At 46.3% G+C, this 140,595-nt stretch overlaps 2 protein-coding genes across 2 annotated transcripts; one reads left to right on the top strand and one right to left on the bottom strand.

The window, feature by feature from the left end:
- The first annotated feature begins 37,499 nt into the window (after positions 1–37,499).
- UPP2 (uridine phosphorylase 2) lies at positions 37,500–44,208 on the top strand. Its single transcript, XM_074145563.1, has 7 exons — positions 37,500–37,525; positions 38,177–38,294; positions 39,242–39,400; positions 41,446–41,560; positions 42,194–42,403; positions 43,594–43,740; positions 44,045–44,208. The coding sequence occupies exons 1-7, from the start codon at positions 37,500–37,502 to the stop codon at positions 44,206–44,208; spliced, it is 939 nt and encodes a 312-aa protein (XP_074001664.1).
- Positions 44,209–48,782: 4,574 nt separating this feature from the next.
- CCDC148 (coiled-coil domain containing 148) lies at positions 48,783–106,675 on the bottom strand. The gene is made up of 14 exons (XM_074145731.1): positions 106,621–106,675; positions 101,565–101,686; positions 96,735–96,838; positions 96,047–96,129; positions 95,712–95,875; positions 95,358–95,453; positions 95,085–95,266; positions 87,058–87,196; positions 84,417–84,623; positions 66,509–66,649; positions 59,932–60,050; positions 54,115–54,232; positions 50,830–50,970; positions 48,783–48,929 (listed from the first exon to the last, which is right to left on the bottom strand). Exons 1-14 carry the CDS (start codon positions 106,673–106,675, stop codon positions 48,783–48,785), a joined length of 1,818 nt encoding a protein of 605 aa, XP_074001832.1.
- Between the last annotated feature and the right edge of the window lie 33,920 nt (positions 106,676–140,595).

Here is a 140,595-nt window from a genome sequence, read left to right as displayed (position 1 = left end):
ATGTCAGAGAAGTTAAGGGAGGTGATACTGGCCAGTGCCTGAAATAATCTCTTCCTTCAGCCCTGCAGCTGAAGGAATGTGGAGCCTGGGGTCAGTCTCATTCATGGCACCTCAGCAACTGACTGCCTCTCCCACTCTCACTTTTTTTTTTTTTTTAAAGTAGCTTTTATAAGTGAATGCAGTGCACGATCTCAAACTACTTTTTTCTAGCTGGGATCAACACCTTTTTTGTTCCCTTTTTTCCTGTCTGGTTCAGAAGGGCACAGCGGGGTGCCAGTGGGCTGGGACCTCTCGCAATGACACCGAACATTCAACACCACAGCAGCTGGGTTTGGGGAAGACAAGTGTTGCCGGACACAAGTTAACACTGATCCACAGACATAAAAACACCGCTGCAACAAACGTGACTACTAACAGCAGATCCTTGAATAGCAGTCCTTGTAAGGGATGTCTTACCTGCAGCTGCTGCGAGGACCTGCAGCTGTGCGTTCCCTTCCAGATCTCCTGCAGCAGGGATGGGACTGCACATCTCACCACCGCACCCATCGCTCTGGTCTCTAAAGTCCTGTGACTGTTACAACCCCATATGGCCAGGGGCAGACAGCCTCACACCAGCCCCACACACAAGCCAGGGAGCGTACGGCAGCTCTGGGTAGGAACTGCTGTGAAGGCGAGTTCTGAGCAAAGGCTCTACTCGATGGCCTGTGCTTGGCACCTCACCATGGCCTCAGCTCCCCTCACGGCTGGGGAGGAACGGGTGAGAGGCGACTGAGCAGCTCTGCCACCGCCTGTGCTGCCATGGCACCAGCACCACACCACCAGCCACGGTACACAGCCCAAAACGCCCAGCTTCCCACCAGCAGGACTGCACAAAAATCAAACAGCTTCAAAATCATTTTGTGGTAAAGTTCCCGGGGCAGGGCTGCCAAACCAGCTGCTGTGGGGAGGGCGGCAGGAGCCGGGGATCTGTGCAGGTCTGCACTGCTCCCCGGGAGACAACCATCCCCGGCCACCTGAAAATCCAGCCAGTCTGCACAAGCCGCTCCAGGCAGGTAACGCTGCCCAGAACTGTTTTAGCACCACAGAGAGTATTTCCACCCTTCCCAGACTGCCCCAGTTCCCTCCACCACGGCTCCAGGGGCTGTCTCATCCCACACTGGCACCAGAGAAGTTTTCTTATGGAAGGCTAAAGGTGTCTTTGGACCTTCTATATTTGTTTTAAGACTTCGCTCCATCTTCATCGCCTTCCTCCCGTCTTCTCCCTCAAATTCAAAATCTTCATCTTAGAAATGCATAAAATGACAGTGACATCATTTCCAAGCACTTCATACCCCCAACCCTTCTCAGCTCACATTGGATAAATCCACAGAGGGAATATCCAACACCCCCCCTTCTGCCGCAGCCACTTGAACAGGGAATTCCGTACTCGGGATGGAAGTTTCTCTGGATCACTACCAGGAAAAAAATAGCAACAGAAATGCAAAATAAACCTTACTGAGTAATTGTGTGAGCATAATGATTCAAAAAAAAAAAACCTAAGCAAAATTCAAGGTTAAAACAAACAAACAAACAAAAAAAATCAACCCCACACCCACACCATTTGGAATTTTACCTGGTTTTCTGAAATTTTCAAAACAGCATTTTATATTTGCACAGGTAGAATATTCATTTCAGGTTTTCATACACATTTAAATACTTCCAAGTTTATCAAAGTGATTTAAACTACCAAGTTGAGTCACAATTTAAATAACCAATTTCACATCTGATTTTGCACTTATTTTTGTTCTTTTCTAAAGAATAGTTTAATTATTGTTCAACACAAATGAACATATTGTTAAGACTAACAGGAAAATGCAGGAAAAAGGTAGTCTTGTTCAGAATACCAGGGGTGGAAGGGAAGACGACGACTTTTGGCTGCTGTGGGGAGCGTGCTGTGCTGGCTTGAAGTGACAGGGAGGGACAGCCCCCAGAGCTACCGCTGCAAATCTCTGCTTCCCCCCACCAAGAATTCAGGAAAAAAGATGCAAAAAGTCATGGAGTAACAGAGAGTGGAGAGCAATGGAGCAGGCAGGGTGTGAGGGACGGAGGGGGCACAGCTGGCGGTTCACAACCGCCCACCAGACCGTGACCAAGTGGGAGGGATGGATTTGAAGAACTTTGTAGGAATCTCTGAAGTGTCCTGGATTGGGAGGGAGGGTTTAATCATCTCTAAAGCACCTTCATTATACAGCTGGGGCGAGCGTTTAATAAACTTCAGTTAGCATTTACTGTGTTCCTTTACAAAAAACAACAAGCAAACGAAAACACAAAGTAAATTAAACTAAACCCAAAACAGTTCAACCATTTAGGTTAATTTTAACTTTTATACTTCAAACGCACAACAGCAGAGGCGAAGTCTGTTTCTTCAGGACGTCAGTATGGCTTCAGGGCTGGGTCAGCTCAGGGATTAAAATCTCATTATTTCCCCAAATTCTTCCACAGAGGTCTAAATTTTAGCTTTCTAGATTTTAACTCAATTCACAGTAAAATCAGATGCCTTTTTTCTTTTTATGTTTTACATGGAAAATCTTTACTATGTTAATTTATTTTAACATTTTAAGTTACTTGCAACAGAGAAAACATGGTTTTGCAGGTTTGTTTGTTTTTTATAGGAAAAGTGGCCTTTCAAGATCAGAGAATCAACAGAATCTCATTTAGATACTTAAATAGTTCCTCAGTGTCTCAAGAAACTGATCCAATACTATGTCAGAAAACCCACTGCACTTTTTCTCTTACTATGTGAGAAAACCTACTTCCATACTAAGCTGTAACTCACGGTTGGCCCATACAACCCTCATTTCTTTCCTTTGGTGTTGGTTTGCTTCTTAACACAGTAGCTACTGTACCCTTTTTGATCAAGAATTATTACCCAGAAAGAAGATAACATATTAAGCATACTTTTCTCTTCAGTTGTTAGAACCAGAGATGACTGCGTACTGACGTAATCCCAACAACCGTTTATTTGGTTAAGAACTATAAGCTGCATCAAGACGCCAACTAACACATCTAACCCATCTTCTTCATACAACGGCGATATGTACATTGAGAGCGTTCCATCTGACAAGCTGCCCTAAGCCACTGCCACGTCTCTACACCACAAACCTTCAACAGAAAGCTGAGGTGAACATAAAACTAAAAATGAATGGTTATTTCTGCACTTGTTACAGGAAGGCTCTAACTCCAAAAGCTGAGCCCCAGAGAAGCTGGAAGAACTGCCCAAAGCACCTTCCAGAGCCAAGGACGAGGGCACACTTCCCGTACACCACGTGTTCACACACCAGCTTTTACATCGCAACGTGCTGGTTTTCGGAGGAATCCCTCACTTCGTATACAGCCAATCACACCCGTGGGGCTGAAATAAGATCAATCCTCTGAAAAAAGCCTTAACATTTTTGGAAAAATATTTCAGAACTTCGAGGAAAAAAGAAATACATTTCATATCCTTCCATACTATTGGCACACCAAACCCTCAGCTAACCATTCACTTCTGTTTGCAGATTTGGGTTGGGGGTTTTCCTTCATGTTCACATTGCTCAGCATTTTAGAAAGAAACCTTTTCTGTGCACACTTAATCCTCATGCAAGAATTTGCAGACACTCACCAAGCCCTACTCCTTTGAGAGACCTCAAAGTTCATCCTGCAGAGGGTCACAGGGGAGGCTGCAAGGCCCCCCCAGCCTCCGCACCTCCCACCGACAAAACCCCCACTCCTCACCCTGCCAGAGGTTACCTGTGCTACCAGGATCCCTGCAGGTAAGATAGTCCCGAGTCAAACACACAATCAGATTCCATCAGTTCTTCTGAGCTGACCCTTCTAAGAAGCTTGTCACGGTGCCGTGGCACTATGGGGTACCAGCCAGTGGGTCAACTAGGGCACAGACACACCACCCCACACCACCCGAAATCCCAATGAGGTGTTTTCAGCTACTGTTTTACCCATATTCACAAAACACTAAGTGTACACATAGAACAGAACAGCACCAATTAACAGCTGATAAGCAATAACTTATTTTGTGACAGATACTCATCCACCTCGGTTCTCCAGAACTCTCCTTTGAGAGGCCTGACAGAAGAGAAGACCTTCACTACCAGCACATGGATTCTTCACCTGACAAGCTTTGTGACCCCAGTGCCAGGGCTGCTTCCAGTTTGCAGGCGTCCAAATTCCAAGCTGAAGACCCAACCCAAAGCAGGTCACATCAGTTCTCCAAGTTCCAGGCTGGTTACAGTCTCACTTCTACAGGCAGTTACCTACGCTCCAATTCTGTGGTTCTCTTTGCCTAATATTCCCTCAGGTGTCCTCCAAAGCTTGTTGAAGGAGGTTCCTTTGCTCTCCCAGATGCCCCACAAAGTCCTCCCATTTCCCCAACTGCTGTGAAGTCCCACAACCACATAATCCTACAAAGTCCATCCTGTTATGAATCTTTCAGGAGCAGAAAGAGCACAGAGGGAAAGGACTATGTGCTACTCTCAAGGAGGCAGCACCAAGAAGCAAAGAGCCTTCTCCACTCACCCTGACTGAAACCCCAGCATTCCAACCAGAAGGCAAGTCAAACGCTGTGAGCTGGGGTCCTTCCCTCCCCAGAGAAAGCAGGGATTGCCCATTTTCTTTGCTTTCAGTCATCTTGTGGCACACACAGGCCTGAAGAAGCACAATTACTTCTCCTTCCAGATTTTCCATCATGGCCAGGAAAAGCTGTAAATCTCCCTCTTTATAGAGGGGAATCAGGGGGAATAGGGGGAATCAGGTGATTTCTTCAATCAGGTCTCAGAAGAACCATCAGGTACCACAAGACAAACACCGCAGACTTTCAAAATCCGCAAGTTAAAGGCTGCCCTACACCAGCAAATGGCCAGGAATGATTCTCCCTATTCCCTGGGGGAGCAGTGCCGGTGCCCACAGAAGACTCGCCAAGGCCATACAAGGACTGATGCTGCAGAGCCAGAATGGCGACAAGGGGACTGTGCAGAGGAACAGCAGCCTCCGAACTGCATCTACTTCACTTCTAACAGCCTCAAAATACAAACAAACTCTCAAAATCCCTTTCTTTTGACTTCAGCCGCCGCTGTGTTGATGTGCTGGGGCTCTATTAACCCAGCCTTGCGGAACAACTTCCAGTTAATTCACCTTTTCCATTTGCTTTAGTCCACTCCCCAGAGCTCTATATCCAGTAGATATTTATTTTACAGCTAAGCCAAACCCATTCAAATGCTAACATTTCAGGGCCTTCAATACTCTGTTTTCATGCAGTAGGGCCTCTTTGAGAATAAAGAGCATCCACTTTGGGAACTAAACCAACATAATTATAATTGGGCTACACGTCAAAGTCTTACAAATCCCCGGACTGGGAATAAAGCGAGTTTTGCTCCCAGCAGACCCTTTGTTAAGGAAGGCATAAAACTGCATTGCAGGCTCAGAAACACCAATTTTTCACCAGAGACTTCAGTAACTGCACGAGAAAAATGACAGTGTCTAAAAGCCGGTTTGGTTCTTCTGGCTCGGAACTGCCTGTCGTTTTGGCCTTCCTAATGGAGAAACAAGACAAAGTTCCCTCAAAATCCTGGACGGTGCTGTACATCAGAGAGCAATAAGTGTTTTATTTGAATGTCTAACCAACATCCAGGATCAAATCCCAACTAAAAAGACTTTTCCACTCATTAAAAAAATGCCACTTTTGCACAAGGCGTGGAAATACCGTATTTCTTTCAAACAGTATTTTAATGGTGCTTAGGTTTTTCTTTCCATAACTTTGGAACAGCCATACTGATGCACTCATTCTTCAAAATATTATTTGTGTTGTAAGGAACATGTTTGGAGGGAAGAGTCTAAATAGCTTCAGATTCTAGAACAGGTTTTGCGGAACAATTATGCACAAGTTTGCTTCAGAGGTATGGACATGAGTCTTATAAATGTGTAAAATGCCTACACAAAGACAGAAAAAACCCTATTGTTTAGGCAAGTTGGAACATGTTACTCATTTAGATTATTCTCTACTAAAGGCTGATGCAGACATGCCAGGTACACAAACACACACAAAATTGTCTACATGGCATTTCTGGCACATTTGTAAAGGCCTAACTGACAACCAACTCAGATGAGGTTAAGAGAGATAGCGAAAGCAGAGCCAAGGAGCTGTTCAAGAATTTTTAAGGAGCGCAGAGTCCCGGCAACAAAAGCCAAGGGGCAGGATCGATGAGAACAGACGTGGAGGAAAGACCAAGCTATGCCACATTTGACAAACAGGAAGCCACCAGCCATACTCCGAGCTGCGCCTTGACCGGTGCCGCACATGCGCCATGTGGGACCTTGCAGGTAGGGGCAACATATCCCAGATTTCTTCACAACCTTGTAGGTGGAGCTTTTTCTTCTATCCCAGCGACTTGAAATAACTTGCATGTTTCTTTCTGGACAGAGAAGGGTTCAAATTATGCAAAGATGCTGGAGCGTAGCCAATCCTCAAATGATTTAACCTTCATAAGCACAAAGCAAAGGCGCAGCTCTGCTCCAGACTGTGCTTGGCTGGACAGAAGGGGCTCCCACGCTGCAAAAAGAGGCTTCTGCCCAGGAGAGGAAAACTACATCAAAGGCAGACCCCTCGGTGAAGACAGCTCCTGCATCAAGATAAGCAGAGACGGTTCCACACCACATTTACGCCTCGTTCCCCTTGAGATGAAAAGCAGGCAGAGGGAAAACTGCCATGCCAGCATCTTTTTATCATCATCATTTCATTGAGACTCGGGATGCACACAGGTTTTACAATTCAGCCCAAAAACACAGGTCAAGTGGAATAAAAATTACTTATACCAATGCCCAATAAGTAAGAATAAATGGCAGGAAAAAAACTTCAGCTTAAGTTTTCCAAGTATTTACTTTATTTTTCTATTGTATTCACAATCACCAAAAGCACAACCCCCTCATGTGGTTGGGTTTTGGTTGTTTGTTCTGGGTTTTTTGGTTTTTGTTTTGTTTTTTTTTTTTTTAATTCACAAGCATCAGCACTTTTTTTCAATGAGCTAAGAGTACATCTAAAATACTTTTTATTATTAACTTGAGCCAGTATTTAAAAGTCAAACTGAAAATATTTTCTTTCAAATGCACAACTTCCTTTAATTCCACTGCTAAGTAGATATGAAATAGCTAATTTAATACTCAGACTAGTGCACTACAAGTTGTATATCTTTTCTTTCTGACAATAGAAAATAAGGACTCACATACATTATAATACTACAAGACTGACTGCCACATAAAAATCCATTGCCAAGTCATCCTACAGCCTGGGACTTGTCCAGCCCATGCAGTCAAAATCCATGTTTTATCAGGCTGCTACACAGAATTGCAGCTTCAACAAGCAGTTACACTTGAATATCAGTAAATAGTGTAATTTAACAGATAAAAAACAAAAAAATATTACTCCTTATGAAGTCAAGAAGAGTTTCAACATGCAACATGGACATGATTTTTACCAATACTAAACAACCTGCAAGGTACTACCTATCTTTTCTCTAACGTAACACAGTATAATTAATTTATTCTTAAACCAAACCATTATCTTTTAATTTTATTTTCTCTTTTAAGATTCAGCCTTAAAATGACTTAATTGCTGCAGTCCACCCACACAAACACAAGAGACAACTTTATTGCAGTGGAGAGCCCTAAATAGCACAGTCTGGTTTAGGCTGACTAATACAAACATGCATTTTGTTTAATTTTACATTTGTTCCTAGGGAGATTTAGATCCCATCTCTTCTACCTCCAACTCAGTACCAACTGACATGGTAGGAAATTAGCCACCCCAGAAGGGAGCAGTAAGGCAGATTTACCATCGTGGTAGTGTCTCAGAGAGGACAGGCTGGCCACCATGCTCATCACATCCTCACAAGAAGGAAGGACAGGCAGGACTTAGAGCCAGGGCACAAAAGCCAGCAGAAGTTCCAAAAAGATGTGTCTGAGCATGCCCCAGTGGAAGAACCAGGGCCAAGAGCAGGCAGGCAGCAAAGAACCCTGCAAGGACTCCTCCAGAGGAGTGGGCCGCACCAGGTCCACTCTGGAACCAACAAAGGGGTCCAAGGGACTCTGCCAACAGCCTTGGTGACAGCCAGAAACTCAACACACCCACGAGACTCAGGTGGGAACATGTGGAGGGGGCACACACTGTCCTGCATATCTGCCCAGTCACTCAAACCCTCAGAAACCCCTCCTTAGCACCAGCACAAAAAAACCAAACCAGGAATTAATTCGGGGTAGAACTAAACTGGCAAAGACAAACGGGACAAGCATGACTCCGTACTTCCCTGGCATTAGTAGCCAGCAAAAGGGCTTGCACAACCCCAGCACCAACTGCCGAGAACTGCTCCGCCAGGAACCCCAGGCCATCCAGGGCAGGTTGGGGGGCCTGCTGGGGCATACCGACTCATGAAAGCAGAGCTCAGCAGCTTGCAGGACTTCAAAAGAAAGCCACTTCTAGCCTCCGAGCTATCCGCCCAGCCAAAGCTGCCAGCCTGCTCCTACTGTTACAGGATACTTGCCAGACAAACAGCAGACCTGCAATTAGAAGAGGTGTTTGTTGGCCTCTCTTCTGCAGCTCATTAGCAGAGAGGTAAGGTTTGTAGTCAGAACAAGAAATGCCTGACCTCCAGTGAGCACGAGTTACAACTGCTCTGCAGGACAAGGAGGAGGTCCTCTACCAGTTTCCACTCAACTCAGGACCATCTGTGGCTTCAGCATGCTGAGAAGGAACATTCCAGGGGCTTAGGAGAGAAGGTTAAGGGTTGCAGCACCATCTCCTCTTCTATAAAAAAGCCTAGATAATAGCTGTTGGTGTTCCCCTCCACAGCTCCTGCCTCCATCTTTGTTCATTTCAGTCAAATGAGAAGTCCAAAGTCTGCCTTGGACCACTGCCACACTGGAGGTCTTCTGTTTTAACAAGCTTTTCGTAATCGAGCCATAGTCTTCCTTTTCCTAAAACAGACTTGAATTAATTTACAACAAGCTACAGACACTTCCATAAGCACCTTCTCAGAAGCACTACAGGTAGCGAACAGTAGCGTGGTTTTATGCTGCCAGAAGCATTTCAAAAAGGAGAGATGCACCGACAAAAATAGCTTCTGAGGATGAGCAACCATCAGGTCAACAGGAGAAACAGAGGAACAGCCAACATGTGCACTGAACTCAACAAGAGCCTGCCGACTCCAGAAGAGGCCAGCAGCAGATGCTTAGGAAGAAGCAAAAGGACATAGCATGCAAAGGTCATTCTTCTACCCTCCTCTGCCCCCCAACCCCACACTTCCCAGCCAGAGGTAAATTCCCAAGCCCAAAACTGCCTCTGGACCACTGCATTTAATGGTCCACCCACAGACCCACCAACGTATCCAATTCCTTTCTTAAATAAAAAAACAAACAAGTCTGCAATCATTCTATAACTAAAACAGGCACCACATTTTTTAAATCTTAAAACTGCTGACAATTGACTACACATGGTATATCCTATTTCTTACATCATAAGAAATAACGTAAAGTCATCACTTCCCATTTACTCTCATTTCAACCATGACTTTAAGACCTCTATAATATTTCCTTTCAGACATTTCTCAGCAGAAGAGTCAGTTTCTTTTGACACACCACATCTACACCACCTCACAAAGCTTTGTGGAACAAGACTGCCCCAACCCCATGTCAAACTGAAACAACAGGTCCTGAGCGTAAAGAAACTGCTGATCGAAGGACAAGGAGGTATCCTAATTGCTTAGGGGCTCACGCTGCCTTTGTACTCAAACTGAACACCATCACTGGAGCTGAGGGACGTGGATCTTGGGGGCTTTAGAGGTGTTTAGGAGTTGGAGGTGCAGTAATTTGCAGTCAGAAAGAATGCAAAACGTGTTCTAACCAAAGCTGGGCAGAATCCTCCATCCAACAGCCCCGGGATCCAAGCTGCTGCTGGGCACAGCCACCACACCATGGAGCAGCACTCGTGGCCAGCACCGGTTCAGGAACGAGGCGGAGCACCCACAACCAGCAGGAATTCAGCACGAAATGAAAGTGCAGATCAAAAGAACCCTGTTTAAAGATGGGATCGTGTAACAACTGGCAAAGACCATGATGCAGCACCTGATGTTGACTATTCACCAGCAGATGAATTACAGGGTCACTTCTGGCCTTCCAGGGGAGAGTCAGCATCTAGCAAAGAACACCAGCCATTTCTGAAATGCATCACTACTTTCTTTCACGTAAAGTAGAAGTAATGTACTTATTTTACTAGCGATCTCAACGTACTCTCCATGTTCCTTCCAGAAAGCACTTAGCATCCCACAGCGCTAACACCAAAGGCTGGATTCTCTGCTGCTTCATAACCATAGTTAGTTCACTGCAAATATTGTTAAGAGACTTAAATCTTGAGAGCACGCACTGAATACCAGTAAGACTTACAAACACAGATCGCCTCGAATTAGGAACCTGTGAACACTGAGCTGCATGCACCTAATCACAGAAGACCATATTTTAAGGAAAGGATTACCCATCAGCTGGAACTGGGTCACGTGCATACTCATGGTCCAATACAACCAAGAAAACCATTTCATTACAACTACTCATTGCTATTTACCTACACTTTTATGCTTTTGAAAACATTAGTCTAAAACTGTGTTTGGGCTGCAAACATGGTGAGGAAAAAAGGAAGTTCTTGAAAGCATTTCCACTGAATTCCATACATTTCATAGTCAATAGCATCTTCTAAATTCATGATCTCAAAACACTTTGTAAACTTCTGTGAATTCAGCTTTCCAGCACTGCTAAGAAATACTATCATTCCTTATTTTCCATATGTACAGATACGTAAAGGAAGTAAATTACTTACACTCTTAATGTGTAGTTGGTGAACTTGTCTACAGCAGGATTTAAAAGGTGCGTTTTTAGACTGTGTTGGATACCTTCGTAACTAACATGGTTTTAAACTGTCTCAGGCCCAACTACCCTCAAGTCTCAAAGCAAATAAACTACCCCCTGACACACATGCACACCCTCATCGTGGCCCCAACGGGTGTCCATGAATTCTCATGCACAGAGAGGCTGGAAGAGAGAAGCTATCACTGGGAAACCTACTGCATTCAGCAGCACCACTGTAACCTTCGGTGGCTCTGCAGAGCTGCACAGGTGAGTGGGCTGGTTTTAACCTCTTTATACACAGTAGAAGAGATAAAAGGTACAAGAACAGACATTGAGATGCCCATTTGAGAGTTCAAATAAAATATACATTCACATGCATAAGAATGCATGTGAATTCAAGCAGGGTTTTGGGTTTGGTTGGTTTTGGTTTTTTTTCCAGGGATGAGGGGGCTAAAAGGGTACCTAATTATTTTACAATGGCTGTCCCTAGATCCTGTTTTAGCATCAGGCTTCATTAAATTTAAGCATGCCTTCAGAGTACCAGCTGGCCAAAAAACCCAAAAAAACAACAAAACCCACAAACACAACCCACCCACAACACCCCCTGGTGTTCTTTCCCCCACCCATGTTTTCCTCCTACCCCAACAGCTTCTGCTGGAGAGCCCACCGCTCTCCCCCTTCCCAGGCAGCTTGTCAGAGAGCAATGCGAGGAGGGAGCAGGGGCTGAGAGAGAGAGGGGAGTTTCTCTAAACAATTTTTATCCCTCTCTCAGGCTCATCTGCAGCCCTCCCAAAGAAGTGATGTGATGCCTCTGCTGTTGCTGTTTCTGGCAGTTTTGGCAAGAAGAGGGAAGGCTCCGTTCCTGCCTTGCTGGACGCCAACTGAAGATGGGCCAACGACACCACATCAAGTTCTGCTGCCACATGCCTTCCCGTCTGCCCAGCCCTGGCCACCAGCCCTGGTGTGTGCCCTCACACTGGGACCCACCGACAGCACCCAGGCCGCAGACAACCACAGCCTCATCTGGGAGGAGGGAAACAGCAAAATAAACCCCCTCTGTAGGCCTGGGAAGACATAAATTTCATTTGGAGACCTAGTCTCAAAAAAAAGATCGGTTTTGCAGGAAATGGCTATATTTAGCCCTCCCCTTTCACCTCAGCCCCTCAACACGTTCACATTCTCCTGTGGAAGAATCTTTCTAAATGCTGTTAGAGGTGAGCTTTAGCAGGTCACCTCAGCAGAAAAAATGCAGCCAACTTAATATACGTTAATATAGAATAGTGGAAACAAGCGTCACAATATCAAATAGCCAGCTACAACGGCATAAAAAAAAATATTTCTCATGTCTCAAAGTGTGTTAAATTGCAAGCTCCAAGAACTTAATACACCAAAGTTATTTCATAAGTTAAATCCATGGACAGTGAGCCTGAACTTCTACAGGTACCATTCAGCCCCTCACAAATACTTTTGTAAGTAACTAATGCAGCCACAGTATTCTCTACAGAGAGTATAAACATTAAGTAACAACCTGAACAGCTACACAACCAAAATATTTCCAGTTTCCTAATGCACACATAAAAATAAGTCACAAGAAAATGAGTTAGCAACAGTTACTGTGCAGTGGAACTTATGCAGACTGTCCACGACGACTCTGGAAACATCATCAGTGCCAGGTCAGGATGATTTTCCTTTCTCAGCTTGCAACTTTGAAACGTGTTGTAAGACTTAAAACTGAAAATATGTAACACAGCTTTCCTCCCTCAGGCTGTTTTATTTAAATCATACCACGGTTTGGGTGGGAAGGGACCTTAAAGCCCATCCAGTGCCACCCCCTGCCCTGGGCAGGGACACCTCCCACCAGACCAGGTTGCTCCAAGCCCCCTCCAACCTGGCCTTGAACCCCTCCAGGGATGGGGCAGCCACAGCTTCTCTGGGCAACCTGGGCCAGGCTCTCACCACCCTCACAGCAAAGTTCTTCCCCACATCTCATCTCAATCTCTCCTCTTTCAGTGTCAAACCCTTCCCCCTCCTCCTATGGCTCCCCTCCCTCATCAAGAGTCCCTCCCCAGCTTTCCGGTAGGCCCCTTTTAGTTTTGGTCTATAACTTAGACCTGTAAAAGCTGATTATTTACAAACTAAGCGGTTGATGGGTGACCTATGTCACAACAACAGACCTTAAAGTTTGTCCTGAAATGGAAACAGCAGCAGATGAAGTGAAACACACCTGTCACTACAGCCCAAGGAGACAAATAAGATTTACAATCAGTAACTGCTCTCAAGTCCTGCACCTTTGGGAGTGGCAGCACCCCCGCCCCCCAAAAACGAAACAGAGGAATGCAGGTCTTATCCCAGCAAACAAAATACTGAGAGGGAAGGCAAACCTCTCAAAACATTGCACACACTTAACACCTCCCAGGGAGAGCACAGCGTACACAGGAACTTTTTGTTCCCCTAAAATAGATCTGCAACACCTCCTCAAAAAAAAAAAAAAGTTACAGCCATCAAAGGCAGCAGACACACACTTGAGAGCTTTCCACATCCAGGAGTTCAGCTTCCACCGATTCCAATCTCAAGGCAACCCAGTGCTCTTCAAACAGCACTAGACCTTCAAGGACAGAACGCGGTGAGTATTTACAAAGGGTTTGCTGCATTCCAGGTCACTACCGCTGCTCTGAAGATGAAGTATGAGGATCACAGTAAAGATCCTATTACAGGAAACAAAAGAAAACTGAAGATTTAAAAATAGACCTGTCATTGCTCACAGCAAACTGCTACAACCATAGGATCTTTCTTAAAGGAATGGCCGAGATGCGTGGGAGATGAGCTCCAATGCATACCATAAAAACATGTGAGATTTGGGGAAAGAACCTGTTCTCTTCTGAAAGCTCAATACACCATTTCTAAACAGTGCTTTTATACAAAAGTGCCGGTTCTGCAGCTCAGTCCAGGATCTGAGAGTTTCCACCTTAGGATGCCACCATTAACAACACTGCTTTGATGAATTAGTCCCTCCAGCACACCCACACAAACCCCTTCTCTTTCAAAACCTTCCGAAGATGAGCGTCTCGCTCAAATTTTGGGGAATAAAGTGCTTTAGTCACAGTTTACTGCAAAAGTACTGCCGGAAACAAGTTATTTTAACACATTTTTACAGGCTATCAGAGTTGGAAAGACTGCCCAAGCAGCTTCCCCTACTACATCATGCTCATGCCCCAGGTTTCACAGACCGGCATGTGGTTTTTGTAAAAGCCTAGAGGGGTGAAGAGGCAGATCCGGGCGGGCTGAAAGGCCTGCCACCTTCCAGCCCACCCTCCCACACCACCAGCCAGAGCCCTGACAGCTGTCCAGCCAACGAAGCCCTTGGTTTCCTCCTCAAGTTCAGAGCTGCATGACCGTAAATGATGGTATTTATGGCCCAAGCACATACTAAAAATAACAGTACAGGTGTGCTCAGCACAGTTGGGGTGGGAAGGCCGACCTTAAAGACCACGTAGTTCCAACCCCCCCCCACCACAGACACACACACACACAGACACACACACACACAGACACACACACACACAGACACACACACACACACACAGACACACACACACACACACAGACACACACACACAGACACACACACACACACACAGACACACACACACAGACACACACACACACAGACACCAGGTTGCTCCAAGCCCCGTCCCCAATTTGGGTAAGTTTATGTAGATTTATAAATAAATAAATAAATAGACCCAAACCACCGCCCCTCAGGAATCAGCCGGCGGGAATGCTCCCTCACGGATTTCACCACGCTCCTCCCGGGTGGAGGCACCGGCGGGCCCGGCCGAGGCGAGTCCGAGCTCCGCTCCTCCCGCAGCCCCGGGCCGACTCGCCTCGGCCGGGCCCGCCGCGGCTGCACTCACCTCCTCATGGCGGCGGTGGCGCTAGGGCCGCGGCGGGCCGGCCATGGGCGACGGGGGGAGCCCGGCGCTCTCCCTGCCCGCGGCCCGCCCGCGGCGGCGGAGCGCTGACAAAGGGACGGCGGGGGCGGTGGCGGCGGCGGCGGCGCCCCGCCCCGCAATAATGGCCGCCGGCAGACGTCACTCCCGGCGGCGTGGCGTCACTTCCGCCGCGACGCGGCGCGCCCCCTGGCGGAGGGGAGGTGGGCGGAGGACTGCCATGGGAGCAAGGCAGGGCTGGGGGCTCGGCCTGGAGAAGGCTCCGGGGAGACCTTAGAGCCCCTTCCAGTCCCTCAAGGGGCTCCAGGAAAGCTGGGGAGGGACTCTGGATCAGGGAGGGGAGCCCTAGGAGGAGGGGGAAGGGTTTGACCCTGAAAGAGGGGAGATTGAGCTGAGATGTGGGGAAGAACTTCTTTGCTGTGAGGGTGGTGAGAGCCTGGCCCAGGTTGCCCCGAGAAGCTGTGGCTGCCCCATCCCTGGAGGGGTTCAAGGGCAGGTTGGAGGGGGCTTGGAGCAACCTGGTCTGGTGGGAGGTGTCCCTGCCCAGGGCAGGGGGTGGCACTGGGTGGTCTAGTCATAACTAGATGATTGGTTCTAATTAGATGATAAGATGAGCCAGCAACGTGCCCCGGTGGCCAAGAAGGCTGTTCGAACCTAGACAATTCAATGACTCTGTGATCTGTAAGGTCCGTTCCAATTCAGTCCATTCTATTAAATAATACTGACCACCTGATGCTCTCCAGACCTGCCTGACTTCAGTCCCATGGCACAGGGCTTCCCTGCAGAGCTCCGTGTTCCCTCCAGACAGTGACACGACAGCAGAGCGTCAGTGAGGAAGGCGAGTCCCACCACACAAGCAGCTCAGGCTGCATGAACCCCCCCTCTCTGGACTTGTTTGTCAAACCCTGTCCAAAACATTCACTTTGTTCCCAAAGACTTCACACTTTATCAGCTATTGCACGTCCCTCTGCGATCAACGTGGGGCTGCCACTGTCTCCCCCGGTACACTCTGGCCTGCCGGGGCGGGATCGTTCTGCGCTTACACCTGAGACAGGCTGTGTTTTCCCAGGCACCATGCACGGCTCTGCTGCTGATGGATGTGGAGCCCCACCGGCTTTAACAGCCGCAGCACGTACCGGCGGGCAAACCACAGAGGGTTCGGTCCTGATCCAGGGGAGGCAGACACCAAAGGTGTCTGTTGTGCAAGGACAACAGCAAGCCATGTTCTTGTGATGGTGATGAGACCCCAAAGCTGGCCGAACCCCTGCCTGCAGCTGTGGAGGCAGCAGGGAAAGATTTTGGGCCAGAGGAGTGGGATACTGGACCCTGTGTCATTTCTCCTCTCTGACGGAGGACATATTTTATTCTTTTTCTCACCATACTCGGCACTCCAGGCAGTGACATTAGCATCTGTGAGACAGGAGGTGAAGGACTAAGGGGAATGAAAGCAGAAGACAGGGAGCCGTAGCATGAGTCAGGCTGGGACAACGTGGGCAGGAACCACCGGGGTGGGAAGCCAAGGCTGGTTCCCTTGGGAAAAGGCAGGTGCACAGGGAGTTTGGGAAGCGCTCCCTCAGAAGCTTCTTTGTGTGTACAACCCATTTATGCACCACTCTCTGAATGGGGCCAGGATTTGACTCATTATGAGTAATAGGAATGCTTTAAACAGAGAAAAGAATACTAATTCCTTTAAAAACACAAATAGGTCTACATTTGGCTCAACGGTACAAGGCCAGTAATTTTCCACAGTGTACTGCCAAGTAACTGAGTGTGACATTCAAGTAGCTCATGTGTAGGTGTCCCTCAGGAGAAAACACAGCTCTAACAAGAACCGTTTTCCAAAAGGGAAGACTAAAGGTTGGGTATCCAAATGAGACTTTACAGAATCTAAGTAAACAGCTAGATTTTCCAGAAATGTCAAGCTTCCCTTGAGGCTCCACAGGTGGTGCTGACAGCCAACACTTCTGAACATCTAGCTGCTTATTTGCAGCCGAAAGCACTTTGAAGAGCACGTGGTTAATAGAGCTCATAACGAAGGGTGACACTGTTGGATCAAAAGCTGTCTCTGGCTAATGACAGGCTGCAGGATTTCCAGGTGACATGAGAAACTGCACGGGTTAGAAAGGCTTTGCGTGGAAAAGTTTCTGCTTTACTTCTGGTAGAACAACATGGGGTTTGGAAACTGTCATTTTTGAAGTAACCCCCACACGGCGCGCTAAGGGGCAGCTGCTGCTGGGTGCTCCTTCAAAGGCACAGAGGGAACTGGAGCTAGAGACTGGAATTGGGACTCGGCAGCTCCTGCCCACAGCCTAACGTAACTGCATCACGTACAGTCTACACCCAGCTGATTTTTAATTAATAGTGAAGACGAGGGAAGAATTAGGTTTGTGAAGTAATCTCAGTGTAATCTGTAAACGCAACTATTTTTCTGTCCTCGTCAATACCATGTCTTATTCATTGGCATAAGCATCCTCACAAATAACACTGCTTTTCCAAAGGTGTGGGTTTCTCTCCTTTATCTTTCCTACCAGTATCAGAAGTGGTGATAGGAAATTCCAGCTGTGAGCAGAATTTTATCTGCAATAACATTTGTCTGGGGAGAAAAGCGGGGCTGAACTCTAAGGTGACCGTGGTGACAGGGTGTTTTGTGCAATGTCTGGCAGTGGTGTCTCGGAGCTGGGACCGCTGGTCGGGGGAGGCTCTCAGGGCCATCTCCCCTGCCGTGGCTGCTGTGACGGCGCGGGGAGGGCAGAGAAACACCTCTCTTTTCATGTGTTTTACAGTCCCCCAAGGAAAGGTGTTACAGATTTAATGAGAGTGTTTGTACGTAGCTGGCTTTGCACAGCCGTAGAGGGAGCGGAACACGGTTAAATGTGGGGTCTTCAGTTCCCAGCAGGGTACCTCTTGTAGCTGCTCTCTCCATGCGCCTGTGCAGCTTGCACCTTCTTCCTGGGTAATGGCTGTATTAATGAAGGTGTAACGATGGCGTGTCCGTGTGAAGGCGTACGATGAGCATGAATTGCCACGCACAGGCATTAGAATAAACCCATGGACGTTAATGCAAATATCATGCGCTTTAGAAGTACGTGGGCCCCAGAAGACAACTGCAAGCGGAGCAGACCTGCTGCTGCCGAGCAGGTTCACCCTGTCCTCCTTCCACATATCGAACCCTCCCAAGGAGACAGCGCGTACGGCAAACCCAGGCTGCTGTTTGGAAATGATTGCCATGGAAACGCGAAACCCCTTTGTACTTTAGAAACTCTGCCTCTCTCTGGAGCAGCTGAAATTTCAAGTAAGACCACTTTGCAGAGCTCTGTGTAGGAAAAAGAACAGCTCACGCACTTCAAAGATGACACAGAGGAGATTTTTGGAAGACAAAGGAGTTGTTGGATGGGTCTCGGCTGCCTGGACGAGCAGAGGGGGATGGCTCAGGGTCCGCACGGAGCCCAGCGGCAAGGTCTGGTCAGCAAAAAACCCCACAAACCAACCCTATTATTCCTCCTAAAATACACAGTAAAAGATATTTTTGTTACAGCACGTGAAACGAGGCCATACATGAAAAAGTCTCCCTAATAGTTACTTGGAGTATTGCTAAGGTTTTAAACTCTTTTAGCATTATTAAAATCAGTCCATAAAGACTGCTTTATGTGTTGGAGGTGAGCTGCGGTACAGAAATAATAATCCAGATGACCTTCCAAGCTGCTGCTTGTCATGAAGCATTTTTTTTTGCCTTGGGGAAATTTTTTTATATATATATATACACATACATGCGAATAAGCAAACCTTTCAGTTGCAATGCAGCGACGGTTGCATCACTGCCCCTTCCCAAGCATACAGCACCGCGTCGCTCTGAGTACAGCAACTGAGAAAACCCCGGGAAGCACTCAGGTCTGGGATTAAAGAGCCTGTTTTAATATTTAGCCATGATAAATTTGACTGAGAGTGCATGTATTTCATCAGGCGTCTGTGAGTCAGGCGCGTGAGTCACCAAAGGAGCCGTGCTGGGGCTGCAGACAGCCGGCCAGGCCTGTCCTGACAGCTCCAGTGCGTGCAGCGCTCCCATTAACTCCGAGGAGGAGGTTTAATTAGTGCGAGGACAGGGCTGAGGCCGTGGGTGCTGTCCCAGCTGCGCCGGGAAGGGCCGGACCCAAGCACCTCCGGTGTTTCTCCTTGTTCACGCACCTTCCCATCCTGCGTCCCATGGGCTGCCGTGGCAGCGGGGAGCCAGGTGTGATTCACAATGAGGAGAACCCCACTCCAAGCAATTAACAATAACATATAATTGCTACTAATTCAGTTTTACACAAATTAGACACTGTTATTAAATTAAGCAAACCATGTTCTTGCATCTGAGCATCAGCAGCATAACTCATTCTCATTCCATTTTTTAAAATAGCGCTAGTAATTAGTCCTCGTTGCTTTCCAAACCGATCACATGCAACACTTTGTTTTTACCCAAACACCCACCAAAAAGTGTTCAAGTTCTCTAATTGCAAGGATTCGCTTCACACGGCTGTGCAACTCCTTTCTGCTCCGGGTGTTATTTAGGAACAGCCAACTGGAATTTATTGAAATCATGTCGAAAAATAAAGGATTAAAATCGCTGCCCAGCTGGGTGGGAGACCTCGCCTGCCAAGTTTCAGGCCCATGAGAACTCCCGCAGCGGAGTCACGGGGCACGCGGGGAGGTCGGGCTGGAAAAGCCGGCAAAGCTCTTTACCATTTCAAACACCCAGACCATGACACGGGCGAGCTCTTCCCCGGGGCCACTGGCCGCTGGCTCGCCTGTGCCCGGTGCCCGGCTCAGCAGCTTCTCTGAGCCGTACACCATCCCCTTCCTCCCTGCCTGGGGCTCCGGGGACAGGCCGTCCCCCTGCCCGGCCTGGGGGTCCCAGCGCGTCCGGTGCCAGCCCCACACCCCAATGGCCCCTTCTCTTCCCGCTTGGCTAGGGATGGTGCTTTTTTTGGCCCCTGCTTCTGTCATCTGGCATTTAAATGTAACGAGATCTCTCGTTGCTAACGTTTATAGCAGCAAAATATTTAAGTTCCAGGGCTCGTCACACATGTTATTGGTGTCCCGTTGCCAAGCCCAGCTGAAGGCTCCCCAAACCCTTCTCTGCGCTCACTTCGGGTCCGTGCCAGCCGACAGAGGTCATGCCCAGCTGCGCTGCAGCGGGTGAGCGGGACCTGCCAGGGTGACTGGTGACACTGGCACACCCCGAGACCGGTGAGCACCACCAGCACCAGCACACCCCGAGCCCGGTGAGCCCTGCTGGCACCAGTACACCCAACATCGATGAGTGCTGCTGGCACCAGCACACTCCAAGGCGGCACTGGAACCCAGGGCACGCTTGCAGGGCCAGGAAGGGGAGGAAAAGACCACCTGCACCACTCCAGGTAATGCCTCCTCACAGGGCAGTGATGGCCACATCACCTCTGTCCCTGGCCACAGCCTCTGCTTGCCACCAGGGCCAGCTCCGGTGCTGGTCGCACCCGGGAAGGGAAGTACCGGCACATGAAGGGTTTGTCCAATGGGTCCGTGCAATGGAGCTGAGGAGGAAGGAAGCGTGAGAAGGGCAAGCCACGGTCATCAGCCCTCTCCAACTTCAATCAAAGGCAGTAATTATAGAGAGAAAGTGGTTTAATATGCCTGATCCAGTAATGCATGTGCCAAGGCGTGTATTTAAGGGCTGCCACTGCAGCCCAGCAGTCAGGCTGCACAAGCCACCAGGAAAGGCAAGGTGGAGGGCAAGCACAGCGTGGTCTGTGCCTCTGGAGCCAGCCCGTGGCTTCCTGTCCCTCACCCGCCTCGTCCCCCATGGATCCCGCAGTGCCGGCGTGCCCGGCGGGACACTCCTGCCCCCCAGCGTGGGGCACAGCAGGAGGGGAGTGGGGCAGAAGCACCGAGAGAAGCAGGAAACCATGCCTCTGACTAATAAAGATGTTCCTGGCTTTTGAAGCAGCCTAAAGTGACATCAAACATTACCAAAGAGCCTCTTCCTCCTGCTGCTGTTTTACACTGTGTTACGGTGACCTCTGAGCTTCAGAAGCCGGTCTCCAGCAGCCTGTGCCCAGGCGCTGCCTCTGCGGGTGTTTCTCCTTTATGCCCGGTGCTGCTCGGCTCAGCTGCTCTTCAGCAGGCTAGGGAGACTGGTGGCCCCCGGCCATCACTTGCTGGCCCATCCCCTGCAATGGTTTGGGGTCATCCCAAAGCCATGGGTCCTGGACACCATGGGCACCTCAGGAGTTGTGAAGAGTAAGAAGAGATGTTTCTGATCCTTATGGTCACAGCAAGGAGCTTGAGATGTAAACCCCAAAGGCTCAGTCAGACAATCCAGCAAAAAAACCCCAACATTTTAAGCCTCCAGGTTTTTGAGCCAATCTCCAGATCTGTCTCCTTGCAGCCTGAAGCTCTGGGGTCAAATCAAGGGGGCTCTTGCCTCTGCAGGGACGAAACAGGCAGCCAGCAGCCATCTGGGCCACCGGCATCCTCTTCTCCCACTTGTCCTTCCCATGACTTCCCACCTCACCATGGGCTGAAGATCCCTTCAAAGGTCTCATCGCTGGCACCACCCCTGACAGACCCACCCTGTGACAGAATTCTTCAGCCTTCTGCTTGGAGGTGGTGGCCAGGCTCTGTGCTGGAAAACCACCCCGAGTATTTCGGAGCAGCTCTGGCCACGTGCCCTTCTGTTCGCAGAGCAGGCACAGGTAGGAGAAGTGGACTGCAGCCGCCTCACACACCCAGGAGTGAGAGGAGGTGTTGGGTGTGAGGTCTTGGCCCACCCTTGTACGACATCTGCCAAGCAGAGCCCGCGATTCAAATGCCTGCGAAGCACAGGGCATGAGATCAGAGCAGCAGGGGACAGGTCCTCAGCAGCTCCTCTGCAGTGACGGCTGGAAGGGGTGGCAGCCTCAGCGTGAGGATCGTTCTCATAAATCAATTCTCATAAAGCCGGGCACCATTTTTATTTCCCTCTGCAGCAGCTGATTAAGTAGCTGGTGAAGGGGAGACGTGTAACTCATCGTCTGACTCAGGACAAGGAACCAAAGTCTCCTCGCTGTGATGCTTCTGAACAGCTGGAAAGAGAAAGAGGGAGAACGTCTGTTAATATTGGAGGTGACAGAAATAACCGGGCAATATATCAGAGGGCAGACGGCCTAACGCAATTAAGGGCAGGGTGTGCTGGAAGATATCATTATATTTTAAATAAAGCACTTTAGAAGGTCCCAGATTTCCTCAGATCTTCTGCGACTGGCATGGATGAGGCTACAGCCCGGCTGGTGTCCTGCTCTCTTGGACCAGCTCAAAGCGCTCTAGCGGGATGCTCATCCACAGGGTCCTTTCTGGGAGTGCAGTTGTCGCGTGTGGGATAAAACGTGGCTGAAATAGAGCATGTTCCTCAGCAAAGCACCACTGCCACAGCTCGGCTCCAGGCAGCGCTGGGGTGGGCTGGGAGGAGGGGATGGGGCAGCTACAAACAGCATCTCCCCGGAGCAGCAGCTTCCAGCAGACAGGAGTGGCAGCATGAAATAAAGAAATAAAGCCAGGCCATCGCTGTAAAAAGGGCGCTTCGCTCTACCAGCCTTAACGTGATTGGTTTGGTTTGGGCAATAAGGAAACTTTATAGATTTGGTGATAATCTGAGACTCATCTAGACAACAGAACTGCCACTCCTGGGCAAATAAAGGAATTTCAGAATTCAGCAAAGTGAGAGGTGTGTGAGAGCAAAGCACAGCCACGCAGACAGTGTACGACACACACGCCTGACTCTTGCCACATTATAACCCTGGGTGGTTGGATATTTGACAATTAGTTAACAGCTCTTATACAGATAAATTGTCCTGAAGTTGTGAGTGCTGAAATCAGGCTCCTCTATGGCCCGATTGGTAGCCTGTCCACCCTGGCATACTTAATTAAATTGCCTTTGTCTCATCACCTGAGACGTGACATGACCCGGCAGCGTCCCGGCGTCTCCCTGGCAGTGAGGTGTCCCAGGCAGGAGCAGGTCCCCCGTGCCCTCGGGATCTCTCCTGCGGGAGCTGCAGCCCTCACTGCCCCTGCTCAGCACGGGGCTCCCAAGGGTGAGAGCCACCCAAGGATCTTCTGTGGGCAAAAAAGGCATTAACTTCACAGCTCCGAATCTGTCACGAGCCGCTGAAGGGCTTGTGTCCTGCCCTTGGGGGGCACAAGCCCTGGCGAGCAGGGGCAGCTGCCGGGGGCATCTCGTGCCCCGCTGGCACGTCCCCGATGTGGCACCAGGGTCAGTGCTTTGGCCTGAGGTTTGAGCAGCCATCAGGGTCCTGCACACTGCCGTCGTTGCCAGCTCCAACACCATCTCTTCTTCCCAGCGCCCCGCTCCAAATCCTGGTTAATCGGACAAAGCAGCAGTTTCCTTCAGCAGGAGCAGGTCTCCCAGCCCATCACCAGTGATGGGCCAGCACCCACCTCCCTCCGCGTGTTTCAGTCGAGCTGGGGCTGCCGGGAGCTGTGTCCCCCTCCAGCCGCCCACCCGAGCTACGGGCCGTGCCAGCATCGCCTTCGGCCAGCGCCGCAAGGGTGGGTCCCGCTCCCGGTGCCGGGCCAGTAGGGCTGGTGACCCGCACCTTTGGGCTGAGGACACCGATTCTTGAATTAATTTTTCATAAAGGCTCAGGATACGCAGCTCAGAGCCAACTGCTAGTGCCCTCTTACCGGCTGCTATTTTTATCACCCGGGGAAAATAATTACCGCTGGAGCGGGAGGCGAGCGCAGGGATGTAAATATTGATCCGGGGGTCTGTGCAGACGTGGAGGTGTGCAGCCAGCTCGGGTGAGGGCTGCCGTTCCGTCAGCGCTCCTGCCCTGCCAGGCCTGACGGCCAGCACAGGAATAACTACGCTGGGGGCTGGCTGGCACAGAAATGATTACACCGGGCACTGGATTTGGTTTTTCGGGAGGGGTCTGTGCAGCGGCCGCAGCTCAGACAGGGCATGGCTTCCCGAGCAGCAGCGCCTGCCGCAGTGCAAAGGCTCCGTGGCACGGAGAGGCCCCCAGCTCCTTCAGGTGAGCCTCACGGCAACAGTGGGGCGAGTAATTAATAACTGAAACAGATAACAGTGGGGAGAGAAGTCCCGAGTCCCCCAGCCGGACACGCGGGGTGGGAGAGGGACCCGTCCTCCCTCCAGCCCCTCCACACCACTCCTCCCTCCCGGCAGCGCTGGGAACAGCAGAGGCGTTGGCGCCCTCCACATTTATCCGTTATGATTTGTCCCATCTTGGTCTGTTCGCTTCATATTCAGCGGCACAGGGCCAGAGAGGACAGCCTGCTCCTGCTCCTGCTCCTGATCCTGATCCTGCTCCAGAAAGAACCGAATGACTCCATTTTCCTCACTTCTACGTGATGGTTCCTCAAGTGGTTCTTAGTAGATTAACTACAGCACATTAGTTCTGCCCACACTCTTCAGCACGTTCATTGATTTGCTTTGACTGTTACTTTTTTCCTGCCTTCCCTCAGAGGCCACTGTCTCGGACAGCAGCGAGCCGCGTGCCCGCTGGCTACGGAGCTGTGTGATACCCACAGCACCTCCCATGGACCCTGCCATCATCCCCCGCACACTGGAGACCCCCAGCACATAGAATCATAGAATCATCTGGGTTGGGAGGGACCTTTCAGGTCATAGAGTCCAACCATCAACCCAACACTGACAAACCCAACACTGACCCATGTCCCTCAGCACCACGTCTGCCCGGCTTTTAAATCCCTCCAGGGATGGCGACTCCACCACTGCCCTGGGCAGCCTCTTCCCAGGCTTGACAACCCTTGGGGTGAAGAAATTTTTCCCAATCTTCATCCTAAACCTCCCCTGGAGCAACTTGAGGCTGTTTCCTCTTGTCCCATCGCCTGTTCCTTGGGAGAAGAGACCGACCCCCCCCTGGCTGTACCCTCCTTTCAGGGAGTTGTAGAGAGCTTATATATATATATGTATATATAAAACTTCTAGACCAAAGTTGAGCCAAGAGTGTATCCCAAACTAACCTTGGGTAGTTACAATGCTAAAATACACACCGCTCTGTGAATAATGAGCGTGCTAACCAGGTAACCTCCCTAAATGGTTTAAACATGAGCCTAGATCCATATGTGTTATTAGGAGCGGTGAATGAATCGCTATTAACCAATCACCCGTATTTTATCATTATAAATATGGGGCGGTTGGAACCATGAGGGATGCTGGCTGTTGTTAAATGCCCAGCACCCACTTCTGCAGAATTGAAATAAAACCAAATACCTCGACTCAGGGTGTGGGTTGGCTCTCGCACACCCTTATTTAGGGACAACAATGGGGCTGATTCTTCACCTGAGGCAGAAACATCTGATGAAAAACGCAACAGCTTTTGGGTTGGAGCAGAAAGGAACAGGTCCATCAGCACAGGCAAAGCAGTTAAAAATGCAAACTGCATCTTTGCCTCTGAAAGCGGTTCCGTGCCGCTGTGCATTTTTAAAGAGCTGGCATGGTTTAATAAAGAGCTGGCTGCATTTCACTGATAACTGAAGAGTTTCTCAAAGACCTGAACTGGAAAAAAAAAAAAAAACAAAAACAGGCGGCAAGATTCTTTTTCTGTGCCAGCTGCAGGAAGAGGCATTTCCACACAAGGTGGCACCTGTCTCCTTCCCTTCCAGCCTCGCTCCACGCAGGCTAAAAGGCACCTGAAAACAGCCTCTGAAAATTAACTCCTAGCAAATAGGATGCAGAATTCATCATTAACTCGCTCATTAGTGATCCTTTCTTTCCTCGGCACCAACAATCAGGAACAGAAGTACATTTTGCCGTGTCCAACACTGGTGTTCCACGGTGAGGAGCAGCAGGAGGGATGGGGCCGGCAAAAGCCGAGGCAGCTCCCGAGAGCCCCAGTCTCGGGACGAGCAGACTTTCCCTCGAGGCTCCCGGAGCTGGGGGGCACCCTGCCCAGCCACCCCTGGCTGCCAAAGACCCTCTAGGGACACCCCCAGTGTGTGGGACCTCACCACCGGCTGCAGATGGGCAAAGAGGTTTATGTGCTCCCGGCAGATCTGCCCTGCGCTTTATCTTCTGAAGCCTAACATTTTGTGCCTATAATTAAGATACTTTAGAATACTTTTTCATAGACAGTGCAGACCCGTTAGAGCTGCCCTGAGGTATGACACGCTTTTGCATTCAAGTGCAGGATGCTGAGGAGCTCTGCCTCCCACTGCAGCCTTTTTCTTTTGACCCTGACCTTTCCACACAAATAAGATGAAAAATGTTATTAGGTATTAGAAGTACAGCACAGCTAGAAATAGCCTCTTACGTCAAACACCATTGTGGCCCAGCTGAGGTGCCCGGGCTGTGATGGCGAGGGATTCCCTGCCTGGGCCAGCGGGATGCCCGGGGTCCGGCAGCCCCATGTGCCCACGCTCGGCCCCGGGTCCACCCCAGAGCTGTCCTCGAGCTGGTCCTGTGGCTGCTAAACTCGGGGGGTTAATTTCCTGCAGGATCTATCTAGGTCAGCAAAGTTCAGAGCGCAGCAGAGTTAAGACGGAATTCCGAAGACAGTGCCTGTCATGTTTTTGGTAAGACAGGAGGGATCCTGGGCTGTGTGCCTGCCGCGCGGGAACAAAATGCCGTTCTTGCCAGGAGCACCAGTTCATGTCTGTCCCCAAACTGAGTGGAAGTTAAAGCTTCAGTATTTCTCCTAAACTCAGAGCTGGCTTGGGGTAAGGATAGATATTTCAGTGTATCAAAGAGCTGTGCTCCATTTCAACTTTTTAGAAATGGCCTTTTCTAGTGTAAAAGGAAATATACTTCAAAGTAATGAAGTTCCTCCATGGCAACCTAGACACCGCGTTCTGAAAGTGTCAGCCTGGGATGACATTAATGAATCATTTTTTGTTTGGGTATTTTGCTGAGGTTGAAATTCGTCAAAGATGGATCGTTTTCGCTGAAATGTATTTGTGTTTGACAAATTGGCCCTTTCCATGGGAAAATGGTCTGTGTGAAAGTCACCGACAGCCCCAGCCCACGGGGTGCTGTCGAGCCCCATTTCCCTTCCAAACTCCATCTGCACCCCGTCGTGCCACCACGATGTCCCCAGCCCCCGGGCTCCCCGGGGTCAGCCCCAAATACCTGGGTGTGAGGACGTGTCAGCGCCGATCGTTTCAGAGGCTAGCCATTCCCCGTCAGCTCGGACGGCGATGCCCGCTGCTCTCATGTGCTGCCAACAGAAAAACCCGGGCTCTGCTGTGCCGTCGGATGGATGGGTTTCGGCCCAGTGTGCCCATTCTGTTCTGTTTTGGTTGTTTCATAATTTTCATACCCACTTTCAGGGAGCGCAGGTGGGAGCCTGAGGGCCAGGGGACACGCATCGCTGTGGGCGCCCCGAGCCCTCTCTTGCTCGCACCCCCGAGTTTTCCGGGATGGTGTTATTTCTGCTTCACCATTTCCGCACACAAAGCTGTGAAATGTTCGTTTCAGATCTCGTGAGCACTGGCAGGGAGTTACTGCACGGGAATTGCACTTGATTCAGCTGAATCGGTCCAGGTTTAAACCCAGGTAAGTCAGGGCTGGTTCTGGGTCTGAAAAGTAATTTATCTAAAGTCCTGCCTCAAGAGATGTAGCGACTGTCAAATGTCCCATTTCAAACTCACCAGAAACATCACACCAACACTTACCAAACGCTGCTGCTGCTGCCGTGGAGTGAGTTTTCACGTTCCAGAGTTGCAGGAAACAGAATTCTTGCACTGCAGATGGATTTGAATACAGCATGAAGAAATTCACAAGAGAGTGCTCTTTCTGCAGCTAAAACTGTCTTTTTTCCTGGCACCTGGCACCCTACGGAGGTAGGGAGTTTCTGGGATGGCGATGCATATGTAACTAACACGTGTATTCCGCAGAACTGCTGGACTGATGGCATTACGCTGATTTGTGAAATATTTGTATACACAAGTGTGTACACGGGTTAGTTTGTCCCAGACCCCAGGTGAGCTCTGACCTCACACCATAGCCCTGATTGGGACTGGGACCGGCCCAGGTGCCCTCCTGGGCCCCTTCCAGCCTGCCCATCCGATGGCTCAGCGCCCCTCGGGGACGGCCCCGGGGCCAGCTCTGCCCAGCTCCGCTGGGTGCTCCCGCAGGCAGGTCCTCTGACGATGAGCCATCCCCGGGGCCCAGCCACGGCACTCTGCCACGGCGCCGCAGGGAAACCACCGCACCAACCGCCCCGCGCCGTCCTCGGAGACACCAACCTCTTCTCTCCCGCAGCCGGTAGCCACACGGGCTCGCGGAAGGGGCTGCTGGCCAGGGACTGCCCCGTCCTGTGCTGCTCGGTCGCTCCCAGCGCTGCGCAGGGGCCTCTCGTCCCCGTCGTCACCAACGGTTGCTGCAGCCGCACTTAGTCCTGCCGCCCCGTAACGCTGGGTGCCACGTATCGACCCCTGCACAAGGCTCTATTTCTGGCCTTTTTCTCGTTTTCTTCTAAAGCCTGTGTTTTACCCATCCTGGCACGTCACATGCAGGCTGAGAAGGAGTCGAAGTCACAGAACTCTCAGCTCTGCAATTATGAAAATGTACAGCCTTCTATTTCTCCGAGTTGTACAGGGCAAATTATTAACCCACTTCTCGCTGCCCTGGCTTCATGTGCCATTTATTCACTTTTCTAACGAATTTCTAGTTTGAATGGCTAAGTACCTCATCTGTTTGAAATGCTCCATTTCATAAAAATAGACTGTTTCATGCACTTGTAATCCCCTCTGCTTAGTACAACAACAAAGGAACACAGAGGTTTTCATATCTTAGGCTAGAAAACCAAAAAAAAAAATTGGGAGGTCAATTTTGTGTCTGACTTTCAGGGAGATGAACCGATCGGGCTCCTCGCACCTGAGCTGAACATCAGATGGACACCAGCATCAGGGGCAGTAACGTGACTGCTCCGTAATACACGCTTAGCAAATCTGGAACGGTTTTAAGATAAACTGGGATTCTTTCAGGATATTTATCAGCTTTATTGTACACTTCTCAGCTGCATCCAGTAAGGGCTTGGCACAAACACTAAAAAAATTAAATGGGACATGGAAAAAGTGTCCTTTCAGAGGGTTAATGCAGTTTTTGAACAACTAAACCACCTGCCCTTCAGTCCCACGTCTCCCACAGCACCAGAGGTGCCCTAACTCCAGAAATCCCTTGTCTCAGCGTGCAAATGGGGCGTGAGCGGTGCCGCCCCTCCGCAGCCATCAGAGGTGCCAGGGCTGGATAAGGAAGGGATCTTATGGGTCATCCGGCCCATTTGCTTCCATCTGGAGGTGATTTGGGGTTATGCAGGAGAGTCACACCAATGAGAAGCCTTCCTGAGCCTTGTTGGCAGGGTAAGAAGGGAGCAGGGCTGTCCTCCGGCACCTTGTCACCCTTGGTACCGAGCCACCCTACCTGCACAGAGCCCGCGGGGCACCCCGCGGCCACCACCGCGGCACCTGGGTCCCAGCATGAGCATCTCCTTGGGCAGCCCAGCTCCCACCCAGCCCTTCTCCAGGGTGTGCTGTGGGGCACGGGACCACCACAGCACCCTCGAGTTTCCCAAACACCGAGTTTCCCAAACACCGAGTTTCCCATGCACCCTTACAGCCCCATGACCATTTATTTCCAACCCCTTCCAGCCTCCAGGCTGAGCCTGTGGCTTTCTAAATCCCCGCCTTCGCAGACTCTGAGATCTCAGCAGAAGCTTTGCAGTGTTTGGTGGTTCTAAACCTAAAAACCTTGGTGAAGCTATGAAGCTGCAAGATCACTTACTTGCGTTAAGGTCCTTGGTCCTCAGAGCTGCAGAGAGAGGCGAGGATAGGTCCTGAAGGCTGCAAGAAACCAGTGTCAGTTCCGCGTTATTATTTTTAACCCCTCTCGCGCTTCTCTCCCCCGTCTCCAGCTCCGTGGTCTCCACCTGCCTGGTGCTAGCACAGGGGCTGGGGGCTCAGGCCCGTGGAATGGATGGCAGGCTGGGGGGGAGACCAGGACAAACCCTCCTTCTCCAGCCTCCAAGGAGGAGAAGGGGAAAAGCCATGGAGACACATGGCCAAGGATGAGAAAGGAGATGTGTAAACAGAGAGAAATGATGATAAATACAGGGAAAAGGAAAGGAACTGTCTGAAAAAGAAAAAGATACAGGTTTCAAGCCTGTTTGGTTGAACTGGGTGAGGGCAAAAGGGGGGAAGGGCAGGGATGGTTTTGCAACGCTCCTACATGTGCATCCACGAGGCACTGAAACGCAGAGCCAGCGCCAGCAAGACCAGGACGCCTCCTCTGAAAGCAGCTTGCATTCCCTTTATATGTTTCCATCTCAATAAACTTGGATAAGGCGAGGTCTGGACACCTCGTTTTAAAATAATGGAGCCAGCGTGGGTTCATTGTTGCCTGGAAGCCCCTCATCCTCCATGGGATATAGGAAACTGCCCCAGCAGCTGCGCAAAGAGAAAACTTGGATCCTAACAGATTTAGCTCGCAGAGTGACACAGCAGCTACCAGGCAAGCCCAGCGACACTGCCCGGGGCTGGGGACCAGCTCACCCCTGTGCTCCAGCCCCCCATCAGCGTGACCGCCCCATCAGCGTGGGGGCAGGAGCAGCAGCTTTGGAGGGGCTGGGGCTGGGGCACGGTCGGCCAAACCCCCGTATGTCACCCGAAGAGAAATTGTTTCTTGTCCTGTTTTTGAGCCGTGATTGGGCTCGACAAGCACAGCGGCTTCATGAACCCTGCATCGTTTGCCTTATTGTGGTCGAAATCCCCTCCCAGCCCTCCCTCCTCCTGCCTGCACCCACAGGCACCGGCGTCTGTAACACGCACCCACAGGCCCAGAGAGGGAAGGATGAAAGGATAAAAATACCCATGTTAAAAAAAAAAAAAAAAAAAAAAGGAACAAAATCAAACAGGCACCATCTGGATTCAGAGCCTGGGGAGCAGGAAAACGCTGGGCAGGAAGGGAGTGAGCAGAGAGGAGCCCGTTTGCTGGTGCGAGAGCCGGGGAGCACCCCCCAGCCCCTGGATGCTCTCACCGCAGCCGGTCTCTCGGGCAAGGGAGAGCCGCTTCCATCTCAGCAGAACGGGCAGCCTCTCACCCACCCGCACTTGTGCATTTTGTGGGTGCTCTCAGCAGACAACCGGGGGACGTGGGACCGCGGGGAGGGCCAGTGGCTGGGCAGGAGGTGGGCAGCCCCCGGGCAGGGGCTGGTGCTGTGGAGGGAGCACGCTGAGAGGTGCTGCGATGTCGTCCCCGCGGCTTGTGAAGGAGCAGAGCAGATAACTCAGATACTAAGAGGCACAGGGGAGCAGATGGCTTAATGACAGAATCTTGCATTAGCTTCTTGTTGCAGAGGACGGGGACGGCAGCTGGACCGCTCGTGTCCGTGCGAGCGTTCGCAGGGAGGTTGGAGGGGGGGGCGGGGAGATGCGGGAAACTCAGACATCGCAGTCCGCAGTGCCCAGGAACAACCTGGTCCCCGGCTCTTCTTAAAGCAGAGGAGCTCTGGCCACTGGGGACAGGCTGAGAGAGTTGGGGTTGTTCATCCTGGAGAAGAGAAGGCTCCGGGGAGACCTGGTTGCACCCAGAAGCATCCACCCTCTTCCACAGAACTTGACTCTCCTGCCCATCCCTGGCCCTGGCGTTGCCTGCGGCTGTGGTTTCTGGGGTCACACTGACACCCCCCATCCCAGAGCTCGTGCCCAGCTCCCAGCACGGCCGTGCCCACACACCGCCCATGCCGGCCCCGTGTGCCCGGGGGGGTCCGTGCCCTGGGACCGGTCACTTGCCAGCCCCCAGAGCAGCCCCAGCTGGAGTCACTTCATACAAGCCAGCTCCTAAGCAGGGACAGAGACCTTACAGAGCCGTCATCTTTACCAATTAACAAAACCATGCCCCGAGGCTGTTTCTCCAGCCCCTGCTTCTGAGTACAAACCATCGTTTTATCGTCTACAAGTGTCTGTGCTTTTGGAAGGAAGAGAGGTCTGGCTTGATCCCGCAGCGAGGGCTAAGAAAGGGGAGTCCAGGACTCTGCCCCGCTGCGCAGAGAAACTGCTGCCGCCTCTGCCCGTGCTCGTGTCCGTGTCCCTGTGTTCATGTCCGTGTCCCTGCACTCGTGTCCATGTCCCTGTGCTCATGTCCGTGTCCCTGCACTCGTGTCCATGTCACTGTGCTCGTGTCCGTGTCCCTGCGTTGGCACGATGCTGAAACCATTTGTCATCGCTGGTGGCAAAGCGCCCCATCCAAGGTCTCTTCCTTGCGTTTCCCCCAGCCAGGCCATCTCTGCGGGGAGCGGGGGGACATGGCCGGAGTGGGGGCTGTTCCCATGCGGCCCTCCGTGGGGCTCTCCGTCCACCACAGCTCTGTCTCCCTCACATCCCTCACAAAGGCCACGCAGCGTGGAGCTGCCACCGGTGCGGTACCAGCTGGGGCAGGAGCTGCATTTCCACATGGGGGGGGACGGGGCAGGTCAGGGGGACAACAGGGTGACCAGAACAGAGCACCCGTCAGTGTGAGATTCCAGCTATGGGATGGAGACCGGTAGCCGTGATGGTTGCAGCAACAACCATACAGCATCACAGCACCACCACCATGTTTACAAAACACTTAAGAAAATTGCCTTTTTGGAACAATTATGCCTCATGGGATAGAGTATTATTCCCCGTGCGACCGGTGGCAGCAGGGCGAGGATAACAAACGACCCACAGGGCGATGGCCGAGGTCTGGCAGGAGCCGGGGGTGATTTCGGGACGGGGGAGAACCGGCCAGCTGAGGGGTCCCTGTGCCCAGGGAGAGCCCGTGCCTCTCCCTCCATCCCATCCCCGTGGGCAGCCTGTGGCGGGGGCACCACCGGGACCACAGCAGCCGTCCCCGAAGATGGGCTCACCGCAGCTTCACCGTCCCAGGGACCTGCTGCCCTGCCCTGCCCTCGCGCTTCCGCAGCACGTCTGGTGCCTGCAGCCAGCAGGGACAAAGAGCAGCTTCCAGGAAGGCCAGGTGAAACGCAGCCCTGCCTCCGCACAACCCCACTGCTGATCCTGCCGCCGGTTCCCACCCCGCGCCAAGGCACGCAAGGAACGCTGCGTTTGGAGGACAGGCCAAGAGCGAGGTTTGCTGTTGAGGCTGGTGCCCTGTCCCGTCCCGGGAAGGGGGTTCTGCAGGAGGGGCACGGGCGGGCAGCGGCGAGGCAGCAGCCACTGCCACCCCAGGGTGAAGAGGGCGATGGAGGGAATCGCCACGGGGGCCAGGGCAGCGCCCCACACTCCCACAGCAAAGCCGGCGCTGGCTCTGGCCGGAATCCGGCGGGTTTAAACCCAACCCGAGCGGCTTTTCCCCAGCAGCTCCCCCAGCGTGTGCGGCTGCCGCCCGTGGGCAGCCCGTGGGCAGGGTTTGGGCAGAAAGGTGTCTGCAGAGCGGGCAGGGTGGCTGCCCGGCCCGGGGAGGGAGCCAGCACGCCGAGCTCAAGGCTACAGAGGGAAAAGCGACTCAACCTCTTCCACAGCTCTTAAGAAACATCCCTGCGACGACGCAGCAGCGCTCAGCCCCTCCGGCGCTGCAAATGGGGACCTCGCTCCAGCACAGGGACTGGGGGCTCAGCAGCTCCTGGAATAGCCACGCACGTCAGGCAGCTGATTTCTGCCTGAAATAAATGGGTTTACGACAACGTTTCACCTCGGGGGAAAACATGTCCTGACAAGCTGCAGTTACTCGCGTGCCCTGAGGATTTGTGGTGCCGGGTTTCTTCAGAGAGCATTTTACTGACTTCTCCCAAAGCCAGGAGCAGGTTTATACCAATTATAAACAAGGCAAAAAAAAAGAACCAGAGCAAACGCTTGATAAAAATATCTACGTGTTGCCCACCTTGTTTGCTATCCTGCTCTGCAGCACGGGGAAGGGGAAGGGGAAGGGGAAGGGGAAGGGGAAGGGGAAGGGGAAGGGGAAGGGGAAGGGGAAGGGGAAGGGGAAGGGCAGAGGCAGAGCTCTGTATGTTGGCACGCAGCCGTGTTTCTGTCAGGTAGAAACTCTCCCCAGCGCTTCTTCTGCTCTTTCATGCGGATTGCCAGAAATCACGGCTAGAGGAATGCACCAGACATCACTTCGATTGTGAATTTTCAGAAACTCTCTGCTAACGAGCCAGAGCTGCTAATTTAAAAGCTGACAGCAGTGCCTGGTGCGAGGCCGGGCTGGCTCGTCCCGCTGCGCCGGCGCTGGAGACCCTGCTGCCGCCAGGAGCACGATCCGTCCCCTCCTGCCCAGCCCGGCAGCGGGGCGCGAGGGGCGGCCGCCGGCACGCGGGATGCTCCCCAGACCCTGGGAGTATCGCCCCTCTCAGCACCCCCAGGGAGCAGAGAGCTGCAACAGGAGAGACGCCAGAGAGGAGCTGGCTCGAGAGGAAACTGTCGGGGCTTGTTGGGAGCAGACGCTGCAGCAGCTCGGGCAGGACGCAACATCTTCCTGCCCTGCAAAGGCTGACAGGCGGCTCTCTGCTTTAAAATAGCATTTAGCATGACTAGAGGTGTCGGATGGGTGCAGGAGCGCCGGCTCTCCCAGGCTCTTCTCCTGCTGAGAGCCTGTCTAGATTGCCATATGTTACTCTGCCGAATGCTTCATCGTGCTTTATTTGTCATCCTTTAGCACATATGCTCACAGCTCTACCGCCTGGCACCCAGAAAGCCTGAATTTAGCTCCCAATCAGTCACAAACAAACACTCGCTCAGGGCAACGCTCTCTGCGTCTCACCATCCCCACCTCCCGACCCTGCCTCCTCAAAGAAGGAAACAGGCAGTTGGAATTGGTGATCATTGTAGGTTCCTTCCGACTGAAAACCTATTCCATTCCATTCCATTCCATTCCATTCCATTCCATTCCTGCAGCCTGGCAAGCAGTCTGCCATGAAGCAGGAGGGCAAACTGTGCCCGCACCTACAGTCAGTGAGGGAGGAACAGCCGCACTTCAGTTTGGGATATCACTTAAAGCCATCCTAAAGGAGAACAACCACAGGAAGAGTAATCTCCAAGGAGGAAACTAGACACAAGGGACTTTTCATACGGAGCAGGCAGCAAACGGACAGGCATGGAGGGAGGCACGGAAACCCGTGCAGCCGCTGCCCCTTCCCTCCAAGAGCGGTTCTGGGAAGCCGAAAGCACAAGTCAATGGTTTCCCTGAGTGCAATCGTGTTTACTTAAAAAGAACACGCTTGTTCCTTTTACCTTGAATGCAGCAGGGACAAACACCGCCAGGAACATTGCTTACTCACGGTTTCCCAGCCTACCCGCGCAGGTTCCAGGGGATTTCTGTCTCTGCTCGCTCAGCAGGGTCACCCTCCAAAACCTCCCCCCTTTGCCGCACGCCGGGGGGCTCCTGCCCAGGGCCGGGCTGCAGCTGGTCAGGGATGGGCCTTCAGTGGCCACCAGGCAAGGATGTCAGGAATGGCAGCTGGGGGCACACAAATATTATTTTTAGTTCATAAGTAAATATTTAACTTCAGAAGCTCTGGGGAATCATTTTATCATGAGAGAGTTTATAGCCGTGCAGGTGCAGACCTTGCCGGGGGTGTCCAAAAGCACTCCGCCGGGAAACGCGGAGCAGGGGGACACGGACCGCTGCGTGTGACAGACCAAGGCAGCGACCCCTGCCCGCGGGAGCACGCTGGCGGGGGACGTACACGCTCCCACCTTGCCACAGTGTGACTCCCGTGACAATAACCTGTCTGTCTGTCTGTCTCTCTGTCCACCCACCATTCCGCCAACTCCTGCCCTTCCCTCCAGCCCCACTGACTGCCCGCTCCCCAGCGAAGCCCTGCCCTGCGGTGCGCTCAGCCCCCTGCACGGCCAGCCTTCCACAGGGACTGAGACACCACCGTGCCGGAGGGAGACCAAGGTCCCTCTTCCTTGAACCCCCTCGGGGCCACGAACTGCAAGTTGGCATTGGAGCCACTGGAAAACGATGGCGCGGGGTGAGGGACTGGTGCTTTCCCTCCCTTTCAGCCACGCTCCCTTCGCGAGCAGGGGATTTTCATGCCCACTCGTCCCACGGACTCATCTGGGCTCCAGGCACAAGCTGTTCCCTCTCCATCGTGCACCACCAAGAATAATACGGGCCCTGCGTGCCGAATTAGCCTCTTAACGATGGCTGGGTAATTACCCCAGCCTCAGCCCCTCTGCACTCGTGGGCTCCCCCTGGCTCTGCTCCTCCGGCGGGGCCGGGATTCCGTCGGGGAGCAAGGGATGCTGCCGGCAGGCGCAGGGCAGAGTCCCCTTCCCCTCCACCCAACAGTCTCGTGCCAGGGATTCCAGCGAAGCCATGGGAAGCTCCAAAACGGGATCTCACCTCCCGGCGTGTTTACGGCTGCCATTTGCGAGTGACAAACCTGCCTATTGAATCCTGCATCGTTGAGATGTGGTGTTGGGGGATATGGTGTAGGGGAGAACTTTGTAGAGTAGGGTAGATGGTTGGACTCCATGATCCCAAGGGTCTCTTCCAACCTGGATGATTCTATGATTCTATGATTTTATGCTGGAAAATCCAGCGATTGCACTGAGGCAGATCAAGGCTGCGGGAGGAAGGTGTGTGTATCCCTAAGGAAAGTTCTTTCCCTGTTCCTCATGGTGCAATCGGGTGCGCTCTGAAAGGAAAAAGAGACTCCAGATTCTTATTCTTCAGGAGTGCTGCGGAGCGTCAGTAATAAGTCATCTTTGGCAGACATATGTTAACAGCATCCGAGGAGGGGAGAACCTCATCGGAGCAGAGAAACCATTCCAGCCTGACTTTGGTACGACTCCAGCAAGTCAGAAATATCCGCGAGGGCTCTGCTCCCACCCCTCCCCACATCCACCCTGGCCCTCTCCCGGGCGAGACACCCAATTTACACTTTTCTGCACCGCTGCCTTCTAACGCCTATTTGGTTTTATACACTGTTTTGCAATTTTAAGGGCTTGGATGTGTATTTTCCCAGCCCAGGGCCCCGGAGACGCGGGCACGGCCAGTGACCAGGCGAAGGTGGGAACGGGGGGGGACCAGCTACTGCACCAGGGACGTGGCAGGGGGGGCATCAGCTCCCCTGGGGGAGGCAACCCAGGCTGCTCGGGCACAGAGAGGGGGTCAAGGTGGGGGTGGTCCCGGGCGCAGGAGCCCACCAGCACCGAAATACAGCTTCGAGACCAAGCCCCCACGGATGCTGCCCCGTGGTCTGAGCCCCGGGCAGGGGCCGTACGGCCCCTGCCCGGGGCTCAGACCACGGGGCAGCATCCATGGGGGCTCCCCTGGGCCCCTCAGCACCCCAAGAACGGCACGTGTGCCTGCCACGCGCCCGGGCCACCCCGCCGGCCAGAGGGCAAGCGGGTCAGCGGCCCCCGGCCCCGGCGGAGGGTGACACACCTGCAAAAACAGCCAATCTGGGGCAAACCGTGGGGCGGCCCCCCCGGGGACCCCTGGCAGCCATGGGGCAAAGGGGAGGCGGGCGGAGGGGACCGGCCACTGTTGATCTTGGGAGCCACACAAAGCCAGAGGGTATTTAACCCCCTGCAGAGCCCCTGAAGACCTCTTCTGAGCTCCGAAACCCCACAGCTGGGGAAATAGCGGGCTGTTTTCTTTGCCTTTCCTGCAGAGTATCGCTTTCAGCTGACTCTGGTGGAGCCGATATGACTGAAACAACAGGTTACTCCGGGTGAGTTACACGGGAGGGTTCGAATTTGTTTTAATAAGACAAGAAAAACGTTCTCTGGGTTTTGTTTAATCCTTATTTATAAAGTTGACCTGTATTGTTACTCAGTTGCTTTCCATCTATTAAAGCACATGGAAAGGAAGGCAAACTGGCCCCCCGCTGTCTGCAGAATCTGAATTTCATTTGTACTTGTACTGCTAGGCAGTTATTTGGGACAATATAAATATAAAATCCCGATTTGCAAAGAGCTTAATAAGCTGTCACATACAAAATAGCACAGCACATTACCCACTAGATATTCCTGGCAGAATTATATGAAAGACAGAGCTAATGTCGCCATTGGCAAAATTGATGATAAATATGGAGAAACATTTTTTGCCAAATACGCCAACATAATGAGAGAGATGTCGAAGAGGTTACCGATAGCGATGGACGTGAGGAGGAGGACAGCTCGTGTGACAGCAGGGCTCTGACAGCCAGGCAGCCATCCCAGACACCCCACAGAGCTGGCTCATCCCCGTCCCTTCCCCGACACCGGGGCCGTGTGTGTCCCTCGCGGGGCTCCCCGGCCGCCCCGCGCCCCTCCTGCCCTGTCCCTGTCCCCGGGCGCTGCCCGGTGCCCCCGACCCTTCCTCACCCTCGTGTCTCCCGCAGCAGCGGGCTCGTCCACGTCAAAAACCCGCACTTGGACACGATGGAGGAGGACGTTCTGTATCACTTGGACCTGGGAACGAAGACGCACGACCTGCCGGCAATGTTTGGGGACATCAAGGTAAACAGCAGGCACAAAGGCCAGGCTGGGAGCAGGGACTGGCTGCTGGGTGAAGGGACTCAGTGACCCGGGGCAGTGACATCATCCGTCCTTGCTTTTTTCAGGCAGAAATCCCAATAGAAAATTATCCTTTTAAAAGCCTGTGTTTCTGTAAAACCTGATTCCGTACTGGCCCCTGTGTTGGAGGACAGACGGAGGAAGCATTTGTCCAAAGCATCTGATCATCATCTACTGGAGGCAAGGGAAAGAGGATGTATTTTTGGCTGTGACCTGCTGCCAAAACCAGCCTGTCACCACTGCATCCTCTTCCCTGCGCCGGGAAAGAGCTGCGGTGCCTGGGGCCAGGGGCTTGAGCCCGGCACAGCCCTGCCACGTCCCGGCTTCCGCTCCCCTGCGCCGCCGGATCAGCAGCGCTGCCCCCGCAGCCACACGCCAGCCCCCTCCTACGCTCGGGGAGCGTCTTTTCCTTCAATATGGAAAATCTGTCCTTTTTCCTCCCTGACTTTACGGCCTCTGTGTCATGAGCAGTGCTCGCTAATTGCAGTCGGCACTGCTGATAGAATAAATTAAACGACGAGCTACTCTAACATCTGGCTTTGCTTTGCTGTCGGCAGGAACACTAACCGCCTGAATTTGCTGAATGTATTGCAGTGAAATTATTTTACATTTCCTTGGCCTGGGACTGATAGCCGAGTATGTGCAGCTGTACAGTTGCCTGGACCGAGTGTAGTCACAGCCCTAAAAGGAGTAACAGCTTGGTTTTAAAGTTAACTCCTGGTTTTGAGACCCTCAGTCATTCTGATGTCCCTCTGCTGCCTGCGAGGAAGCGGCATCCCTGCGCTCTGCGGGGAAGTGTGTGCGGTGCAGCCCGCCACCGCCACGTTAAGGCTGAATCTCGGCACCTGTTTGGGCTAGAAAGTACCAACCCTTTTATATTTCACATGCAGTTTGTCTGCGTTGGTGGCAGCCCCAACAGGATGAGGGCATTTTCCCAGTTCATGCACCGGGAGCTGGGGCTGGCGGGCGACGGGGAGGAGCTGGCAGACATCTGCGCGGGGACCGACCGGTACGCCATGTACCGCGCCGGGCCCGTGCTCTCCATCAGCGTAAGTACCGCACCGCCATGCACCACATCACACCGCATCACACCACACCACAATGCTCCACACCACGATGCACCGCATCACACCGCACCGCATCACACTGCACCGCACCACGATGCTCCACACCACGATGCACCGCATCACACCGCACCGCACCACGATGCACCGCACCACACGCAGTTTCCATCCCGGGCACTCACAACGGCCCCGGTGTCTGCTGCTGCCAGCCTGGTCCCACCGTGGGGACCCCGTCCCCCCCGGCAGCAGGGAGGGCGGCCGGCACCACCGCTTCTTTCCTCCATCTCCCACAACACCCACCAGCAGATTTTTTTCCCCCCTTTCCAGTTTTCAGCCATTACCAGCAGCGCAACCTTTCAGCCGCGGTAAAGCTTCTTCTGTCTGAATGACGATTCCCGGCACCCGACACGATCAGTTCAAAAAGCGTGGTGTTACAAGTCAACACACGCGTGTTTTGCCCAGCTCAGCAGCCCGGCAGTTTGGGAGGCAAAGGCTGCTTCCCACCACACGCGAACTATGAAATATTGCTGGAAGTATTACGCTGACATGAGCTCTACAGTTCAAACCTTGCTTTATTATTACTTATTCGTTAAGAGCAGCAGTACGCTCGGCACCGCACGAAGGCAAGCGCAGGCTGTGCTGGTGAGTGCTCGTACCCCCAGCCTCGGTCCTGCCGCCATTTCTTCAGGCACAAGATCAGCCTTAGGTGTGATCCACAGGAGACAGCGTCGCTCACGCCACGGAGCTCACGTTTGGACCCTCGGACCAAGCCAAAGCCAACCCGACCGACAGAAAAGCCTGAGGGAATCGATCTGACGGGATCCAAGGGGAAAAAGCCCACGAGTTCTGCTACTCCCCGCTCTGGCAGCAGCTGGGACACAGCTGGAAGAGAAGCCGACGCTGAGCTCTGGGCCATGCAGGGTTTTTTGTGCCAAGGCAGAAGCCATCGGCCCGCGGGCTGGTCCCGGGGAGGGGACGCAGGGCAGAGCCCGCCCGAGCCTCCCCCAGCGCCTGGTGCCCGGCAGCTGCCAACATCGCGTTTTTGCACGTTGCTTGGAGACACAAATGAACTCAAACGTACCGGGGGCGGGAACACAGTTTCCTGCTTTGAATATTTACAATGAGAATAAATTTTTCAGGCATTGGCAAATAAGTCAGGCTGATGTTCCAGAATAACAACACGCAAAATGTTTTCGTATTTAAAACATGATACAAGCCTGACAGACCATCGGTCTCACAGCCAAACGGAGCGAGACAAAGCAACAGGAAAACTGACTGTGTATGTTAAACTAACGGTGCTCCTTTACGTACGCTTCCTTCGGGTTTTTGAACACCATAGCACAAAAAAACTTGAGGCCTTTTTCATGGGGAAAAAACGAACCCCACACCATCAAACGCCTCTTGCTTTTAGAGGTGAAGCCGAGAGAAGCGAGTGACGCGGGGCAGGAAGCGGGACAGGGGCCCCGCGAGGCCCGAGGCTCCCCCTGGCAACCGCCTGACCCTGAAACCGGTCCTCACCGAGGGGCAGGAACCCATCCATGCTCCCTCGCGCCCGGCGACGCCGGCAGAGGAGCTCTGGCGTGGGGCGAGGACAGGCCGGGGTTGTCCTCGCCGACATTCACCACCCCCAGAGTACGAGCGGGACATGACAGGAGTGGAAGTCAGCACGTGGCCTGAGGACGGGCAACACCAGGGGAAGGTCTGGGAGCATTTGGCTGTCGGGATGCATTTGGAGAGACCTCTCTTGAAGGAGACACACCATCTGCACGCCCGACGTACTGGTCCCAGGGATGAAGGCCAGCTGTATGGACAAGAGCCTTAAAAGCACCAGGGGGAGGAGAAGAGGGTTAGACGCTTCGCCTGGACAGGCTGCAAAGACCCTGAGATGTCTCTCCCCCCTTAAAAAATCGCTGTTGGCCTCATCAGTGGAAAGAGGCCGCAGCGTAACCCTGAGCTCGTGGCAGTCACGTACCTGTCACCCGCCGCAGCATCACGGGGAATGACGTTTCTCTGTTCTCTCCTCCCAACAGCACGGGATGGGAATCCCTTCCATTTCCATCATGCTTCACGAGCTCATCAAGCTGCTGCACCATGCAAAATGCCGAGACGTCACTATTATACGCATCGGTACTTCTGGAGGCTTAGGTAAGCTATCCATGGTCCGTCTTCTGAGAAAAAAAGCTATTAATAAAAAAAGTTCTCAGCAATAGGTCATGTAATGATGAGCCTTAGCATTTTGTCAGGTCCCCAGGTATCAGGCAACATGATATTTTGGTTTGGGTTAAAACCCAGCAAACTTCTAGCGACTGGCTTAGCAGAGTGCACATTTCATCATGAACAAAGGCCCTGGATTCCAACAGCTGGGAATGCCTTCGAACGGAACGCATTGACTGGAGGTCACTCTCATGCTTGGAGACCTTCCCGGCCCTCCCAGTGCCCGCAGTCCTCCGTGCTGGTGGGACCCGTGGCCGGGGTGGTGGTGCTGTCGCGCCTGCACAAGCTGGTGGTGGGACTTGGTCTCTGCAAGGCAGAGGCAATTAAAACGCTGCCGCTCAGCACGTTCCCACAGTCACCCATCACTGCTGATTCTGTACATTTGACTGTACGTCTGTGCCGCTGCATGCATTTCAGTTATCCTCTACATCTGTTTTACTCACTAAGAAGAACCACCCCACGGTCACATGTACGTCTAAGAGAGATCTTCCTGTCATACTGAAGTTCTGCAGCGGGTCACAAGTGTTACGAGCCCTGGCTTAGCCTCAGCCTTCGTTTTCCCAGGGATCGAGGCCGGCTCTGTTGTGATCACGGACACGGCACTGGACTCCTCCTTCAGGCCGCGGTTCGAGCAGGTGGTGCTGGGTGACGTGGTGGTGCGGAGCACCGAGCTGGACAAGGACCTCGCGGAGGAACTGCTCGCCTGCAGCAAGGAGATCCCCGACTTTCCCACGCTTGTTGGCCACACCATGTGCACCTACGACTTCTACGAAGGTAAAGTCATCTTTGACTGCCCTTCCTCCCCCAAACATCCCGCCAAGCCTTTACTTTCCTATGTAGACAAAACAAAACTACCCACGCTATCAAAGCCCGAGCAGGGCTGCAGGAGCAGACCCTCCTGATCGGTTAGAGCTTGTTGCGAGCTCAGAGCAGGGTTGGCTTCACAACACGCAGTACCAATTCCAGCGCTCTCCCAGGGCAAGGCCGACTGGTCTCTTGTGCTTCTGACAGTTAAATTTTGTCACGTCACCCGCAAGGCCAGCGCTGCTGCAGCTGGTGGTGGATCTGGAGTGAAGATCCACCCAGCAGCGGGTGCCCCCTGGGACAATGCAGGTGCCCGGGGACCTCCGCTGCCCCCAGCCCCGCTGTTCCAGGGGAGCCAGGCGCCTTCCCAGACCCTCCGTGGGCGGGTGGCCAGTGTCTGCACCCCGGAAAGCCCACGGCCCCTGGCCTGCGGCCGGCACAGCAGATGGGTTACACCTAGTTGTTTCCTACAACAAGATTGTAACTTCAGAACTACCAAACAGGAGAAAAATGTCAGGAAGCGTGTGCCATTTACATAAACAAACTTTGGTTACTCTGGAACCGTTTCCTTTGCAAAATTAAATACTGATTGCCGAGTAGATTAAATGTAATGAATGAAGAATTAATAATCTGAGGACTATTTATAAACCTTTGGATCTGCTCGCAAATGCGACCATCTGTGTATTGCTTAAGGCCATGTTTTATTTAAACAAAAAGCCATTTGAGAGGATTAGCAGTAGGAAGAGCAATAAAAGGAGGCGCTCTGCCCCGGCCGGCACACCGCAGGTATTCGTTTGCTCCCACGGAGCCCTTCACACGCCTGCGAGAGGAGCAGCTGCACCGGGCACGGTCCCCTGGGCACCCAGGGGCGGCTGCAGGATGGCCAAAGCCACCCGTGGCGTCCGAGGAAAAGGTGGGGATGGGCTGCTCCTCCTCTGTACGAGCGTTAAACCCGCCCTTTCCTCCTCTAGACAGAGACACAGCGCGCTGCCTTCGGGCACCAGCCTTGGTATGAATTAAGTAGCCGTTCAAAGGAACCCTTGGTCGGCTTCAGACAGGACGCGGGCGCTGCTGGGCTCCCCATCTCAACCCACCCCCGGGTGACGGTGAGGGCAAACCCCCGCGGGGCCGGCAGTGACACCTCTCTGCTTCCTTCCAAGGTCAGGGGAGGTTAGACGGAGCGCTCTGCTCTTTTTCCAGTGAAAAAAAGTTAGAGTACCTCAGAAGAGCTTATGATGCCGGCGTGAGGAACATTGAAATGGAGTCCACGGCGTTCGCTGCCCTGTGCGGGCTGTGTGGCCTCAGAGGTGAGTCCCCCCGCACCCCCCGGCGTCACCCCAGCCCCGGGTTCCGCTTGGTGTGAGATCCACACCACCCGATGGCCAAAAACACATTTTCACTAGAAAAGTACACTAAAACCAGCAATAAAACCCGGGTTTGTTTTAAAAGGCCTGAGCGCGTGTTGGACAAAACCAAAGCCTAACCCCCCCGTGCCCCTCTCCCAGCCTCCCCCCAAGCGACGCCCCGGGGCCCCCTCCCTCCCCGCGGGGCAGTGTTTTCGGGGGGTGCCCCTGTGACACAGGAGGTCACCAGCGTCTGGCCGTCCTGCAGCCGCCGTGGTCTGCGTGACGCTGCTGGACCGGCTGGAGGGGGACCAGATCCGTGTGCCCCGCGCGGTGCTGGGGGAGTTCCAGCAGCGGCCCCAGCGCCTCATCGCCGCCTTCATCCGAAAGCGCCTGGGGGTGCAGCGACACACACTCCTCCCCACCCCCTGAGGGGCGACGCAGCAGGAGCCGGGGGGCACGGAGCGGGTCTGTGCCCCCACACCGGGAACGGGTCTGCAGGACCTGCCCGCGCCGGCACCCCCCGCTCCTGGAGAAGGGGAAAGGCAGAGCGGGCCACCAGGCACTCCCGTGGGCGAGTGGCCCCCGCGGGCAGCTGGACCCACAAACACGGCCGTGTGGGAGCCACGGACCCCCCGCGGGGCTTGGATTGCACCAACACTGCGCACCCAAGGAGAGCTCCAGCCCAAACCGGCACAGGAACCCAGACTGTGTTACCAAACAGCACCCTCCTCGCTCTCGTCTTCACCGGTGGCAAAGGACTGTCCCCTTCGGGTGGCTCCTGTCTGCAGCCATCCTCGGGGAAGGAGATCCCTTTGCATTTGGCATAAAGCCAAAACCTAAGTAAATGACACGCAAAATTAATCCGCATTTGTGGCCATTGTTGTTACTGCTGTTACGAAGGCTGTTCAGAGTTTCATTCATACGATATTCCAAGACTTGTCAAAAACTGAGGTGCACCAGAGTGTGTGAACACGAGGGGCCAGTGTGCGGGACCCCACCTGGCACCCACCATCCCTTCGCCCCCGGCGCACGTGGGGACCCCCGAGAGGGAAGGGATAGGGAGCACACCATCCTGGGAAAACCTTGACCTGACTTCAGGTAACCCCCAGGGACTGCACTCTTCACAGTCATCTGCTGATCAACACCCACCAACAAGCCAGGAGATCACCCCCAGGTGTCTCCACAAGCTGCCAGAGACCCAACTGCCGAGGGAAGGGGTTCTCCACAGAGTGTCACCCACAGCCTGAAGAGTTTCCCACCAAAATCACTTCCAGTTCTCAAGGTTCACTGACAAGCTCGCTTCCAAATGAACCGTGACACCTTTGGAACAGTAACTTACAGGATGTAAGAGTTCTGCTAAACAAAATTTTAACGTATCAAAAAACATGGGAGAGGATCTTAAGATACTAACGATATTAAGAGCACAAAGCACGTAAGTCTAAAGACACTCACAGAGGTGCCGAGGGGCCATCCCCGAGGTACTCCTTCTCCAGGCACATCCTAGAATCTGCTTCACCAGCATCCTCGGGCCCCTCTAGTCCCAAAACCATTTCCACACACGGGTATGGCTCAGTTTGCCCCCTGTCCCCCACTGCCCATTGTCCCACCGCTCCCTTCCACCCCCAGAGGTCCATTTCTGGGGTGTGGGGCTCCCCACGGGCTCCCCCGGAGCCAGGACCCCACTTTCATGATCCCCCTGAGCTACTCCAACAACTTACCACCGCTTTGATCTGGGACACGTTGTGTGCAGCCATGAAAAAGCACACTCTACCTTTTGCAAGAAAAGGAGAGATATTCCTAGTTTCTATTCCAAGATTGCGGTTTTTAGGCTCAAATATTAATCTGTTGGGGGAGAAATCCAGTGTCCTCCCAGAACAGAAACAAAATCACTCCCGTCACCTAACATGCAACGACACCTGCCCTTCACACTCCTTTCTGCCAAGTCCAAAGTCCACTTGAGAAACTTCTCTACTAACAGCAACACGTCATTTAAAAGCACCCTAGGAAAAGAAATCCGGGACCTGCTCATTCAGCCCAATTCCATCGGTGAGGCTTGCTCTGCCGGCGCTTACAGAAACGCAGCCCCGGTCGCTAACTTTGCGGGGGACAGTGAAGTCTCTGTGTTCTAGAACACTGCCCAGCAAGGAGATCGTCTTTCTTGTTTTGCTTTTAGCTTCATGATTGTGTTGTAAAATGTTTTTTCTGCTGCACGTTCTACGTTTGACGCTCGTTGTGGGTTTCAGAGGGGTCAGTGGTGTACAGGGCTCAGAAGGCATGTCCTTGGTGAGCTCCTTCTCAAAATATTGACCATTACTGCAAAGCCCCCTCTATTCTCAGAGGGGTCAGAGCTGGCATCGCAATCACTTAGGGTTTTCTTTTTCTGTAAATACACATATAAATGTGCTTCTAACCTTATGTGCACGGAAGTTGGCACAAGCTTCAGTTGTTTTGCGAGAGCTGGATACCACACCAACTGATCTGCACCAGGGGGATACTCGACTTTCAGGCACTATTTAACATTTAAGCCACTTCTCCGACTACCAAAATTCACACATAGATAAGTAGTATATCTTGAAACAAATTACTTCATTTTCATTAAGAAGTTTTTCTTAGGCTTTAAAAAAATGAGATTGTTAGTCAGACTGCCCACGCTTCACACAGTCCCAAAGGAGAGCTGGATTCTGAGCTGTTACCCCTCCGAGTCAAACCAACAAAGTAGGGCTGCAGGAGGTGCTGGTTGAGAAGTCCGTTTCCCATTAACAGCTTCTAAATCACTATTTTTATGTGCGAGTAATTTCATACACTTTTGTACAAAAATAACTTGCAAAGTTTCGTTTTTTTAAAAAGGTGTAGAAAGCATTTACCATGGAAACAAATGTCCTTATAAGCATCTCCATCTCCTGAAGGGTTTTGACCATCTCCCGTGAGCAGTGCTAAGGTGAGGACAAGGAAATAAGGCGAAACACCCACCTCCTTTTCCATGCTCCACCATTACAGGAAAATCCCTCTAAAAATCCTCATTCTGGCCTCACCGTGTCATAACAAGCCCCAGTTCCTGGCTGCAGTGCGTGGCACGGGCTCACGGGTGTACGGGGGTTCTGCTCACTCTATTCCCTGAGAAACAACAGATGCAAAGACAATCACCAGCCACTGCCTAAAAATCAGTGTCCTTTGTTTCAGAAACAAACAACTGCTTCATTTAAACTTCCTTTTTTCATAAATGTCTTGGTATTTATAAAAGATGACAAGACAACTATAATCTGAAAAGATTTTGCACCACCAAAATTACCTTGTAGATCTGCTTTTAAAGGCAAGGAAAAAAAAAAAAAAATCAGCTGCCTTAAGTTTGGGATCTTGGTTTGTGGGCAGCAGCCCAGGACTCAATCCGGTCTCCGAAAGAGAAGACAAGCAATGCTGGTCTCCCCTGCAGGATCAGCCAATGAGCTGTGTTTTTAAAATACCGAGTTACCCCAAGTGAGATACCAAAATAAAGGCACAAATGTACGCAGAATTGTAATTTTAGCGCAAACATGCACAAGCTCAATCCAGCAGACAGACAGCTCCCACGGCTTTTGGGCAGTCTCTGTAGTGTTTCTCCCCCATTAAAATACCTTCACTTCAATGCTCAGATCACGTAGCTCCTGGTCCTAGGCGCAGCCTGCTCTCGGGAATGGTCACTCCAGCTCCTCCCCTGCCTCCCTGGCACCCTCCGTAGTGTCCCCGTCTGCTGCTGGCTGCACCCCGAACGCCCCGGCCAGAGCAAACCTGTTCCCCAGCGCCCAGAGACTCCTGCCGAGGGCAGGACCACGCTACGGGCTTTTGCCAATGCTCGCATTGGTTCGGGGTGAAGAACTCAACGTTGGTTGTCTCTGATGGCAAACCATTTGGTGCAGTCACCGCACGCATCCCGAGCAGTCGGTGAGCGCACCAGGAGCAGAGTGCCCGCTGTGGGTGCCGGGTAAGACAGGAGCACTGGCGCCAGCAGCAAAACCCCCTCAGCGTTTGCTGGACCGGCACCGCGGGCGCTGCTGGGAGAAGACAGACAGAGCCCTCCTTACCCTGATCCTGAGTCCCTCCTTTAGAGAGTGAGGAATTCCCCCGTTTCACAGGCGTTGTTGGTATGGCATCCATTAACACCTATAGGGCATCACAGAATTACACTAACGAAGTTGCTATCATTATCTAGATACACAGGTATGGATGTTCAGATCTGTCTAATACTCATCATCCTTAGAAATTTTTGGTTGAACTGCTAATTGTAACTTGTTTACATGCATTTTACACTCACGTGAGGCTTGGAAACATAATCAGTTACAAGACGAAATGACATCAATTTCCCTTTCATTTAATAGAATCATAGTCAGTAGTCTCGGCTCCAAAATAAAAATCCCAGATCTGAAATGTTATTTATAATTTATAGTGAAAGACTAATCTGCAATATGAAATTGCATGACTGGATTGCAGTAAATCTGATGCAGCAAATTGGTTTCTAAATATAGACAAAGGTTAAGTTTCTTCTTATAATAATCAAGGAATAACAGAAACATTCCTGATAATGAAGATTTTATAACTAAAAGAATCAAATTCTCAAGCAACCTGCAATGAAAGTTGTGGGATGTGTTCACGTATCAGAACACAATCTAAAGTGACTGTTCCACAAAGCTATTTTGGATTTATGCTGCCAATTAAACCAGAGTTCCTACTTTTGATGCCAGGCATCAGATGGGCTGTAGAGTCTGTGGGAGACTGTCACGTCCTCCCTCCCAGCTACAGGGACACGGGGAATTACACTGCAACAGCCCTCACCCTCCCAACCTGTAAACCCCCCCCGAGGCTGGCGTGAGGCGGTGCAGCACCGCGGGAGGAGGGCACGATGCTGTTCCAAATGATTGCACACACCCAGAATTAGTAGTTCTGGGACACAGCCTAAGAGAAATTTATTGAAAGTTTTCCCGTTACAGACAATACCCCCGGAGCTTCTCTCCGCTGACACGGGAGGCGCTCTACATTCTAAAAGCTGTAGATTCCATATCTCTTCTTGGAAGCTTCAGTGGAGGAATTTTTGGTAAAATTTCTTTTGCATAAAGTGTTTTATGAAGCCCAGCTTCTCGAAGAGCCAGCTCAACGCGGAGTCTGGGGTCAGAAACGATCTGTTAAAATAAACCACAGCAATGATTAATAGAAACAAAACAATACTTTCCTCATACACGCAGTGTATCTTAAAGGGTATCTGTGGATGTATATATTTTAAAAGTTTTAAAAGATGGTCAGAAAATTGTGGTCATAAAATAAAGCCTTCAAAAGCAGCCAAACTCTGTGGTGAATAAGCCTTATCTCACTGCACATACCTTGATACTGCCCTTTTTAACATTAATGATCACAAACTATTTTAGCAAAGACCCTGGTTGTGATTCCCCAGCAGCACTCTAGGGGTGGATGAGAAAGGGAGTTGGACTCAGCCTGCTCACTGACAAACTGCTGACTTCTCTATGTTCCCCCCCAACACAGCCCCGCTTCCAGCACAAGACTTTTAATCCCTCCCTGTTTGTTTCTATGGAATCTCAGTGCTTCCAACACGTTTATGGTTTTCCTCACAGCTTCGCAGTGACTGCACGGCAGCACCACTTCCATTTGACATCACGAGTGCCTGGGGAAATTGCTTCTAAAATTTGTCCAAAGGTTATTTGACGACATTTGTAAGCCTCTTTCAAATTCTTTTTCCGTGGGCCACAGTGGGGAGAACAAGAGAGCATCACATTGCCCTCAGCTCTATCATCCCCACCACGGTGCCCAGAGCCACGGGGCAGACCCACGCTGGGGAACACTATCCATAAAACCAGGGCGGCTCTGGGACGCTTGGAGCTCAGCCGTACGCTCAGCAGGAACCACTGCCACATCCAGGGCAGCACCAAACCCAGCTGGAGCCGAAACGGGAAGAATATTCTAGAATTCAGGTATCAGTCCCAAAGCTAAGGCTTTTCAGAACCTCATACATCAGTCAGATTTGGGTAAATTTTAATAGCCAAACAAAAACTACATCTCTTGTACCACACCTCCTTTACCAAACTGGAAGCATTAAAATGTCTTAAAATAGGAAGTGCTGGACAAGCTTAGTTATAGACATTGCTAAATTTCAGCTTATTCAGTGCTAAAAGAAAGCTTTTATGCCATAGAATTGTATCATAGCACTTGTCTTTCTGTAAACATAATTTTCAAATTCCAGAGTGGGAATAATTTAAAATGCATAGACCGAGCAGATGGAGAACAGTAAGGGAATCAAAAAATCATCTTTTGTGTTGCTTAATTCCATTTGAAATTGAGCTTCACTGTCCTCAGCCATCCGAGTGACCTGCAAACAGGAGTATAGTTACTCCAGTTCCCTCCTTCGTTCATACCTCACTGGCTTCCTCTCCTCTAGCCCTTCCATGTCACACCCCAACTGACCTTCAATCCAGCAACAGTGTCAAGGTAGTCAAGATACTAACCTTCAGCTTATGAAGCAATTTGTCCTGTGCACAATCTTCCAAGAAAAAAAGAATACCCCATAGTTAAGCTACCTGTGAGGTAGCTCTTTGGAATACGGTCAGGAGAACTTTTATGGCTTTAGATACTTAGCACAACACTAACTGGAGCAGATGAAAAGGAGGCACTCTTAAATAAATGCATAAAAATGCAAAAGGGGTGAGTTTTGAAATGAAGAAACAGCAAACAGATCAGTCAAAACACCTAGCACACATGGGAACTGCCCAACAGCCCGTTCATCCCAGTACCCTCTCTCCAGTGGTGGCCGCAGGAGATGCTGTCCAGGGAGAGCCCAGCGGGACGGAAGGGACCTTTGTGCTCTGCTCCTGTTGTGCTGCCCCAGCACCTGCTTTGAGTCAGGGATTACCCCACCTGTTACTCCTAATGCTTTTATTTTTACACACATTATGTTCTAGGGTTGGCTGTTAATATTGCTCTGTAGGCTATATCGTTAGTACAGCTATCATGTATGGCTATCGAGCCGCCTGTGCACACTCTGAACTACACCGTGCGGTTACAGACACGCGCCTGCTGCTCACTGTACGTGTGCAACTGGAACAGCGGCTTCTGAAGATCAAACTCTTCGTTGGTGCCAATGCCCATCCGAGCTTTTGATGCCACCGTATCAGCCACGACTCTGGCCGGGTCTGGTTTTGCAACAACGGCCACCTAAAATACATAATATGAAAATAACAATTACTCTTATCTGTGCAGACCTAAGGTGAGAAAAGGTTCTTATCAATAACCCATGTCCTTTGAGAACACGATCATTTACCTGGTTTAAAAATTTCAAAAGTTGTCTTAAACCACCTTGCATCCACATATAAATATTGTAAACCTTAAAACTTGAATCCAGAGTAAAACCACCCTGACAGAGAATAATAATCAGGGAGATTTTTTTCCCAATGGAGACAATTCAATTGGCTGGACACCACGTAGCCCTGTGCGTGCCCAGAGCCGCTGTAGAGCGCACAATGGCCTGCTCCGTGGCAGACAGCACAGAATTACCCGCACATTCCCAGTGCCAACTGTCCGTCCTCAAAAACCTAAACGTGAAAGCTGGATGGTGTTCTGTGGAGAGAGAGCTTATGCTGCTGCCTCCTCACAGCCCTGGCAGGAAATAAGCTCAGGCTAAGCTGGAGGCTACCGGAAACCAGCGCTCCCCAAATACCCGTAGCCCCGGTCTGTGCTCGGTGACACGGGTTTGGTCCCGTGATGAAGGAGACCCCGGCTCCGCAGGGACACTGCCAGAGAAGCCACAGCATCCCCAGCTCCAGGAGAGAGCAGCACCAGTGCTGACACTCACAACCAGCAACCAAAAGAACCCGCTGACTCATCATTTAACAACACCCACAGTGCTGGAAGTCCAAACTTTCTTCTTTTTCTTCTGATGGACACAAAGGTGTTCCGATGGGCAGTTCACAGTTTTTACTGAGTCATGGGCAACATCATTGAGCGATATGTCACAAATAACCTAATTCTTTGGGTTTTTTTCATAAGCATGTCTGGTTTAACCGTTTAATTTCCTGTGGTTAGATCAGTATCAAAGAGTCTGTCAGACAGCACATTGTGCAAGAGCCAAGATCAGAGTCTACAGATTTCAGATTCTTTTTTCATTGCTTTTTTTCTTTGGGTTAAAATATTCAGATATAGGGTAATCCTACTTTGGAAAATACAGAAAGATGCACAAGTAAAATAATAGAAGTCAGGGCACCATCTGACTGGTTAAAACCAGAAAAAAATATTTTAAATAGTGTATGATAATTTTTTTCCATCTCTTTAACAAAATATCATCTTTGTATTTACAGGCTGTCAAAACATACAGACTGGATGACTTTACTGAAGATCTTATTTTTTTCCACGTACAACCAAGGGGCGTATTTTATGAAGCAGTATTTCATCAGTGTGAAACACAGAGAATAAACATCAGTTAGAAAAAGGTAATGAAGTGGGAACTCTCCCATCCCAGTCAAGGGCCACTCTAGAAGTGTTTTGTACTTTGGTGAGTGAATTGGGTCAGTCCAAAGAGATCAACAGACCATGGCTCTCAACCAGCCTCTTGTCAAATCTGACACAAAAGACAGTGCCATTCAACCAGTGACTTAGAAAAGACAGAATAGAGTTATTATTAAAAATGCACTGACAACCTAAAATAACACTGTTAATACTGCAAAATATTTAATTGGATCAGATTATTAAAAATAAAGCACTATTGACTGGAAATAAGCCTGAGTTCAACGGTTTAAAAAATGACTAAAATAACAGACTGATGAACCCTTAGGTTTACTTATCACAGAATCTTCATGGTTGGAAGGGACCTTTGAGATCATCGAGTCCAACCACACAAAAAAACCCCAAAACAAACAAACCCACACACCACACCTACCCACAGACACAACCCAACAGTCTCGGGCACTACAGCATGCCCTGAAGTGCCACGTCTACACGTTTCTTAAATACCTCCAGGGATGGCGACTCCACCACCTCCCTGGGCAGGCTGTTCCAGTGCCTGACCACTCTCTCAGTAAAGTCATTCTTCCTGATATCTAATCTAAACCTCCCCTGCCCCAACTTCAGACCATTTCCTCTGCTCCTGTCATTATTCCCTTGGGAGAAGAGGCCAACACCCACCTCTCTACACCCTCCTTTCAGGGAGTTGTAGAGGGCAATGAGGTCTCCCCTCAGCCTCCTCTTCTCCAAACTAAACATGCCCAGTTCCCTCAGCCTCTCCTCATATGACTTGTTCTCCAGACCCCTCACCAGCTTGGTGGCTCTCCTCTGGACACGCTCCAGCAGTGTTATTCCTGTTCTGCCCAGCTCTCCCACAGAAGATGGGTTGGAGTATTTAACTGTCTTTTATTTTTCTCTTCTTGACTTTGTACACCCAAACGCCGCAGTGAAAGCACGTATAAGGCCACAAGCAGCCCAGGAGGCACTCAGGAAGGATTTCCCTGGCACGCACACGGTGCTGGGATGGTTAATCCTGAAGCCAAGGGACGTGCTGAAGATGAGGTCAAGGCTGCGTCAAATACCACATTTTTAAGCACGGGTAGTCCCAGGGAGAAACCTGCTGCATTAGCGCTCTTTAAACTACCCAAAATCAAAAGGGTTTGAAGAGCACCCTTTCTCCTTCCCTTATTTTCCTTTGGCTGCACATTTAGGCTGCAGCCCAGGAGTGTAAAGAATGTGAACTCCAGATTTTTCCTAATAATCTTTGGAGGAAAAAACAAGGAGATAAGATATAAAAATATAAACGAAGATAAAATTACTTCTTCAAAAGTCAGCAGTACAAAAACAAAAAAAAAAAAAAATCTAAACACTACCTTTACTATGACAAACGTTAGCAAGCATTTTCTGCGATGTCCTTTTTAAAATAGTGTGCAAAAGTTCAACAAAGAGTTAAATCTCTCTCTGAAGAAACTTCATATAAGGTCTGTAAGTTTTCAGAATTCAAAAAGAAGTTAAACTACTTGTAAATCTTGCCTAAGACTCAAGGCAGACTTAAGTTTATTTAAAAAAAAAAAAAAAAAAAAAAATCAAGGAAAAAAAGAAATCAAACCCAACCTAGAAAAAATAGTATCTATTTTCAGATATCAACAGCTTTTACAGCACAATTTAACATCATAATGTTCCTGTTGTCAGTTACAAAGCACACAGGATTTATAACACGACACGATTACTGTTAGAGTCGGACCAAAAGTGCATTTTAACTTTGTCATTTATTTGCTTTTGATAGATTATTCTTTTTATCTTTCACGTAATATGACAGTATGTGTTTGTATCATTACTGTATATGCAGGAAATAAACCCCACCTGCTGCCGGAGTGCTTCCAGGCATCTCTCTTTTTCCTCTTCTTCACGTGCTTCTCGAAGGGCCAGTTCCTTTTTCTCCAGCAACCGTTTTTCTAGTAGGGCTTGTCTGAACTTCACCCTGCGAAACAGCACACACACAAATGGAAAAAACATCGGGCAGATGCGATTTTACATTTCTGTTATGATATTTCAGTTTGAAAACTAGCCTGATGTTTTCTATATCCACCTAATAATAATACAGTGGTTCATCAAAACGCCTGAAAAATGCAAAAAAAAAATGCTTTTTCATTTGAACGCGTTATTTTTGTTGGACTTTTTTGGTTTGGGGTTTTAGAGTTGTATTTTTTATTTGGTTTTGGCTTGTGTTTTATTTTGGTTTTTTTAAACAACTTGGCTAACCTTTCAGATTTCATTTCTAGAATGCAGATTTTCTCTAGCATGCTTTATATAGCCCTGCTACTCTTTTTTTCCCTGTTTTCTTTGCCAAGAAGAAATGTTCTCCGACATCTGTGTATGGCAGAAGAACTCTTTCCTGTAACCCTTTCCATTAAAAGAAACACATCACTCCCAATCTTGCTACTGGAAGAAGCAAGAAAACTTGAGAATTACATCCTTCTTCAAGAAAAAGCTGGAGGTTAACCCAAATAATCCTGAACATTTCCCTATGGCATTATTTTTGCTGGCCAACTTTCAGCAGTAGGTGCTCACAGACTGGCTACTGCCGTGACTGTAGCTCCCTATAGCCCCCACCCCACTGCCAAACACTGTTCCGTATGGAGCTGGAGGGCATTCTTCCATACGGCACTTTTAGTCCTTATGTAGGAGCTACCATGGCCATGCTTTGCATTCACAGAATTATCCTTCTTTTGGCCCTTCAAATTTTAAATTGCCTTTAGAGAAACGGAGCAGAAAGAGCCGCTTCAACTACAATAAAGCAAGCATTTTTTTCTTACCCTCAAAATTTTAGTAAGCTCAAAGAAGTACATAACTTGTGCTATAAACTGCAAAAATCAGAACCAAACGATCAGTTACGTTGGTAGCTAGAAAAGACCATTGCACCAATAGTCCCTTAACAATTATCAGGACAAACGAATCTGTCCCAAGAGAGTGGTCCAGAGCCGCCTGAGGATGCCCCAGAGAGGTTTTGGTTTCTTCTGTAGCCACTGTACTTCAGGCAGAGGAGTGCTGACAGCAGTAATCTTCAGAGGTAACTCAGTTCCAGGGAGAAAGCCTAATCTGCTTTTTATATGAAGAAAATGTAATTATGAGCAGATATTCTTTTTTTTTTTTTTTTCTGAAAAAATGACAAAAATTATATGATATTGAAAACCTTTCTCTCTGCCCGAGCTGACTGCGGTACGTGTTCTAACACACTGGTGTTATCAAATATGAAACTCGGTGCCCCGGGAACTTCTGTGAGTTACCAAAAGGAGCACTGAGGGGCACTCACCCGGGTTTAAATGCTCTGTCTCTGCTGCAGCACTTTTCATGTACACGGGGGTGTAAGGCCTTGCTAAATGGAAAGGGTTTATGGTGTTTCCGTACCCGGTTTGCACAGGGGTAAGTGACTGCAGTCGGGTGCCAGAGCCACTGGTGGGCAGGGCAAGGACTCTGCATCTGCTCCCGAGAAGCAGGTCCATGTTTTCCTGACCGTGGTATCCCGAGGAGATCATCATCTGCTCACGCTGGAGACCAAGGCCAATATTAACAAAGATTAAGTTTCACTGTCAGAGGGCAATGGCAGAGCTATGAACTGTACACCCAGGGAAGGCAGAGAACCCTGTAAATACACGTCCCACCGTACATTGTGTTCCTCATGTGGAACATTCTTCCAATACTTCTTATACTTGGCTTTAAATATTTACTTGAGCTTTGATTTTACAGCATCCTCATCCAAATAAACTTGTTAATTCTCTTTCACTCTATTATACTCAGTAATATTTTAGCTACTATTTCTTCAAAGTAAACTTAATTTTATAGAAAAGCTTAAAATTAAAATGCCTTAATACTCAATTTTGACTTTAAGTACCACAGTAAGTAATAATTTTAATAAATCACCAGCTGAAAAATGAGCTTAGCTGATTAGTTTCAGTAAAGCTACCTTTTTGAAGTATTGTGGGTACACACTTTTGTAATTTTTGATAAGCATAATTTCATTAAAACTCTGCTTTCAGACACTGTCTCATAAATATTCAATAGGAAAAAATGCCCTACTACGTTTGTTACGAAAGCTTTAGCAGAACTTTAAAAAATTGGGCTATAATGTAGGTAGGTTTTTTCCCTGTATCACAACTTATCCTGTTGACTGTTGTCAGTTGAATAAATCTCCTATCGACAGCAGAAAGCGCTGTGGCAGTGGCTGAGAGGCTCTGCTGGCGTTTCCACCCGTGACAGGCTGAGCCAATGCACGGCCGCCGAGGCGCGAGGGGGCTGGGAGGGAAAGTGTTTTACACACTCACTTGTCAGATGAAATTCTTGCAAAGAGCAACCCTTTCCTCGGCCTCTCCCGCCCCTGCCCTGTGTGCTCAGGGCACGCACCGGCAGCAGCGGGGATAAAACCCCCCCAGTGGCTCCCACTTGCCGTGTGACGGGAGAACTGGGCTGTGCCAGCCCGTTCCCACAGCCAGCCAGTGAAAATATTTGCACAACTTCATGCCGATTTAATTCTTACCCTGCAAACATATTGCTTTGGGGAGGGAATATTCTTTTAGAATATTTCACGACTATTCAGTCCATTCCATTCCTCAGGGCCCCGATGGAGGACCTGACTGAAATTCATTGAATTGATTAAAAAAGGGAGAAGTGGGCTGTCAGCAACAGACAAACATCTGCCCTTTGGATGCCCATTCTTGAAGTACAATAAGACTTAAATGCAGTTTGTAGTTCTAGGATGCCGCATTACAAGAGAGCTTATAACTCGGTGTCCTAAAGACCCAGGCGTGCAGAGCCAGCTCAAGACACTGAGAGCAGCTGAAGGTGTGATGCCCCCTTGGTACGAAGGCCCAGCTGCTGCGGACGTACATCCACGCTCACATCTCCACTCTGGGTGGGCCACGGGCAAGCGCATCTTGCCAACACTAATTCACACCCAGTTTAATGGGGTTAAGTCCTGCTGAAGGCCAGCAAGGAGAACACGCACCATTTATCTAGTACCTGCTGTGTTTCTGGAGCCTTTCTCTCTCTGGAGCTGCCATTCACTAAACCTTCAACTTTTCTAAATAAAAGGATCAGAACTCTCCACTTTCCTTTTCAAATGTGGCCAGCCCAGACCTTGTATGATACACACCAGTAACCAGAGCTCTTGTCCAGACAGTTTTGGTCTCGGGTTCTTAGCCTGAAGGAGTTCAAACCTGCATTTTGTGCATTATCAGCAACCAGGGAGAACATACAATAGTCTAGGAAAGGGCACCTCCACCCCTGTTTTAGAAGCTGGACCACTATCCACAAAAAATACAAAATGAACAGGAGTAGAGGAAAGCCAAAAGGAGTATGATTTTTGCCTACTTGTCAGAGCATTTGACAGGATCTGGGAAGACCTAGGTTCTTACTCCAGCCCCCCTGATTTTTTTAAATGCTGTTTTACAAATTCTGTATGAACTGACTGTTGGACAAAAAAATGAATACAGTATAGATACTGTGATTTGAGCAGAAACCACAGCACAATCCTCTTCCCCTCTCCCACATTTCTGAATGCAGATTGCACTGCTTTTTAAGATTTTGTATGGAACTCTCTACTCTCACCATCTTTCACTTGAGCAGCACCTGTGGGAGCTCACACAACTGGAGCCCACGGGTGCTGAGGGGAGTGCTGGGTCCCAGCTGCTCTGACAACAGCTCTAGGACACACACACAACATAAAGCTGCAGCTACCCAGGAACTTACAGGGCAAGGAATTAAATGTCCAATCAGTTACACGTCTCCACTGTCAGAGAGCCACTAAGCAGATGAGTTGTAGAAAGCAAATTTGGAATTAGTCACTCAAAATTCTACATCCAGTTTCAGGTGCCATTAATCCTTTTCTTTGGTCTGCTCATACCTCTGCCTATTCAGCATTTCGCAATTGCAAAGTGAGACCTGAATAAACAGAGCACCACAGTGACTCTGTGATCATAGAATCACAGAATGGTTAGAGTTGGAAGGGACCTTAAAGATCATCGTGTTCCAACCCCCCTGCCACGGGCAGGGACACCTCCCACCAGACTAGGTTGCTCAGACCATTTTTTAATATCTGATTGTACCTATTAGAAACTCTATGCACTGTCCAGGCCGTATCTTGTACTCAGAATAGTCAGCTGGCTCACCGTCTAAAAATCTTTTCCTTTCCCAAAAAAGCCTGAAAACGTGCCAGATCAGAGCTGTGGTACCGGCCTGTGCCATCTCTCATGACCAGTTCTGCACAGACTCAATCCCAATTTCCGTGCTGCAACAGGTGAACCGTGTAAGGATGCCATTAGCTCCTGCAGGGCCGTGAAGTCGCTGTGCCGGTGGCTGCCTCCCTTCAGGACAATATTTGAAGATGCCTTGTACCAGACTTGTAGCACCACAGCATCTAATAGCAGTGACATCTCTCTGCCCTGCTCTGATTAATGCTTCTGAAGGCTTTGAGGATGAAAATTCAAAGAATTATTTATCTCCACAAACAGTAAGCATTTATCTTTAAACTGGTTTATTCTGTACAGTACACCAATTCTGGGAAACATAATGCTAAGCATTTACCGACTTTTGATTCATAATAGCCCAAAGGTGTGATTATTTCCTTCTTGCATTCCTCAATGAACTGTGCCATTTCCTTATATTTTATTCTGCAACATTTATTAGCATAAGAAAAAGAACATTCCCCAACTGTATGGCAGTGTAGTACGCAGCTTTAAAGAAAAGTCATTTTGTCCTGATCAGTTCTGCTGAAGATTCAGTAATTCAAGTACGTGTGTTTCTTTTGCTATAAGCTAAAATCATTGCAGTATTTTTCAGGATAGGATTAGATATATTTGTAACATAAGGATACAGACATTTAAATTTAGCTGTCAGCAAGGTATCGTAACAAAATAAGATTGTTTCCCGCAGAATGCTTAAGATGGAGTTTAATATTCTAATGCCAACGGTACTTTAACCCTATTTTAATTTCATTTGTGGTCCATGCAACCTGGTGGCTCCCTCTATGTCAAAAAAAAAGTAAGCCTGTGATTTGAGAGCAATTATAACCAGACTACATACATTTTTATGCTCCTCTATGAAATCAATGTGGCTTCACCAGGTCATTAAAGGCCGTATTCTGCAACAAAGACTTGGCAAGAACTCACAAGTTAACAGGCTGAAGTCCTAAATTACATCAAAGAGGTGAAGAGCATCCACAACTAGATGCTCAGTTTAAGACCCTATAAAAGAATAATAAATATCTTTGAGGCTGTTAAGTTCTTAATGTGCTCCTCTGGCTTGCCTCTCAAACAAAACAAACCTGGTTGTAAGCAATTTGGCAAAGTAGGAATGTAGAAGGTCTTATAACCCAGCTACAGTTTAAAAATCACAAAGGGAGCTGGGTTTAATGCGTGTACCCTATCACAACTACAACAGCTCAGCGCTTACGAAGGTCTAAAACTCTGATGGATATGAATGAATTCAATCTAACAAATAAGTTGGATCTGAGATATGACCCTGATAGAGCCTTAGTATATGGACTGGGGTAACCGCCAAACAGGAAGAAAAACAAAAATTACCTATCTCACTTTATTCTAATTCAGAAAGTTGGGAGATCAAAGCAAATTAGATTGTAAGAAGTTCCTATTGATACTACAGGTATTCATATGTAATTTCTTTTACCTTTCTCTGTCTGTAACTGCTTGTTCAGCCATTAATTTTCTTAATTCCTCCAGACGTTGTAGATCTTTCTCTTCCTGTTCTTGCCACTTCAGCTGTTTCTCAGCCCAGTACTTTTTCAACTAGAGTTTGAACAAATACAGTAAACAAAATAACAACCATTCACAATCCAAGGCAGTGAGAACAAATAAAGTAAGAAAAGCATTAAGTTAAAGAAAATCCAATATTGATCTTTTTAGAATAGAATTTATATTTTAGAACAGTATACGCTAACAAAAGCTCTACTTGCAGAACGAGAGGGTGTGTAGCCCCCCCAACAGAAATAGTAAAATCAGAGTGTGGACACTTTACTTTGAATATAACTTCCAGCTCTGCAAACTGAAGACTACACTTTCCTTCGCTCCTTGCTTTGCTACTCAGCCACCAAAACCTTCAGCGACGCTGCTCAATGCGGGGGGATATTCCTGGAGTGAAAATGCCAGAGGTCACCTCCAACAGCTGGATCCACACCAGCCCAGCTGGTTTGGCCAAGGTGAGGAGCCCGCTGAGGAAGAGGAAGAAGCATGAGTGGTCCTTGTGTAAGTATGAAGCTTTTCCAGAGCTGAGTGAGAAAGAAAGGCCAGGCTGTGAGACCTGAGCAGGGAAGCTTGTCTGGGAAGCTGGGGGGGTTGGAGGCAAACGAGGAATTGGGATTTAAAGTAAGCATCGCTGAAGTGAAACTCATTCTTCATTTGAAAAATTTCTACAGGATTCCAACAACCAGGGCAGTTCTTCAAAGAGAACTGGTGGAATTTGCATCAAGCCTGTAAAACCCACCCTCCCTGACACACAGCCTCTTGCCCACCCTGGCGCTAAGCTGACCCACCCTGCCTGTTCCAGCCACCAACACCCAACAACAACTCATCGTCATACAACTCCTAGTCCATGTCATCTCCAACGGGCATCACATATTCTGTCTTCTGAGGCATCACGTGCTCTCTTTTTTGCACTACCCCAACAAGAAGAGTGAGGGTGGCAGGGGAGCCCTGCAATGGTCAGCACTCTCACCATTTCTCTTTGTTCCCCTTCTCACTCTTCCATTTCCACTTTTTTTTCTCCATTCCACGTGCAGGTACCAGAAGAGAAAGACAAGCTGGGACACGGCAATAACCTAAGGTACTTCCAACTCAGAACCCAAGGACTAGCCAGAGAACGGCGTGGTGCTTCATATGACCCCAGAGCTGACTGAGAAACCCCTTAATTCCTTGGGCCCAACAGGCTCCTTGGCAATTGTTACAACAAATAGTAAGAGAAAAGCTACAAAATTCAATAAAAATTATTGCTTCCAGCAAAACAAAGATAGTGTTACCTTGAAAACCAAGACTGAGTTTTTGAAAAGACTGTTTATGATGGCAGAAGCGTATGACAATACTGCCGCTTGTAATTCACTGACAAAACAGCGTTATTTTTCTAAAATTTAACATACAGCTGCAATAGTAGATAATAGAAGCTTTAGAAAAAGATGCAAAAATCTAAGATGATCTTAAGAATTTTAAAAATCTAAGAAAATGTTAATTATAAAAGCAATTAAAATCATACCTCAATAATCTGTTGATTTTACAATTAAATGCATAAAGTTCCTGTGAAGGTCCCTACTTCCCAAAATATAGGTAATTTCTTACAATGAAAATTACTTATGGAATCTTCTCACATAGGAAAAGCTTCATAAAATGGCAATAAAAATAACTCCTGTATCATCCACTGAACTATATTGAATTTAAGCTTCTTTTGGAAATTTCAGTTGAAATGGCAGTCAAAATACCATCCTCTTTATATGATTGACTTTGTGCAGAAAAAGCTTTAACTATGATGATTCAGAATAAAACAAGTCTTCCAAACAGTGCTTATATTTCAGAATTCCCAACCTATAGCCAATCATTTCTTTATATAGGCTATTTTTTTACACACAAAGGGCATGAACACAAGGATGGCTATAACCATATTTCTTATAATGCTTTTATTTAATATTGTTTGTAATACTCATATTTATGAAATAAAACTCTCTTTTGCAATTATTCCACTTTTGTATCCACAATGCCTGAAGGCTTTCTCATAAACTCTAATTAGGGGCCAGTGGATATTTCTTAAATTCCCTATTTAAATATACAGGAAAAAATCTGATCGGCAGTGGAATAGAGCAAACGTAGCAACTGGTATTTCAGATCTAACGTCATGTTACCCATTCCCAGGTTTGGGATTACTTGAAACAGCCTGCCTAGGCTACAAGCCAGGTAGAGTGTGCGCGTGTCTCTGACCCTGCTCAGGGGGATTTCACTGGGTGTTGTTGCTGCCACAGAACACCCAGCAGAACGGCAGCCGCAGGAGGCGGTGAGCAGCGGTTCCCGCGGATCCGAGACGCACCACGCTCGACTGACACACGAGCGCCGACCTCCAGCAGCGGCTGTTCCCTCTGCGCACGGACGTTACACACAGGCCGGGGAAAAGGGAGAGTCTGCACACTCGAAACACCGACACGAGATGAGCGTCGCTGGCGGTGAGGCCAACGCCGCCTCGCCAGCCCCTTCCTCCTGCTTCCAGAGCCACAGCGAGCAGAGGCAAATAACCACAACAGGCTGTAACTCAAGGGAAAGCAGCAGCCACGTTTCTCAGCACCGAACCATCGTTAAATACCGGCTGCCCCGCTCTGTACCCCTCTCCAGTGCCGCGGAGAAAGCACAGGATCCGAGTCGCTCGCTCCGCCTGAGACAGCCGACACATCAGTCACAACTGCAGCACATCTCACCCCAAAACTCCTGTAACAGGAGATGAATGCCGGCACCGAATGTGGGAGTTCTGCCTTAGTTTGTCATTTTATACCTTTAAAGCCCACATATAAGAACAGTAACAACATATCAACCAAGAACAAATACCAGAAAACAAAAAACATAATCAAACAAAATAAACAGAACAAAAAAAATAATCACATATACGATAGCTTTGTAACTCAATGCACATACAACGCACAATGCAATCTTAAAAAATTCCTGTGTCTTTTTAGAGAGGTTTATGTCTACAAGTTTCACCAACAGTAAGACAATTAAAGGTAAACCAATATTGATTTAAACTGAGCAGGATTTCTCAAAAGTGCATGGTTTGTCAGCACATAAATATGGCTTTCTCAACTATTGAACCTGAAACAACAGTCTTACATATTAGAGATGAATTTAAGGATAAATAAAACAAATTAAAATAAGGATCATAGAATCATAGAATGGTTAGAGTTGGAAGGGACCTTAAAGATCATCCAGTTCCAACCCCCCTGCCTTGGGCAGGGACACCTCCCACTAGAGCGGGTTGCTCAAAGCCCCGTCCAGCCTGGCCTTGAACCCCTCCAGGGATGGGGCATCCACAGCTTCCCCGGGCAACCTGTTCCAGTGCCTCACCACCCTCACGGTAAAGAATTGCCTCCTAATATCTAATCTAAATCTCCCCTCTTCCAATTTAAAACCATTATCCCCTGTCCTGTCACTACACTTCCTGACAAAGAGTCCCTCTCCGGCTCTCCTGTAGGCTCCCTTCAAATATTGGAAGGCTGCTAGGAGGTCTCCCTGGAGCCTTCTCTTCTCCAGGCTGAACAACCCCAGCTCTCTCAGCCTGTCCTCATAGGGGAGGTGCTCCATCCCTCTGATCATCTTCGTGGCCCTCCGCTGGACACGTTCCAACAGGTCCATGTCCTTCCTGTGTTGAGGACTCCAAAGCTGGACACCGTATTCCAGGTGGGGTCTCACGAGCACAGAGTAGAGGGGTAGAATCACCTCCCACGACCTGCTGGCCACACTTCTCTTGATGCAGCCCAGGATGGGGTTGGCTTTCTGGGCTGCCAGTGCGCACTGCCGGCTCATGTTGAGCTTCTCATCCACCAACACCCCCAAGTCCTTCTCCTCAGGGCTGCTCTCCAGCCATTCTCTGCCCAACCTGTATTTGTGCCTGGGATTGCCACATCCCAGGTGCAGGACCCTGCACTTGGCCTGGTTGAACTTCATGGAATTTGCACGAGCCCACCTCTCCAGCCTGTCCAGGTCCCTCTGGATGGCATCCCTTCCCTCCAGCGTGTGGACCGCCCCACACGGCTTGGTGTCGTTGGCAAACTTGCTGAGGGTGCACTCTATCCCACTGTCCATGTCCCCAACAAAGATGTTGAACAGCACTGGTCCCAGTACCGACCCCTGAGGAACACCACTCATCACTGGCCGCCAATTGGACATTGAACCATTGACCACAACCCTTTGAGTGCAGCCATCCAGCCAGTTCCTGATCCACCGAGTGGTCCATCCATCGAACCCATGAATTTCCAACGGATAACCATGAGTTACCTGGTTGGACTTCATAACTGCCCCAGCTTTGAGCAGGAGATTGAGACCTCCTGAGGTCCCTTTCCAATCTGTATTTTTCTGATTCCTATCATAAGTGAGAGTATTCTGTGCATTTTGAAGGAAAGAAAAACATCTCTTGAAACTGACTTTTGGACAATTGGTTGCAATTTTGCTAACTATATGAGTCAGCATAGTCTAACAGAAAGATTGCTCTGCCAAGAATGTATATTTCATCTTTAAGATAAATTGCAGAAAAAGAACAAAATCAGGTGACCAACATAAGCAGAGACTTCTCAGGGAGAGGAGAGACGGGACACATGCAATGTGCAAATGCAGTCATGACCAAGAACGATGACCTCACAAATAAAATAAAATCAACTTGAAATTAGGCAGCTTTTCCAGTTTTGGCTGTGGGGACCTGCAGCACTAAGGAATAACGAGGAGACACCAGTCTCCGTCTGGAGACAAGGCTCCAGCAGCTCCAGCTGCTTTTCCCCAGGTAGTGCTTCCAGTCAAGGGCTTCTTGGCAGAGGTGCTGGTATCACCACCTTCAACACTTACACAAACTACCACCAGGAATACAATGAGCCACAAGGGCTTCTGCTCTTGACCCGCTTGGCATGGCATGAAGACGTGTTTCTTTGGACAAAGCAAGGAAAACACATTTGAGTGCTATAAAAACAGATCGGAAAATTCCAAGCAGCACAGGACTTTATTTTCATTCTTCTGCTACAGCAGTCAGATTCCCCCGCCTGCAAGTCAGTCCTTTTGCTCTGCTGTAATTTCTTTTCTGCATTTGGTGCATGTTGGAAATTGTTTTAGTAACAACTTAACCGAGTTGCTGTAAGTATGGATAGCTTTGTGTTGGTTCTTTTCCCCTGCAACAGACACATCTACCAACATGAGAATCCATCCAGTTCTAGGGTGTCTAACCGGCCGTGTTGAAGTCCCACCAGTAAACGTTTGCTCCCAGTAAGATACGTTACACAGAAACGTGGCAGGTAAATAAAGACAAGAAGGCAAAGTCTAAAGAGAAAACATGGTAACGTACATAAAGATTTTGTTTTCCTCCTTCTTTTGCTCAAGCTTTCTGTAGTGCAACACACACTGATGTCACGGAATCACGGAATTGTCAGAGTTGGAAGGGACATCTAGAGATCATCTAGTCCAACTCCCCTGCTGAAGCAGGATTGCCCAGAGCACTAAAGCCTTCAACACACGTCATGAAAACACTCTACTTGGAACAGCTAAGCCTTGTTTTCCTAAACTCTGCTTCTAACTGGCCTGTTATTCTGTCGTGGTTTGGGCTGGGCTCTGACCGAACGACAGATGCTCTCTTTAACCTCTCCCCCCTAAAGGAGCACAGCTTTTAGTGACCCTTCCTGCAAACACCTCAGCACCAGCAGTCCCATCTGAGTAAGAGAGACTATTTGCTTATTTTTTCCAGAAATAATTATGCAGTCTTAACAAACCCACCACAGGCGAGTTGGACTCTAAGCAAGCCAGATTTCAGTGTAAAAAATAATCAGAAAAAGAGGTTAAATTTTAACAAAACAACCTCCTGGGCTTTTGCCATATCATTAAAATAAAAAGGTCAACTCAAATACACGTGTGACACAGCTTGATTTTCTAAAAGCATTACATTCACCGTAGTGAATTTCTGATGGTCTATTAAGTTGAAGTGTAGACCGATGCATCAAAGCCATTTCCCGAGTGGTCACCACACAAGTACTCAGAATAAGGTAACCCAGACCTGCCACATGCTGAAAGGGTTAATATTGCCCCTGCGCTTCAGCCCACTGCTCAGGCCTTTGCTGCAACGAGCAGCGCGCGATCTTGCAGACCATATTCCATCAGGCTCATTTGCTGCATTGCAGCACGCTCAACTGCAGCGCTGGAAGCTCTCTGAGCCTGCACATTGCTCAAAAGCAGAGATCTGTACGAGCTACAACTCCAGCAGAGCCTCTCGCTGGGTCTGTGTGACACGGACACACTCACTGTTGTTTCTCTGTGCCTTTTCTTTCTTTCAGAAACGTAATGAAGTAACAGAACTGATGTGTAACAGCGGGCAGCTTTAAAGCTAAAACGGACAGTAGCAAGACTCATTTGCTCATCTCTCTGAAAATACTTAAAACTTCACAAGAATGCAAGGTAGTGAGGTCAGCTCAAGATTTTAAAAGCAATTGTACCCATTAACATATGCAAAAATATATGAAATTTTCTCATACTTTCTCTTTGTCGTGAGCTCTGCGAATCATTTCCTGTTCTCTCCGCAGCCTTTCTTCCTCAGCTTTCTTTTCTTTTCGTCTGGCAGCTACAGCAGCTTCCAGTTGAGCAGCCTCTTCCTGCTGGGCTTTCCACTGGAGAACCTGCGGGAAAGGGGCAAGAAGTCAGTCCCGCAGCAGCGCCGGTAACACCGTGATCCTGCCAGGCTGGGATTAGGATGGAATCCCATGTAATCCATTTACAAACGGGGATTTCTAGTCTTATCAGCAGCACATAATCACATAGTGAGCACCATCCTCCTGCACGTTAACGTGTGGTTCACAACTGCCTGGTATAATACGCAATAAAATCACATATGAAAAGGTTTTAGGTAAAATTGCCAAAACCACCTCAGTAACATCAGATATTAAATTCCCCCTCAGCGCTCAGACGTTCAATAATGCGTACATTTCTTAACAAACCTATAAACAAAAGGAGACCAACCCTAAAAGACCAACTCTTTTTGTAACGGATTTGTCAAGCGCTAACACAACTCCGCATTCCTCAAAGGAACAACCATTTCAGCCACTTTTCAGCTGGTTTTCTATACTACAGTAAGTAATTCAATACTAAGATATTAAAATACTTATTTTTTCCCCACCCTTTCTGCATTTCACCAGCTGGGTGCACAGACTCTATTAATTCTTCTGTTCTGTGCTTGTGAAAGACTGTTGGTCAGAAACCCAGCACCCCCCGTGGCCCGAGGCTCTCAGAGAGCTGCATCTTTGATTGATGCCGCGTTTGCCCCTCTCTTTGCTTAAATGGCAATTATATTTTGTTCTTTTCAAAGCGTCTCCACAGACTAAACACTGATGTGACTTTTCACGTAGTGCAGGCAAGGTAATAACATGAAAATAACATGGAGTTTTACAGTGGTTGAAAAAGCCAACTCTCTCTATATTAAAAGACTTTAAGATAACTTATTAAAGAGAGACTCTGCCTGCAATGAATGCCCCGTGTACTCAGACTACAACAGTTGCCTCCTGCAGCCTCAGTTTATCTTTAGAAGTTCAATGCAGTTTGCTACTATACCCAAGCACAAGCATCAACTGGCATGGTTTTAGGTTTTATCAAAAACTACTGAGTTTTGGGGATCTTCAAGCAACTGTCACTTACACAGTTATCAGCCCAGAGCACATGCAACTTCTCCCAGATTCAACTCCATCCCCAAAGATAAGAACTAGGATTTAGCTGAGCATTAAATTCTTTTTAACCTCTTTTCTTCCATTTTTTTAACTAGTTCTCAGTGCAGGCCTGTTCAGAACTGTGCTTCACCTTCTGAAATCTCCTTTCTCTCCTTTCTAGAAAGAACAGCAGCAGCAGCAGCAGCTAGGAGACAGCCTTTCACTCAGGAGATGTTTTACAGGAAGAGAGCAAAGGCCCAACTCAAAAACTCTCCTTGCGACTAGGAAAATGTAGGCACCGAGAAGAAAAAAGGCACAAGGTCCTGAAACCCCAAACCTCTCTATTTCCCTCCCTCTCCACCTAATTAGGACAATGCTACTAATTATTTTAGGGGGCGGTGGGGTAGAAACAGAGGTAAGTCTGTGCCAGCAGGTATTAACGGCACTGAATGAATGTCAGAAAACGTAGTGGGATGGTTTGCAAGGAGGAAAGTGCAGTTGGGCAGGGATGCCATGGGAAGGATTAGGTTATATACCTGCAAAATGCCCCCGTCCATAGGTATTTGAGTGTGCAATGGCAGACAGCACAGGAACAGCTATTTTTCTTTTAGCTATTCTTACAAAATTATTTCACACTGGAATTCAAACTTGTACAGTACGGAAAGACAAACTAAAAATGTTACTGCAGTGTTAGCACAGATATCACTCGTCATATATGATCTTTCTCCTCAGGATTGTGAAAATGCTCCCTTAATAGCATCTTAGTATACAATAATAATAAAATTGTTAATGAAAGACATATTTGGTAGAGCTTCTTTGGCAGTGGTAAAAGCATCCCTTCATTTCTAAAAAGACAAAAGCACAATTCCCACCCCCCAGTCCTTTCCCTGCCAGTCCCAGGTACGTGAAGGTTCTGTCAGAACTGGGGAGCACACGGAGCGCTTGTGGGACACGCAGAACACTGTCCTCCCCCACCCCAGTTTTCCATTAATTAGAAGTGACATATTAGCATAAATAACCCTTAGACATAAGTACTGTAATATAAATAGCTCAAAGCATCTGCATTAGATCATTTCATTTTTCAGCAAAGAGAACTCAATGTGACTGGTCCCACTGGAACGTATACAGCATATGCATCATTTACCTTCATTGCCTCAAAACAGGTTATTAAAAGGGCAAAAATTTTTGCTAAATAGTATGTTTCCCCCCAGTAACATCGTGCTTTCAGTCACCCCAAATACATTAATGAATTCAAGCAGTATGTTCTCAATTTTTGTTTAATGATTTGATTACTCAAGGCTGCAGTATCGCAGCATAAATCCCTTGAACCCTTTTACCCAGGCTGGGGGAGATCCACGTTCAATCCCCTGATCTGTAAAACGGAACATGAAGCCATGTTTGCAGTTAAAGTGATTCCAGGTTGCAGAAAACAGAATGGGAGCAGCTGAGGTTGGCAGGGACCTCTCAGGACTGCCCAGGCCAGCCCCTGCTCAGGCAGGGTCAGCTGCAGCTGGATACCCAGGAGCACGTCAAATCCAGGTGTGAGTATCTCCAAAGGGTGCAGGCTCCACGCCTCTGGCCAATATGTTCTAGTGTTCACCCACCCTCTCTGCAGAAGAGTGACGGATGGAATGGAATGGAATTTCCAGTGCTCCAGTGTGTGCCCGTTGCTGCTCGTCCTGTCCCTGGGCATCTCTGCAAAGAGCCTGGCTCCCTCCTCTTGGCACCCTCCCTCCAGGTGTTTGTAGACATTGGTGAGATCCCCGGAGCCTTCTCCTCTCCAGGTGGAGCAACCCCAGCTCTCCCAGACCTTCCTCACAGCAGAGGTGCTCTAGACCCTTCGTCTTAATGGTCCTTCACTGGACTCGCTCCAGTAAGAAAAAAATAATGCAGCACTTTTTGAGGCAGGGACCTGTTTACAGCTGTCCCCAAAATTAAAAAGAATGTCCTCATTTCTAGAGTAGCTTGAACCAGGGTGTTCTCATTCCCTGAGATTCCTTCATTACCATAGCCGTTCCACTTGAAAATTGCCGAGAACCAGAAGAGTGTCTCTCTTCCAGTGGCCAGACGGTCACTTGGGAAAGTCTTCTCTGCTGTCCACTCTTTCCTTTAACACCAAAGAACTATTTTGGTGTAGAGGGGAGCACACTTGCTCTGTAGTTCAGTCCTCACATCATTCTTCCATACCAGGTCCCACACTCAGTTCTGGGACTCAAGTCTTTCTCTCCTGCCATCTGAGATCTTATTTCCATCAGTTTGTTCACAAGCAAAAAACATCAAGTCCACAAGCAGATACTATAAGATCCAAACAAGGTCTAAGAAAAATAACCAAGCGTTTAACTCTGGTTTTAGGCATAACCGAAACACATCTTCTTGAGGAATATGCAAAGCAAGGATTCTTGTGATGTAGTTGAGCACAGGGGCACTACCGAAAAAGCAGGAAAGCAGCAGGTAAGAGGATCTAACACACTTTCTTGGGAGAGCTGTCTGAACTCTCCCACGTTCTGAAGAGCCGCTGAGGGTGAGGAACAGCCAGGTACGAGGAGCAAGATGGAGTCAGACCTTTATTTCAGGGTTTTCTATTGTTCTGACATTGGTAAATTCAGCACTAGATGGGGTCTAAACAGCTTGCTTAGCTTGGCAGGAATGAAAATGGATAAATGAGGCCTTAAGCTAAAGATTGCTACGTAGCAGAGCTTTATTAGCTGGATCCTACAGAGGAGGCCAGCGGGTCTGGGCCCGTCTCATGCAGAGGCAATGACAAACTGAGTGGTATTTCTAAGTCGTGCAAGAAAATACCACCAATGGGCAAAGAAATCCATAGCAGCTCCGCACCCTAAAGCCAGCAAGTTCCACGGGAAGTGTCAGCAGAAGAATGTGTATCACTCAAAGAAAAGAGCCAGTTACAATTTCAAACCATCCATCTACACAGAAACACGGACCAGTAACAAAAACAGAAGCAGGGTTACACCAGCTGGTGGTATGGGCAGGTGAGAGACTTCCAGAGGGAAGGTGTCAGTTTTCCTAAGGCCCTATTTTCTGGAGCTCAGCTGTTAAGACCTGAATGAAACCTCCCCCACGCTGTGTAACACAAGGTCTTCGTCTAAACAGAAATTTTTATTTAGCAATTTTGGAAGCAATCTGCTCATGCGTTTAGCAGCTTAAGAAACTAAAATGAAATGCTAAATTGTTTCAGTTACCCTTCACTTGCCACACTAATAGACTGAAAAAGGAATGTTTTGAAAATGAACGTGGAAGAACATGCAGTTGTTTCTACCTCACTTCTGAAACAGACTGAAGCAAAAACATACACATACAGCTTTAAAATCTAACAATAAATAGAAAATGAAAGAAAACTGCTAAAAGTCTACTCAGATTGGAGCTAGAATAAACTGCGGAAGCATTCGGAGGAACTTTAAACTTCTGTAATAACATCATTGAGATTTTCTGAACTGAAATGAGGTAACAGTCAAACTATGTAACACAAAAAAAGCTTTTTTTAAGCTTGTATTTTCCTATATCTTATTGTATTTCCTATATCCTCTTCAATAATGAGAAATATGTCAATGTAAGTGGGCTCATGACGTGATGCAGCTTCGGTTTCCTCCAAGCCCGAGAACCCTCCTGATGCTTTACTGGTTTTCACTAGATCTGAATTTACCTGTTAACCAGGGATCTTTGTTGCTGTTCGACTGCAGCCATTAGTCAGCACGGGGGGTCTGTTACAGTGGCCTCAGCAGAGGTTGCAGGGGAACCACGGGCTGGGAGTGGGGCTGAGGACGGAACCAGCCCAGCAGAGCGTGTCAAGCCGACAACTGATTGAAGGAAAGCAAACAGCAAAAAAGCAGTAAGCAGATACTGATCCGGTCTAAAATCTTTCATTCATTTTGATAAGAAGTTGTTTACCTGGCATATGTTACGCACCAATTTCATGACAGGCCATAATCCCTTTCCCCGGTTATTTGCACCTAACTCCTCTGTTAAACCTTTCGATTCAAGGCAGAAATCAATATTGGGGCACAATTTAGATTTTCAACAGGTTTCATATAAACAAGTGAGCATAACTAAGCATCAAATATATAACTTCACTCAGCTGACACAACATTAATCCCACAATGGGGTCCCTCAGACAAAACTGATGCGCCAATAACTCAGTGTTTATCTCCACTGCCTTCTACAACGCCACCTGCACTGCCCTCCATCACTGCCAATCACAGCGACTCACTCAGGGGGTAGAATCTGCTTTACATTTACAGATCCTTAGTTCTTCTAAATGCACGAGCCCATTGCTGATCAAGAAAACATGTAATCAGAGCGATGGAAGGAGAGTTCCGTTGCATCACACCTTCCCACAATACCCATTCATTATTTTCTGTAAGCAGCATATGAAGTTAGTTTACATTATCTCTGCCCCTCTCACATTCGTGTAGTCCATGCCTTTTATTAAAGCAAAAGAGGAGCCACCTCCTATAAAAAAATAATTCATTATTGGGGAAAAAAAAAAAGGAAAAAAGTTGGTAGAAATCAGAAAAGCACTGTTTGCAAAATATTTATGAAATGTGAGTCAGTAGGCTGGCATTATGCCACGTCTTCCCCACATGAAGACTCAAAGTCATATAGGATAAAATGTTCTTGACAGAGCTGAGCTAAATTAAAGTGTTTTATTATGCAAGAAATATAAAATATTAGGAATTAAACAGCTGATTCAAATGTCAAAGTATTTCACTTTTTGAACCCCACTGGGACATTAAAACGCCTCTCTGCTGGAGGGTAGTTCAGTCCCCAGCCTGATGTTGTTTTGGTGCCAGCCTGGCTACAAAGGGAACTTCTCAAGGGAAAACCGTCCGCAGAGACGGCGGGGGCCAGAATGAAATATTCCCAAGCCGGTGCCCTGCCCACACTGTCACAGGTTCAAAGCTCAGGAGCCAGACTATCTGCACTGGTGACAGCAGAGGGTGTCGGGGACTGCCTCCCACGGAACCCAGCCGGCACCCGCATTTCCCTTGCCAACTGCACCCTACGGCCGGTTCCTGCCCCGCTCCGCGGGACCCCACTCCTACCTGAGCGCCCCCGGTGCTGCTGCAAAGCAAGTCACAGCAGCGGGCAGGGAAACGGAGCGGAACAGCCGAGGAATCGCCATGGCACACATTTCCATGCTTTTAATATTTTGCTGTTTAAAAGTGACTACCTGATGCTGAAATCTGCAGCATTCCTACACTTTACGCGTCTCAGGAAAACCCACTGTATTCCCCAGGTTTTCCTGCAGAGGTGGTATTGTGCAGATCTGAAGAACAAAAAAACTCCTGACCAATAATCCTGATTCAGTAAGGCAGTAATCTGGGAGCACAGAACGCACCAAAAAAATTAATGTGCTCTTGATTGCATTCTTTCATTCCTATGAGTGCAAAATCAGAAGGGAAGAGTTTACTGTGTCAACAGCAAATGTTCTGTTTAAATATTAAAAAAATCCTAGTAGTTAAACTAATATTGAAAAATACACTGAAAACTGGGTACCCTGTTGCCTGTTTCACAAAGAAGCTTACATTTTAGCAGTGCAAGCTCTGCCAACGTTAAGTTCTAAAAATTTTTAATTACAACTGGCATTTCAAGTACATTTCACAGTTCATGTATTATTAGAGGAGCTTTTGCCAAGTGAATTATTAAATTGCTGTGCCGAACAGAATGTGTACATGGCTATTTTCAGTTCATTATTTCAATATTGCGTATTACAATAATGTAAAGTACACTGCAAACTAATTAAAGTAATAAATTAGTTCTTTCACTCTAACATCTGAATAGTAATAATGTATTTACCATGTACTTAATGCCCCAGATACATCTCTTTTAATGACAAAACAATTTTTGAGAGACTTTCTTGAGAATTCCCATTAAATTAGCACAGGGTAGCACAGCACCATGCAAGGTTTTCTCTATAAGGAGCACGGCCTCACACCATGAACAGATGCTGGAGCTGCCCAGGGTGACACAAGCGAGGTGGCACCAGGCTGTTGCAGCAGCCACAGGTGGGTAAATAGGAACAGGGGAGCAGGGCGGCTGTGGAGAGGGTCTGCTCGGGGAAGGTCACGCGAGGAGCGGAACTCACCTTTGAGAACTGAGGCGGGAATTAATGTGCTACCAACCCAAAGGACATAAAGTGGCCGGGAGGAAAGTGTCACCGCACAGAGCTCCAGATCAGTGCTCTCCCGGGCCGCGCTGTGCTACAGATAGAATAAGCTGCTAAAATTTAAATTCTAAGCAAGAATTCCCAATAATCGCGTGATAAAGTCAGTACTGTTTGTCATGACTACAGGCATAAAAAGAAAATCCTCTGATATTCCCACCCTGAGTCTCTCCAGCTCACTCTTCCAACCTTATAAAATGACCCGATCCCAACACACTTTCAGCATCTCTCAGAGCTTTATTAATCTCTGAAACATTTCCCTATTTTTATTATGCAGCATTTTTTTCTTCTTCGAACTGTTCACAACTGACTCCAAGAATGCCTGGGAAAAAAATTTTAGAGGCTCCCTTCAAGAAAAATAACTTCGCAAACGAAGATGGCACATAGCAAAAGAAGAGCTGCAGAAGTGGAAGGCGCAGGCAGAGGACGCCTAGAAGAGAATGCCTTTCCAGCACTGGGGAGACAGCCAGCAGGTCCATGGCGGTGGCACCCAGCTACTGAAAGCTGCAGCGGCTGCAGCAGCCAGGGCTGCATGGTCAGACAGGTTGAGAGGTGACTGCAAGGCGACTAGAGATTCAAATACTATTTGAAGGAATTAAATAAGCATAAACCAAGGACTCTCAGAATGCATCTACGCACGTTTGTCCCACGGTTCTTACTGGTTGTTCAGCAAAGTGGGTAGGAAATCCCAACAAGCAATAGACACAAAGTGTTATTTCATGTTTCACAGGGACAGCATAGACTACCTGGGCTTAGTGTTACATGGCACACGTCATCTGTGCCAAAAATTGGTGTAAGTAGCAATAAAATTCCCATTGTGTGGCAAAACTCCATGTTAGGCTACTAAAGGTACCCTTGAAAACAGAGGACAAGTTCAGCAGCTTTTTGGCTTGTCCAGATAGAGCCCAGACATGTGGTTCATTTGGAACCACAAAATCAGCTCTGGAAAGGATGAGTGCCAAATTACACGGGAGCCTGCATCTGTTCCTTTTCCATAGGATTATCCAGGCTGGAGTTCTCTAGGCCTTCCGAGGCTTTCCCACAGATCGTGCACTGTTCTCGTGTGGAGCCCAACAGAAAGAGGAAGCTTGGAACCAACCGAGTCCAAAAGCACAGCAAGAGGTGTCCACAGCTCAGATAACCAGACTGATCTACTTCTATTGCCAGGACTAGCTCCTCTGCTCTCCTACCCTCCTTCCCAACGTCATCGTGATCCTCTCCACCCAGCTCTTCTGCCCCATTTCTCCCTGAATAGGGGACTCGGAGTTATTGCATTTATGGTGAGTCAGAGAAACCTCTTCATTTTTCCAGATGGAAGCCACAAGGCACAGAGAGGGGAAAAATGCCTCTTAATTGCAAGTTTGGATTCAAACAGTGTCAACCACGACATTTTTCCTTCACATTTTTAAGATAAGGACCACAGGCTCAGAACAAATTTGTGACCTAAGGAATTCTGTTTACAGAGAAAAGGCCATTTTAGAGCTATGTATTTCTAGTGTGTCCTGAAAAACAGAATTAAGCAAAACAGATGTAAAGGGGGATTGAGCGATAAAAAGTTATGGGCTAAAGGAATTACAGAATTGCAACATCAGGTCTTCAGTAGGGATATTCTCAGTTCAGTGCCTAATGGACACATCATCCAACCAATGAAGATGATTTAATAAATTTGGCAGACTTCTTATTTCCCCACACAAGAGAAGGTCATTATTTTTTATCTACTAGAGAACTAGCCAAAGAGCACAGTCAAACTGAGATCACTGGAAGATTAACATGGAGAACCCATTAAAAGGTGACTTTCATTACCAGCAGTGGAGCCTCTTCACTTGCAATAGAGCTTAGTCCTTAATACTTCAGATAAAAGTAGCGCGCGTTGATCTACACCTCTTGCCTGAGCAACTCCCATTCTAACATGGAAAAAATAGAAAAGATTTTTAAGAAAAGAGGAAAGGAAATGTAGAGGAAAATAAAAAATTAAAGACCTAGGCTCCCACAGAAGAACAAGGATTCACCCAGCTGATTTCTATTAAGGTTAATAGAAGTTAAGTACATAGATGCCACTTGGGTGAATGGGATAATAAATCCCTTGACTTAAATATTTTATAAATGGAACAGGACAATAGAAGTCTGTGTTACAAAACTAAAAGAATTTTTTAAGGTCACTAATTATACAGAAATGTCTATTCAATGACTACTAAAAGTAGTGAATTTCATTTAAAAACCAGTGTTTTCAAGCTTACTTGCATTCACCCACAATTTTTCATTACAAACCCTACTTCGACTACTCAAACTTTCAAGACTTCCTGCTGGGTACTGGGAAGAAGGACAGGACTGCATGTTGTAAAACACCCGCAGCCCCAGGACAGGATGGCCACAACTTTTCCCGGCCAAACACAGGAGCCTCCACATATGTGCACCGTCACCCTGCTGCTCCCAGGAGACCGTGCCTGGGTACCCTCCTCTCCAGAGGTGCCATGGGCACACAGGAGAACTACAAAATTCAGGAAACACTGGACCTACTGGTCACATATCCCAATGTGCAGTAGCTTCAGCAGCTCTCAGACAGGCAGAGCTCGCAGCACAGGTACTGGAGAGCAGAGCCACGCTTGCGTGGTGGGCATCTCACGGATGTGCAGATTTCCAGTTAACGACTTGTTTGCCAAGGCTTTGGAAGTCACAGAAAAATTTTGCCCCAACAAAGCTGACATCTCCAAGGAAACTGGGATGTATAGTAGACCTGCTACTGACTTATAATTGTATCAACAGAAAATAAAAAAAAATCATATTCCACTAATCAAAGCCACCACACATTGACTATTAAAATATTAATAGTGTTATTCTTGGAAATTAAATAAGAATAGAAAGCCTGTGCATATATTCCTAAATGGAAAGATAATGAGACGGGTGCCTCAGGGTGTGAATACTAGAGCTTATAAAAGGGGAAAAATTAAAATGTATGTTAAGGAAAGTTACCTGGAGTCTAAAACACTACAGGGCAGAAAGGAGTTTGTCAAAACAATGTGAAAAAGCCATCATTTTTTAGATTTAGGAATTCTTTTTTGATAAGCATCATACATACTTGTTTTCCTTTTCTTGTGTGTCAGCAGCCTTATGAACTGAGAGGAATGTTTGAAATAGCAAATGTGTCAATTTGGTTCGTATGCTGGTGGGAGCAGCCCAGAGAGGTGGGGGGATGAGTTCCCGTCTCCTGCCAGGAGGAAAAGCAAGGGGCTGACCGGACAGCCTGCTGTCCCTGCACTGATACAGCGCTGCAGACGCTGCTGGCCATTGCCCTCACCACCACCAGGCATTCAAAGCCCACGCTGACACCTAATCCTAAGCAGGAAAACCCAGCACCCCCAGCGACAGACGTTATAGGGCAGCCAACTCTCTGAAACCCAGGGCACCCAGCAGGCCAGCCCTGAGAAGGGTGCTCCCTGTCCTTGGGGACAAGGCTGAGCTCTGCTGCCATGGCAAAGGACTCCTCTGGATTTTACAGAGAGCGCGGCACCTCCTGAGGCCACACACTCAAGGCATAAAGTTACTTACAACAGCAACAGGTACACCACCGACAATATCTGGATATTGACAGATGGTGGTCTGAAGTCTCCAACAACTTTCAACTCTAAACCCCTGTTCCTTCTTCTTTAGACCAGGGATTCTTCTGCCCTGAAAACTTGGGAGTAGCACCTGCTATCACATCCAGGCTCCACAGGGTCTGGAATGACAAAACAGCAAATGGACTCAGCTAAGAGCATCCTGCTGCTGACAGACTACCACGAGACCTGAGAGACGGCCAGTATTGGAGCATTTGGCAATGGGATCATCAAGAAATAATACACTTGCAAGTTTCCCTGTTAATCTCAGAAGAGAACCTCAGAAAGCCAATCCAAGCTCCCATCCCCAGTAGGAGTTTGACTGGCACTCTAGAGCAGCTCGTGCTCCGCAGGCTACCTCTAAGAGATCTGCAAGAAATAATACAGAAAAGCAAGGCTACTGGCACCAGGATTCATTTTGTTACATTAAAAAAAAAAATAAAATAAAATCCATATCCACCTTGGGAAAAATTTTAATTTGAAAATCAGGAAGTAACTGTTTTGATCATTTACAGAACTGTAGACATTTTCTTCAGCTATAAGAGTGTTTAAATCTGAAAAAGGGATGGGAGAGAAAAGCATTTGAGCATAATTCTTAGCCGTAACCTGAAGAGTAAAAAGATCCATTGCTTTCAGCTGGGAAACTTAGTCCCAGGGGCTGGGATTGGTGGCGATAAAACTCCTGATCCAACGCAGGAGGGGTTGGAGCTCCCTGGAGCTGAAGGCACATCACAACATCTTTGCTCGAGACAGCGTGTGAACAGTTTAGTTTTCACAGCTTGTCCTTGTACTTCCCCTCCTGTCAGTCAGTGTTATTCAGAACGTCTTTCTCTTCTTGACAATGGGAGTGTCAACACTTTATTAACATGTTTAAATATTATGTAGGCTTAAATATTCACACACACATAACCTTAAGCAAGCCACACTCCTATTTACAACTACTTAGCTAAACTTGCTGTCCTTTCATACACAGTACCATCTCCTCTAGTTCCTTCTGCAGTCGGATGAAGAGTTCCTTTGATCCTTTACTACTTTTGCAAAATTTTGGTGCAAATTATTTTGCTTGCCTGAGGTGCCACTTTCCTAGCTGAAGAAAGAAGGTAATTCTCCTAAGAAAATAAGGTTAGCGTGAGCTGCCTGCCCGGCCAGCTCTCCATCCTCAAGTAATTTTGGGCATCACTGGACAATTTCAACTAAATTTGAGAGATAAGTGTGTGTCTCAAACGTACTTACCGTACAAGCTTTGGTCAACCTCACAGGCAGGAAAATGAGCAGGACGGGGCCCAGGCTGGGGCCCCACGTGCTCCTCTGACCGGCTGAAGTTTTGGGGTGCAGTGGGTTGTGTAAATGGACCTCAGAGCGGACAAGCCTGAGAGACATGGTCTCTTCCCATGCAGGGTACCCTCACAGCCCGTCACCAACCCCCTGCCACTGGTGCCCAGCATATAGGATTAAGCGTGCAGAAGAGTGACAAGAATCACACGCTGCCTCCCGTAACTTCTCTGGGGCGCGTGGCTCTGTGTGTGCTCCTGGTCCTTCCCAAATCCGTCACGGCTCAATAACGGAGAAAGCGTTTTCAAATGCGTATGTTGCCTCATACAGCACAAATTCTCATCGCAATGCTGGAGCAAACCACAAAGGCGGTTTAAACCAATGCACTTTCCTCGCAGCTGCAGCAGTGCGGGGCCCGGGGCTCGCCGGTACCTCAACCTTTGTGTGATGCCCATGGCTCGCAGTCAGCGTGCACCGCCTCGCACGGCCATCACACTTACAGTGTGTGCTGGGCAACTGAAACACAACTAATTCACCTGAAATAGAAAGAGTGTGCGGTTATGAATTACGCTGCAAACACAGTTTATGAAACAGGCAATAGCTAAAACCTGAACTTCTGTTTCTCTCGGATTAGTATTTTCTAAACCCCTCTGAAACACAACATAAGGATCTGGTTAACATAATGAGAATCTGGTTATTCTGCTAATTACTTTTTATTAATTAGCAAAGAAGGAAAATTAGTTTTTCATTTGTAGCTTAAACATAGAGAATGTCTGCTCTTTACACACTTCATAAATCGGTTTATCAGCTCCCACTGTTGTGTGTGTACTGAACGAGAGTGAAGTTAGAAGAACATTTCTGCCTTTTTATGGTGGCCTTACAGCAGCATCCCCACCAGAGAGCTGCGAGCTGCACCAGGAGGTAAGGAAAACAGTTGGGATCGTAACACCTTAAATCTGCCGTGTCCTCACATTGTGAGATGTCAGTAGGAGGTTGATCGATTCAGAAATAACATCACCGTGTGATAGAACACATGTGGTACAGGAAAACAGAGGGAGAGAAGGAGGGGTGAAAGGAGAAGCAAGAAAAATTTGCAGAGACAGTCTCTGCGTGGGCTTCACGCTCACTGTGTCTGAGCTTTTCCTGACCCCAAAGCCACATAATTCATCACTGCGGTGCTGACCTCAAACTAATAAACCCAGGTTTGTTAGCTCTGGACTAAAAACTACTACTGAGTCAGAGTGGGCTCATCCTCGGTGAATTTTAAAATCTTAGATATTTGTTCACATCTACTCTAGATAAATACTGTAACATTCTACAACTCTGAAGTTCCCCACATACTTCCTGAATGAGTATCTGTATTTAAAATTTAGGCTATGAAAACTTCCTCGTATTTCTCACATCCAAAAAATGAATGGGTCAACTCAGTGGTGAATAGACAATGGTTCTGAAAAAGAAGACTCTTCTTTTAAATATTCCACTACTTAAATATTTATTTTTAATAGTTTCCTGCAAAATGATCAGATTATAGTTAAAGGACTAGATTTGATACCTATCGAGACTTTTTTTTTTTTTACATTCAGTTGTAACATTTCCATGTTGACCTCCTATGGCAGTTAAATCATTCCCATCAGTGACTTGACTATACACTGAACAAGGAGATACAACTTTTTTCCCCTGAGTTTACTGACACGTCCTTTCTTCTCATTATACAGGAGGGGAATCTGCAACATGCTTTATATGGCTGGCAATATCCCAGTTAATTCTACCTAACTCTCTTCTTTCTGAAATTCATTTATCTTAGTTTCTGCCAGGATAAGGAATGCAAGAGTTGCTCTCCAAAAATGCACAATGTGTTACATGAGATTTTAGCACTGGAGTGGGAATTAATCCTGGAACACAAAAAGAGAAGGAGAAAGGATTTAAAGGCAGGCAGGCACACAGCTTTACGCTAAGGGAGGGAAAGCCCACCCTGTGCGTCACACAGGAGAGTCGATGACCTTTTCTCTACTGTTGTAGGTTTTCCTTGAGTGTCTTTTCAAATTTGTTTTATATGAAGATGGAAAGTACTGGATTATGACTATTTTAAGATAAATTCAATAGAAAAATAATGTTTTGAACACATGCAGATACCTTGACTGAATTTCTAGATGTATTACAGCAAGCACTTCAGCCCTTCAAGCACCAAGTGTGAAGCAGCACCCTACTGACCCTCTGAAAAGATGGCACTCCCGCTTCAGTACTTCACTACCTTGTGACACCGAAGAATTTGCTTCTCTGCATTGCTTAGAAAGAGGAACTTTACACAGACAGAGACTTTTTTTACACAGCACCTGCTTCAGGACCCCAAAGCGGTTATACCCACACGGTGTAAGGCTAACCACTTCTGAGTGACTCTGGGTCATTCACCTAAAGTGTAACCCCCCGTGGGTTGGGTTTGCCTGTTTTCCCACGGCAAAGGCGGCTGTTGAAGATATGTACCAGAAATGTCTCTTCTGGAAGAACGTGCAGTATATCCTCAGTAGTATTACCCATTTCACACTTTATTTCATTCAGATTACCATACGGCCCCCGTGATTTATTTCACCTGAGCTTCTCGAGTTGTTTCAAAATTCCTCCTCTGAGACTCTGATTTCTGTTAAGGACACACATTGATCTTCTGTGAGACGGAACATGGAATAAGAATTTCAAAGTCCTTTTCCCAAGTAAGAACTGCTATAAAACATTCATTTAACTTCTCTGCTGCTTTACTTTTTAATTGTTATCTCCTCTTGTCAGCCACAAGGCCTAGAGTGTCACTGATGGCGTAGTTGTTCCTAGTGCATTTAAAACAGTTTTAGATAAATAAATTCTTTAGTCTGTTTGCTATGCCTTTGGTTTGTTGTTGACAGATAAAAGTACTATATAAAAGTTAGGTAATATCATGTGGTTATTTCAGTGATAAAAAAAAACGCATAGCCTGCTACATATGAATATTTTCTTTGTCTTTTGCATTGCTCAATCTGTACTACAGTTAGGAACAAACTGATTTTCACACACAGAGAAAGAAAAACCTTGCAAACTCAAAGCAGCATAGAAATTTACAGAAAGATATCCCTTTTAAATGAAGTAAAACAGGCTAAATGGTTTATTGACTGGAAGTTAAATGAAAGGTGCCATTCAGAGTCTAGACTTCTCCCACTCTATCATTAACAGCTTCTTAAACGTTCCCTTTTGATTTTAATATATTTCTGCATACTCTGTCTGCAAAATGGATCTAACAATCCTTTGCATTTCTAAAACTGCTTACATATCTTACAGTGTGTGTGTGTCATAACTTTATTTTACAGCTGGTGTAAATAGGCATATAAATGCTGTGACTTCCTCTGCAACCTGCTGGTGTTAGGCAGGAGATCTGTATCTCACATTCAGGATACAAACTCTTCACAAGCACACCTAACGTTTACTGTACAGCTAAAGCATTAGAGCAACTACATTTTCCCTCTGGCAAAGCGATACGAGTAAGAATTCCTTACGCTAAACTTACTGAAATGTAAACAGTTAAGTCAACTAATGGCCAAAAAGCGGGAGAAGAGCCCCAGTCTCCTATTTCCAGCTCTACACTCATTCCCTTGGAGACAGATTCACGTTCAACCCCATCTCATGGCTCCTCGTGAGGATGGGTTTATCTGTGTAAATTCACTCACTAGACTGCTGGTTACCCGATAGCTGCCAACAGCCGCTTTCTCCAGCACAGCAGCCAGACAGAGAAGTCTGTAAAATTAACTCAAACTGGGAAAAGTACAAGTTTTCAAATGCATATGCCCATCAAATCCAAACAAAACCCATGGATAGGTTCAGAACAGTTTCTTTGAAAACCAGCTAGCTCCTTGCTCAATTTCAACTTCCGTCCCCTAGCCCTTTCAGCTGCGGAGCTGATCAAAACAAAGTCACTGTGATATCCTTCTTTAATGAAAAAAAAAAATGTACCTTTTTCATGCCTCTTTTCTGGGAAACAGGTGAATTGCTATTGATCAAACGTCCAACATTCTAGCAAAGTCACCTTTGAAAGCAACCCTTGAAAAGTGAAGGCCTAATAAGTTTAAATTTCAAACAGCTCCAGGTTACTGCAAACAGGAGGTCAGAATCCAAAAACTTTCAGCCAATGCTCAGTGCATCAGTGAGAATCTTAAGCTACACGAAGACAACACAAGTTCTCCAACACTCGCTCATTATTTTTTGAGGGGAAGGAAAAAAGAAAAAGAAGAAAAAAAGACTGACTTATAAATTCCCGGTTCTGGAATAAATGACCCTTCCACCTCCAATTGTGCAGATGAGACACACGCAGCAGTTCCAGAAAGGGAAGCCTCGGGGGAAGAAGCCACCAAAGCAACCCAAACCCCACACCAACTCGGGAGAACGGCTCTTCCCCCACTGGGCTGCAGGGAATCCTGCCACGGGAGTCTGAATGGAGCACTCCGCACCATGTCAAGCCCAGACAGTTTCCAGCCCTAAAGTGTTTAGATTCAAACCTTCTTATGACAGACGGCTCCAGGAACAGGAGGCAGCAGGGTTTCGTGTATTATTACTATAGCGAAAAACCAGCATCAAAAATCTTAATCACAGTACAGGTTTTACTGTGTTTTCCTACTTGTAGAAAACAAAAATCAAGCGTTTAGTATTTTGCTGAAAAGTAAGGGTTCTACAGAGATAATGTTGGTAGAGAACACTCCACCATGTCTGCTTTCAGACGTTCATGTCTGTGCGAGTGAAAAATCAGAGAGCAGTTTAAACAAATCTTAACATGCCTGTCTTGCCCAGAAACGTGGTTCCCCTTACACATGCCTTAGGCATCAACATCGTAACGCTCTCCTCTTGTGTCCGGGCTCCTCCCACTTTATTCTATTCTCTTACCAAAAAACCCCCAGGTATTTTTATCTTTTTTCACCTCTTAACACAGTAAATCACCTTTCAGAACATTGCGAAACCTCCATAACAAGGGCAAACAAGTTACAGGATCCATTTTTTCAGGTCTTAGAAAGCATTCTTAAAAATAAACAGAAGAGAGTCATAGAATGGGTTGGGTTGGAAGGGACCTTAAAGCCCATCCGGTGCCACCCCCTGCCCTGGGCAGGGACACCTCCCACCAGAGCAGGTTGCTCCAAGCCCCCTCCAACCTGGCCTTGAGCCCCTTCAGGGATGGGGCAGCCACAGCTTCTCCGGGAAATCATTTCTCTGAAAACAGACCAGTATTAATCTAAAAATCCAGTGGTAGTGATGATGAATGGAACATTTTGCTTCCACTTCTGAGGATTCTAATGTTAAAAGTAATTATAAAGTAAGCCTCATACAGTGTATCTTCTCTGCCATGGGGACAAGGCTGGGAGAGTTGGGGGGGTTCAGCCTGGAGAAGAGAAGGCTCCAGGGAGACATTAAAGCCCCTTCCAGTTCCGAAAGGGGCTACGAGAAAGCTGGGGAGGGACTCTGGATCAGGGAGCATCTTCAAAACCATTTACAAGTCAAGCTGCACAAACACGCTGATCTCTGCCAAAAGATTACAGTTTGCTTTTTGTCCCCTACCTGCTCAAAACAACTCTGGCAGGCCAGTAAGAACAGGATTATGACAACTAGCTTCAGTTAGTTTTTCTTCACTTTAACACTGTAACTTCATTTGACCACTGAAAGCCAGATTTGGATGTGTTATGTTTATAACTGAACCTACCTTTGCTTTCAGCTCAGCACAAACCTCCTGTTGCTGTTCCCTGGCACTGGCCAGCACGGCTTCTGTCTCGTGAGCAGCAGAGGCTTCCGCAGCAGCCGTCACTGCCTTCAGTAAAAAGGCTTTCCTGGCCTGAGCCCAATTTAATATCAAGACTCTGCGCTGATTCCTGATGAAATTGTAACGATCCCAAGCTTTCTCATGAACAACCTAAAATAAGTAAAGCATTTCAGAAAGGTTTAAAAACTATGTGTTAGTAAAATAAAGCAATTCTAGACATTTTTGCAAACCTGAAATGTAATCGGTTTAGTTATATCACCAATATCCCTATGGAATCCACAGTTCGGGGCCCAGAAGTGTTCTCTCAGGTGCCAGGTAGGCGGCAGCCCCCCCGTGTCGGTGGCCAGTGACACCACTCCAGACTGTCACTGTTTGCCTCATGGCAATTCCGTATTCTGACGTCCCACTGCTCCTTTCTGAACTACGCTTTTGCAATACAAATACATTAAACGCACAAATGCAATGGTTCCTTCCTGCCCTACAGTACATAGAATGCACGTATATCTCCGAATGTCTCACTTCAGAGATATTGAGCACTTCTAGCAAGATGAGTAGCAAATTGTAGCAAACTATGATCTATCAAGAAACAGAACACCGATTAATGCAATTGTACAAATGCAGAACAGGTGAGAATTAGCTTCACTTTTTCATCCCTAACAGGGAATCTGGAAACAGATTTTCAGCTTGCCAAGCAGCATACTGCCACCACCAGTGTCACCACCTAACAGAAATGGTGAGTGCTTAAGCTTAAATACACCTTCTTTGGCCTTATTCAGTGAGGTTCCTGAGGACATTGAAGCTTCAAGACTTTGACAGAAGTGGTAATAAGGCTGCATGGACTGAGGCAGGAGAGCCGAGGACCTGTCTTATAGCCCCAAAAATACAAGTTACAGGGATGAAGGAGATTCTGGAGACGGCTGTCTGGTCACAAGTGTCAGGAGGACCACTCCTGATGCTAATTTCTAGGCTTTTGGCAGGGGACAGGGGAGTACTGACTCATCTGGTGCCCGGCTCACAGGGATTCCATCAGCTCATAGGTGGGTGAAGATAAAGTGGTACCGCCACCTCTGGAGCACCTCTTTGGTGAAATGCACAAGGCCACCACCCCAGAAGTTCACACGGACTGCTGGTGCCACAACTGAGGCGAGCCTTGCTAGCAAGCACCTAAAGCTGGGAAACCCATAAGCAAGAAGCAGGATGGAGAGTTTGCACTTCTGAAACCAGACCTCTCTGATGAGCTGCTACTGGACCAAGCACTCAGTGCTTGTCACTGAGCCATCCTTCTTCAGGGGGAAGAAGGTTCTAAGTTTAGTATTCTAACACAAACGTTTTAAGAATAGATTCTTAGTCCTGCTTTTACATTTCTGTTTTTGTCATGCTAATACACATACTAAGAGATATCAATCCAATGCAGAATTATGATTTTTCATTGAAAATTTAAAAATTCTAAATTTAACCTTCAAAGAATTAGGGAGACCCATCAATAGTCAGGAGATGTAGTGACAGGACAAGGGGTAATGGTTTTAAATTGGAAGAGGGGAGATTTAGATTAGATATTAGGAGGAAATGCTTTACCGTGAGGGTGGTGAAGCACTGGAACAGGTTGCCCAGGGAAGTTGTGGCTGCCCCATCCCTGGTTGTGGATGCCCCATCCCTGGAAGTGTTTAAGGCCAGGCTGGATGGGGCTTTGAGCAACCTGCTCTAGTGGAGGTGTCCCTGCCCAAGGCAGGGGGGTTGGAACTCGATGATCTTTAAGGTCCCTTCCAACTCTAACCATTCTATGATTCTATGAATAATGGCTATGCTTAAATTATAGCTACATTGTACAAAGCATGTAATTATTTAGCCTAGTTCTCACAGGCAAAACTTCTGAAATCCACAAGAACTTTATTTTTGGTGAAACTACACTAATTATCAGTATCACTTCACTGTCACTCCTTTGCACCAGACACTCCTCAAACACAAGGAAGTAGATGGTCTAAAAATACATGCAGAGATAAAAAAGGCTCCTACTTTACTTATGACATCCTGAAGTGTTCTGGCCTTGAAATGGATTTCTCTATTAGCTGCTATGTGCTTATTCACTGTGGAGTGTAAAAGGAATCAGCAATCAATTTGAAAGGCATTATGCATATAAAAATAGCCTCTCCCTGAGAGCAGGAGATAACTTTCTGCTCTTCCTGCTATATATGTGTCACAGAGCAATTAAAATAACTATTCCTAGACAGTGCCACAATGCTATACATCCTCATAAAAAACACAAATACCAAGAGAAGCAGAATAGCATGACATAACTATAAAAGTGTAGAGCAAAAGCCATGCTAACAAACCAACGCTGTGAATTTGGCTGCAGGAGTACGTGGGACTATCAAAGCTCCACAGGGCTTATTCTGGAGAAGTGATAGGTTTTCAAGTTCGTGCATTTTGAAGACAGGGACATTCCTTCTTCATTGTGCAGAATAAAATTTGTAATTAAGAAACTTTAAAATAAAAGACTTTGATAAACATTCTTTAATACAAATGTTCACTACATCATTTCTGTAAGAATTTCTATAATTGATCTAATATTTAAAACAACACTGACCAGATCATGCCGAGACTTGTGAGGAAGGTATCTCTGTAGCACATCCAGGTACAAAGTCCTCCTCCTCTGAAGATTGCTTGGATACTGATTGATAACAGTCTGAAAAACCCACTGGTCTTCTTCCTTCCAGTCAATGCTCCTATGGAAATGCAAAACAATCAGGCCAGTACAATTTAACATTTGAAAGGAGGAGTTCGGTTCTAGTTTATTTTTAAACGCCTAACCTTTCCATGGGCTCACAATCCTGAACCTGTAACCTGGACGTTGGATCACAGCTGAGAAATCTAGATTTACTTTAATGAAACAAAGCAAACCTATCTTGCTTTTCTAATATGACCATTTATTGTGCCATCACTCGAGTGAATTGTTCCTTTCCTAACCTGGCTTTTTATTGGGGAGTGATACCGTGTTTCTCAAATATGTTACACCAACGAATAGTCACACCACAGGAAAACACAACACAGGAAGATGATCAATCTCTACCACTGAGCACTACATAAAATGATCAAAATGAAATGAATGAAGTGATAATACCTGTACATAGCTAAATGAGGAACTCGTTTAAAAACAAAGTTCTGACAGCCATAGCTCATCCGCAAGGCATAAGATTCCCAATTGTTTAAAACAAGAGGTGTAGCAGTCAGTATGCAGTCATGTATTTCAGAAAATTAGAATAGAAGTAGCAGAAAACTAAAACAGAGCTCCCCAGGTTTGGATTTAGTAGATTAGATTTTACCCTCAGCCTGAACTCTTGGCCTTGAAGGGATTAACGTCAGGCTTTTATTGTCAGCATTAGAGTAAGAGCAGCAACACTGAGTCAGACCAAAAGGTCTCTCTATCCCAGTGACCTGTTTTCAACAGTGACTAAAAGCCCAGGGAAAATTAAAGGAAGACAATCCTATGGCTCTGCCCTGCCCCCCCACCCCCCCAAATTCCTGCAGCCCCCAACCATCTGCAGCTCGCTGGCCTCCTGAGCCAGCAGTGGTGCCTTGGGTATTTAATAGCACTGCACCCACTGGGATGCTAGAACAACTTCATCCTTACACGGGCAGAAATATCAGGTATTTTAAAAAAGAGGATTTTTTGTGAGATGCTCATATGCAATTAATATTAAGCTAGATTTTTCAATATGATCAGCACTATCTCTAAAGAGAGGGCAGTGAACGCAAGTATTAAGAAAAGACTATGTTATCCAGTTTAAAACAACATTTCCTCAAAAAACATTGTACAGTAAAACCACGGTGTATTATCACCGTTGTACGACATTCTGGGGCACTGAAGGAGGAAACAAGACAATATCCCTTTTAGTTTTAAGAAATGGAAAGCTTCACCTATAGACATATCTCAAGAATGCCAAGACACCATATCCCATTTCAACAAACGGTTTTTGCAGTAATATCCTGCCAGGGAAGGGAACCCAATCTCTCGATGACGTGCTTTTCACCTCTTTTCCTCTCTCCCGGCACTTTCTGCTGTTCCACGCTTTGTGAAGTCGGCACAAATCTGGACAGGGTTCCACTTATCTTCACCTATCTAAAGACATTTATTTTACAGCTTTCTCCAGGCAGACTAATGGACTTTATTTTTACCCTTATGGTCTTAAAAGGGATTTAACCTTCACCCATCTTTCTGGAGACAGCCCGTGAGCAAAGTTCTTTCCTCCCCACTTCAATTCTTCACCCTCTGACTTTCATGAAACAGAAACAACTCTTCGCTTACTATAGCATTTTCAGCACAGTCATTATTCCAGGATCTGAATGGTGGCAATTTAATGATAACCAGATATGAGGAAACATTAAAATCACTATTCCCTAATAAAGAACTCCATGTTTCTTGCACTCTTTGTGTACTGTTTCTTTATTCTGTTTTCCTTTGAATAAATGTTGAAAGTTGCTCTTGTCTTTTATGCGGACAGCATCACACTGAAGATGGCCGGGTAAGGAGAAATCCCGTCCTACCTCATCCAATAACCAGTAACATCATCACAGCCACGAGTGCTACAAACACATCAAAACAGAGAGCCTTGTGGTAATAATGTAATAATGTTTGTATTGCGTACAGAGGGATTCCAGTCAGGAAAGCGATTTTTGCAGGAAAACATGAAGCACTAATTCTTAGCTGGCCCCTTGTGATAGTGCTTTTGGGTAGCTTATCTGTTCGTCAACGGGGTAAAGGGAAAGCGACACATAGAAAAATTAAACTTGAAAAAAGACTGAAGTGTCCACAGGTAGCAGTACCACCTCACAGGACAAAGAGCACACGCTGACACTTTAGTCTTTGCTTTTCCACGCAAGAGAGAGGTTCACAATCTGCATTTGTGGACAGCTCTAGAATAATTCACAAAACACGGCCAATAAAAACCAGAATTCAGCAGCAACTGACGCCAAGGAGCCAATTCACAGTTAGCGGTGCCAGAGGTGGTGAGCGGGGCACACAGAATCACAGAATGGTTTGGGTGGGAAGGGACCTTAAAGCCCACCCAGTGCCACCCCCCAGTGTCTGTCCCCTGGGCAGGGACACCTCCCACCAGACCAGGTTGCTCCAAGCCCCGTCCAGCCTGGCCTTGAACCCCTCCAGGGATGGGGCAGCCACAGCTTCTCTGGGCACATCCAGCATCGCCAAGTCATACCTCCTCCCGCAGCCCATCCACCTCCCCGCTGACCCCAGACCTGCAGCACGTGCTGTTGGGGATGGCTCACAGCACGGCAGTGCAGGCTCACACAGAGCAGCTCCCCACCACCAGGGCAGATACAGATTTAGGACCAGGAATAATACAGGAATAATCCTGACTTGGAGACTCATTAGTAGGCTAAAATGAATACAGTTGTGGAATGGAACAGCTTTCCTTCTACAGTCTTACATGAGATAGATATCTACTACTCATACTTTCCACCCATTTTCCTTTCTCTCCTTATAAACTGTGTGAAATATCCAACAAACTATTTCCAGGACCCAGCTGTTTGCCATTAAATCCAGCCATCATGAAAAGAAGCAGAGGTAGGAGCGTTCGAATTGGGGGAGAGAAAAGATCTAGCTCCTGTAAAAAGTTTATTTGCAGTGACAGACAACTACCAAGCAAATGCTGGAGAGAACATAAAAAGTGAAATTACATTAGCAAAAGCAGAATAACAATGAAAGTGTTTCTCTATAGGTGATTGCTTCAATTTCCCATGACAGACAATGAATAGAGATGTCTGACCTAAGTATTTTCCACACACTCAGTCTAAAGAAGGAACAGTGCCCCGGAAAGTGAAATGGGGCTAAGAATCCTTCCAAGAGGGAAGGGTTGCAGTAATATCTTATAAGCTTCAAGCTGCAGGTCTGGGACAGCAGACACAGCTCTCCAAAGACAGGAGTCCCTGAGCTTTGACACAGAGGTGGGATTGGAAAGATGTGCTATTTCTGCAACATTCACTGCCGCTAAGAAAAATGTCTTGCAACTGATCCTCAGAAATTAATAGTTTTAAACTCCTCCCTTTTCTCTACAGGGAGCTTTTCTATGAAATCAGTTCATTTATTAATTTTAGAATCTCTGTGTCATAATAACTTGATATTCTGAGGTATGGGCTTTCTGAAGAGTAACTTTAATGAACAAATTAATTATTCTTTGCTATGATTTAGACCTCTTTCACTGCCACTGCTCCTGCTGAGCTAAGTGAGTACAATAATATTTTTCTTAAGATAACACCTCGCATTCTTTCCTGCTCCAGTATTTTATTTGTTTGTTTACTAGAAGAACTATCATAAAAACCCTGCTAGCCTTTACTCAGAGGGAGTACCAGCCATCCTAAAAGAGTGTTAACTAGTTTATGGGTTGGATTTTCAGCTACCTCTGATAATTTCTGAAAGAAATCAGTAATCCTCTCCTGTGAGCCCTGATATGCCTCAGTATGGTGCCATCCGACGATGTTATTTTAGTGACAGTGACAAGACAGTTCTAAGAGCTGAGATTCTCTTTTGCAACACTCTACCTTAGATGTTTCTGGCCATACAGGTTGGAGAACAACTACAGGGCTTCTGTCTACCAGAAGAGTAAAGCAGAGCAAGATCCATCTTACACCCTGAGCTTGGGAGCAGGGAAAACCCCAGACCGCTGTGGTCCGAAGCCAGCCTGGTGATCTGCTCTGCCTCCAGCACATGGGCCGATGCACCAGCTTTTGCCTCCTGTGTCTCCCATCTCTCCCGAGGTTCCCTCCGGCTCGTATACTCCCCTCATGGCCAGCTAACAACGGATCTCTGCACTACTCGGGAACAAGATGGAGAATTGAAGGCTTGTGGAAGATCCTCTGGGGACAATCAGCTATAGCTAGAGCCACAAGTGGTTTATTGTACGCAGGGACAAACTGACTGCCAGTATCTTGGTTTGTCACCTGTGCCAAAATTTGTCAGCTGGGCTGAGATTTTGTCAGCTGCTCAAAGGCAAATAGCCAAATAAAGGAAAAAAAAAAAACAAACCACAGCATGATCCAGCCCAGTGTATTCATAGCCATTAAATGCATGGAGAATGTCAAAATATCCTGCCTGATGGAATTCAAGATGTCATCTCACTTAAACTTTTGTAAAATTCCAGAAAGGCAGATCTCATCTAAAACAAGTTTGAAAAGTGCCAACATGTTTTTCATTAATATTTAAGCTAGTATCAGGCTTCTTCAGTGTCAAGATATTGACAAACTTTTACAAGGCTGAATGCATGACCCAAATTTCAAATGGAGTGCTTGCTTTTCTTATATGTACCATTCTACTAGAAAACAGTACAATCTTTATTTTGTTTCAGAACTGAAACACAGCAATTGTCTCATGTTCAACAACCCTGAGGCAGCTGCTTCCTTTGAAACAGATTTACCCAGCATTAATCCCTGGCTTTACACACTCTAGAGAATACAAACAAGTCAGAAGGGAAGCCACCCTCTCCACCCGGTAACCCCCCACAGAGCCTTTGCCATAGCGATGTATACTTTATGGGCTGCTCCCTCCTTGAGCCTGCAGACAGACAGACAATAACCACCGAGTGAGACGCTAACCTCCCCGACCATTAATTATGTCAGTGCCAATTGTCCTACCAGAAACATCCTGTTAATGGGCCTGAAAAGAGGAACTGAGGTTACTTGACTTAGTCCTAATACCCCATTCATTTGAAAGGATGCTGCAGAGGATACAGTGCTGAACATGCAACACTCCATTCATCCGCCGGTTATTTAAATAATTCAGACATCCTTGGAAATTGTGGTAAAATACAATAGTGCTTGAGAATCATCAGCTATAACAAACACATCAATTCAAAGTCCACAATTTGTGGGATAACTCAGGACCTGGGTATTTCCCAAACACAAACATTTGTGTTCTAGCAGCAGTGAGAGAAGTGAATTTAGATTACTAAACGTTATAATCCTATATTATGCTTGGAAAAAAATCCAAATTCTTCTTCAGTTTCTAAAAGCAATAAACACTGTAACATGCATTCTAGCAGGACTGAAAAGCACACAGAGAATATAGCAAACCAGAACATTATTTTGATTTTTCTTCCTTGAAAATTCTATGCACATTTTCCAAGTTTTCCGTTGCAGACATTCTGAACAGTGAAACAGCGAGAGGTGTGATACCAGAGGACAAGCATTAACTGAAGGTTTCTTTACTGTACATTCAAGCATATGATGAGAGAGGAAGAATTACAGAGAAATAATCCTCAGATGAAGGGACTAAGTTATCATGTTATCATATAAACATATTGTTCCAATGAGCAACTTCTCAAATTACAAAAATGGGGAAAAAATGCATTGCAGGAGAATGTTTGGTATCTTTGGGTGTAGAGCAATGACAATAACTGCAAAGGTTTCATTAAGGCTGTATTAATCAGTAGAGCACAGCAGATACATACCAAGGTCACAAATCTATGTCACTCAGGTTTTGACAGTATTATCTGTGTTAGCTGGATCCTAGTTAGCTTGATGAATTATAGAATACTTAAATCACAAGGCTGTATCTTTGCAAACTCAAAATATTTTCCTGCAAATTAGCCAATGTACATGTAAGAAGTGACAAAGAGTGCTGTGTCTTTTATAAAACCCAGATCTTGGAAGTAAGCAATTCTACAAGAATGAATTCTTGCTCTTTTTATCAACAACACATTTTTAATGTTGTGGATAAAGTCACAGAAACATAAATGAGCAATACATTGAAGATTTGGAGACCACAAGGCAAACAAAAAAAAAAAAAAAAAAAAAAGACGACCAAGATCTAGCTTTAAATAAAAGGCCTAAGGTAACTGCTAATGGTTCATTTATGAGTCATGCGTTCCCAGCTAACAGTACTGGCATACGCTGTTCCAAACTGGGCAACCTGTGCTGTGCAACCTGCCCTTCCCACCCACCAGCAGGTCGCTGCCAGTGCCACCACTGGCACTTCCTCCAGCTAGAGCCCTTCCCTTTTTCCATCTAGGAACCACTACTCAATTCCTTCAAACTACCACATGTTTGCACACCTACAACCGAATTGTTTTTCCTTACAAATATGGGATTTTATCTTTACATCTTGATGTTACTCACTTATCAGGACAAAATTAGCCAGCTCAAGACCAAAACCTGGCATATGATCAATGAAAGTACCATGGCAGATTTTTCACCCGTTTTCATGGATTCTGTTGTCTGTGTGGCTGTTTGTCTATTATTCAGCAGCACACATGCTGTGTGAATCAAGGGATTTAAAGTTATGAATTTTCACCAAATTTGTGTTGATCATAAACTTTTACACAATTTTAATTAAAACCACTAGGAAGACTTTGTACATATTTAATGATTTAGTATTTGTCACAGATTTTCTCACAGAGATTATTAAAACTTCTTCTGTAACAGCAACTGTGACAAAATATCAGACAGCAGCAAAGGAACTGCTGTAAATTTGCCACTTGCTGCTTAATGAATGCTATAAATATAAGATCAGAACAATTGTTAATAAGTATCATGTTATAACAGCTAGGACATTACAGCAAAAAAAATACAGGTTTCAGGTACCAGAAGGACAATCTACGGAATATCTGTCAATTTATACAAAAGATAAGTAGATTATAACATCACTTTCTATGCGATCCAACATCTGAAGCCTGTTTCAGCACCCCCAAACTATTTCAGCAGCAGTGGCAGAGGATTTAAGTGCTGCACTGTAGGCATACCTAGAAAAAGAGGGAGATTTAGAAGCAGCCTGTGGTTGTTTTACCAAAGGAACTTAGGGACTTTCCTGGTCTCCCCGGTTTCTTCTGCCCAGGCTTCCAGTAATTCCTATTCTCAGTCTTCTTAAAGCCTGATGCCATCCTAAGGGATGTCAGTAGATGGCAAAAAGAAGCCAAGGCTGGTCCAGTATCTGCAACTCATATCTCCTGGAGTCGAGTCAACCTCAGCAGAAAAGCTAAGCTTCCTACTATTAATATACAGGTGTGTTACATTTCTAGATCATTGTGAGTATTTATGTTCTTTCTGAACTTGTTCATTTACAGAAAAATCTTTCCTCCTTTCAGTTATTCTGAATCAGACCTACATACATTTTTTACATTTCTTTGTGATGAGAATTACTGCAGTGCTCCAAAATTTGTTAAAAGGGTGGACCTATTTATCTGCTTTATAGATAAGTATGTTCTAAATCTCTCGTGGAAAGACTACTTTTCTGACATAAATTTGATAGTGTAATTACCACACAGAAAGAATCATTTCTATTCATACAAAAGCATGTAAAGAAGACATTTGACGCACACCAGATTGTTGGTTCTTTAATCCACAAAACATTTTGGTTATTATTTGAGATGAGAGCATTTGAAAGGACTGTGCAACGCTCTCCGCTGCAGTTACCGAGTGTTTAATCCCAGAGCACTGGGCACTGCGTCACCATTCCCTGCCCTGCATAGACCAGAACCAGCTCCCACGGGAAAGGCAAGAGGATCTTGCCTCTGTAGATCCTCTGTAGGATCTAGAGATTACAAAATACATTATAGTTAGTTATTTTATACCCAACAAAAGCAATCCAGAAAGAGATGTCGTTACCTATATAAAACTTTTAACTGATGATCAATCTCCTGCAGCTTAGACCAGTACCCACTCGCGAGCTTTCGGTATTCATTGATCACTAAGGTCTTCAAATCAGGATAGGGGCATTCCAGAGACAGTAGTGCTGCAGGAACTTCAAGGAAAAGTCCGTTTTTCTCTTCAAAAGAATGTACTAAAGCCTGTGATGAAAAAATGCTATTCAGCAGACTACTCTGCATTATACTTTCTCTCTCAAAAAATTGCGGGTTAAACTTATAAAGAAAAGCTTACTTTTGTTTTATAGTCTTGAAGCTCTCTTTCCAAAGTCAGACTTTCAAGGATAAGGAATTCCAAAATTGCCTTCTGTTGCTTCTTCACAAGTTTGATCTATTATATGAAATATGTTACTGTTATTTCTTTATCTTGTAATATGAAAGCTCTTACTTAGAAACAAAGAGCCTGATTTCCAGTTCTACGCTGCAGTGCTTCTACAGCTTTTAGTGACGCAGATCTGCACTACAGCGAGTACAGAGGTTACTGGATACTCTGAAGGTGAGTTATATTCTCCAAGTATTACATAAAAATAAATGAAAATGCTAAAAATACAGTTATAATAAATTGTAAAAATAAAGTTAAAATACCAACCTGCTGTAACATCTCAACTGGATTGAACTTAGATTTCAGACAAGATTCTTCTGAGAGGGAACACTGCATTTCAGACAGCCTGACCTTCAAATTCTCTTTAAGTTGCCAGATAGGAACTACAGTATTTTTTTGGTATGTATCCCGCTCCTTTGATAGTTTATGCTCTAGATCCAAATGAAACATAAAGCTTTCTCAAACACACAAAATATTACACAGCACTGTGCTTTCTAAATCTAAACCTCTCAAAACAGGGATTTAAAAACTAAAAAAAAAAAAAAAAAAAAAGATAATTTTGACTATAATAAACAATCAAGAAATTAATAAAAAATCCTTACCCAAGTCCCTCATATCCAAAAAAAAATTGTGTTTATGGCTTTCTTCATCAAGAAAAGTCTTTATTTCTGCTTCTGCTTTTTGCCTGGAAGATGAGTTTTATGGGAGCTTTAATTTCTCATTTATTAAGTTTTCAAGAATGATAAATCTCAAATACTCTAATAATTAAGGAAAAAGAGGGATTCTTTGCCTGGGAAGGTATGAATTGCAGGACTTGGACATGACAGTGGTACGGAAGCCACCCTCCTCTGAGCAAAAAAACTTCTTATGATCTGCTGTATATACAATATGGAAGCTCATAGACAAGGCCAGTATTAATAGTCCCTGTTGTAAGCGGGAACTGAAAATGCATATCTAGAGACAGACTCTGAAGGAATTAAAAAGTATCTCAAAATGTCTGATACTCCTACAAATACATGCTCTTCAGATGTTGATAGGTCAACTAAACCGCTATATGATCATCATGGAGAGGAACATGCAGAACAACTTCTACTCCGTTCTCCCCTCCCTTTACGTGTTCTCTTCGTGGCTACAGACCCGTTCAAGGCAGCTCACAAACTCTCCTGCCCTGCACAAAAAGTTACCCCCAGTTCAGAGATTTTCATCTCCTCTTAGTGTCTGGTACACCAGAATCCCTGTCTGCTGAAGTATTTCTTTAACAATGGCTAATTAAGATTCCTCAGCTCTTACCTGTTCTCACTCAGTCTTTTATGCTCTTGCCACCACACTCGCTGGTGCTGTTTCAGCAGCATTTGCTCCTTGTTAATTTTTGAAACTTGCTCTGTTTTTTCAATCTGCAGGAAAAATTAAAGCTTGTAAGTATTTTGAATCTGTTCAATAACTTTATCAAATGCCTTCCTACGGAAACTTTTAACTACAGAACGGCAAACCTAAAAGCTTTTTTCAAAATGTTTTTTTTCTAAAGAATAACGGGTTCAAATGTAACCAATTTTCATGAAAAAAATTTATTCCATTCAAATCACAATTAAATGAGAGGAGAAAGTGAAAAAATGCAGTCCATTTTCTTCTTTCCCATTCCTATTTCCCAGGAGGTGAAGGAAGGAAGACAAGCAGGAGAACTTTCTTACAGGTGGAAGATGAAAGAGTGAAAGTGTGTCTTTCAAGAAAAAGAATTTCAAAAATTGATTACCAAAAAAGAGTGCTTTTTCAAAATCTATCCAATTGAAGAGGCTCTGAAACTGTCCGAGAGCTTCACAAAAAAATAGCTTCCAACTTCAGATAAAGTAGAAATACGTGCTTTTAGATAGATGGAGTTACAGCTTAAACTAGAGGCAAAGCCATCAGGGGAAGGCTGATGAAGCGGCAGCCGGGTGACTGGCCAACCATCCAGGAAGGAAGACGATCGGAAGCAGCAGTGGCTGCCAGAAGCCCCCGAGACAAGTCAGTCGTCTCTCGTCCTCCTGCCACCAGGACAGTCTTCTGGCCTCTCAATGGATACTCATGACAAAGCAGCATTTCAGTTCAGAATGGGCTCCTTTCCTGCCGAGCCACCACATTCCCTCTGTAACACCAGACCTCCTCCCTGCCCCAGCCAACTTCTTCTGCCTGCAAACCCCACTCTGATTCCAGAGGCTCCCACAATTCACACACACACCCTTTTTTTCCTCCCCAGACCTTCCTTCACACAGGTACAGTTTCTACTGCAGAATGGCATCGAGGCAAGAAAAAAATATTTGGAAACTCTTGTCCTAGTTCATAACAGGGAGAAATGAATAAAGATGTCACTCCACATCCAGGTCAGGAAAGAAATGACGTTCCCAGTCAAAAATGCTAGTTTTCCACTTGGCTCAGGCAGAAGCGATTTGCTGTTACAAACGCTTAGGCAGCCTTCCTGCCTGGTGAAAGCGGGGCTAACCCACACAGTGCCCCCTCTGCCTTCACACGCACAAGAACCCGGAGGGCAAACCCCCCAGGGTGTTCTCCGCTCCCCCCCCCTTCCCAGCGAGGAAAGCTGTCCAACCGCTCGACGCAGTGCTCCTGCACAGGTAAGCGTGAATCCCATCGCTGCTCCAATCACAGCCTCGCATTCGCCCACCAACAAAAAGCCAAAATTAAAGCTAAAATCTTACTTTAAAACAAAACACCTACAATTTTGAAACAAGAAACATTTCCACCTCTCAAATGAACAAGTTTCATATACGTGGTTGAATATGGCTGGTTCCTAGACAGTCACCTAAGGAAGAACCACAAGCAGAATGTGGTTAACCCATCGTGCTTTTGCAGCACACCCGCTGCAGGGGGGTGTTGGGGTAAGAAGGTGCAATAGGTGCTGGGGAGGGATTATGTGACTGTGACTGAGAAACAGGGTGTTTATAGGAAGCTGCACACGTGACTGTACTATAGGAGTTTGAAAACACCTGTTTTATGCTCCCAGTCAGTATGTTACAATGCTTCTGAATCAAAGATAATGTCTCCTTATTTTTATTGCTTACACATTTTCATGTTTAAAAAGTTACTTACAGCTTCCTCTTGATTATCATTACCAGACTTCAGCAAACAGAATACTGTATTTAAAGTAATTTGAAAATACATAGATCTTCAAAACTAATGGGAAACAAAAGTTGAAGTAGTTCTGTACATAAAGTTTAATACGCTCTTGAAATTATTTTATAGCAACAGCAATGACATTTATGTATAACTGCTGCAATATTAGCTTTTGTCTGTACATGCTGTATTTTTCTGAAGTGGTCAACTGAGTAACCATTTGCTTAATTGGTTCTACCTCAATGGAGAAGTAACCCAGCGCTTCAAAACTTGGATAGCCTGAATCAGCAACAAAAGAGTAGTAGGTGGGAGCACATCCTATGGAGCTTTCAGCATATATATTACTACCTACTCAGTTGTAAAACATTTGAAAAGGTGAAATACCAAAAGACAGATGATGAAAAATTACTTTAAAGCTTCAATGAATTCAGTAGAATTTTGTATTGCAGATCCATGAAGAAATATCTGCCAGATCTTTTGATATATTATATTTACATGCATTAAAGGAAGCAACACTATAAAGAAGGTATGTATTTTTTCTCTTACCTGCTGTCATCCTTCTCTATTTTAACTAGAGAGAGGAGCTGCATGAGCAAGGACTTCAGAACAGTAGTGTGAATTAGTAAATAATGCTTGTTGGTACTGTATATATTCCATTTAGTAAGGTTTAAGAAACAGCATCAGAACAAAAAAAAAAAAAAAAGAAAAGATATGGTTCTGTTGCTAACCAATATATTTCATTTAATAGCTTATTTCAAAGAACTTCTAGATATGTTTTAGACAGGAATTTAATGGAAATCTTGGTTTTTTTAGAACTTTATCAGAATCCCATATTTCTTCAGCAGATTTCCCTTTGAATTCTGCCATCCTGTCTGAACGAAGACTCTGAATTATACTTTAGACATGCCAAAGACCTCATCTGATCAGGTCCCTTAGGCATCTACACAAGAGAACCTTCGTCACTGCATTTTGCACAGTTTCTAGACCCTTCACACAGCCTTTCATTCCAGCAGCCATCCACAAAACCGCAACTGCTCAGAGGAACAGCCAAAGACTGGAGAGACAATAAACTGCCATGTGTAATAAGCATAAAAAACTCTGTTATCCTTACACTGGCTTGGCACGTTTCTGAAAAAGCATTCAAATAACGTTACTGCTGAGGGGCCTGTTTCAAATTGATAATTTCTTTCCTCTTCTATTTTGTTTCTCAGCCTAAAGGAACTATTTCAGCTGAACATGTATCAGTGGCAATTTCTTCAGAAATCACTTCGTTCTGTCAATTTGATTTTTATTTTCTTCTAAAGAGGTAACACTCATCAGTGAAACAGTCACACACCAGAAGCAGTTCCACTCCTACAAGGAGTTATCCCTCCGCAGTGTTTCTGGATCAACATTTCACACTATTTCCACACAACTGAAAAGGAAAACAGAGGGGCTCCAGAGAGGCCAGAGACTTCTTGGATCCTTCTTGGAATCTGCATTTCTGGCAGTTTGGCATATACTCTCCTTCAAAAAAAAAAAAAAAAAAAAAAAAAAAAAAAAATTTTTTCAAGGGAAGTTCTTAAAAACACAAATCCGAAGAATGTTTCTGCACAGCTAACACCAAAACCTGTTTGTTCCTAACCACCGTCCCGCTCCAGCGCTGCCCCCGGTAGCTGCAACGCACAAGTGCTTCTGCACAGCCCGGCGCACAGCAACGTGCACCCCTCGGCTGTCCCGTGGAAAACAAGAGCTGCAACACTTCAAACTCTGTTGTGGCTTAGTAGCCACAGCATGATGATAAGCTGTAGGGAAAGCACCTAAACTCATAAATAGGTTTCAAAGAATTTATGTTTTTTCAAGGCAAACGTGTTGAGATTAAATATGTTATTTTCTGCCCAGCGCAGTATCATAAACAAACTATTTAGCGTCCAACTGGGTGAGAGCTAAGATGAGCCGCATTCTTCTCATACACTTGGGTTTGCTGTTTAAGGAGCTTGTTCACAAAAATACTCCATGTTTTCCCTGTCGGTTTGTATGTAATGTTGGAAGCAATCAAAACCACCCCCTCAGAATGGCACAATATTTAAAAAATAAAATGAAAAAAAAAATAAAAATACCAAATTCCTCAGCTTTCCCATGTTGTATGTAATGGAGACCAACAAGCCAGGCGATACCTATTCCTAGAGGACACACTGGGAAGCAAGATACAAAGACACTCAAGCCTGTCATGTTTTAAAAGCCACCTCGGTTTAATCAGACTGCTCCTACCCACTGGGTCTGGGGGCTCTCAAAGCCGCTCTGTGACTTCCCCAGCACTGCAGTCTCAGAACTCAGCCTCCCTGCTCTGACTGCTAATTGCCTGGTGTCCCCCAGCAGCCGGTCACTCCTACTACAACCTGCACCACCAGCAAGGATGCAGTGAGGCTGCCTGGAGAATTACCAGTGTTCTCCCAGTGTTCTCCACGGCCCCCACCATAGTTAGAGACTGGTCTCCACTTTCCATTTTCTTTCTTGTGTTTACAAATTCTTCTCTTCACCTTGTACTCTAATTAACTTGCACATCATTGAAGACTTTGGGTGTATCATTGCCAAAAATGCTTCCAAAACTGTATTTCTTTTCTTAACATACTAAATTGCTTTGTTATTTTCAACTCACGTGGAACCACCCACTGAATCAACCTCCCCTTCCCATTTATTCCCATAAATTCTTCATTATCCCCAGTATTTTGAGTAGCTTATGTCACGAGTCTGGATGAATTTCCTCAAAGCACTCAAGTATGAACTTTTCCTGTCTTTTTGGGAAGGAGAATCCACAAATATTCTGCATCTCTGAGTCAAAGAAATTCCACACTGACATTAATGTGTCCAAATCACAATAACTGTGATAAACTCTCATCTTTTGCCCCCTCTTGCCGAACGCTGTTACAGCAATTTGTTATCCCTATTCATTCTCAGATTCCTTGGGGCAGCGAAAAGAAACATGATTATTGAATTTTAAAATCATTCACATTACAAATAATATAAAAATCATACCTTTAACTGAATTTTTGCAGATGCCATTTTTTCTACTGCAGCAAGTTCATATAGATGTTTGTAGTCAACAGGTTTATACTTCTGGCTGCAAACACCATTTCTCATAGGAATCACCTGATTTTCTAGTTATCACATAAAACATATACAGTCATTTCAAATTCTGGAGAAATATTTTAAGTGTGAGCCATGAAAGCATTATAGATAGAAATTACAAAAAGTACAATTTAAACATTAAAGGTTTCGATAACAAAGAGATTGTTAGTTGTGAATAAGAATTTGAAACAAACGTAAGACAGTAGAAATTATATAAGAAACAATAATAATTTTTCTTTTTACAAAGACTGTATTTAAAAAGGTTTTTTATATGTGAGCTTAAGGAATAATTCACTGTAAACTGGGTTTACTGGATTTTTAGTAAGTTCTAATACAGAAATACCGAAGTTTCAATATATGCATTCTCATTTCACAAAATGGAAAACTACCTCAATATTTATTGTAATCGATGGATCAAACAATAGGAGTAATTTTCTTCAAAAAGGTAATATAAACTACTAATTATATGTAAACAGAGTGAGTTGCAGTTCCATTTCCCACTGAATCTCCAGCCGTACGTACAGCATAATTTCTCTATTAAACTTCTGTAGGCCCCCGGGAAAACAATGTACTTCCTTAAAAAAGAGAAAGGCACTAAATTGCAAGGAAAACATCATCCTTGGTTTCTGCTGCATGCGGTATGGATTATAATGTCCTCTGCTTGCCATCCTACCATCAGTATTTGAAAGACCATGACAGTATTGAAACACTTGTCCAAAAAACCCCAGAGGAAGTAGTTTTGCTGAAAAAGCATTTGAAGTCAACGAAGATTTAACCAAGCCGGTCTTTCAGCACCCAGTGGAGACACCTTACAATGATCCCTTTAAGAAGTCTCCTTGAGGGATTGCCATACTCCCCAAACAACAGTTACCTCAAGTTTACCATGGAGCCCTCCTTTGACCTTACATTCACGTTCCTAAAATCCACTGCCTCTATTTCTCTTCCCCCTCACCAGCTTCCTCAGAATGATAACTTCCACCATTTCATGGTCACTTTAACCCAAGGCATACTATGTACACACTTAATACTGGGGGAGCCAAGGACTGAGAAGACCAGCAGCTATGTCAGAACAAACCCAGAACACCAAGGCTGCAAATCTTGTCTGAACAAGGTTTGCCAACAGAAAAGGAAAGCAGCACACTCAAGGTAACCTCAGATTCATAGCTGCCTAATATTAATCAACAGATTTTCCTGGGTCATTGGCTTGTGCCAGACTCCCACCAAAACAGAACTGCATCTTTCTTCCCCTCTAATCACCATCTACAGTTTCCACAGGCAATCCCTCTGCAGTTCCCACTCTCTGAACCAGCGAGGATACACCACCTACACTGAGGAAGGCTTCCTCCTCTCCTCCTGCTTGGCAATCCTGCTTTCTTCGCCACTAAGCTTCTCAACATGCAAATTAATTCCAACAAGTCGGTGTTACGCTAACCAGGTTATAGCTTTGATTTTGTATTATGACTACTTTTTTATTCTCTATATACCTTACAGAAAAAACGTTCAGTAGTTTGATCCCTTAATTTCTTCCATTTTATCCCTCCAATGAGCTTAGTATGAATAATCTCCTTTCTCCCAGATTTTAGGCTTTTAGGTAGCTTTGTTCATCTGTGGGCTTTTATTCCCATAAATCCAAATTTAAAGTTCTCATCCTTAAGAGTCAGGAAGATTTTACATAAGGATTTTTTTGCCCTCTTTCTGAGATTACATTGTCCAGCAAAGATCACGGAACATCATTCCACATTCAAAGAAGTAAAAGCTGTGTCACTGAACCCTCTGAAAAGCCGCTTATTCATTTCTTCCTCCTAAGCCTATTGCTCCTTCGTTACTGCTCCCGAAGGCCCACAGTCACCTCTGGTCTGCCAGGAGTCATTGCGGGCAGTCACACCAGCGCCCGCAGGCAGGAGCAGCAGGGCATGGCAGGAGCTCCAGGCAATTCCAGAACATTTCCCGCTCAGGCTCCCTGCAGGCAGTGCCTGGAGCACCTGGGAGATAAGTCAGGAGAGGCATCCTGGCGTATTCATTAGAAACGAAGCGGTAAATTACTAGTACTGCTAAGTGACAGCAACTACTGCTAGCAGTCAACAAGTACAATGCCTTGGGATGGGGCTTGTGAACCCCGTGCTCTTTGAAAAGCATGGTGGTGTGATGTTCAGCATCAGAGACCCCCGCTAATTCCAGGAGAACACACTACGGTGCAGGGCAGTGTCAGAACAAAGCTGGGACACTGTCACCTTCCAGAGGAGATAAAGACCTAAACCCTTCCCTGCAGCCCCTGCTGTCGCCGCTGCAGAGACCTCTGTAAGCACCGAGTGCCACCGTGTTGGGAAGTGTTCTCTGTGTGTGGTGGGAAGTGTTCTCTGTGTGTGCTGGGAAGTGTTCTCTGCGTGCGGTGGGGAGCGCTCTGCGTGCATCCTTCAAAATCCTGCTTCCTTTATGTAAGGCTTCCAGCCTTACTCCTCAACACAGTGTAGTAAGAGACATGATCAAAAACAAACCCATGTCATCCTTTTTGCAGCCTTTCTTACTCACAGTATAAAATGAGAGAAGAGGGCTGACAGCAAAAAGCCTGGAAAAACAGGATGAAAAATGCAGAAGTGCATCCTAATGTACAGGAAGCAATAACAAATACAGTGCAGAAAACAACTAGTTAGGGAGAATGAACCATCCCACCGAATGAACAGAGAGAACAAGGATTGCTATAAAACAAGGAGAAGCACTGTTTTTCTTTGGCAAGGTTGTCTTAAGCTGTTTTAACCACAGAAAAATGTATCAGAGAACAGTAAATAAGCAAAGAGAATCCGTTTACTTATAAAGGTGAAACTTGATGGTACCTAGAGAAAAAAAAAGTTGTTACTATGTTTGGTTTCTAGGAAAACAAGCTTATGGCAATGTTTGGAAGCCTTAGAGCTGTCTCTGAAAGTCCCAAATTTAATCTAGCAACATAATCTGATATTTTCTACATTCTTAAAGAAGTTTTATATAAAACGTATAAATATACAGAGCTAGATATAGAACTAATGGTAGAGAAAGTAGGTACCTGAGGTAATTCCTCAGGTAACTCATCTTCACCAACTTAATAATGTCCCTCACATCTAAGAAAAGAAGGAGGAGGAGTGAACAACAGGTTCAATTTCCAAACCTCTAACCCCAAATAACTTAATGTTATCTTTGCTTTTAATACGCTTTCTCCTTTAGCCTGTATAACTGAACCTTATGAATCTGCACTACTATTCTTCATGTTTCATAGAATCATAGAATGGTTAGAGTTGGAAGGGACCTTAAAGATCATCGTGTTGCAGCCCCCCTGCCTTGGGCAGGGACACCTCCACTAGAGCGGGTTGCTCAAAGCCCCGTCCAGCCTGGCCTTAAACACTTCCAGGGATGGGGCATCCACAACCAGGGATGGGGCAGCCACAACAGTTTCTTCTTCTACTGAGGACTTTACTCTGAGGAATTTTCAGAAGTCAATAGGGTCTATCCACATGAGATTAACTCCAAAATCAGGGTCTTGGCATACAGGATGCAAACTTTGCATTTAATAGGTAATATATTGGATGTGTCTTAAATTTCACAAAGAAAATCAATTTTATATATTTTTATATGTACATATACATCCACAAGTGGATGCACATATGAATAAAAATATAAAATATTAAACTTTTAGATTTAAAAATGGCTTTTCACAATTTTCTATAACAAATATTTGCCAAAGGCTGAGATACAATTATAATGGTAAATGAAAATACTTGAACTTTTGCCCCGGTACTGTAAAGCTTTAGCGCACAGTTCCTCAGTAACTTTACATGAGCTAGGAAGCTTATAGGGATAAGAAATAGGCCTTTTCTTCCCAGCCTCTTTTTCAGGTTCCTTTAGTAGTGAAACTTGCCATGAGGTATTAGCAGAAAGAATTTTGCCATTCACTATCAAAAGCATAGTGGCTGGAAGCAATGTGTCTGACGTACAGCTTTGCAGAGGGGTCCTACATAAAACATTAAGGTAAATCTTGCAAAGCTACCCCACAATCCTCCTTCCGGTCTCTCCAGAGGATTTTCCTCTGCCACAGCCTATGGAAAGTTTGACAACATGACTCCAGATGATGCCTCATGGTGGAAAGATTTTTCTTCAAGTCAACCACCAGGGCAGTCCCAAGCATCAGCACAGACTGGGCCCTAAAAGGATCAAGCAGCCCAGAGGAGAAGGACCTGGGGGTGTTGGTGGACAAAAAATTACACAAGCCGGCAACGTGCGCTGGCAGCCCAACAAGCCCCCCACAGCCAGGGCTGCATCCCCAGCAGCGTGGCCAGCAGGGCGAGGGGTGGATTCTGCCCCTCTGCTCCGCTCTGGGGAGACCCGCCCCAGTGCTGCCTCCAGCTCTGGGGCCACCAACATCAGAAGGACATGGACCTGTTGGAGCAGGGCCAGAGGAGGCCACGGAGATGCTGGGAGGGCTGGAGCCCCTCTGCTGTGAGGACAGGCTGAGAGAGTTGGGGGGGTTCAGCCTGGAGAAGAGAAGGCTCCGGGTAGATCTGGTTGCAGCCTTTCAATATAAAGGGGGATTATTAAAAAATGTGAGAATGACTTTTTACCAGGGCCTGCAGTAACAGGACAAGGAACGGTTTTAAACTGAAAGAGAGGACATTTACAATTTTTTACAATGAGGGTGGTGAGAGCCTGGCCCAGGTTGCCCCGAGAAGCTGTGGCTGCCCCATCCCTGGAGGGGTTCAAGGCCAGGTTGGAGGGGGCTTGGAGCAACCTGGTCTGGTGGGAGGTGTCCCTGCCCAGGGCAGGGGGTGGCACTGGATGGGCTTTAAGGTCCCTTCCAACCGAAACCATTCTGTGATTCTATGATCAGAATGCTATAGCAGCTTCCATATGCAGCTATTAATTGCACAGAGTATTTCATAAGTAGTTTTACTCTAGATTGTGATAAAAGAATTAAATTTGAACATAATAGCATACATACCTACATCACTAGTCCTATGAGTTGTAAATAATGTTTGATGGTCTGGTTCACTCATTTTTGTTTTTTATACCTGTTGAGAAACAAATAGATGTTTTGAGAACTTTAACATAGTGGATGCAATCTAGAAACACATTCAAAAAATCTGTATTATTTTCTGAGGAGAGAGGGCACATCTCCCTACAAATGTAATTAGACAGAAATTCTACAAGTTCACCTTTCATTTTAAGAGAGACTTCATGTGCCTCATATCATTTAGCAGCTAAGAAAACAAAATATTATTTCCTTGATGAATCTGTAATGCTGTCACATAGACAACCTAGTCTTTGCTTTGTGCTTTTCAAAATATAACAATCTATTGACCCAAATGTAAGGCAAGTTTTTGAGCTGTTTTTTACTTTTTGGAAATCAAGCCTGAAAAGATCACTCTCTTCTTATATTTAGAGACTATGGTTTATGTATAGATCCCTATATATCCCCTTCGAGAATCTCTGTGTTAACACCTGCCAACCCAGGTCAGCTGTTTCAGCAACTGTGGCTTCCTTCCCGCTGCGCAACTGTGACAGACAGCACGTGTCACGTATTCACATCATCTTGGGATAAACGTGACATTTAAGATACAATAAGATATACAGCATAGTAAAAAACTTTGATATCTGAAAAACCTTACTTCCACCTTAATTAAGCATGGTCTTGCTTACAAAGAAAGCAATAGATCAAAACAAGGTGTTTCAGTTGAACTGAATCAATAGTTGAATTATGCCAGGAGAGGAAGGTCATGTTCAACCACCCTATCCCTCAAACCCAGCTTTACCGTACCAAAATTTCCTGCACACAACACTCCATCCACTTGGCCGCACCTTTGGCATTTGTCTGGTCCCACAGCAAGTAGCAACACAGTCAATAGCAGAGCAGCAAAATCTGTGAATTTGTGTATTGTGGAGTTATTTCTCTGCTGTGCTTGTGAGCTGACCCAGTTTATCCATACAAAGCCCACGGATGGCACAACGCAACAAGACAGAGGGAAGGAAGAGCGGCAGAAGCAATGGAAAGGGAACTGCTCTGACAAAGAGCTATTAATTTCAGTCAAATAAAAATGTGAGACTTCAACCAAAAATACATAGCATTTTACTTTCCTGTGAGCTATGTTTCTTCATGACAACATTCTGCATTGCAGAATCATCAAAACAAGCTCAAGTGTAAAAATCCAACCTAGATGGACAACATTTTCATGAATGAGCTTCCACTATTACTGCAAACAAATGGTAAGTGCTGTTGAAATTACAGCCACAACACTACACCTACATACACACACACTACTGTTGCTGTTGCTCAACGTCAGTTTGATATTAATTCTCTACGTGTTAACTATGCAAGTTACAAGGCAAAGAAATTAATGACCACCAGGTTTTGTACAGTGAATATTCCACGATCAAACCAAGTAGAAAACAGTGAACACTCGTTGATAAAGCGTGACATTTCTCAATGCTGCTTCATGCATATTCTTCAGTGTTATTTAACAATGCTATGAAACTGTCCCTTGCACCAAAACAAAAATATCAAAGTCTAAAGGTCATCTGTCTTCACCCAAGAGTGACCATTCATTAACAATAAAGGGACCTTTTCAAATTTGTTCTGAAAGCAATTGACAATATCAGTTGGTCAGAAGCTAGGTCGAATGTCATCATCTGATCACAAAGACTGAAATTAAAGATACACAAGAGTAAGAAAATAGGACAATACACGAGGGAGTTCATTCCCCTTTTGAAAGATTAATGTGTATTTTGCCATCTAATAGTCACCTGTAAATAAATTCACAGTTCTATCCCAAAGTCTACACACTCCTCAAAAGTCAAGGGAAGAAGAAAGGAAGGAAAAGGTTAGCACATTCATACTGTTGATGCCGATTTTCTCTCCTTAGAGCAATTATTTGGTTTCAACTTGTAACCATATAACACTGCCAAATTCATCCAGACAAATGAGGTAATTCTCCATATCAGAGGTAACTTTGGCCTATTTGTCATGGTAATATTTTATCTATACATCAACTTACCTACATATAATTTTCTAACTGCATAAATACTTCGGTTGGAATAGATTTTTTTTTTTTTTTAATCAAATGTAAAGCCTTAAGGTAGGGATTTACATAACACAGTAAGTATGGGATGGACCTTACTTATCTCTTCAAGATGCACAAAGACAGTTTAAATGTTGCTTCTCCTCCCCCTAAAGACAAAATATATTTTTCTGCTTCTTCTTAGAAAGTTCAACTATGCACAGGCTTGTCTTTCTGTATTTCTTAGAGAAATCACTGGAAATATAAATGGAACAAGAAATGCTCAATCACCAACACAAATTTTTAAGCTCTAAGCTGACCAATTTAAAAAGGCATTTAAAGAAAATTCTTTTTATTCAGGTTGTTTACAAGTCTGTAAATTAGGTTTAGTTTAATAACCCTAATGTCATAATTTCTTAGATTTCCAGCCTCCAAAATCTTCTTCCCCAGAGGAGGGGGAAGTAGACACAACAGAATCACAGAATCTTCTAGGTTGGAAGGGACCCTCAAGATAATCTTGTCCAACGATCAACCTAACTGACAAAAATAAACACCACAAAACAACAAAATGCAGCACCATCACTAAACCATGTCTCCCAGCACCACGTCAACCTGTCTTTTGAACACTTCCAGGGATGGTGCCTCAACCACCTCCCTGGGCAACGTGAAATTCTGTAATTAAAAAAGGGACAAGAGAGGAAATCTTAAAAAAAAAAAAAAAAAAAAAAAAGGAAACCCCTGCAAATTGGTGTAATTTCCTGTGGATTTCTATAATATTCAGCACTTTCTGGAAACTTGGAAACTACAGCAGAATTATGTGACATAATCTTCCACTGAATTTATAGTCATTAAGGTTGAACAGAAAAAATTAAAACACTAATAATAAAAGCTCAAAAAGTAGAAAAAAACTATGAAAAAACTCAAAACATTTGTTTAGCACTACAGCACTACTTGTCAATTATTTCTTTTTATGGCTTTCAACGCTTTCACAAAGAAACAAAATCAGCCTTTTTTTTTTGTTTGCTGAATTTTACCCTTCCCTTGAAGAGTAGATCAACCACATATGTGAATTTAGAGAAAAGGGAAAGCATCACAATATATTGAAATTCTTTATCTTAAAGCTTTTTTGATTGACCAGCCTAGCACAGTTTTTCATATATTTCTTTCTTAGAAAGATCACAAGTCATCGCAATTCCCAGCCTCATTCAGGAAGACGTGAATATTCAACGTGGCTTGATATTTCTATAACCCTACTGATATTCTTACTAACGTAAGAGTGAAGAATAACAGCACCAAGTGTCTTCTTACACCATCAGATATAACCTATATTTACATAAGGCCAAGAACCACCACAAGGATTCTGAAGGAGTATGACCGTTCTCCAGTGGAGCCACTCGAGCGCTACAGGTCAGCAGCGTGACTTTTAAACAGCAGCAAGTTCTCTTGAGGGTGTTTGTGCACTACGGTTCATATTGACACAGCAATGCTGACCTTCCTCAGCAGAGATACCAGCAAGGCTACCACGGTCTCAGATTCTGCACACAGAAATGAACACATCTGCATTAGCCTCGAAGCACTTAGTCTGTGCACGCTTTGTGGAACCACTCGGACTTGCTAGATTTGTAACAGCACAGTGACCGCAGCAGCTTTGACCAAGTTGCCAGAATTCCTCAAATTGAGCAGGAAAATATATCCATAAAGGAAAACACAACACGGGATAGTCCTAACTACGGAGCAAGACATCGAAGTTCCTTGCAAAGTCAAAGTGAGAAATTTGCAACAATGAAAACTGGGGCTTTTTTGCCTGCTAGCACTTGCAATTCTTGGCACTCGGTTTCCCCGTGCTTAAGTTAGGGAGGGAATTCAGGGGTACATTTGAGTACATGGTACATAATAAGCAATCTACCTCAAAAGATCCTCTAGCTCTGCTCTTTTCACGAGGTTAGTCCTTAGAAAGGGCATCTAAGCCTCCCTCCTCAGCCATACAGCGGGTGTGCGTTCATGCCAGCGTTAACAGCAGCGATGCCGTCCGTGGACACGGGCAAGCTCTGCCCGCGCCGTTCCGGGAGCGGAGGGTTCGCACGAGCGGTCCCAGGAAAGCCCTGCTCATCCCGCTCTCCCTGGGCCCAGCAGAAGAGCTGTGATTTAGCAATTCAAAAGGGCATAAAATCTACTTCCAGTTTTCATTCTTACCAACATAACCCACAGAAAATCACATGTAGCAAATTTTTTTTCTACTTCCTCTTGCATTTCCACTCTAGTTCACAGAAAGTCATGCAAATATTTCAGGGGGTATTTTAGTTTTTAACAAGAGCCACTGGATTTTGCATGTCAATACATCTGGCAGTGCTTTTAAGTGCCTTCATCCTTTTGCTCTTGAGGACACCATCGGAATTTTCGCATTTTATAACCTTAAAAGAGCAATTTCCACTATGTCAATGCTCTCATTAAATTCTGAGATCTGTTAGTATTTCTCCTAGTTGTGCAGTCTGTATTAAAAGGGGAAAGGAAATCAATTTAGGGCAGGGCTTGGTATATTTACATCATAATGACACTTTTACAAAGATCAAACTATTTGTAGGTTTAAAGATGACAGATTTAATTGACAGTGGTGGGTTAATTCTGGGGGCGCTTGCTCAACCTCTACCCTGCAAGCCCCCAGGTCAGCTTCAATTGGGATTTTGCACTGAATGGATACTACAGCTTACAACCTAGACTTTACATTTCATAATGAAAACTATTAATTTTTAAAGGTTTGCAGCTGCTTGAACAGAGCTAATGAGCACAGCTAATGATTTTTTCCATATACCTATGTGTTTTTGAAGCTAAAATACTTAAAGAGTAGAAATACCCATTTCAGTAAAAGTTCACTGCCTTAAAAATCTTTTCACCTTCACAGATTACAACAGAGTAACTTTAATTCATGTTCTTCTTTTCTAAAGGAAGATTATTCAGTAAGTAGTGCTAATGGTCCCAATGCTTAGGAGACCCTTCAGAAAGGGCATTGGAAACCAAACCAAGTTTTCCTCCTTCATGCCCCTTTATTCCCAACCACTGGGATACAATGTTTTAAGGAAGGGAAGCCCAGCCCATTCTCTTGTGTAAACGGTACCCAAATTTCCTTGTGGCTGTATTATAAAGAGCATTTTAAAAGTTTAAATGGTAAGATGTCAACCTTCTTGAATCTTTTCTTAATATTTGTGGTCACAAGTATTAAATGTATTGACCAAGTTCCTGGATAGTGTTTGATTCAAGCTGCATTTATAGATGTTAATAAATTAATTGCTAAACAAGCCCACAGAAACAAACCTATTCCCAATGAAAATATACGAGTACCAGAGCAAGAGAAGTGAAGTTACTCTGGTTCTAAGGAGTACTACTGCTCAAAGCACAACAGCATGGGATTTAAAAATAAATTAAAAGAAAAACAGGTCAGGGTCAGGAACTTCATCTGGAAATAAAAAGAAAGGAGATACCAGCTGACAGTTTCATTACTGCATCAAACCTTTAGCAGGGTTAAGATTTTATTAGGCTAAATAAAACAAATCAGGTCAAAGAGACATTTCAAAATTATGAATAATGTAAAGGCTGGATAAAACATCTGTCTTTAGAAAAATAACTGCACAAGAAGCTAACAATCTAGTCTCTCACAAGCTTGAAAGAAATTCTATTCCTCTGCTACAGCCAGCCTTCCTCCTGCCTGCTTTTATTGGTTTCTGACCATCCTACCACCACTTCTACTGCTAAACTGGGGAAGAAGAGTACTACGTAGTGACTCTCATCTAAGCCTATGTGAAGGAAAAAATAACTTATTGATGAAAAATTGGGAGTACTTGAAAGCTTTAAGAAGACTGGATCCATTGCACCCACTACTCTCCATAAATCCCTTTTATTACGGTTCCCTGCCCAGCTGCCGCGTTAGCGTCATTCTCCTGTATTACATGTTTTGGGAACCATCATCCTAATCTGGGTCCATCTGGCCAGCTTTAAACGACAAGCTTCTTCCAGCACAAGAAACGCTGTCCTTTTTGAAAAACAACTACGGATACTAGTAAGATCAGCAGCAGCACAGCTACCCCTCCGGCTTAGTCATTTATTTATCCCTTTGGCAAATGTTAATATCTCTTCTTCCTACTGACATGTTTCTGCTATTATGTCAGCATTTTAACAAACCTTCACAAATTCACTGTAGCTTCATCTCCTTTGAAAAGAAAGCAGGAGAGTACATTTGCAGCAACAGAACTGACGCAAAAAACAACTTACTGGCTGTTTTCTGTAATTTTAGGGCTACTTTGTTTGATTAAATAAGGGCTTATTCCCTCCAGCCTTCCCACTTCTCTCTCCTGCAACGATGTTATACATTTGTATTTATCTCAGCCTTTTAATGGACATTATTTTCTGTTATCACAAATTCAACATTATAACTTCACTAAAACGCCGAAAATGAATGTTAAGATTATTTTGGAAAGGGCAAGATCTGTATAAACCTGTATTTTATCTTCAGTAACTAGAAAATGTACCAATCAAAATGATAAAAGCGCTGCAAGTTAAATTTTTTTCTGCTTTAATGCTGATATATCTAAAAACCTCTTGAATACTATAAAAGTTCATCTAAGCCTCAATTCAGGTATCCTCTTTCAAGGCTTTGTTGAAACTTCAATACAGGCTCTGGGTTGGAAGTCTTGATGCATCTTAGAAAAAGTATGAAGGATGAAAGGGACATGGAACAGAAGCCTTTAGTACATAGCAAACTGCTCCCCAAGAATGCTAAATCAGCGATGTCGACAACCAGCCATGACTAAATCTTTTAGCAACCGTAAAAAGCACAAGGTTTACCAATCCTCTGTTTCTGCTCCTGTTGATAAGTCAGTGTTTCACTATAATTCAGAACTCTTTACAGGTAATAACAAATATGGCCTCTTGAAAGATTACGCCTCCAATCCAACTAAACACTTCAGTGCATTCTCAATGTAAACGTTTGCTTGTGCCTGAGGTATATGACTTAAGTGTATTCTTAAATATGGGAATACCAAATACTAGGGCAAGATCTTACTCCCTTTCATTTAAATGGAAATGAAACTCCAGCAGCATCCGTCAGCATTTCTGGAGCAAGCAGAGCCTGCACTCCACCATCCCACCCCGTCTCATGTTGTCCCTGACTCATGCCCAGCTACCTCCCAGTGCCACTGCTCCCAAGGAGTTTAACCATTACCGTGAGAGCAGCCTGGGTTTCACTGCCTCAGTTCGACAAGCCATTTGCATACATAAATCTTTGCACATTTAGGTCATGAGTGTCATTTTTTTCCTCTCAGCTAAACTGCTGCTAATCAACAGACGGGCAAAATTACTGGGAGGGGAGGAACAGCGTTTAACGATCTGAACGTGTAATTTAAAACAAAACTTTGTATGCATGTTTTAAATCAGTCAAATTATTAAAATGTAAAATCAATAATATGAAGCCATATCACCTCTACGCAAAATACAATTTAACGGCATAATCAATGACAGTTTAATAGCTACTCATATTTCGTGTGAGTGGAGGTCGTTCAATTTCACAACAGCAGGTGTTACGATCCTGTCAGTGTCAAGTAAATCACTAGTGGGGACACAGAGCTAAAAACCAGAAATGAACCACTGACTGCACTGAAAACTCTGAACACAACCTCAATGGGAACTGACTAGAGATTAGGACAGATGTTTCCCGAAACATCCAAACTCGGGGGAAAAAAACACAACAAAGAAGTCTCTTGTTTTCAATGCTCTTTTGAATATCTGGAGATTTCTTAAATATTTTGTGGAAAGTTTTTTTTCTAGATTTTAAAGTTGAAAGGAAACATTAATTGCTTAGCTACTGCATGTTTGCATTCAAAGAAGAGGAATATTAACATGCAATTGTTGGAACCCTCTGATCCTAATTATTGTTAGGGAAAAGAGGCAGAGAATCACTCCCATTGTATGTCACCGAGTAAAAACAACAAACAAATAACCAGCTTTATCCTTTAATCAGATCCATTCCCTCCTTCTAGTTGAACTAACTATCTGAAAATGGCACCCATCCAGAACCTTTTAATCTTGCAGCAGTCAATCCTTTCCCCTGGAAGAAAATACACAGCATAATACTTTTATCATTCAGTGTCAAAACAGCCGCTAGAGAAGTCCCATAGTTTGAATATCATTTAAATTTGCATTCCCTAAAGAAAGAATTGTGGATCTGTTTGAAAAGAAATCAAGTATCAGAAATTATACGTACCCAAAAGAGACATAGTCCTTTTTGTCTGTGATAATCTTATTACTTCCTCATTAAGTAAAACTTAATCCAAAGTAGGAAGATCAATTGGAGTAACACTTAAAACAATCAGCTGCATGGAATACTCTGTCACACTGCAAGGGGGGCAGGGAACAGCTTGTCTGCTTTCTGAGCATCTCCACATTACAAGAGAACTACTATTCCCTTTCTATTCTTTGATTATTCTAAGTAGCAAATCCAAGAAAAAATAAACTTAAAAACACTTCATATAGAGGAAAAAAAAACCAAAACAAAACAACAAAAAAACAAGCAAGCAAATAAAAAAAGGAAGTAAATTTTTGGAAAGTTGACAAATTGACATCAAAGGGGTAGGAAATGAAGTCACCCATGTCCACCATGTAACCTTGACTCAGGTGACTCACTGGCATTTAGTGATGCTGTTTTGTTTTGAACAAAACCCATACAGTCCATTTTCAGTGACCAAATGCACCCTCCTCAAAGTCTGCCAGGTGCAGAGAGCACACCTGGCCATTTCAAAGCTTAACCGAAAGAGAGGATGAAATGAAAAAATGCTCAGATCCTTTCAGTAGTTAATGATAATAAAATGGTTCAAGTTTAAAGGGACCAGTGCCACCCCCTGCCCTGGGCAGGGACACCTCCCACCAGACCAGCTTGCTCCAAGCCCCCTCCAACCTGGCCTTGAACCCCTCCAGGGATGGGGCAGCCACAGCTTCTCTGGGCAATTCTTGGCGCATGGCTGGACAATCCTGGACAAAATTCCACTTTGCTGAGCTAAAGGCAAAAATCCCAAGGCATCATTTACAGACTTTTGGATTTGATCACAAGAAATTTGCAGAGTTTTATTATATACTTTTTTATTAATGTTCCATCTAGCTTCCTATTTTACCTCCATGTATAAGAAAAAGTAAGTTACAAATTAAACAATATGCTTCAACATATTCATCTAAAGATTTATTGGAAGATGTGACTCTGAGTTATCCATTACAGCCCCCTGCAATTTTCTCCATTACTTAAGAAATAACAAATGTAAAGTTAAATCGACCTTTAAGTGTCTGACTCGTAAAGCATATTTGCTTATTCACTAGCCTATGTGGAAAGCAGGATATTTGCAATAGTGCAGTGAGCAACTTACCTCTCTGCTGCTCTGGCATCCATCAGATAAAATGCTTAAAGCTACATTACTCATTTAGCACAAGGGATGTAAAGATGCTGTAATAGCAAAGTGCCATAGAATCAACATTCCCTGCATTACAACAAACTACCTGGGCTTTGCCTTGACCCTTTTTCTTTTTTTTTTTTTTGCCTTTTTTTTCTATTAATGAAAAACAAAGCCAAAGCAGTAGCTTGAGACTCTATAGAGAAATTGATATTAGTGGAACAAAATACTGCAATCTCATTATGTCTTAATGCCCATCACTTTTGGAACCAAGCATTTTGCCACCCATATAAAACCAATATAGTCTTTGTTCTTTTTCAAACCAAAAAAAGATATGATTCACACGAAGAAGGAGACTAGACCTAACAGTGCAGAAAAGTTCTGAGAGAAGCAATTTTTTGTTTAGGATTTCTTTGCTTAACAGCACCAATGAGGTGATGCTCCTAGTCCAAAATTTGACCGGCCTTCTAACTGCTAAAACCAATCAAACAAATTATTCTTGCTTTTATGTAACTAGTACATTTAACTTCATGGTTAAAAATAAACAAATAAACCATCGCTTTGGTAGAACACAAGTCTTCTGCGCAGCACGAATCTAGAGCACAAGTCTTGTGAGGAGCGGCTGAGGGAGCTGGGGGTGTTCAGCCTGGAGAAAAGGAGGCTGAGGGGAGACCTTCTCGCTCTCTCCAACTCCCTGAAAGGAGGGTGTAGCCAGGGGGGAGTCAGTCTCTTCTCCCAAGGAACAGGCCATCGGACAAGAAGAAATGGCCTCAAGTTTCACCAGGGGAGGTTTAGGATGGAGATTTGGAAAAATTTCTACACTGAAAGAGTTGTGAAGCCTTGGCAGAGGCTGCCCAGGGCAGTGGTGGAGTCACCATCCCTGGAGGGATTTAAAAGCTGGGCAGATGTGGTGCTGAAGGACACGGGTTAGTGGTGGGTTTGTCAGTGTTGGGCTAATGGTTGGACTCGATCATCTGAAAGGTCCCTTCCAACCTAGACTATTCTCTGATTCTACAGTAACTTAAGAAAATGTATTATTTCTCTAACCAGTGGCACCCAGAGCTGCGCAGGGCACAGCACTTCAAATTGAACCTGTATGGAAATTAAAACCCTCAGTATTTTCACTATTTGAAATATATTTCAGAAAAAAAATCATATTATCCATGCAGATCATTCCAAATTGTGTAAAAAAAAAAAATATCTGCCCGTTTGTTTTCATACAAAAGTTTTGGTGCCATTCTTCTTCCCATGTTCTTAGCCTTTCTCCTGAGGACCCTGTTCTGTGCTCTCAATTAGCGATGACCTCCTGCCACCAGGTGACCGCCCTGATGTGGGAAGGACTGACCATGTGTTTCTGCAGAGGTGTCTTTGCAGGGGAGATACAAACGTCTCTTTACCCTTCAATGCACAGTGCTCGATTGCCTTTAATGTTGCTGGACCAAAAGGCACCGCTCTCCTCGCTCGGGGGGTCCTAGCTGTCCTAGTTGCACCAGGCCTCAACGCAGTTGTAACGCCACAGACAACCTGGTCTTACACAAAATAAGCCTAGGCCTCCTTTCTTCTGGTAACAAGTTCCACCTATGCAGTAGGCAAGGACTGAACTGCAATGACTTCTTACCAAGAGGTACGATATGCGCTGTACCACTGACATTTCAAAGACAGATGCCATGTATAGTAATGCAGGGCCAACAGAATAAGGATGAAATTTTACACTTAAGGAGAGAGACCTTTAAGGAGCTGTAGCAGAACAGTGTGTTCTATAAGAGGCATCATATCTACTAAACCATCAGATGCTAAAATAATCAATAACAAGTAGTAGCAGAAGCTCAGTGGAAGACAGCTGAATAAGCTTAGAGTATGCAGAAGTCATCAGGTCACTCAAAAAAAAACCCCAAAAAAAACTACTGAAGACCGGGCTTAAAAATTCTGTACAAAGTATCTGGATGGCTGTTGTCAAATCACAGCCCCATTGCTCTTCAGATAAACCAACTGATCTGATTTTGTTTCCAGCACCGCAAAATGAACAATTAGAAATACATGGTTTTCAGAGTCATAATCCTTATATTTTCTTTAACTAGCTAAAGCCAATATTTTCTCAAAGCAGGAAGGGAAACAGAAGTCCAATTACAGAATGACAGAAACAATTCTTTGTTTCATGGAATGAAACAAGTGATTTTAAGTTGTCCTCACCTTTTACACATGCTGCTGTCTTTGCTCCTCCCTTCTGTATAGGATTTTAGATTAAAGCATATCCACCTGCCCTAATTTCATGCTAGCTTTGTTACTGATTTTTTTTTCTTTAAAAAACCAAACCTGTATGGACAAGCTCAGTGACCTACTGCTGGAGGCCTCCTCCCCACAGCTCTGCTGACAGACCAATTGGGGTAAGCATTTCTTAATGAATGCCAGGCAGAAGTCAGCTGGCTTAGTTTATGCTGCATGGGGGTACAGCTGTTCTTTACCATTGCTTTAAGAACATATTACTCTAAGTTAAGCCGAGATACCTTTTCCTGTTATACCCTATGAGAAGCTTCGGCTTTCCCAGTTGCAGTGATTTGCACATTTATGATTATACTTAAAAGCAATTCTGCATCAGTCCTCTCACAGTTTAAGAGATTGTTTCACAAACGGAGCTTAAGGTGAAGAGACACAAACAGGGCTAATAGCCCTTAGGAGGGAGAGAGGAACCTGAGGAAGCAGGACCTTGCAAGTTAGTGCTGACACCAACGACTCTGCATCACCGTACCTTAAGCCAGCCTAGCTGCTTTCTAGCAAGTCTGACACTAGCATAGCTGGAGCCAGACAAGAACATTTGTCTGCAGCCTACAAGGGAGCAAGCAAGAGGGATAGATAATTCATATGATTTAGAAGCCACTGCAGGTTATTTTGTCAGGAGCATCAGTATCATTTCATACAGCTTTTGCCAGTTCTGCTAGGCCGAATTTGCAGGGTTACGTGCAGGGAAGCGTTTGGCACACCTTCTCTTTAATGTTGTCTGACATCCCACTACAAAAAAAAAAATTCCAAAGCATGCTTGTCCAAAGCCTCTCATTTACAACCCTTGGAAACGTACAGTCCATAAATAAGAATCCATCTTTTTTTTGCATACACATTTTCCTTGTTGTCTCCTATTCATAGGGATCTCTAGAATTCAGTTTGAAATTCTGTATCCCTAGTCTGGTAAGAAAGATTACATTTTTCCCAGGCCTCAAGTATGGCCCAGTCAGAACATGGGTAATATCTTGTTCAGCTTGAGAACTGTAGCAGTCAGTAGGAACTGCAAAGGATTTTAGCAGGCCTTCACCTGTCCTTGAGCAGAGGTAAGTACCTGTGCTCTCCAGAGCTGGTGCAGGTTTGGGGGTTTTTTTGCCTGTGGGGCTTAGGGAGGGTTGTTTTGTGCTTTGGGGGTTTTTTGTCTGTGGTTTGTTTTTTTTTTTAAGTTTGTTAATTTCTACAAAAATTACTGAAAGCCCATAGAACAGAATGCCTGCTAATCACCTTTTCTTGGCTTTCCCTCACATCCTCTCACCAACCCACCCATGCGGCTGCTGCCGAGCTGCCCGGTTTTGTCAGCTGCAGTAATATCCAAGAGCAGCCCTGACTTCCAGGTGCCCGTCTGTGACGCCGCCTGGTTTCACAATCAGCTGCCTCCAGCAGCAAAGCTCACTCGAGGACTTCCCTTCACTGGGCGCTTCTTCCTTCCCTCCCACCGCACTACACCACCCCCAAACAAAATACCAACAAACCCACTCACGGTGCCACATTATAAGCTGAATCAATATATTAGTACAGGATTCTTTTGTTTTGCCAAGTACTTTTCTCACGCCTGAATCAACTCAGCAGCTGAGCCTATCTTGTGGTCCATCAAGCTGTTGTTCCTCAGACCTCTGTTTTGCTGAACCAGCTACGCAGGGCAAAACATTTCCCATCGTTGTCAGAAGAGGAGGTCCCCCGCTCCCTCTGTGCACAGCTACCTGCAAATACCTTAGTGCGGGCATTAGAGGCAGGAACGGACAGCTAGATGAAGGAATTGGTCCAACTGAAAAAATAAGAGTGTGTTGTGGGGAGGCTTCTGGGGAAACCGGATCAGTTTTGCAATCTAGCTCCCTGCACAGTTGCCCGGTGACGCTTGCTGGCAGAAGGAGAGCGGCACAGATATCATGACAGGGCAGCATTGTCCCTTTCCATCGCAGCTGGGCTCGAGCCAGACTAAAGTGCCTGTGTAATCAGAAGCTTGGTGATTGTGCTGAGCGCTTTGCAGGATCTAGAATCAAATATTCATACCTGATGCTTCAAAAAGCCATGGAACAAAAAAAATAATTATGAAAACGCAAACAACTTGGCAGTATACAAATAGTTTTCCTCAATATTTTGGTTTCCCACAGGGAGAGAGAAATCTATCCCTGTGATAGAGCAGTAATTTTGAATGCCACCATCCAAAACTTAAAACTTCTGTAGAAAAGATGTCACTGAAACAGCAAAATGTCAGTCCACTACTGCTTCAGACATACACCTTCTACGAGGTGCCACACCTCCCCGGTTCAACAATCAAAAAAAGCAGGAGAACATTTATTGCTTTTTAAACCAAATGAAATTACAGTCTCCAAATTACCCAAAGTCAATTGTATTGTGATTGACTGAGGTACTGTGACATCAACACAATGGCTTGCAGTAACTTTTGAAATCAAATTGTAGGTTTTAATGAGGGGAAAAAACCCACACATCTAAATAATTTCCCCTGTGAATGCTAAGCAGCTGCTCATTTGTTCAGCTAGCCCTCCATGAACATCACTCTCTTCTCCAGTTATTTTTTTCCAAACCTTTGTAATTTCAGTACCTGTAAGAGACTACAGATAAAACAGGTAGCACTAAATAGTTTTGAGGAAAAAAGAGAGAAACAAAGGCTACACTATTTTTTGACTGATATTTATCTTCATAATCCTGCATTTCCAAGGACCAAGCATTCTGTGCCAAAATTCCCACTTTCTAGCCACAGTGCCTGTGTGCTTACATCAAACGAGAAAACCTAGGTAATCTTGCAAATAGAGAAATAATCACTAAAATTAAAGATATGCATGCCAGAGCTCCGCAAAGACTGTGAACATCTGTGGAATATTAAAAAATAGATTCCAATTTGGATTAATTTCCGAATACATTAAACGAAGCAGAAAAACATATTAATGACTTGAAATACGCAAGGAGCACAACAGCAGCAAACCAACCAGCAAATACCTGTTACATAAATTGCTGGTCTAAAAAGCTAGAAAACGAGCACAATCATTTTAAAAAATCAGATTTAAGGCTCGTAAGAAACCAAGAAGGTTCAGATGGAAAACTTGCCACTAGCTTTTTATAAGACTTGCAAACATAGTGGAATTGGTGCTTTCCAAATGATGCTCAGAATGAAAAAGAAAGATCACCTTACTTTCAGGTCACATCCTGAAGAAGGTGACTGAAAAGAAACAGTACTTGTTTGTTGCTGATCCTAATATTGATATAAGAGTTTAAACATGTATTTGACAAAGGCTACTACTCCCAGCTAATGGAATAAGAAATCAAAAGAATTGCAACACCATGCAGGTCTTTGTATTGGAAAGTGAAAACGGGGTGCCTTTCTATAACATATTCTGTCCTCTTTGGACTCAGTACAGTGACTAATGGGTGGGAACTGATGGCCTGTGATACGCAGCAGTCAAATTAGATAATGTATTGGCTGCTCTGGGTGCCAAAACAAATAAAAAAGCTATGGCTGTATGACTAATACCAGATAGAATGAAATAGCTGTTCTTCACTGATAGTCATTCCATATATTTGCAAATCTAACAGCACCTCAAAACTTTATTTTTAATTCTTTATACTTCTATTGTGCCAAAGCACTGGCTCAAGATCACTTTCTCCTTCTCACCATTGTTTCTTACCCTTTCCCATCTTACGCCAGCAGCAAACTCCAAAATACAGAGAGCCCTTGCAATGCATGGCTCTGCAGGGACACAGGGCTCTTGGAACGGCCCGTTCCAAATAATGCTGAGGGTTACAGCCATCCACCTGGAACCACCCAGAATCTGGAAGGCCTGGAGATGGCATTATGCCACCTTTCATGTCCTGCCAGTAGATCGTGCCTTCCGCAGTCACAACAGCAACATTCAGAAATGGTCAATATACCAGGGGAAGCAAGTAAGCTGCTTCATTTCCTAAAGGCTGTTATCCATGGAAGCTAAACCAATGTAACAACATCCAAATTACAGGTTAAAACCAGTTGAGACCAATTTGGATTTAATTAATCCATTGCATCTTCAGTAGAAGCAACTTTGCAACTAATGAAAGTCATAGCTCTCATGCTTTGAGAGGTTCTATGCTTTCTCCTCTCCCTTTATTCTAGGATCTACTTATTCTGATTTCACGTATTATTTTTCCTTTTCTCTTGCTCTCCACTCCCATTTGAACCTTCCCCTGCTTATCTTATTTCACCCTTGTTACTCTTTGCTTTACTAAGTTTCTGCTGTTATTCCTCTGGACTCCTGTGTCCTATTTCTTAGGAGGCGGCCACCGTTCTGGTTTGGTAACATTTATATCCACTCAACATAGTATGCATCATGAGATTTTCAGGGCAGTGAGGAATCAAGACTCCTGTTTACATCTACCAAGTGTTTTCCATTTGGCATATGATCACACTGTAGGACTTTATACTGTATTAAGCCATACAAACAGCAAAAAATATTACAGAGATTAAAAATTATACTAATAGCAAAAAATACAGGTACCATTTCCATGTGTTATTTTTTAACAGGATTCCTACACTGCCTGCGTCAGTGCAACAGGGGAAAGGGCTGAATAAAACAACCTCTTAAAACAGCAAGAGGTGCTCACTGAACTACACCCCAAACACAAGTTTGCCTACAGGAGGATACCCGGAGCCTTCGCAGTGCGCTAGACGGGCGCGAGGGAAAGATAAAAGGCAAAAGCATAATAAAGTGAGAATACATGCGCTTCTGCGAAGATTCAAGCGGCAATTTGGTCTTGGCTTCTATCAGCCATTTACAGTGTCACCATCACGTTAGCCGCTGAAGCGGGGAGTGCTCTGTCGCAAGTGTCACGGCGGCGACCGGGAGCAGAGAGAACGGTACCGGTCAGAAACCCCGAGAAACGCAGGGAGGCTGTGTCTTCGGGACGGTCCCAGCACTCAAAGAGACGGCCGAGCCGCAAACACCTTGACTCCATCCGTCAGGGTGTGAGCGGAGCTCGGGGCTGCCGGGACACCCGCGCTGCCGACGCCGCGGGTCCCCCGCGCCCGGCTCCTGGCGGCCCCCCGGGGAACCACCGGGGCGCCCGAGCTGAAGTCAGCCCCAGTGCCGCTCCTGCGGCGGCCACGCCGGCCCCGGCCGCCACCCCCGTTCATCCCCCCCGGCAGCCCACCCGGGAGCGCCCGGCCGGCGGGCGGCGAGGGACGAGCACCCGCGGCACCGGCTCGCGCGGGCACCGCCGCCGCCGCGGCCATTTTGCAACCGGTTGCTCCAGCCACCTGCGCCCCGCCCGCTCCCGCGCCGCGCACGGACACTCACCGCGAGGAGGCCGGAGGAGCCTCCCTCCCGCCCCAGCGGCCCCGCCCGGCGGGCGCTTCTGCCTGCAGCCGCCCCGGGCGCGCTGCGGGGCCGCCACGTCCCACCGGCGCCGGCCCGGCCCGGCCACGACCCCCGCGCCGCGCTAAGGGGACGGCGGCGCCTTCCACACCGCCGCCTCACGGCATCGGTAACCATAACAACCTCAGCTTACGCCGCCATTGGCGGGTTTAACACGAGGCAAAAGCCAATGGGGCGCCGCCCTGCGCCTCACCCGGCCAATGAGCGCGGGCGCAGGGCAGGGCGCTCCGCTGACGTCGCGAGCGGGGCGGTGCGGGGCCAGGCGGAGCGGGCGGCGGGGCTCGGCGGCGCCGGCGCCACCACCGCCACCATGGAGACCCCGGGCTAGGGCCCGCCGCGGCCCGCCGGCGCGCTCCGCGGGGCCGGCCGCCCCGCCGCCGCCGCTTCCCTCCTTCTCTCCCTCCGCGCGGTGAGTGGGCGAGCGCCGGGGGAGGCCGGGGCGCCCGCCGGGCGGGCGAGGCGGGAGGTGAGGTGAGGCGGTGGAGCCCGCCGGGGGCCCGGGGCAGCGGGGCTGAGGAGCCGTCGCCTCAGGCGGACCTGCGCCCGGCGCGCTGCGCCGCTGCCCGCCTGCCCTCCGCGCGGGCGGAGCACGGTGCGCCCTCCGCGCTGCCGCCCGGCCGCGCCGCGCGGGCCCTGCGGGCGGAGGTGCCGCCGCCCGGCCCCTGCCCCGGGCTCGGCGCCGGGCGGCGGAGCGCGGCAGCCGGGAGCGAGCGGGCGCCGCGGGGCAGGTGCGCGGGCCGGGCCGGGCGGTGCGGGGCGCGGAGCCCGGGCCCGCCGGCTTCAGCCCGGCGCGGCCGCCTCCCTCCCTCCCTGCCGGGCGCGCCGGCTTCCCGCGGCCGCGGGGCGAGCGGGCGGCGGATGCGCAACCCGCGGCCGCGCCGTGAGGGCGGTGCGCGGCGCTGCGGGCGGCAGCCGCGCCGAGCCGCAGCGGGCAGGGCCGGAGCGCTGCCGTGCCGCGCCCGCAGCGCCGTGCAGCCGCGGGGCGCGGGGTCGGCGTGGGGCGCGGCGGAAACTTTGGGGAACGGTGGGGTCGGCGGGGCGGGCCGGGCCCCCTTCCCGGCCGGGCAAGGTCTGCGGGCTGCGCACCGCCGGGCTCCGCGCTGCGGGCGGGGGCGGCGGGCGGCGAGCTCTCCCCGAACCCGTGTCTCCGCACCGGGCAGCCCCCGGGTCCGTGGCGGGCTTGTGTTCCCCCCACGGTTCCGTGGCGGCCTCGTGTCCCCGCCGTTGTGAGGCGCGTTCCTCTCGCAGCGTCCCTTGAACGCGGTTTAAACGTGTGATTTAATTTTATTTTTTCACCTTTGCGTGACCGCTGCGCTCGGAGTTGTGTGCCGTCAGCCGGCACTGGGCGGGCGGGGGGAGCACCGCTTCTGAAGCTGGAAACTTTTTGCAGGTTTTCCCCCCTCTCCGATCGCCGGCAGCGCGGCCGCGGGCAGTGCGCGCTGCCGGTGCGGCGGTGGCACACGTGGAGGGGCGGCGGGCGTGAGGCTGTGCCCGGGCGGGCTGCGGTGGGCTGGCAGCGGGCGAGCGCATCCCGGGAGACACATCACTGGCTGCGCTGCGCGTGCAGGGCTGGGACAGCTGGGAAATGAAGTCTGGGAAGGACAAACGCTGACTGCGGAGCCGGGCTGCTTCAGCAAAAAAATTGTATTTGTGTGACTGTAGGTTTTGCGGACGGTAGAAACGCTAAATGCCACAGCAGAACATAGTTTAGGAATTGAGCCGCCTCTGGGCCTTTTCTCCTCCCAGCCAACGCTTCAGAAAGCATCGATAGCTCGCTGAAGGAGTACTGTGTGTTTCTAAAGTCCTTCTGTTTGGCCCGTAGACCTTTGTACTTTTTTTTCTTTTTAATAACCTGCTCTGTGTTAATTTTACATTAGTCATTGCTCTGAGATTTGACTGTTTGAAGGAAAAGGTGTGGTTGGACTTGCAGCAGTAATGTTTCGTTAACTAGCTTTTCAGTCTTTTTATAACCTGGAGTTTATAGATTATGGGAAGAGAAGGATGATAACATTTCCCTCTTTAATAACTGTATTTTTGAAGTAAATGCCAAATAACGTCTTCACTAAAATAAAAATATGGGAACCTACAAAATGTACTTGATTAGTTTATGAAGATACACTAATTAGGTCTTGTCCATCGCATTTAAAATGGCATGAGTGTGTTTTGGGGGCAGAAGCTCATTGTTGGCACTGTCGTGCTGTAGTGTCTTGGTTGAATATGACAATATTACATGCAAGTGAAAGTAACCTGTCTGAAAAGATAGATTGCAATAACTTTCTCCTTTTGTTTAAATTGTTTGTAAAGTGCTATCTTGCTACCGAAATAAGTTGCTGCTAATATTTTTAATTCAAGTAGAACAGCTGATGGGCCTTTTCCAATAAAAATGGAAATTCGTCTTGTTAGATGTTAAGGATAAATAGCAGTAATAATAATGGAAGCTCTGCTATAAAACACAGTTGGAGCAAGTTTTATGAGAGAGTAGTGCTCTATAAAAGGGGAGAATTTCTTCTGAATTTTCTTAAAATGTCGATGATGTAACACACCTTTTGGTGTTTGCTTTTTTTAATAGTAAGGTAGGATCCTTTTATAATGAAGAGATGAATGCAGCCATGCAATGTAAACAATGGGATATGATACATTACTATTTTGTAGCAGCTTCATGTGCTAGCAAAATAGCATCTATAACATATTTTGGGGTCTTTTTTATATTGAATGACAGCACGTGCCACATAAAAGTAATATTAATCATAATTAGTAAGCTGTGTCAGGTGTATAGGAAATCTGCAGATGTTGTGAGAGAAACCTCAGTGGAAGGAAGACTTCGCATATTAGTAAAACAGGAAACGTTAAATAAGAACTTTATGTACTTCTGCTTCACTTTATGTAGATTATTTAAATACAATTATAACAGATGAAAGGCTAAAGCAGTTCCAAAGGGGATGGGGTTCTATAAGTCTTGTCTTAATTTTGTTGGTTTGTTGTTTTTTGGTTGTTTTTTTTTTTCCTTAATTGTGATGCTGAAAATGAGCAAGCAATCCTGCAAGCGTTTACCTGATTATTTATTTGGTGCAAGAAAGCACTGACTAGTTTGGGGATCTCCGTGAACTGAATGAAGTTGTTGTAAGTGTAATCAAGAATAATTGGGTTTATTACTGGAACGTAGTTACTGTAATATGGTGTAGAAAAGACCTCCAAAAAGCAAGCTGAACTCGTGATACTTGCCTGGGAAAAAAATACCTGTGAACCTGTTATCAGACGTCTTTTGTATTGTTCTTGTTTACTTTCGTAGTATTTTCAGTCACGTCAGTGAGTCTAGGTTAAAGTTGGATTGCTCTGTTTGAGAGGCTGCACCCCTTTGGGGCTGTTTTCAGCTCGGCTGTCCCTGTAAGCGGGGAGTTTCCAACCAGCAGGCGAGGTGTTGGGTGGCAAGTGGTGGGGCAGTCCTGGTGGGGACTTAGGGGGCTGTTCTGGGGGGGCACGGGTCCGTGCCTGCCCTCCGTGGGCTCAGGCTGCTGCCAGCGGGCAGGAACGTGGGGCACGAGTTTGGAACAGGAACTTCATTTGTAGGGTTTGGTGGGAAACGACTTGTGAGAGCTGCTGCAGAAGGAAGGTGGTTTGCCATCTTGTGTAAAAATTGTGTCTACATCTCCTGAGTAACTCCTGTTGGTGCCGTTTGAAATTCAGGGATTTTCACAGGTTTTGGTTACATATTGGTTGGGGAGTTTTTTTTCTCTAGTGAGAATAAGAGGATCGTTATGAATATGGCATGTACTGTCACTCCAAAAGTAAACTCAGCTGGTTCAAACTTTACTAATTAGGGAGGGGAAAAAAAATAATTGAGCTAGCACAGGTTTATGTGCAGGGGACTAGAAAGCCAGAGCTGCAACTGGAGTTCTGGGCACAGCTTGTAAATAGTGCTTGCTGCTGTTCCTGCCTGGACTGCAAACACTGCTGGTGGTAGGGCCCTTCGACCCCTAGTGAGGATGGCGAGTAAATGGGTGAGGACAGCTGAGCCCCTGGGAGCAGCCCCCCTGGCCGCGGGCTGCCCATGGTGCCACAGCAGAACCGCCCCCCGGGAGCCTGCCGGCCGAGCTGGGGGGATGGCCGGCACGGAGGGGTCCCCCGGCCTCACGAGGGGTGGCTGGCACAGAGCGGGTCTCCCTTTGTAGCTTTTCTGATTCTCAGCTGCCTTTCCTCGGGCCCCTGATGTGTCCTCGTTCATTGGGTAACTTTTCACGTTCTCTTTATCCAAACGGAACACTCACTTATTCTGCCTGGGGGAGCTTTGCAGAGGGAGGGAGGAGGTGGACGAGGGCGGCCAAAAACCGCCTCTGGTGACCTTCCCAAAGCTTTTGCTTGCACGGAATTAAATCACAGCTTCTTGTCAGTTAAAATCTCTGCGGCTGGCACCAGTGTCCAGACCTTTGCTCCCTTCCACTCGCTGCCCCAAGGACCTCCCTCGCCTTTCTCCCCAGCAGAGCAGAGGTGCCGTGCAGTTCAGGAAGAAGGAAGGGCTCCTTCAGCTTCACAGTAGATTGATTAATTTATTTATTTTCAACAATGAAATCCCCGACTCTGTCATTAAAAGGAGAGGCCTAAGGAGAAAGCCCTTTGGATGGTGCCTTGCAGAGGTTTGATCGCTCTCCCAGCCAGCAGAGGTGGGAGGACATGCCTTTCCAGTCGGGCTGCGCTCTGTGGTGGAGCGGGCATGTGTCAGGGAGGTGACTCCGGCATAGGCCTGTCCCATGGGGATGGGGAGCCAGCCCCCCGCTGCCTGAGGAGCGGCGTCTGGCTGGGGGCTGCAGAGCACGGTGTCACCCCACTGGGACAGTTGGCTGCCGGCTCTGCCACTTCTCCCGCCGGCCACAGTGAGTGCAGAGCCTGGGGGAAGTCACCCGCAGGGAGCTCACCGAATTTCACTGAATTTTTTAGAGTTGGAAGGGACCATAGAGATCATCTAGTCCAACTCCCTGCTGAAGCAGGATTGCCCGGAGCATGTCAGAGCATGTTACTCAGGGCTGCATCCAGGCGGGTCTTGAAAATCTCCAAAGAAGGGGACTCCACAACTCCCTGTGGCCGTCTTTGGCTTTTCAGCCATCCTCAGCCTCCTCATCGCATCCCACTCCCACAGGCAAAGGAAGGCAGCGTCGCTTTGGGAAAAGCTGGGGAAAAACCATTCTTAGTGTTTCACTGTTCTTAAACGTGATGCCTTTTAAACAGAATTTTTTTTAAAAAGTTAGGCATACTTTTAATATATATGTGTTTTCCTATGATTACTGCAACTTTAAGATATTTTGGTCACAAAAGAAAAATAAATTAGTATTTTTCTCCGAAATGTCTCCATGGCCATCTTTTGCACATCCTCCCCCCGCCCCCCACTTTTTTAATTCCCATAGCATTTTGCAAAGTTCTTACCTAGCACTAGGAATTGAAGACCAGTCAACTTCCTGTTTAATGGCTTTTAAAATCATTTCAACTATGCCTTTATTTTCATGGAGAAAATAAAACTGTGAGTTATTACTTTGAGAGTGATTGGTCCATTCTTCAAGGAATAATTAAAATTAAGACTTCTTCCCTCACCCCCACATAGTGGGGCCTTTTGCTTATAAAAGACTTGTGATCCAAGTGTTCTAACTGAAATGCAGTGGGGTTTTGTGAACCTTCAATCAACGTTATAGCTAATCTAATATTCTGATTGGTATTGTGATTAATTCATTATTAAAGAGAAAAAAAGGAATCTATTGTAAATCCTTTGAAGGTGTACGAGCTGAAACTTGCTTTCTGCATCACAGCTCAATGGGGGAATTTTTAATGTATTTACTGTTTATGCAACCGTGGGGTGGTAATTGTGGGCAGTGAATAAAATTGCCCTTTAGCTATTGGATCTGCGAAGCAGATGGTTCATAGATACCGTGTAGGTTGTATAATTAGCTAGCCTTTATTGTTCGTTGGATTTGTAAATAGGAGTTGAGAGCGCTGGGTCCCCATTCCCGTATGAGTGAGGTGTGTCTCGGAGCATTTGGTAGGATTCTTCCTGGTGGGACTGAGCGCTGGGTCCCCATTCCCGTATGAGTGAGGTGTGTCTCGGAGCATTTGGTGGGATTCTCCCTGGTGGGACTGAGCGCTGGGTCCCCATTCCCGTATGAGGCCTGTGCCAGAGCGCTCAGTGGGATCCACAGAGCACAGCAAGAGGGGCTCTGCACAGGGTCCCTTTGGTCCCATAATGTCCTCAGCTGGAGCTGTCTCCAGGGCAGTGGAGCAAGAGGGAGGCTGTCCTAGGAGGAGGTGAAGGGGCTGAAGGCAAGAAGGTGGGGGTGGTTTTTTGGGTGCCAGGCAGGGTGGGAAGTGGCAGGGCTGTGGGAGGAGCTGGGTGTGTGGTGCCAGACGCTGCCTTCCCTCCGATGAGGTTCAGCTGGAAGCGAACAGGGAAGATGTGTCAGAAAAATTCTGGATTTCTGTTTGCGTGGGTGCCAAAAACTTTTCCTCTCGTCACCTTCTTAACAAATCCTCATTGTGGTACGCGTTTGGTGTGGAAGCCTTAGGCTATCACCTGTGCTCGACTTTTAACATTTTTATATAAATGTACTCAAAACCATTTGCACTACATGTATCCAAATAGAAAACATATAATCTATATCTTAATTTGCTTTAAATGATCATACTTACGCCATCTCTGCTAGAAATATAAAGTGAGCAGGAGACTTCCCAGTTTGTGGATTTCTGTCCTTCCTGCCCAGAAAGGCGGCGGCAGGCAACGCATCCTTAGCGCTCCTACAGGAAATCTTCAGTTCCAAAACCACGTTCTTCTTCGTCCTCTTGTACTGGCAGAATGTTCTGTTATTGTTTAACACGTGAATTGAGTATTGGTGCCTTTGTCACCATGAAGGTAAATCTGACTGGTGAAAACCAGTAGACTTTAATCGCCCCCATTCCCATGGGGTATGGTGTAGGGAGGCTTGTTCGTGGGCTGGGACATGGCGTGTCTCTCCCTCTTTCCTTTGGTTGCTGTTACAGGATAAGCACAGGATACAAATTTCCAGGTATTTCTTCCTGGATCAACTTGTTGCACACAATGCTGGAACTGATATATGTTCCCTCATATGCTGTAATTCAATACAATATCTCCACTTACAATTAACTCTTTTACTTTGTAGTGACAGGTTTTGTAGCAATTCCAGTTTAAAAAAGAATAAAAATTCACTGATCTCTGGAACTATTTCAGACAAATGATAACTCCTTAACTTCCTCCTCAGTGTGACAGGCTTAAAAATGAAGTGTTTCATATCTTTCACAACAATAAAACCTAGGTGCTTTATCTAATGCAGTTGATTTCAAGGGCTTTTGGACAAGTGGGGTGCTGGAGTGTTAACTGGAGAAATTCTGTGTACAGATGTGTTTGTGTGACACTGTTCACTGATTGTTTTCTGCAGATTCCTACTCAAGTCTTGCGTGGTATCTAAAGATAAACAGGGAGACAGATCTTAAAAAGAGTTAATAGTTTCATCTGGTTTGTATTTAAAAACAAAATTGCCAGATTTGTTATTAAGAAATAAGGCAGAAGGGTCAAAATTATAGCGTATCATGAAAGATTTCATTTGTATTGTAATAGTGCCTAAACTCCCAATTGATGTGCTCTTCTGTGAAGCTGAGGGAAATCCCTGCACCGTAGAGCTCACAAACAAAAAGGCAAAACTTAAGCAAATAGATGAAACAAGTGGAGGAGAAGATCTCAAGAACATGACTTTTTGTAATCCATACCCTCATCGAAGGAGCTTGTAATCCAGGGATCATAGAATGGTTTGGGTTGGAAGGGACCCAAAGCCCACCCAGTGCCACCCCCTGCCCTGGGCAGGGACACCTCCCACCAGACCAGGTTGCTCTAAGCCCCCTCCAACCTGGCCTTGAACCCCTCCAGGGATGGGGCAGCCACAGCTTCTCTGGGCAACCTGGGCCAGGCTCTCACCACCCTCATTGTAAAAAATTTCTTTCTTATATCCAGTCTAAATGTCCCCTCTTTCAGTTTAAAACTGTTCCTCCTCATCCTATGTCTCCCCTCCCTGATCGAGAGTCCCTCCCCAGCTTTCCTGGAGCCCCTTGAGGGACTGGAAGGGGCTCTAAGGTCTCCCTGGAGCCTTCTCTGGCTCCAGCCCTCCCGGCATCTCCATGGCCTCCTCTGGTCCCGCTCCAACAGGTCCATGTCCTTCTGCTGTTGGTGGCCCCAGAGCTGGAGGCAGCCCTGGTGGGGGTCTCCCCAGAGCGTAGAAGAGGGGTAGAATGCCCTGCTGGCCACGCTGCTGGGGATGCAGGTGGTTTCTGGGCTCTAGCGCACATTGCTGGCGTGTGTTAAGCTTCTCATTCACCAGCACCCCCAAGTCCTCCTCAGGGCTGCTCTCCAGCCGCTCTCCACCCAGCCTGGGTCTGTGCAGAGTTGTTGGCCTGTATTATTTGATACAGCCTTAGTCAAAGACACGCCAGCAGAATTTGCCATCTGTTGCTGCTCTGTATCCTTCATATCAAGCTTTGTCCTCAAAACTAATGTAATGAAAATAACCAGTGCCATATTTTAGCTGAAATAGAAAATATTGGCATGTGAGATGATTGATACGATATGTCACTTGTTTCTGGGAGAATATTTATATTTCAAACGAATAGAAAAAGCATCGAACTCAGAAATTTCAGACGGGCTCATAGATTTGTGAGATGCGTCTGTTTGCTCTGTGCGATTTGGACTATCCAATAAAGGAAGAAAATTACTAAGTTTTCTTAGTTTTGCCATTTTTTCTTAGTGTAAATCTCAGCAGCAGCATACAGTGATATGTGTGAGATTTCACTGTAATTTAGTTCATTGCTTTCCAGAAGGTACTTTGTTTAGAATTCTGTTATGGAGTAGAAAGACTGACACAAAACCTTACTGTGGTTTAAAGACTTGAGATTTTTTAAGGAAGTTCTGGTAGAGAACATTGCCTATTGTGGGATGCTTTTTTGTTCAGGCCGATGTCATCAGTCTTCAATACTGAGACAGTTTTTAATATTGTTGTGGAACACAGAGGTTATTTTTAAGCAACACAAAAAATTCACCGAGTCATGTACTGATGCTGCAATAAAAAATAAAAAAGCAAAACAAAGAACAACAAAAAAAAAACCCCAACCTAAACAACAACCCCCCCACCCCAAAGATATGTACTAGCTTAAAATGTTGAATTAGCAAGGCAGGCTGGATACAGGAGTTGGATTTGTCTGATGAGCTGCTGAGGTTCATTTTGGCCAACCCCGAGCGCTTAGGAAGGAGCTGGAAGAGCACCGTCCTTCAGCCAGTCGCTCCTGCCCTAACAGAGTCTGAAAACTTACTCGCACAGTGTGGGAAGAGAACACCTTTTATTAAACTTAATATACTTATTGGTATTCCTAATGACTAGATTTTTTTGTGTCTGTTTTACCGTAATAAGTGTAGAAGAAGACACCTTGAATCACGACTTGCGTGCTTTTGGGCCGGGTGCAGTTGATGAGGTTGAGAAGGCCTGGCCGGATTGGAATTGGAGCAGGTGCTGGTTCAGCCATACAGTTCGTTGTATTGTTTTATATTGTGTTACTCAATTGTCTTGTAGTGCTACTATATGGATTTATTGTATAAAATATTTATTAATAGATTTCAGAAAGACTGAAATTGGAAGTAGAAAAAGAAGATACAATTATTATTTTTGTTTATTTGAGGTAGTAAAGATAACTCAAGTTATTGCGGTTTTCCATTGTGTTCCCTTCATTTTAAAGCACCGCAGGCATCATAATACAATTGAACAAAAATGTTTTGCTATGGTGATAGTCTAGATAATTTTTGTTACAGAAAGTTGAAAATAATGCTTTCTGTGTAGCATCGCAGACTGCATGATGCTATTTTCACATGTTCACGTTTTTCCAGTTTCAGTAAGGCCATCTGATTAACAGCTGGTTTATTAGTTAGTTAGTGCCCATCTTCACAGAGCAAAGCGGCTCATGGAGAGCCACCGGGCTGGTAGAGCAGTTAACTTACGTGGAACTTCAGTGTCAGGATGGATCAGTGGATATACTGTATTACCCCAGGAGAGACGTTTCTGCAGCAGGTTGCTTTTAAGTGGCTGTTGTGGTTGCTCTAAAGAACACCTGCAAGTCCTTAGCTTCCCGGGGTTTGTTGGGACTCTTTCCCCTGGCGTTTACTGCTCTGAATTGATCGTTCTGGAACTTGCCCGTTGTGATGGAGTGTTGTGGAAACAAAGGATCTTGCTCTGCAGACACTCTCTTCGTTTTGAGGCATAAACATTATCTTTTCCTTGCGACTGGAAGCTGAGATTGACCGTGCTTTAGAAGAATGTCACTGTATGAAAACTTAGGACAGCACCTTCTTCAGTCGCGTTTTGTCACCAGAATAGCAGCTCCCCGACGCTTCATCTTACAGTCCAGCACCTCAGTGGATTCTTTTACTAGTATAGAAGTTTTTTTTCTTACACAATGAAGAAGTACTCGCACTAAGCGGCTAACTTCTTCAATGTTTCATGCTTGGAGCTAGTAATTGGTTGTGTGTGACCCTCAGCAAACTTTCCCCCCCGGGGCACTGGAGGAAGGCGGCAGTTGGTGGGAGCACGTTCCCCTTGTCTGCGTGGCAAACAGCCACCCGCCTGCTCCAGCTTTTCTCTGGAAGTACATGACGTGTCTGGCTGGCTTCCGAGCCTGTGGATGGGCAAGCCTGGAGGTGTTGGAGGAAGGGGAGACGGGATATACCGCTGCGTGAGCTCCGTTTCTGTCCTCCCCTCCTTGCCCGGGGTCTCACCGAGGCTGGCTAATGTCTGTCTCCAGAATTAAACATGGCCTGTAGCCGACCAAAACCGTTTGCTTGTTGTATGGAATTATAGCCAGGGTGGAGATTTTTATCCTGGGTGCAAAAATGCCTTCTAAGTTTAGAAATGTGTCCTTTTTCCCCCTGTATGAGTAAATACTAAGTGTGAAACCTCTGCCATATCATTCTACTAACATTAATTAACTGATTAACAACCAACTACAAAGCCTCTGCTCTGGCGATTTGTAACAGCCTCAAACAGAAGGAGAGCAAAGATGTAGTTGTGATAACCAAACGATCTTCTTAACTTTCTTCATTTTTACAGCTTTTATTTTTATCAACCCTCCCATCATACCACTGTCTTTTATATTTACACTTGTCAATGTGTTTTATAATTTCTTAAACTAAGGCACCAAGTGAAAATCCTTATGGAAGAGTATAGTCCATTGAAATTCAAAACTCTTAAGCTTGCTTGGCCCATGTTTCACAATCAAGTTTTACTTCCAGACAAAAGATTAATAACTACTAATTTTCAGCATCTTCTGTTGCAAGAATCTGGCACTTGTATTTAAGGGTTTTAAAAGAAGTTTATTTACAGAATAGGAAAAAAAAAACAACTTGGGAAACAGCTACTATGCTGCATTCCTTCAAAATATTTCTCTGTCATTTTACACAGCTGCTTTTAAAAGATACTGTAAGTTGGGACTTTTAATCTTTACCATCGCATTTGCCCAGTGTGTGAGTGAGCAGCCATCGGTACTGTAGCGCTGGGCACTGAGTTTGCCTTTCAGAGGACCTTGCTGACAGCCAGCCTTGTATGGTCCAAAGCTTGGACTTCTTACCAGTGTGTTTTTATTAATGTGAATGTGAAACAGTTTGGTGTGATGTTGCCTCATGATGTAATGTGATAAATTTGTAAGACTTACGGCTTCATAGGTGTACAAACACAAACCAATTGTTTCCAAATGCTAATTTGTACCTTGAAACGTGGTGGAACCAGAATGCCTGACTCTGAAAACGCTGTGGATGTCCAGATGTACTTGGCGTTGTTGGAGGGCTATGGGTGGATGCTAACTGTAGTAACTGCTTTGATTATTAATAAGTTCAGCTACTGTATGAAGATATTTGTGTATATTTTATTCAAGAGCCCTAATTGAAATGCCCCTGCCACAGAAGGGAAACAAGCAATTCACCTTGATTTGACCTTAACATTTTCCAGTTGCAAAGAAGCAGCAGGATATGAATTAAACCAACACTGACTGTAAACACATCCCAGAGGAGCTGGCTACTTTCTGCTGGTTTAACTGTGTAACTGAAGTAGTTTGAGTTTCCTTATGGTAGATTTGATTTTATTTGTATACCAACATGCACTTTTGCCATAAGAAAATATAAATTGGGTATAGCAACATGATAGGAATCCACTCTAAGGCTCTTAACAGTGCAGTTACAACAGTGAAGAAAATAGCCACCAATAATTCCATTCTCAAGTAATATATTCAGTATATTCTTTTTGCTTTTCCAAGATGTTCATTACACTGAGAAATTTCCTAATTTATGGTTGTAGACGTAAATTTCTTCATTGCCATTTAAAACCTATTTGGTCTTCTCTCAAATGTCTGCTTATCCTCATTTTTACCCCCAGGTATTCATAGAAAACAATATCTCCTCAGTCTCTGTTTTGTGAGATTTCTGCCTGTCAAAAAGGAGGGTTTGGTCCCTTTATCATCATGACAGCCTTTGAATTCAGTCAGACCAGCACAACCAGCTGCAAATGTGAGAAACGAGACCTGTGCCAGGCACTGGGTTAACTTGTATTTCATTATCGTGGAAGCAACACTTCGGAGTCTCTGCTGGAAGTGTATTTGTGAGGTGCTCTACAATGGCACGTGCCATTACTGTGGCCATCTCACAGAAGAGCTCCTGAGCCCTCACTCTTCTCACCACTCACTTTGTGATGACCTTATTGTCTGTTACAGAAACTGTCATAGGTCACCATCTGTGGCTTGGCTAAAGGACAGCAGCAAGATTAATTCCTCGAGGTCTTCCATAATAACATGCCTGCTTAATGCCCTGAGCCCTTCTTGCCTACCAAAGCCCCCACAAATTTGGAAGAAGTGTGAAGGCCAATTGTTTTGACAGTGTTAAACATGATCACTCACAAAGGAATTCCTAATGGAGAAACTTCTTTCCAGATAGAGCTATTTTTTTGTCTTCCTTCCCATAGACAGGCTGAACACATCATCATGATCATTTGAAAATAGAGATCAGGTGCAGCTCGTTCTGTCTTATGTACCTGGTAGGGTATTACCTGGCCATGTTTTCTCTACAGACAGATGTTTTTGTTGCTCATGGGATTTCTTTGCTGCTTGAGCAAGTCTTGTTTGCCTGGATTGCCTGTAACTTTCACATAATTCCATTATTATTTGACTTGGAAAACAACAATTCTCAAAATTCATGGACGTGTAGATTTCTCCTCTCCCCTTAGGGTGCTCTACTTTTTCACTGGTCTCTCTTTTAAAGAAGGTGTGCTTCCCAGAGAAGTAATTATTTGTGGGTTAGGTGTACATTATATGCTTCTGTCTGTTGTCCCACCGCTTTGGACAGACAGAGATGTGTTAGGTAGCACCAGCATCAGACAGCTCTGCTGAGCTCAGCAGGTTGATTTCACCACATTGTTTTCTATTTCATAAGATTTGTTCCTCTCAAATCAATGATTTTGGTTACAGGGCTGCCTACTTAAGTCAACTTTCCATTTAAAATTTAAATCCATCCATAACAATGTGGTCCATGGTTATTTCAGAAACAATTTTTTTTCTGTTTTTTCTTTTAGGCTCAACTTCGTTGAATAATCTTTTTTGTTGGCTTAATTGCTCTTTCATCATCATATCCATGAAATGAATACCTGTGCCCCACCATGATGATGATTATTCATGTGTCAATCAATGTCTAGAAAGGCTATGTCTTATAGGACAAAGTTTCCAGTGGTATTTGTTTCTTATAGAGTTTCCACCCCAAAGTTTGAGTGGCCACTACTTGTAGCTATCTCTTCTCCACTGTTGGAGATTCACTAAAGAGCATTAATGGTTATGTAAACTGTAAACTCTGTCCTTTTCCAAATGAAGGAACACCAATTACTGAAATGAACAGTCTCCAGAGCGGTGACTTCTCTCTGAAGCTGAAAGCTGGTAACATGACCATTCTTATCGTGAATTTTGCTGTGGTCAGTGGGTCTTACAATTCACCAATAGATTAAGTTTATAACTAATACATTGAAAATATCACAAAAATAGTCTGCTATTTTTTTAGTAGTAGTTTATTAGGAAGTTTAGTAGTAGTTTATTAAGGAAGACTGCTGTTGAAAGTCTATAGCTTTGAGCATGCTATACTTGGCATGGACACAAGTCTTTCCATCTTTTGCAAATAGGTCATCAGTGAGGTTAGCTCATCAGTTCTTCAGAATTCAGTGTGAAACCTGAAGTTCACACTGCCATTCCAGTAAATAAAGGGTTTCGCTTTCATGGAGACTCATTTGGGAATATTGAGTTCTAGAGACTGGACCCAGCCCTGTGAGGGGTTAGTTGGTGACAAGTACGGAACAAGCAACCAACCTCGTGTCAGAGCTTTGTCCTGCACCAGTTCTACTACATGTTCCTTTGTTTAAATGCTTTATATTTCTGATTCCTATTTCAGATAAGAGTAGTGATGGTGATGACCTTGGTTTTGAAAGAGTTTCAGACTGGCCTATCCCAGATGAGGGCTGGCTGTGGAGACAGGCCCAACACCTGGAGCGGAGGGATGGGGTGCAGAGGTCCTCCTGCTGCCCGGCATGGCAGCGCTGTGGGCAGGATAGTCCTTGGGGACGAGGCCGCGGTAGCCCTGGGCCGTGTTATCAGCCTGGTTCTGCTGTGGCTGCGTTTCACCATGGCACACGCATGCCTCGGGTGGTGGTGGTGGGACCGTGTCCAGTGCCAGCGTGGCTGAGATCCCGGTGTGCCACCTCGCTAGTCAGAGGGCAGGGTCGCTCTGGAGCACCACCAGCACGTCACTCTGCCCGCTCAGTGACACCTCCTGAAGTGACCATAAAGGACAAGTTACGGGTCTTCTGGCTTATTCCGTGTCTCTAACAAAGTGGCCGGGCATATCCTGCGGCGGCTCAGCAGGAGGATGTTGACAGCACCAGCACTAAAACCGGATAAAAACGGGACAGGATAGTGCCTGCGTTACCTTGCCGTATTTGGATGTGTTGATCTGAAGTCTGCATTAACAGCCTCGCTCAAGTCTATTTTTAAAACATATAAAAAAAGAAGTTACCGATGTTCATCAGAAGGTGTGTTGAGAGTTGTTTGGAGTTAACCAGCAGCGTTACCGTAGAGAAGTGAGTTACAAACTCTATTTGCCGTTGTAAGGAAGAAGCTTCTTTTAAAATGTTATTTGAAGAAATAATTATGTGCAGACTATATAATGCAGGCATTTTTAATTAAGTTTTTATTGTGCTTTTGTTTGACAAAAGAAGTGGAGTGTTACACGCTTCCCTTAAATAAGAGAAGGGTAAGGTACGCTTTTGCACATGTTTTTGCCCCTCCTCGTGGGCACGTTCACGTTTGCGCTGGCGTTTGCAGCTTTCCCTGCCTGCTGGTGCGGGAACTGACCCCGGACAGAATGCACGGGGTGAGCTTTAGAAGAAAGAGCAAAAAGAGCTTAAACCTTCCGTAGAACCTATTCTGTGCCTTTCCTGAAAAGCTCCATTTTAAAATTCTTTGGTTTGAAGTGGTCTCTCTCATAAATAGAAAGGTAAAAAATGCAGTGAGGTAGACAGGTATCCTGTTAACGTCTGTAACTTATCCCGCTCCCTGGAATACGGAAAAGATAACTGGCAGCTGACTTAAAGCACCTTGCTGAAATGTTTCATTTTTAGGTAGCACAAACGATACGTGTAACAAATATTTTCAGTCCCTGCGGTGTAGTAATATGGGTATTTCTTGTTCCAAAAAGGCCTGGTTTTAGTACTTTACGCTGGTGAAGGGTCTCGGGGCTTTGTTTGACCCGGGGTGCTTTCCTGCTGGCTGCTCAGCTGCTTCCCCTCCCTGCTTCCCAGCTCCAGCTTCGGCTCGGTACCAGCCACCTGAAATTGGGGAGGTTTTTATGAAGCTTAAGTAAGACGTTCTAAAAATGGAGAGATGTGCCTCTAACAACAATTACTGTTTAAGCGTTACATGAAATAGCAATCTTGCAAGTTGTGGAAGTGCATTCTTTTCTGCTGTTGTCATCCCTGAGTGTATTTCCTGAGCTGTTATATTGACGTTTTCCTGGACCTGCACGGTGCAAGCAAGAGCAGGCTGTCTCTATGCTCGAAGTGGAAATCCCCTAAAACAGTAATTAATTCTTGTGTTCTTTTAAGACTTAAAATTGTGTAATTTTTCAAGTACTTCATGCTATTGGGAGGATTTTTTTGCTAGCTTTGTTTTAAACCCCTCATTTTGAGCTCCACGTTAAAGCACAGTGAAAATAACTGATTGAGTTCATTATTTTTCTGGTGGCAGAGCTGCTTATTTGAATAGATCAGTGTTAATTGTCAGGTATATCTAAATCATAACTGAACATTTGATTTTTTTCTATCAGATGTAGTTATGAAAAGGTCTAAAGAATAAAGTTTGTTTGAATTTGGAAGGGAGGAAGAGCACCCCAGTATCCCATTTAGAAGAGACAGTAACAGTTAAATAATTAATGTAATTGATATTGTCTGATACCTGGCAAGAAGACAGCAGTAGCTTTTAAGTATTATCCTTGGTCGTTGTTTTGTTTTTCCTGCAATGACTTCAATATTTCACCTGTTAGTGCTTTTCCCCAGAGCCTCTGTTTTGTATCCAAACACAGGCAATTCCTACATAAAATCCGCATAGCTTTCATAGAATCATAGAATGGTTAGAGTTGGAAGGGACCTTAAAGATCATCGAGTTCCAACCCCCCTGCCTTGGGCAGGGACACCTCCACTAGAGCGGGTTGCTCAAAGCCCCGTCCAGCCTGGCCTTAAACACTTCCAGGGATGGGGCATCC

This window comes from Numenius arquata, chromosome 3 (genome assembly GCF_964106895.1).
Source record: "Numenius arquata chromosome 3, bNumArq3.hap1.1, whole genome shotgun sequence".
Taxonomy (NCBI): Eukaryota; Metazoa; Chordata; class Aves; order Charadriiformes; family Scolopacidae; genus Numenius; species Numenius arquata.
Note: the sequence above shows the minus strand (reverse complement) of the source record. Positions and strands in the feature narration are given on the sequence as shown.

What these genes read in the sequence shown, in the direction of transcription:
- UPP2 (XM_074145563.1), top strand. Translation starts at nt 37,500, where the DNA reads ATGACTGAAACAACAGGTTACTCCGG. An exon ending in GAAACAACAGGTTACTCCGG is followed by an intron (nt 37,526 to 38,176) that starts GTGAGTTACACG and finishes TGTCTCCCGCAG; the next exon opens with CAGCGGGCTCGTCCACGTCA. An exon ending in GGCCCGTGCTCTCCATCAGC is followed by an intron (nt 39,401 to 41,445) that starts GTAAGTACCGCA and finishes TCCTCCCAACAG; the next exon opens with CACGGGATGGGAATCCCTTC.
- CCDC148 (XM_074145731.1), bottom strand. Translation starts at nt 106,675, where the DNA reads ATGAGTGAACCAGACCATCAAACATTATTTACAACTCATAGGACTAGT. An exon ending in ACAAGTCTCGGCATGATCTG is followed by an intron (nt 84,624 to 87,057) that starts GTCAGTGTTGTT and finishes TACTTATTTTAG; the next exon opens with GTTGTTCATGAGAAAGCTTG. An exon ending in ACACGTACAGTGAGCAGCAG is followed by an intron (nt 48,930 to 50,829) that starts GCGCGTGTCTGT and finishes TTATTTTAACAG; the next exon opens with ATCGTTTCTGACCCCAGACT.